The sequence below is a fragment of the Impatiens glandulifera genome, chromosome 4 (assembly GCF_907164915.1).
Source record: "Impatiens glandulifera chromosome 4, dImpGla2.1, whole genome shotgun sequence".
NCBI lineage: Eukaryota > Viridiplantae > Streptophyta > Magnoliopsida > Ericales > Balsaminaceae > Impatiens > Impatiens glandulifera.
The window spans coordinates 50,974,125-51,082,657 of NC_061865.1; the positions used below are offsets into that span (position 1 = coordinate 50,974,125).

At 31.5% G+C, this 108,533-nt stretch overlaps 8 protein-coding genes and 1 pseudogene across 15 annotated transcripts in view; 5 read left to right on the forward strand and 4 right to left on the reverse strand.

The window, feature by feature from the left end:
* LOC124936289 (protein SHORT ROOT IN SALT MEDIUM 1) overlaps positions 1-2,278 on the reverse strand; it is a 10,910-nt gene extending 8,632 nt beyond the window's left edge. For both annotated transcript variants that reach the window (XM_047476778.1, XM_047476777.1), the window contains exons 1-4: positions 2,108-2,278; positions 1,886-1,985; positions 862-1,068; positions 1-153 (exon numbers count right to left, since the gene is read on the reverse strand). The exon at positions 1-153 is cut by the window's left edge and continues 138 nt beyond it. In XM_047476778.1, coding sequence (XP_047332734.1) covers positions 1-153; positions 862-1,068; positions 1,886-1,978 — 453 coding nt within the window. In that variant the 5' untranslated portion in view covers positions 1,979-1,985; positions 2,108-2,278. The remainder of the gene's footprint in view (positions 154-861; positions 1,069-1,885; positions 1,986-2,107) is intronic.
* A 14,743-nt stretch (positions 2,279-17,021) lies between these two features.
* Positions 17,022-18,048, forward strand: LOC124935344 (protein PXR1-like). Its single transcript, XM_047475782.1, has 2 exons — positions 17,022-17,431; positions 17,979-18,048. Exons 1-2 carry the CDS (start codon positions 17,022-17,024, stop codon positions 18,046-18,048), a joined length of 480 nt encoding a protein of 159 aa, XP_047331738.1.
* Positions 18,049-20,887: 2,839 nt separating this feature from the next.
* Positions 20,888-33,856, forward strand: LOC124935345 (annotated as a pseudogene).
* Positions 33,857-37,677: 3,821 nt separating this feature from the next.
* LOC124933851 (pre-mRNA-processing protein 40C) lies at positions 37,678-51,685 on the forward strand. 3 transcript variants are annotated; one of them, XM_047474290.1, is made up of 16 exons: positions 37,678-37,825; positions 38,205-38,464; positions 38,583-38,723; positions 39,604-40,192; positions 40,274-40,431; positions 41,496-41,533; positions 42,720-42,798; positions 44,910-45,365; positions 46,774-46,857; positions 47,411-47,551; positions 47,681-47,787; positions 48,796-48,919; positions 49,009-49,152; positions 49,354-49,500; positions 50,800-50,922; positions 51,219-51,685. In XM_047474290.1, the coding sequence occupies exons 2-16, from the start codon at positions 38,300-38,302 to the stop codon at positions 51,534-51,536; spliced, it is 2,814 nt and encodes a 937-aa protein (XP_047330246.1). In that variant the 5' UTR covers positions 37,678-37,825; positions 38,205-38,299; the 3' UTR covers positions 51,537-51,685. The 3 variants fall into 3 exon arrangements, with proteins under 3 accessions (XP_047330246.1, XP_047330247.1, XP_047330248.1); XM_047474291.1 differs by having other exon boundaries at positions 37,684-37,825; positions 38,278-38,464; XM_047474292.1 differs by lacking the exons at positions 37,678-37,825; positions 38,205-38,464 and having other exon boundaries at positions 38,583-38,763.
* Positions 51,686-61,795: 10,110 nt separating this feature from the next.
* Positions 61,796-69,602, forward strand: LOC124934269 (synaptotagmin-2-like). 4 transcript variants are annotated; one of them, XM_047474773.1, is made up of 9 exons: positions 61,796-63,058; positions 63,574-63,815; positions 64,674-64,692; positions 65,275-65,480; positions 65,672-65,781; positions 65,907-66,005; positions 66,691-67,117; positions 67,179-67,295; positions 69,589-69,602. In XM_047474773.1, exons 1-8 carry the CDS (start codon positions 62,367-62,369, stop codon positions 67,265-67,267), a joined length of 1,884 nt encoding a protein of 627 aa, XP_047330729.1. In that variant the 5' UTR covers positions 61,796-62,366; the 3' UTR covers positions 67,268-67,295; positions 69,589-69,602. The 4 variants fall into 4 exon arrangements, with proteins under 4 accessions (XP_047330729.1, XP_047330728.1, XP_047330727.1 ...); XM_047474772.1 differs by lacking the exon at positions 69,589-69,602 and adding an exon at positions 67,405-67,457; XM_047474771.1 differs by lacking the exon at positions 69,589-69,602 and adding an exon at positions 67,381-67,416.
* On the forward strand, positions 69,596-71,557 carry LOC124935346 (pentatricopeptide repeat-containing protein At5g06540-like). The gene has a single exon (XM_047475783.1). It carries the CDS (start codon positions 69,596-69,598, stop codon positions 71,555-71,557), a length of 1,962 nt encoding a protein of 653 aa, XP_047331739.1.
* Positions 71,558-71,850: 293 nt separating this feature from the next.
* LOC124936370 (inactive leucine-rich repeat receptor-like serine/threonine-protein kinase At1g60630) lies at positions 71,851-75,408 on the reverse strand. The gene is made up of 2 exons (XM_047476865.1): positions 73,811-75,408; positions 71,851-72,622 (listed from the first exon to the last, which is right to left on the reverse strand). The coding sequence occupies exons 1-2, from the start codon at positions 75,117-75,119 to the stop codon at positions 71,967-71,969; spliced, it is 1,965 nt and encodes a 654-aa protein (XP_047332821.1). The 5' UTR covers positions 75,120-75,408; the 3' UTR covers positions 71,851-71,966.
* A 7,040-nt stretch (positions 75,409-82,448) lies between these two features.
* LOC124936576 (TIMELESS-interacting protein) lies at positions 82,449-85,752 on the reverse strand. Its single transcript, XM_047477083.1, has 5 exons — positions 85,376-85,752; positions 85,128-85,250; positions 83,889-83,988; positions 83,091-83,227; positions 82,449-82,920 (listed from the first exon to the last, which is right to left on the reverse strand). Exons 1-5 carry the CDS (start codon positions 85,676-85,678, stop codon positions 82,738-82,740), a joined length of 846 nt encoding a protein of 281 aa, XP_047333039.1. The 5' UTR covers positions 85,679-85,752; the 3' UTR covers positions 82,449-82,737.
* A 1,175-nt stretch (positions 85,753-86,927) lies between these two features.
* On the reverse strand, positions 86,928-91,473 carry LOC124934290. Of its 2 annotated transcripts, XM_047474795.1 has the most exons (7): positions 91,346-91,473; positions 90,121-91,127; positions 89,038-89,093; positions 88,640-88,870; positions 88,261-88,555; positions 87,386-87,582; positions 86,928-87,304 (listed from the first exon to the last, which is right to left on the reverse strand). In XM_047474795.1, the coding sequence occupies exons 2-7, from the start codon at positions 91,102-91,104 to the stop codon at positions 87,151-87,153; spliced, it is 1,917 nt and encodes a 638-aa protein (XP_047330751.1). In that variant the 5' UTR covers positions 91,105-91,127; positions 91,346-91,473; the 3' UTR covers positions 86,928-87,150. The 2 variants fall into 2 exon arrangements, with proteins under 2 accessions (XP_047330751.1, XP_047330750.1); XM_047474794.1 differs by lacking the exon at positions 91,346-91,473 and having other exon boundaries at positions 90,121-91,166.
* Between the last annotated feature and the right edge of the window lie 17,060 nt (positions 91,474-108,533).

Consider the following 108,533-nt stretch of genomic DNA (forward strand, 5'->3'; position numbering starts at 1 on the left):
AAACATTTTTTCGCTTTTGTGAGAATATCCATGAGTTGCCGACGGGATATAGTCATTTTGGTTAAACTTAGGTGAGTCTGGTATTGCTGAGCCATAAGCACCACGTCCTTGAATACTAGAAGGTCCAGATACTTTGGAACTTAATGAAGAAACCTGCAAAATCGGAAGTCATAACTGAACAGGGGCCCAAAAATACCAGAACAACCACTATGAACAACCAGTTGTAAATGAGTTAGAAGTAAATTGTAAACAACTTTCAGGCAACTAACTAACACACTGATAAACAATCATGTGAATGGTATTATAGAATAACATATGGTAAATGGCACTAGTGTCCTGCTCAAAACAAGTCTTTTTTTGACTTTTTTATTCCAATAGCAAATATGATGACAATTCAAGCCAAGACAGCAAACAGAGAGTATTTATAAAGGAGAGACCATTGAAGTTATATTGTTTCCAAGGAGACTTATCAAGAACCCTCATATCTTACAACCATGACAAGTAACCTTAGCACTGCACCAGTTTGAGGTGAATCATAATTAATCCCTTGTTTCGTTTTGGACTAGGAGACTTCACTACAAAAAGAAGATATATTTATAAAAACAAAATTCTACACACAGAACAAATCCAGGCAATGATAACTAAATAAATTTTTTTAGTTATTGATATTTTTAACATTGTGTCAAGATCCACAAACATTGGATCAACAGAAAAACGTGATCAATAAAATTCCCTAATTTTAGTGAAGCTACCGCTCAGCATGAATTCTGATACCCTTTGTGCTCTATCATAACAGAAGCTATGAGAAGAATTGGAAAACAATACACGAGAAACAAAAAATAATATTATATAACAGCGTACCTGATGGGCATTACTCAATGAGGCAGAACCGTACAAATTACCATATTGTCCTCCATAATGGGCTCCGGAAGAGGAATGACCCCTATACCCACCAACATCTGATTCAAGATGCCCCCCAAGCATTGGTAAATGCCGAGAAGAAGAAGTTGGTAGCTGTGAGCCCCCATCGTGTTCTCCAACTGAACTGCTAGTATATGGATGTCCCAACTGCAAAAAACGGAACAAATTAAAAAAGAAAATAGAAAAAAAAAATACATTATGTGGATTCGCAGGAGGAAATATGATTACAAACAACATACTTCTATAAATTGGCAAGACAAAAGGTACTTATCCAAATGATACATACAATATTTTGGGAGTTAATTTATTATATATGATCCATATATGATAAGATTCGTTATCTCTTAACACAATCTATCCGGACATCTATTTGCCTATTTCCGCTGATATCATTCAATTGCCCGGTTACAGACATCAAGGTTATATCTCATTGTTCTCTAAATGTCTTGTGCGAGGAGCGTTGTATTAAATGGTTTCATGTTCCCATTATGGATTGAAGTTAACAGAACAGACTATTGAGGTTCCCAGATAACTTGGGAATCTGATTGTGGCAAGTGATGACAACATAGTCTCTCAACACAAACTGTTGCATAGACATATCACTGCTAATGCCAGCCTAGGTATCATTTCACTGCTAAGTCAAATAGAATAAAATGTCAATTCACAGCCATGGAGATTCTAATTAATAGTGCTTGAATGTCTTGTTAGTGAAATGTTGGTCCCCTGTTTCTGGTTATGGACTTCATGATTATTTACCTCTCTAGTTCTCTCCAAAATTACGGTTAGAAACTCCAAGATGTAACATCTACAGCAATAATTCTCTCATACCCAGTACAAACGAGTTGTACTACTACCTCATGGACCATATAAAATATGAAGATTCTCAATAGGAAAAACCCATATATATTTAGCTGAGACTGTAAACTAATAATACCGCAGAATTACACCCAAACAAAAAGCTTACATTTTGACCACCGTATGAAGATTGAGAAGCGTACGGCTGTTGCTGTTGTTGTTGCTGTTGTTGGCCGTAAGCATTGCCACCTCTCGAGTACATAACTTCCCTACAGATGAAAAATTGCAAGAAAGACTTTTACGATACGCAAGAGACACGAATTATAATCTTGAGAATAAGATTCATTTCAGTGTATACAAGGGTTAACAGATGAATAAAACCATTTTAGACCTTAGAATCCTGATACCACCTCGATCTCTTGGAATTGTTAAGCGAATAGAATGGTTGAAGATATCCGATTACCGATTCGAAACCAAAAAGATTGGATTTCGGAGAAGTATCATCCGCAAGAACAAAACTTTTACGAAGCCAAAACCCTAGCTTTAGCTATACGATATATATAAAACGTCAAAGATAGTTTTTGAGCCCTCAAGTTGTGATCAAACGCAAGGAAGAACTATATACTTACTTTAAAACCAATTTTATTATAATAATAATAATATTTGTTTTTCATTTTTTATTTTTAATATACATTGATAAAATATTACTCTTCCAAAAATGATTTAACTTTTTTTTATATAAATCATTTTCTTTTTCTTCATTATACTTTGCATTTTATAAATATCCCTTTTTTCTTTTACTTCTTTTATGGGTTTGTCGGATTTTCTTACCTTGGAGAGTAAGTATCGGGGAAAAGAAGAACATTCAAATAATATCGTCTTCACTTATTCGTTATTTATATTATTTGAATCGAAAAATAGTTTATTCATTAAATATAATGTCAAATATAGAATTTTGATATAATAAAATCAAAATCCGCACTATACTAACTTTGTGAGGAATAAAAAAATTATAAAGTAGGTAAATTAATAAAAAGTTAACTTTTTATTATTTTTGTGCTATTAACTATTAATTTGTTAAACAATTCATTTGTTTTTATTTTAAAACATTTTTTTAATTATTATCATATTAATTTAGTACAAATATTACAAATGTTATTTTTTTATTATTCTTTATAGACTTTATTTAAGACCTTGTTCGGATTGGGTTATTTGAATAATTTAGAAGGAGAAAAAAATAATGATCGATGATTTTGAGGAAGTGATAATTATTTTTAGTAAAAAACTTAAAAAATATTAATATATATAAATAAAATAAAAAATAATAATTTAAAATTTAGGGTATTTTAATATTTTGGTTAATAAAACGAGTGATGTGATTGATGATAAGTGATTTGAAAATTTGATTTTGTATAGAATTTTTTAAAAACTTTAGCCGAACAAGGCCTTAAGTGTTTGTTGGTGACCTTTATATTTTGTTTGATAGATACATCAAATATGATGAATATATGGTTGGAGATAAAGTATTGATAAAATATAACCGATATAATATGATTGAATTTAAATATATTTTAAAAATTGACTATATCGAATCCACAATCAATCCTAATACTAGTTATAGAGCTAACTAATTGTCCTGTTATTTTGATTGTTTCCACCTAGACGATCTCGTTAGGCCCATAAAAGAACCTCGAGATACTAATCCATAAAGGTAATAGAAATTCGAAAAACTCATACACATAATGAGGGCTACATGTTGAAATACATAGTCTTTTACTCGTGTATAAATGAACTATTTCTTGACAAATTATAATGATGTATGTATTGTATATCACTAGGAAGATCGACCAAAATCTTTATGAAAATACACCTTTTGCTTTTAACTTTTGTAATCTTGTTTATTTAAGTTCTCCAACATTTTATTAAGCTTTATCTTCATTATTTTGGAAAAAGTCATTCCACTATAGCAAAGCCTCACATTGTGGTGTTGACCAAAGTGAAAAAAAAAAAAAAAAAAAAAAGTCCCTTTGAACCTTTAAACAATATTATGCATATTACAATGATTTTAGTGTGCACTTATTAATTTTGATTTTGATCTTGATCTTACTATAAATATAAACAATATACCAGTTAACTTATAATGTAACATATTCAAACACAAAATTATAAATATAAATAACAATTTAAAAGATGTAATGAATAAAATCTTCATTATCCGAAGAAAATATCAATAATGATCCTATCCATTTTCATATATTTATTTTATCTTATTTAAATTTAATATGATTTTGTGACAATTATATTATACATGTATTTTATTTTTAATATTATTATTTTATTTAAAGACGTATTTTATATTATGTTATCTAATTTAAAAATATTATTTATTTATTTTATTATTTAGACTTAATTGTATGTTATAAAATATGAAGTTGATAATATATACATTGTCAATAAGTTGGATATGGTTTTTACAATAGTATAATTAATTTGACATTATTCTCTATCATAAGTATATTATTTTTATTATAATCTTATTATTTGTTGCAAATATCTTAATTTATTCAACTGTCATCATTTTAAGGTTAACTATATTATTAAAAAAAATGTATGATGCCTAAATTTGACTTACATGTTAAACAACAAAACTCTTCATCGGTATCAACAACAGAAATTAACCACAAGAGTTAATTTATCTGTAATTACTTTACTTGGGTATATCAAAGGTCGCATTGATTAATGTATGTATATTTATTGATCATTATATTATGTATTTAATCATGTATTGTAACCTCACGTACTAATCAAGGAAAACAGTTTTACGGCTAAAATAATTCTATCTATATTTTATTTCTTTCTTGGTATCAGAGCGTCTCTTGGACTACTCCTTATTTTTCGATCCTATGGCTGATTCAAACAAAAATCAGTTGTTTCCTAACTTTCTTCAATCGATCTCTGTTAAACTTGATCAGCACAACTTTGTAATCTGGAAAAGTCAAGTTATACCGGTTCTTAAAGGCAACCGTCTTTTCCGATTTGTTACTGAATCCCACCCAGCCCCCTGTGCAACGATTACTTCTGTACAGGACGATGAAGTTGTTGTTGACGATGACGAAGAGAAACCCACCGTCGTCGCAAATCCCCCCTGAGTTTGAAGCATGGGAGGAGAAAGATCAACGAATCATAAGTTGGCTCCTCTCTACCTTATCAGATTCCATTCTTGCTCAAGTTTTGGCGACGCATGTGAGACCTCTTCGCGTCTTTAGGCTACACTTGAAAGAATGTTCGCAACACAATCTAGAGCTCGTTTGGTTCAGTTGCGACTACAACTCCAGACTCAGAAGAAAGGTAATAAATCAATGAATGAATACCTTCAATCTATAAAATCTATAGCAGATTCGCTTGCAGCAATTGGTGAGAGAGTTTCTAAACTCGATTTGTTCACTCATACCTTGAGTGGCCTTGGACCAGAATACGAGGCCTTAGTGGTTTCTGTAACCACCCGTTTCGAACCGGTGAGTGTCGAGGAACTCACTAGACTTCTGCTCAACCACGAACAACGGCTAGAACTGACACATTCTGTTGCCAACAATGCCTCAGCCAATATTGCTTTCGGACGACATAGAGGAGGTGGAAGAAACTCTCGCGGGAATCCATCGCCGCGAGGAAGGGGATCAAATTCAGGACCCTCTGAATATTATATGGCTAAAAATTCTTATGTCAATGGACCCGAGTCCGAGTCCGGTGGATGCTGGAGCGGGACGCCTTTATATAGGTCCAACAATAACATAAATAATAATTCGAGTCGAGTTGGATCGAATTATGGGACCAATAATCTTCAATTTGGAAACAATTTATTTTCTCGTGACGGGAACCGTCGTAGAAATAATAATGGTGGTAATCAACGTCCGAAATGTACCAATTGTGATCGAATTGGACATTCATCGGATAATTGTCGCTCTCACCAACAATGTCAACTTTGTAATGATATTGGACATCTTGTCAATACTTGTCGGCGTAGGTTTGATCATAACTTTCAACCTTCGGCTCCGCCTGCAGCTATGATGGTCAGCCCATCAGTGATCTCAGATCCTGCTTGGTATCCAGACTCGGGTGCTACTGATCATATTACGGCTGACTTAGAAAATCTCCAAACTCACTCGGCATATCAAGGTACTGAACGGATTTCAGTTGGTAACGGTAACCCTCTATCCATATCTCACATTGGCAATTCTATTATTAATAGTGGAAATCAAACTCTACATCTACGAAATATTTTGCATGTTCCACAAATTGTCAAGAATTTGATGAGTGTTGCTCGATTTACCGCTGATAATAATGTATTCTTTGAATTTCATCCTTCATACTGTTTGGTAAAGGATCGCTCTACGAAGATGGAAGTTCTTCGAGGCAGACTTAAAGACGGGTTATACTATATTTCTCCATCAACAATCCCTAAACATGCTCTTACAACCTCTCGAGCTTCAGCGTCTACTTGGCATCATCGTTTTGGACACCCTTGTGCTGCCACCACATCTTATGTTATTTCTCATTTTCAGTTACCTATGTTAGGAAACAAGAACTTTAATGTTTGTGAAGCATGCCAGATTGGAAAAGCTCACAAATTACCTTTTCCAATTTCTATATCAAAAACTTTTGCTCCACTTGATTTAATTCATTCTGATGTTTGGGGACCGGCTCCCGTTTTCTCTACAAATGGTTTTCGTTATATGGTTATTTTTGTTGATGATTATAGTCGGTATACGTGGTTATACCCACTTCAAAAGAAATCGGATGTGTTAGCTATATTTGTGAAATTTAAAGCACTTGTTGAAAACCAATTCAACCGGAGTATAAAAATGCTTCAGACTGATTGGGGTGGAGAATATCGTAATCTTGGCTCATTGACAGAACTTCATGGTATACAGCACCGACTCTCGTGCCCATATACGAGCGAACAAAATGGAGTTGCTGAACGAAAATTACGGCATATCATTGAGATTAGCCTCACCTTAAGGGCACATGCATCAGTACCTCCTCAATATTGGGATGATGCGTCTCTCACTGCAATATATCTTATCAACCGACAACCATCACCTTCTCTAGATCATCGCTCTCCATATGAAATATTATTTCGGTGTGTGCCTGACTATATTTCTTTGAAGACTTTTGGGTGTGCTTGTTACCCTCTCATAAGACCCTACAACCAACACAAGATGGATTTTCGGTCCACCCGATGCATTTTTCTTGGGTATAGCTCGGTTCACAAAGGCTATAAATGTCTCCACCTACCAACCGGTCGTATATACATCTCTCGACATGTTACCTTCAATGAACAAATGTTTCCCTTTTCTACAATATCACCTTCGGCACCTACTCACACAACCCAACAACCATCGTTATCTATCCTCACATATTCTGTTCCATCTACAACCTCAACCGTTATTACTGCACAACCAACCACACCTACCACACCTACTGTTGATACCGATGAAGAGTTTTGTTGTTTAACATTACAAAATATTAGATAATATGGTAATATGTTAATTAATCAAAATGTAATATATTGATTGATCACATCTAGAGAGTTATTTGTACAAATTAGTTCGCGCATATAAACGTTATTGATTATAATTATATTTTATTGTTAAAAATAAAATAAGTCGTTGTATCTTAAATTTGTTTCACATAGTTATATTATATGGTATATTCATTGATTTTTTTGAATATTTGACTCGTCTATAAAATTCTGGTTAGTTGAACTAATTTAGTGAAGGTTATAGTTATTATACTTTGTAGCTCCCTTTATATTTGAATATTTGATAACATTAAAATTAATCAATTTTTTATTCCTTTTTTAAATTCAAAACAAAATTATAGTAAAAAAATTGTTTTTATAAATAAGTAAACATTCTCGTTTATAGTTTGGTTGTAACGTGCAATATTTATTTCTTATGCAAGTTACTTGTTAATTTAATGTGAATTTTTAATTTTCGAAGATTAAAGGTGTCTTGCGCAGCATTATCACGGCTCTACCCCTACCTCTATCACTTGTGATTTAGTTTATATTCTAGTCGACAAATGCATAAGGTATCATACGTGATCGTAAGCCTTCAATAAGTTTGCAAAATGAAACTCAACCTATGATAACTTGACATCTATATAAACAAGTTCAATTGGACAACATTATTGTACCCCGTAAATAGATCACATAAATGCATTTTGAAATAATTATACATCTCAATTCTATATTATTTCATTATTGAAGGCCAAATGAACACAATCATCCCATTGCTTAACATTTTGGTAGCCATGATGATATTATCCTTCCAACATCTTTTATCATACAGATTTTAGCATTAAAAATAGGGTTAGGAAAAATTATCGATATTAATATTGTACCGCAATATATCGAAAATATCGATTTTTAAAGTATATACCGAAAAAATGGTAAGGTATGGTACTGATACCAAAATTATTAGTACGATAAAGGTATGAGATTTTTAAAATTTTAGTATATCGAGATATACCGAAATACCGAAATAGTATTTATAAATTAAAATATATATAATACTTATAAAGAAATAATTAAATAGACTTAATATTAATTTAATTATATCGAAATATTTTTTAATAATAGTTAGAGAATGTTATTATTATTTTTTTAAAACTATAATATATATATCTATAAGGAATGACTATTGGATCAAAAGGCCAAGACATTATTGAGAAAAAGATGTCTTTCTCGGATGAAATGAAAATTGGATTCATGTAACAACAGGAGAAAGATTTAAAGATGTTTTTCCCGGATGAAATGAAAATTGGATTCATGTAATAACAAGAGAAAGATTTCTCATTAATTAGTCGGAAAGAAGGATTAAGTGAAACAGAATTGGATGGGTTGTAGAGTCATGTAAACACTTCTTTCTTCCACTCCATGGAACAATATGTTATTATGGAAACATAGAAGGATTGAAATCTTAGATCAAAACACTATGTATGGATGATATGAACTGTCTAAAAATGAAAGTGAACAACCTGTTTAGATATTCACGACCAATAAGTACTAGATTCTCTGTTAGTGAATTCACCTCAACCAATAGTACCCATTTGTAGAACTTCCAATGCCAAAGTCACTGAATGGGTAAGTCGCCAACCCTTAAAACGGACTTTGTAATGTATTTTATCTGTTGGGTTACGAGCATGCATTTTACTAGAGGTTTCTAATCTAACCTTGTGTGATTTCCATACTCGGGGGTGGGTGCAGGGCGGGCAATTTTAAAGCAGACTCCTTATTCGTTAGATAGAGAAGATCACCAACATTTCGTGATTTGTTGCCGAACTTTTTCTAATTCAATGAGTATTTTAAATATTATGCCTTGAGGAGGACCCGAACCTTCGTGCTCTTTAGCACGAGATTTTGAGTCTCGCGTGTCTACCATTTCACCATCAAGGCATCTTGAAAGTGAATTGTATTCCATGAATATGATATCTATCTAGTGAGATGTATGGAATATATGACAAGGGTGGAGTATTGTTATTTATCAGACATATCATATAGGCTTGAGTCGGATATCCAATTGCTTCGATTTGAAGTAGGATGCCTTATATATCTATATTAAAAAGATTGACAATCAAGACTATTTCTCGATTCAATAGAAGCCCAAAGAGGTGAATATGGTTCCAAATAAGGAGAGATAAATAAAAAACAAGTCTGATTGATTCCATATATTCCTAATCCTAAATGGAATGTAGGGCTCCATAGGTAAACATAATATCTATTTAGATACTAGATAAGCTCGAATGACTCCTTCTCATAATGAGAATGTATATAAACCTATTCCGATTTGGCCCGACATGGAATGAACTTATAATCATGAAATCTACTCGATCATCTGATTCAAGATTATAAGTTCATAACCCTAGCCCATTCTCATTTTGGAACAGATCTACTAATTCTTTAATTCCAGTTAGTAAGAGGGATCTTGAATTAATAAATAGACCCTAGAAGTTAAACTAAAAAAGGGTATCCTGAGCAATTGCAATAATATATAGTAGAAGCTATCACACATACAATTATACTCAATTCAATAGAATTGTTCGTTTGATCTTAAAGGGAATCTTCTATAATCTCACATGTGAGGGGTTATTTTTTGGTTTCGTCAAGTCATTAATAACTTGATTATTTTTAGATAATAATAAATTGAAAAAACTTTTGTAGGGAGTCCTATTAAAACAAGAAATAGAGGCCTCACTCCCATCCACACTAGAATAAATAGAGTTTTCCAAAAAAAACTTATATATATATATGGAGAGATTTGATAGTTAATAAAAATTTATTGGACTTAAACTTAATAAACTACATGGATTTGTCTTTGGTGGACTCATGATAAAAAATTTATTTTTAATTAAACATGAAACAAATTAATAGGATATCTTATCCATAAAGTTTGGATTGTCAAGCCCATGCGCTTAAGGTTGGGCCGATTTAGGATCATGCGCGTATTGGGAAGGAAACCCTAATCTTGCATATAAATACATGTTAAACAATTGTGCAATTCATGCTTCCCAAGGTGTTGCCTCCACCTATTTTACTGTGATGTTTATTCCTTTGTAATTTCTCAAATTGCATATGAATATTGTTAGGTGTATCATGATTTCGTTACTCGATCTAAGACATAGTCGGTTTGTGAGTTGTCCCGACATATTTATTCATTTTAAGAAATTATCGAAACATAATAGTTTATATTCGAGACTATATCAAATGATAGAGGTATACCATGTTATAATTATAATTTTGGAAATTTATTTTTTCACCCACTTTGTTATTAACTATTTTTGGTTATATATAGGCAATCAAATCCAGATGGAAGAATAGACCTTCATATGTGGTATTTGCACTTTATGTACGAACCACACGAGGATGCCTTCTAGAAGACAATGACGATGAAAAAAACATTTCAAGGGATGAAGAGCATAGGAAAGAGGAAAATAGCTGGCCTTGACGGCGGGTGGTGGTGGTGATGCTGATCTCTCTCGCTTGAACAGGAATAACCAACTTTGTTGTACTAGTTCTTAATATGATGAAATAAAAAAACTATTTAGAAACTTTGTGTGTGTTATGATTTAAATTTTATGTTTTATTGAAAAGAATTAAAAACACTAATTTTTTTGTTAGTACATTATTATGACAATTTTAATTAATAAAATTTAAAAAACACTACTAATATTATACTAACAAAAAAATCAAAAATCATTGGGAAATGGAGTTAACCATTAAAGACTTTAATTTTTTTCGTTTAAAAAAAATTATAACCATAATAAAAAAAACTATTTCATTTAGTCTCATTAATCACATTTATTAATTAAAATATTTTTTATTTTTCCTAATTTTTATCATTATATATTAATATTATTAAAAAAATTAATAAAATAATATTTTAATTAATAAATGTGATTAATGAGACTAAATGAAATAGTTTTTTATTATCAACTTTTTAGTATTTAAATAATGCATTAATCAATTTTAAAAGCAAATAAAAGCTTGAGTTACTTTAATATTTCTTTTTTATTGATGTTGAATTATACCTAACTAGCTTTTATCCCGAGTAATAATATAAAAAATCGTGAAAAAAATATTACGGTAAAAATGTGATAGCATTTTTAATTTTATTTTTAACCGTTTTAAGTTTATGGGCGGGTCAACTCACAATCCGACTCAAGTATCCATTTACTCTCACACTGCAGAACGATCTCTAAAATAATCGATACAGTTTGATTTCTCAACTCATTTAGTTTCACCTCTATAGTTCACTTCTTTCATATACTACGAGTGAAAGGAAAATGTAAAGACTACCATTAAAGTAGCCAGACGAGACTTACTATATCCATATGAATTATGTCCCCTATCTCTATAAATATGATGAAATTCTTCCATTATTGCTCACTAATAATAGTGAAATCTATAGTGCAGAGTCAAAAGAGAATTATGATCGTTTAAAAACTATGAACTACCGCGTTCATCAAATTTGATATTGAATTTAAAATATAAAGTATTATTAGCCTAGTTGGTTAAAGAATTGTACTTGTTTTTTTAGGTTGTAAGTTCGAACCATACCTATAACATTTTTATTTTATTTTTAACCGTTTTAAGTTTATGGGCGGGTGAACCCACAATCCGACCAAAGTATACATTACTATCACTATATATCCAAATTAATCACAGCTCTCGATCCGGCAATCTGGATATTTTAAAAATTAAGCATCATTATATATATATATATATATATATATATATATATATATATATATATATATATATATATATATATATATATATATATATATATATATATATATATATAGATATGCAATCTATAAATGTATGATTTTTTTTAATACCGAAATTAAGGTAAAGTAAATTTATGTATTTTTTTATACCGAAATTAAGGTATACCAAAATCGAGGTAATTAAAGTAAATGTATGAATTTTTCGTATATCGAAATTTTCGATAAAGTATAAGATATGGATAAAATATAAGGTATACCGTACCGATTCATCTCTAATTAAAAAACAGGTAGAGTGGATTCTAAATAAGTAAAGCTTATATTATCCAACCAACTTATTTAGCTCAATTTGAGGGCATGTTTTGTATAAAAAAAATAGAGAGTTAACATAAGATTATATCTTGTTGTTTCGAATCTAGTTTTGATCAAAATCTTAGCATAATATTGTTGTATAAAATATTCTAAAGACCATACCTCACAAATTTATTATTGTATAATTCAATTACTAATAAGTTATTACATTTGATTTACAAGTTTACACATATTTGTTCCTTAATATAAACCATAAAAGAAATGTGTTATAATATATACAAGTATTATTAAGGTGATTATAATATTAATATAATCATATTAATATTATATTAAGGAACACAATATATACATTTATTTATTGTAAATAACTCAAGACTAAAGACTTTTAAATATATACATTACATACACACAAAAAAAAAAAAAAAAAAATCTATACATTAGGGTGCTAAAATATTATGTTAGTCCAAAAAAAGTCATTACAATCTAATTAAGAGCTTGTTTACTATTTTTTTTTTTTTGGGTTTTATTCCAAAGCTTTTATTAAATTTAAAAAAAAAAAATCAAATAAAACCCAAAAAATAATAATCCAAAATCTCTAAGAAGAAAAAGGAAATAATAAGATACCTTTTTTTATAAGGGCTGTTTGGAAAGGATAAATGATTATAACTCTTTTAATATAATACAAGCTATACAGCAGCACTGTTTTTATAAATGTTTGGTATGTGGTAGAAACTTATATTTGTAAAATCAGGAGTCCCATCAGTTATAATTTTTTATACCACTTAACTTTTAATTTTCAATTATATTATTTATTATTATTATTATTATTATTATTATTATTATTATATAACATATTAAACATATATTTTTATAAAGGTTTAATACTATTATACATATCACATAATATAAATAAATTTAATATTCTAATTTCACATTTAAAGAATTATACTTATAAAAATAATACAATTTTATTAATTATCATTATATTTTTCCATAATTAAATTATATTATAAATAATATTATTTATTTATATATATTATTATTATTATTTTTGTTTTATATTTATGTTACTACAACCAATTAAAAACATTTAAATTACATAAATATAATTTAATAAAAAACTATATTATAATTATTTTTTATGTTTTAATTAAAATTTCATTAGTTATTAAATATAATAAGTAGAATATAAAATAATAATAATATAATAATTTATAATAATAAATAAATTAAAAGAATAATAATTAAATATTAATAATATAAAAAATAATTTAAAACTCTATTTTTACTTCAACTAATTAAAAAAATATTTTTTTTATTATATTACATTCTTGTACTATATAATTAACATAAAATTATAAATTTTATAATTTAAAATAAACAATAACCATCTATACCACTTATAACTATTATATTATTTACAGTCATTTATAATAAAAAAAGTCAAATAAATTTATTTACAAAGGAGTCCACTTTGTAAGAATTATTTAAGCTTGAGTTTGATAATTATTTTTCTTACTAAAAATTCACTTTTTAATATAATTTATTATTTTAATTATTTAATTTTATTTTATTGGTATAAAATTTATAATAAAAAATAATAATCTAATTAATTAAAAAATCCATTCTTAATTTTTTTAACAAGCATAGTTCTTACATTTCAAAGGGAAACCAAAATATGATAAAATGACCTTAATAAAGTCATTATTGGGGGAAATGGCCAACACCCAATAAATTTGTGAAAATGATCACTTTCTCTGTGTTATGACGAAAATACTCTTTTGCGCGCGTCGTGTGACGCGATAGAATCCTAATCGCGATGACGTGTTGTCGCAAGGGACACTCGACGAATTGGGGTTTTGTCGCGTCACGCGACGCAGCGTCGCATAACGCGACAGGAGTATTTTCGTTCAAAAACTGAAAAAAGATCATCTGTGTATTTTTTTATTAGACTTTGATTATTAGAGTCATATCATCAAATTTACATTAGAAAAGCTATAATAGAAAAATAAGAACATAAAAATAAAAAAGTGTTAAGAAAGACTTAATAAAAATCTAATTAATTGAAAATATTAAAGAATCATAGATTTATCGGGAAATTTGATAATATGACCCTAAAAACTTGAGTATTTTGAAATTTAATCTTACTAATTTAACTTTTATTTTTTAACCTTCTTTTATAAATTTTTCCAATTTTACCCTAAATAACCTTTTCAATATTTTTTTTTTCTTTTCTTTTTCTTTCTTTTCTTTTCTTTTCTTTTCTTTTCTTTTCCCCCGCTTTCCTCTTTCTCACTTTCCTTCCCGACCGTTGCACTTCTCCCACGCTTTCCTCTCATCTTCCCTTCCGTCTTCTTCTCCGTCACCTCCCTCCCCAGCCTTCTTCCGTTTCCGTTTCTCCGACGCCAAGCTCCGCCGACGTTCGCCAAGAAGCCCAACCATTCGTCGATCGCCAAGCCGAACTTCTAGCCAACGGACGATTTGAGGTTAGTTTAGGTTTATAGTTTAGGTTTATTGTTTGTTGTTTGTAATATTTTCGTGCCCTAAGGAGCTTCGTTCGGTTTGTAATAGTTAGGTTTATAGTTTAGGTATTCGGATATGCTTTCTTGTTCTTGGCCGTTTTACTATCTTTACTCTAAGTATCTTTGTTGATATGTCAGTGCATTGATATAGATTGTGCTTAGATTGTTGAATAGTTAGATATACTTGAGATTGGTGAAAATGCTAAGATTGATATAGTTTGAAATGTTGAGAATGTTTGTGAATGGTTTGTGAATATTTGCTTGTTTTGCTTATTATGAATATGAATGTTTGTGAATGTTTTGCTTAGCTGGTATAGGGTTTTAGGGTGGTGAACATTAGGGTTTTAGTTTAGGTTTAGGGCTTGGCGTGGGGGTTGGGCGTGGGGCGTAGGGATTAGGCGTGGGGGTTGGGCGTTAGGCGTGGAAGTTGGGCGTGGGGAGTGGGTTTGGGCGTGGGTCTTGGGCGTGGGGCGTAGGGCTTAGGCGTGGGGTGTGGGGAGTGGGCGTGGGGGCTTGGGCGTTGGGCGTGGGGAGTGGGCGTGGGGGCTTGGGCGTTGGGCGTGGGGGTTAGGCGTGGGGGCTTGGGCGTTGGACGTGGGGCTTGGGCGTGGGGCGTTGGGCGTGGGGGTTGGGGCTTGGGCGTGGGAGTTGGGCGTTGGGCGTGGGAGTTGGGCGTGGGCGTGGGCGTTGGGCGTTGGGCGTGGGCGTTGGGCGTGGGGGTTAGGCGTGGGGCGTGGGGCTTGGGCGTGGGCGTTGGGCGTTGGGCGTGGGGGTTGGGCGTTGGGCGTGGGGGGTTGGGAGTTGGGCGTGGGGATTAGGCGTTGGGCGTGGGTAGTGGGCGTGGGGCGTGGGGCTTCAATTATTAATATGATTTTATTGTTTTTGATCAACCAAACATTGTGTTTATGATTTTAATGACTGTTTTTGCAGATGGCACCAAAGGAAACCATTCTCAATGATTTTAATGGCCGTGTTTCATGGAAATCCACCGGTCCTAGCTTGGCAAAGATAAAGGAGAGGTTTACTCACCATGATCTTTTGGATAGGGCTTTGCAGACCCAATTCAAGTCTATATTCCAAGCCCCGACATTATTATTTTCAGGAACCATACTCCATCAGATGCTTATCAGAAAAGTCAGTTCAAATTCGAAGGAGATAAGGTTCATGGTCAAAGGTAAGGAGGTCTGTTGGGGCATGAAGGATATGCATTGGTGACAGGCCTCAACTTTGGCAGATTTCCGTTGGTGGAGGAGGTTGAAGAATGTCCACCCCTTGTCCTCAAATATTTTAAGGGTAAAAAGGATGTTAAACTGAAAGAGCTTGAAGACCTTTTCGTCGGATGCTCTGATAAGGAGGATTCATGGAAGATGGGGCTCATATTTCTCATTTACCAGTATCTGTTCGCATCTGATAACAGGAGGAAGATAAGTTTAAGAATCTTTCACATGGTGGAAGACATGGAGATGTTCCTCCAATTTCCATGGGGAAAGGTGTCCTTCAGAGCTACCCTACAGGGTATTGACAAAGATATCAAATACCTCCGTGGATTATATCTCTTGAAGAAGAAAAACTGGAACAAGAAAGGTGTATGTGATGTCGCTCTATACTATACATGGGTTCGCACTAGCAACCAAGTGTGGACCTATGAGCTTATCGATACATTCGTCCCCAATTTTGCTGAAAAGACACCGGAAGATGATCTTACAAGCCCAAGGATAGTGCTCTATAAATCTTTTAGGAGTTATACCGGACCTGAGGTATCTACAGCCATCCAGGAGTGCACTGTTCGAAGAAGAATTCATGAGTCTGCGGAGGAGAAGCGGATGTACTCTGGGACGACTTTGAAGATATGACAAACAACATTTATGATGAATTCTTTGGATGTGATACGAGGAAGAGAAAGATTGAGGTTTTTGAAGAATAAGAAAAACATGAAAGGATTCCCAAACCGCCGACCAAGAAGAGTAGACATATTAGTCCCAAGGTCCCTGAAGTTAGTGGTGAATACTAGCCAAGAAAGCTCCTCTCATTCAATCCCTCTGCGACGACTCTATTCCAACTGTGTCTACATCTTGTGCACCAAACGAGTGTCTCAAGACTTAACTGCCAAACTTGATGTGCTGACAAATATTGTGAATGAGATTAAAAAGGATGTGAATGAGATTAAAAAGTGAAATCAAGCTCATGAAGGACAATCAACAACTTATAATCACATTATTGGGTCAAAGAAATGAACAAAAGAATGGTGGAGGAGAAGAAAAAGAAGAGGCAGGTACAGCTGCAATTGATACTCAGAAGAGGACGACAAAGAGAAAGAATAATAATCTTACACTTGTTGAGAATAGAACGAAGAGGAAGAATGATGATGTTGATAATGAGAATAGGACGAAGAGGAAGAATGATGAGTTGATGAACTCTAAGAGGAAGAAGACTGAGGATGATGATGAGATTACAAGAAAGAGGAATGAGAGGAAGGAGAGGCGAGAGAGGCTGGCGATTTTATCAAAGAAGAGGATTGCTGATGAGTTGGACAAGAAGAGGAATGCTGAGAAGTTGGCCAAGAAGAGGAAGGCTGAGAAGAGGAATCGAAAAAGGTACACACCCTAACCCACACGCCTAAGTCTCACGCCCCACGCCCACTCCCACGCCCACGCCTAATCCCTACGCCCAACGCCTAATCCCTACGCCCAACGCCCAACCCCCACGCCCAACGCCCAACCCCCACTCCCAACGCCCAACCCCCACTCCCACGCCCAACCCCCACGCCCCACGCCTAACCCCCACGCCCACGCCCAACCCCACGCCCCACGCCCAACCCCCACGCCCCACGCCTAACCCCCACGCCCAACGCCCAACCCCACGCCCAACTCCCACGCCCCACGCCCAACGCCCAAGCCCCACGCCCAACGCCCACGCCCACGCCCCAACACCCAAGCCCCCACGCCCAACCCCCCGCCCAACGCCCAACCCCCACGCCCAACCCCCACGCCCACGCCCAACCCCACGCCCTACCCTCACGCCCTACCCTCACGCCCCACGCCCAACCCCCACGCCCAACGCCCAACCCCCACGCCCAACGCCCACGCCCACACCCAAGACCTCAAAATGTATATTAATCTCATTTCATTTTTGATTTTGCAGAACGATGAGGAGGGAGGAGGACGAGGAGACTGAGGAGGAGGGAGACTTTGGAGAAGGACGAGGAGACTGAGGAGGAGGACGAGGAGACTGAGGAGAATGACGAGAATGACGAGAAGATTGAGGAGAATGACAAGGTATGGTATAGAACGTGCGAATCCCCACGTTCCACAATGTATATATATTAATCTGATTTTTCATTGTGCAGAATGATGATTCGCCCCCCACGCCAAAAAACCTCTCGCAAATTGGTTTTTGATGGCTCAGAGGAGAAGAATGATGATGTGCATGAGAACAAGGAGAACAAGGAGAATAAGGAGGTGGAGGAGAACAAGGAGGAGGGGGAGAATAAGGAGGTAGAGGAGAATAAGGAGGAGGAGGTGGAGGTAGAGGGGAATAAGGAGGTGGAGGAGAACAAGGAGGAGGGGGAGAATAAGGAGGTAGAGAAGAATAAGGTGGAGGAGAACAAAGACAAGGAAAAGGAGGTGAAGGTGGAGGTGGAGGTGGAGGAGAACAAGGACAAGGAGGCGGAGGTGGAGAAGGAGAAGGAGGTTGAGAAGGAAGCTGAGAAGAATGACAAGGTATTGCACCACGCCCTACATTCCAATTCCACAATGTATATTAATCTAATTTTTTGATTGTGCAGGAAGAAGATTTGCCCCATGTTCCAAAGGAGAACGAAGAGGAGGTGGAAAAAGAGATTGTGAAGGAGGTGATTGTGGAGACTGAGGAGGAGAAGAAGAAGAAGAAGGAGAAGAATAAGCAGAAGGAGAAGGAGAATGAGGTGAAACAATTGACTCCCTCACAATTTGTTGGTAAAAGTTTTCGGAGAAAGAAGAAGTTGAAACAATTGGGGGAATACACCGACCCTGGTGGGAAAGGGTTTAAACTAAATGATCCGGTTAAGGTTAATCCTTTGTTACGAATTGACGAGGAAAAGATGAAGGAGTTGAAGAAATGGTTAAAGAGTGATGCAAAGGATTTCAAGGAGTTGACGACTTGCTCTGCAGATCGTTCTTTATTCAACAGATTGCTCAAGCCTCAACAATGGTTACACAATACGGTAAGTATTTCTGTTCTCTATTTTTTTAAACCCCACGCCCAAGGCCCAACGCCCACGCCCCACGCCCAATCCCCACGCCCAACGCCCTACCCCCACGCCCAACGCCCAACCCCCACGCCCAAGCCTCTTGAAATTTCCCTTTCACAGCACGCAACCTCCACTTGCAATTCTCATTCACACATTTCACAAACCAAAGAACTTTTGTTGACTTTTCGATTTTGAATTCAAAATGATTAGCCATCGCATATCTATGCACCCTCAATTGAAGTTCTTTTTTATTCTCATAAAACGTACCCACTTCCAATCCGTTTTCAAGGGTTAATTGAGCATGTGTTTCAACCGGGATTGGTTCCTCAACATTAATGGATGTTTTCCTCATAGGGGAAGTGGCTGGCCTGGGTTCAAAAGGGGGTACTAGCAACCAATTCACTCGGATGAAGAAATAGGACTTGTTGTTCTTCATTTACTGCATTGTGTATGTCATTTTGGGGGAGTGGATCTTCATGCTCAAATTCAGAAACCTCCTCTCTTTGGATTTCATCCGTTGGGTGTGAAGGTTGTGACTTCTCTAGTAAAGATACACAAAGATGAGTGTTTTGCTCTTGGTGTGAAGTCGAAATATGTTGCACATAGAACATCACATCGGATAACAGCAGGAGGAGCTCTTTTAAAAAGACAATTATACTTCACTTTCAACACTAAATCATATCTCACTTTGTCCACGCGAATAGCATCATAGACGATTTCAGTTAATTCTTCATATGTAGTATTTCGGGATAGATGCACACCTACTAAAGAATTTGCTTCAAAAGAACTAACACCTTCATCATCTTTCAGCCACTCACCATCATATAGGACAAAACAGCTAACATATAAATTGGAATCTGCAATTGATAGAAATTTAAATGTTAGTGTACAAAAGAAAACCTACCATAAATGGATCGTTGGGCTTGGGCGTGGGGCGTGAGACTTGGGCGTGGGGCGTGAGACTTGGGCGTGGGGCGTGGGGTTTGGGCGTGGAGGTTGGGCGTGGGGCGTGGGTCTTTGGCGTGGGGCGTGGGGAGTGGGCGTGGGGCGTGGGGCGTGGGTCTTTGGCGTGGGGAGTGGGCGTGGGGCGTGGGGGTTGGGCGTGGGGCGTGGGGGTTGGGCGTGGGGTTGGGCGTGGGGGTTGGGCGTGGGGCTTGGGCGTGGGGCGTGGGGCGTGGGCGTGGGGGTTGGGGGTTGGGCGTGGGGGCGTGAGGGTAGGGCGTGGGGCGTGGGGCGTGGGGGTAGGGCGTGGGGCGTGAGGGTTAGGGGCGTGGGGCGTGGGGCGTGGGCGTGGACCGATTTTGACAGCATTTCGTTTACGTAGCATTTCCCAGCATTTCAACAATAACATTGACAGACATTCAACCATAACTTGAATGAAATGAGATTGATAGAAATGAACGTACCCATTTAGATGGTCTCGTCGTCGCGGGGTCTTAGTTGGGTCTCAGGCGTCGCGGAGCTGTGTCGTTGGCGTGGCGGCAGTTGACTACGGTGGCTGGCAGTTGGGGGAAGGGAGGGTGGTGGGGTCGCGGTGGAAAGGAAGAAGAAAGGTGATTGGGGGAAGAAGGAAATGTTTGGGAAATGGGGGACATGTGGGGGATGGGGGTGGTGGGGGACCAACGGGAGGGGAGTGAATGAGAGGAGAGAGGGAAAAGAAAAGAAAGAAAAAAAAAAAAAAAATTTAAAAAATGAAAAGGTTATTGAGGGGTAAAATTGGAAAAATTTATAAAAAAAGGTTAAAAAACAAAACCAAAATTAGTGAGGTTAAATTTCAAAATAGCTTGGTTTGGTCATATTATCAAATTTCCCGATTTATCTACGGTCCTCCTTCAAAGTTCAAACCGGAGTTCTTCCTCCTCTTCCATTTCATCCAGGATCTAATTATGACAGAAGAAGCAAAAATGTCATCAGATCTAGAACCGACGTCCATTGACAACAATCAACCATAACAGATCACGACGGTGAAGATCAATCAGCTTCCGTTCAAACGGAAGATCACGGATCAGGCTCATCAGAACAGGGAAAAACTACCGATGATTCAAATGCAAATGCAAATGCAGCTGTTGATGTTTCTTCTGTTGATCCAATCGTTAAACATGCGGCAATTGATGTAACCACCGATGTCGAGGATGAGCAAGTGGTAAAACCGGATGACGTTGCTGATCGCATGAGTAACGGCTCCGCGGTAGCGGCGGAGGAAACGGCAGAACAGGGAAAAAACTACCGAGGATTCAAATCATGACCTCAACGATGATGCAAATGCAGCTGTTGATGTTTCTTCTGTTGATCCAATCGTTCAACAGGCGGAAATTGATGTAACCGCCAATGTCGAGGAGGAGCAAGTGGTAAACCGGATGGCGTTGTTGATCGCATGAGTAACGGCTCGGCGGCAGCGGCGGAAACGGTAGAACATGGAAAAAACTATCGAGGATTCAAATCATGAGCTCAGAAAGGATGCGGATACAGCGTGTTGATGTTTCATCTGTTGAGACCACTAATGTTGAGGAGAAGGTAGTGGTGAATCCGATCGCATGAGTAACGGTTCAGCGGTGGTAGAGGGAGTGGAGAAGAAACCGGAGCTGAAGAAGGACGATAGTAGTCGTACTTTCACAATGAGGGAGTTGCTTGATCAATTGAAAAAAGGGGAAGACGCTGGTGATTCTGAGAGCGAGAGACAGAATGTTAATTCTCCTTCTTACGGGTAAAAGAATCACTTATGTGTTTTGATTCAGCTACTTCTGGCTTCTGTTGTTTATTGTTTTTGATTTAGTTCAGTATCCTTTCTTTGTATCATGTTTGTGGTCTTTTGTTTTTGAATTATTCTAGGACATAAGTTCCGTTAGAAGAAGAACTAGGTTGCTGATTCTCATTAGGAAGGTGAAATTGGCCTTACGTTTCTGATTTTGCATAGAAGATTAGTATTGCCTTTTTATATTGACAAAAAGAGAAAAGAAAGCAACTTCGATAATCATCTTGGTCTGACTAATCATAAGATTTTGTCCCATTTGTGGGGCCTAAGGCTAATATTGTCCTAATAAACATCTAGTTTTGTTTATTGTCAGCTAATTAAAACTCACATTCTTTATGAATTATTAAATTTCTAGCTTCTATATATTTCTCAAGCAGCTATATGTATGACATCAATCATAACCTTATCTATTCATTGATGGAACTATACCAGCCAAGGTGGTAGTCCGCATTTACAAAATGCTCAAAATAACACTGCAATGGAGTTAATCAATAGTGTTACTGGAACTGATGAGGAGGGTCGTTCCCGTCAACGGGTTCTTACATATGCTGCCAAGAGGTAATTATCTATTTTTATAGCCCTTGGATATCAGATTCTGTTATTATTTTCACAGCTCTATTTATCTTAACTAAGGGTCTATATGCATATTGTGTGTACATAAAAGAGAATTGTCCTTAAACAAATATTCTATTTTCTTTTTCCACTGTTATCATGTTTTAATTGGTTTTGTTTTATTGGAGCTATCACTAACAGTTTTAAGAAACTTCGAACTTTGTCGTTGCTAGTGTCTTCCCATCTCTTACATTTGGGGGGTGATTTTCTTTTGTTCATTTTTATTTTCGTAGTGGAGTGTGGAGGCCGTTGTGGTGACAGTTGGTAGTACACTTTTTCCTCCTGGTTTTGTATTATTGGAGTTGCGTCATAACCATAGATTACCCGTCTTTTTATCCTAATATGGGTCTGGTACTACTAGGTTAATGGTATTTACATTTCTAGATTAACCAATTTGTGCACCTATTAATTTTGGTAGGTAATTTCTTTCCGTACTTGATGTATTTAAAGCTTTCTTCAGGGATATGTTGATTTGAAACTTTTCTAATGTGAGTGTATGTTTAGGAATTCTTTCTCTTAGAGATTCATCAGAAGAATTTCTAAGTGGTATTCTGACTTCTTAGGCAGTTATCTTACAGAGCATGTTTTCATACAACCGTGCAGGTATGCAAGTACAATTGAAAGAAACCCTGAGGATTATGATGCATTATACAACTGGGCTCTGTGCTTCAGGTCTAATATCATTATCAAAGCTCTTTCATTGTGTTAGGACTTACTAGATTCCTTAGCAAGATAATCTTTATAAACTTGTGATACATATCTGTCTTCCACTCTTCCTGTATAAGACGTGCAATACAAGTAATTTTTTTTTTCGAGAAAACCGGGCACTACAAGTTCGTGTTCCTTACCAAGGAACAAGGGTATCATGGAAAATCATTTCTTTGTTATAGAAAGTTGCACATGCTAAATCAGTTCCAGAAATAGTTATGATGATCATAAAGCTTCTTTTTGTTCTTACCATTTTTTGGAACCCCACTAAGAATGCCCTTAGATGAAGTGGGGGTGACATGACTGTGAGGGTCGTGCTAGCTTTCTCCAGATAATAAACTCTTGTTTAAAAAAAAGAATTTTTGGAACCATTTCTCAAATTGGTCATTTGTCTCATGGTATATCTTACTTTTACTGCAGAAGAAATTGATACAGGTAGTTCAGTAGTATCTGAATCTCTAAGTTGCCTGTGCAATAAGCCATCTTCCATATTGTTTCTATTTATGTGAGTCTCAATTTCAATTGCAGGAAAGTGCAGATAATGTTGGTTCAGATTCTACTTCACCTTCAAAAGATGCTTTGCTTGATGAAGCCTGCAAAAAATATGACGAGGCACCTCTCTTTGCCCTACGCTTCATGATGTATGTTTCCATCTCTTTGTCTGCTGGTTCTAAGATTTCATCTAGTATGTTATGATAATCCTTGGTGTCTTCAGATTGAAATAAGTAACGGACTTAGGAGATAATTCCTGGACAACTTATTTCCCAGGATATTTATTTGTTTGAAAAATCTTGTCATGAATATATAATATTACTAGGAAAAATTTAACACTGCTTTTACATGCATGCGTCTTCACCTTGTTATCAAATATCAGGCTTATTACAATTGGGCCATAGCAGTCTCTGATCGAGCAAAAATGCGTGGTCGAACTAAGGAGGCTGAAGAGTTGTGGAAGCAGGTTTAATTCTTTTAGTTCCTTATTTCTATCAGTGTTTATTAGAATTTGTGATGATTATTTGGTCTCATTGTGCTATATTTGCTAATCAGTTTGTAACTGGTTTAATGGGAACCTTTTGTGTTGAGGCCATAAACTCCATTGTGACAAAACAAATGAAAATGAAATGAGAAGCTTCAGAAGTAATATGATAAGGCTATAGATTATTGCACGATATCTCAAGGACAATGATTGACCATGTTTTGACTGTGTTTCATGTCTAAATATTCCTTGAGATGATGTACTTTTCAGTCATTTTTGTTTGATTCCATATTTAGCACGTATATGTCTATTCTATAAAATATGTTACAAAAACTTGCTTGTTTTCCCATTTAGCATGGAAGGTTTTCGTTCAATTATTATTTCAAAAGCATGTGTGAACGATTACGATTTGTTCCAGAAATGAAGGGTTTAAGATGAGAAAGATATAATCATCTAATATATGTAGAGTTTATAGAAGAAAAAAGTGGGAGTTAAAGGAGATGAGAGCCAAGATAGAATGGGAGGTGAGTGACAAAGACAAATCTTTATTTCATTCATTCTTTGACGATTCATTCCCTCAGCCACAATTTATAAAGTATACGTTTGTCTTATCTGTAACAAATAGACAACTGTCTTAAACTAACTAGACATAAATGTAAATAACATAATATTTCAAGGGCTAATTTACTATGGCTTTATCTGTGAGATTTCTCATCCGGATTGTGGATGTATGCACATGCAATCACATTTAGAAACTGAACGTAGTGTGACAAATACAAAATGTTATGGGCGGGTTGTCATTTGGGGATCCTGATAATGAAACACAATTGTTTCCAAATAAGGCCATATTACGTGCCATCTAACCTAATTAATGAGAATCTTGTTGTGAATTAATTTAATGCATAAGTTTCCTAAAAAAGTAATGCATAAGTTATAGACCATATAGTCTATGGATAAAGCGTCTCCTACAAAAAATGGAGCATAAAATGCAACTTAAAACTTAATTAAACAGATATGTTGCTGTACAATTTGTATGCTATATGAATCCTATATATCCATTGAGCTTGCTTGTGGGCCATTTCTATAGGAACTTTGCACAACATCAATGCTTGCTAACTATGTCTACTATAGTTAACTGTAGTTATTCCAATCCCCATGAAACCCTTTCATCTCAAGAGAGATATTAGAGTTCTTCATTTCATCTTTCTCTACATTTCCATTCATCATGTCATGGATGCTCAATTCTTACTGTCATTTCTAGTTTTTATGCATATCCATCTTAACATTCTAATGTCTTCAAGTAGACCAACAAATATAATCTGGAGCATGTCATGCTTACTAGTTTATCAAATAAAAAATGTGCCGCCATATCTCTTTTGATGTTTCCTTTTTGTGATTGGTGTAACTATTATATCACATTCCACATCATTAACTGAACTTAGAATGTCTTTACACATTATTATTACCTTACCGTTGATTTTAACGAGAACTCAGTCTGCATGATGTTTATTTGCTAGATGCATCTGTTGTACTCTTTCTGATAAATATGATTCCTCTTAAATTGAAGATGTATTAAAGTATCAAACTTTGTATTCATTCCTTCTCTAGATGCACAAATCAAGAGAATATAACCGTTACGAAAATTACTTCATGATATCTTAGCTTGGATGGTTTTAGTGAGAATTCATTTTTATCTGAACTAAACATGGGTTGAATGCTAATCTTGGGTATAATTCAATATATTTCAAGACAGCTTGTTTTGCCTAATAAATTACTATACATCTATTAGATCCCTGCCACAAGCCTTTTTTAGATCTATGAACACTAAATTAAGGTCTTTCATACATTTTCAACAATCTTCTCAGAATTAAATTTCTTGTATGGTGCACATATGTGACTAAACAATAATTCATTATAAAATATTTTGCTCTCAATCACCACCATATATATCACTCTCTCCAATGATAAGAATATGTAAATCAAATTTTAGTGGTGTTCAATAACACCTGCTTTTGTGTAAGGGGAGGTTGCTATGGTGGGCTGATAACCCTTCTTTATGTGATTTGATACTTGGGGAAAGTGACATTGAATTACATTGTGATCTTGTACATATACTTGATTGATGACTGTATAGTTTACCTATTAGGGAGCTTTTTGGTGGTGGTGAGAGTTAAAAAGTCGGTCTTTGTTCCTTTTAGTTCATTGTATGCATGAATTGACTTGGGAAAACTCAAGTTCAACTAATGGTATATGGCTGTATTGTTTGTCAAAGTTTTAATCCCTGGTCTCTTATGGTCTCTAGAACATCAATAAGACTTAGACATTTTACTTGGTTCTGCTTTTATTTGGAAGATCTAACTGTACAGTACTTTTTTTCTTTTTTCAAAAAAGGTACTACACAGTTCCACTTTGCAAGTTGGCTTTTTACCCTTTTCCACTATTGCAAATTAGTAAGTGAAAGTAACCAAATTGAAACGACTCAAAGGTTTGTAAGGTGAGTGAAAGCATGTATTAAGTTTGTTAGTGACATCTTTACCCTCGCCATGTGTACTGCTACTGCCTTGGGGATAGAAGAATAAGAGAATCTTTCATAACACTTATGTCTCTCTTAGTAATTGCTGGAATCTAGTGACTCCAGTGGACTATTTAGAATGCTGAGCATCCTTCACATGTATAGGCATTTAGAAGTAGGGATTGCAGCTGCGGATGTGACCGTGTGTGGGAGTTTACATCAAATGAAAACCAGGATTAGGTGCAAAACCAGGTGTTTTTCTGGTCTCCAAATGAGCTAGTAGTTATAGCTCTTTCTCTCATATGTTTCATTACTGAACTTATGTTTTTTGTTGGAGCTTTCTGGAGACTAATTACCTGGTCAAGAGCCTTTTATTGTTTTTGCCTTTTAAATTTGAGTTCTTGTTTGTAACTGGTAAATGGCGGTTAGTACTTATTATGAAAAATATGTCTTTTCCATGAAATAAAGTGATATAAGAAGGGCCAATGCAAATGATTATATACATTCTGAATCTGTAGGCAACAGAAAAATATGAAAAGGCCGTTCAACTCAATTGGAACAGTCCTCAGGTAAGTCGAGGAAACTTCTGGCTTTTTTTTCCCTTGTAAATCTGGATCTTAATAACCAGAATGCCACTTTTGTTGATTGTTATTAGGTTGACTTCTGTTTTTCAAGAAAATAAATATAAACTCCTGCCCTTCCACCCTCATCTTGTTCTGACAAGTCATAAGGCACACAAAACTTGTGTACCATCCAACACTAAAAACGATTATAGAACTTTTTGGAAACATCATTACTCAGGTTATATTAGTTCTGGGTTCATTAAGAAGAAAAATTATGATTTTATGCAATGAACTTTCATATAAATGGCAGTTTTATTGTGAATTACACTTTGATGTTAGTTTAGTACTTCATTTTCACATATTGGTATAAGAGAACAATTGAAAAAGAAGATTTCTTTACATACATTATTCCATTATTCAGATAGAGAAAAAAGAGTATAGGAAATGTGATTGTGATAAATTTGGGAACTTTATTTGTATTCTCCTACAAAAGGATTTTTAAGAGATTAATATATGGTGTGTTGCCTCACTTTGACCATGATATAGCCTAGATTATTCTTGATCGAGAGGTTAGGAATAGGAGGAACTACCATCCCAAAGGTTGGGTCTATGTCCTACCGTTGTAGTGGATGCCAAAGGTTAAGTCTGAGGTATTATTGCCTCGATCTTGTAGGTCTGAGATGCATTTGATAGTGTGAGCCATAGGTATCTATGCCACTCAACTTTACTACCATAGCCGAAGCTCAGTAGGGTACTCAATAAGGTAATCACGTTATATATACATTGACTATGGTTTTTTTCTTACGTACCTTACTAATATGTCTTTGCTGGTTAGTCTAGATGCCTACAGGTCACATATCATATGTGTTTTGGGATGATGTAGGATGATATTAAAGAATGAGTTCATTGATATTTGAGAGGATAACCATTGGTGATTTTTCCCTTGACATCTAAAGTATTTAGGTGACATGTAATATACATATCTCACATTGGAAACATAAGGGTAACCATTGCATATATTAAAATCCAAATACATGAAACCCACTTTGGGGGATACTAGTCCTAATTAAGGGATTGAATTTGCTATTCCATTTGATTGATCATTTTAAAAAGAAAATTATAGTGCTTTTTTTATCAGATCTCAAAAATAATCTTATAATTGTGACCCAAGTGTGCCACATTATCATATGGGAAAATTTTTAACAATTAAAGATTGTTTATCATGTGAAATGATGGTCATATGTTAATATGATCAACCAACAGTTAAGGTTATCATATTATTGACTCCAAGATTTCTATGGTAGATATGGGTGACAAGATGTAAAGGCGCCTGCCTTAGTTATTGCGGATTTCTGGATTAATAATTCTGTCATGTGTTAGTTATATTCTATAAGGCCAATGAGCCATTTAATGATTGTATTTTATAAAGTCCATTATGATATTATAGAGTTGATATATTAGGGGTAAAGCTTAGGTAAGAATATGAAATGAATAGTGAATGTGTCTGTATCCCCATCTTCTCTAGGTCTCACCCCCTTCTTCTAGGTCTCACCCCATTTCTCTAATATCTCATCATCCTCTTCTTGTTATCTAATATTTCAGCGTTACAAATTATGTGTAATGTTATTCCAAGGATAGTACCATTTAATTAGACTTTACATGAGTTTCTTCTTAAGATAACTCTTACTCCCTAAAACTTGAGTATAGACTCCAAACAAAAGGGATTTGTACGGGTGGGAATTATTTTTGATCTTATTGGCATTAATTTTCTTTTTCTCATTCTGTTCTTTGTTTTGGTTTCTCTTTACCCTTCCATCTGTATTCTTTAAACGCATCTTGCGTTTTCATTTTAATGAAACGTTGACATTTTCAAAAATAAAAATTGTATTCGGATATCTACAAATTCTAACAGAATTCTCTACAGTTTATATCAGTGACATTGATGATAGGCCATTCCTTGTGAAATCTTACTAATCTGAATATAAAATACAACTCCTTGTACTCTTATTTGAGAAAGCCTGGAGAGTTGGAAAAATAGATCTTAATTCTTATTTCACAATCTTTCATTCATCAGGCACTCAACAACTGGGGATGGCTTTGCAGGTAAGTTAACGAAATATATTCCATCTCTTCACAACTAGCTCTCTTTTTGGGAAGTTTTGTTTGGTTCAATGAATGAATGTTTTCAGGAACTTAGTGCGATTGTTCCAGCTCGGGAGAAACAAACAATAGTAAAATCTGCAATTAGTAATGTATCTACAATACCTTGGAGGTTAAACTGTGGATAACTGTGTTGATATCAGTTGTAAAGTGCTTTTCATGTCATCTGTTACCATTCTTTCACACCTATATCATGTGGCACATTGCAGTTTTCGTGCAGCAATACGTTGCAGTTTGATTTCCATAGGGCAATTACAACTTGGAACTGTTCTGGTCAGTTATTGCTACTCATAGTATTTATTAGAGCATATAATTATAGAATAACTCTAGTCTAATAAAACTCCACTTTCTAGTATGGATTAGCAGAGGACTTGTCCAGCTTAGGGCAACAATCAATCTCAAGGATGTTCCCCCACTGAGCTATATAGCCAGTCTGCAATATACATTGCTGCGGTCATTCGCTGAAACCAAGCTACTCGGTGAGTAGCTCTCATTTCTCTCCTCAACTTGAGTCAAGCTTGATGGACAATTTAGTTTTTCTTTTTTTCTTTTTCATATAGGTCCATATCACTGAAAGGATACATAGTTCCCTCACTGTTAAATTCATCAATATCAATCATTAAAACTTATGTATATATTAAAAAACAAGGAGCTACATTTGTTAGCGCAATAGTTAAAGGGACATTGTGAGAAGGATCTCCAAGAAATTACCAATGAACTGAAGTCTCAATTTAGGGTGACTGGATACTGAAGGGAAGTTAATGATTTCATCCCCTTCCCATTCGTGTTGGATATGAAATCCCTCCTCAAAAGATCCATGGACTAAACCCCAAGTGTTCAGAACATGGTCAAAATGATTAAGAATTTTGTGTCATGATTCTTGTATGTTAGAAAATCAATTATAGTATATCTGTAGTGGGATAGAGTGAGAAATCATATAGTATTTTTGCTGCTACCTTCTCCTGCCACCTCATATAAATATACCTTTCACCTTTTGTGTTGAGTGTGTACAAGAACTTCATTTATACAATATCGTGTCTGATGTTGTCATTTGCAGGTTTACACTAGTGCCTTGAAGCTTGTCCGCTCAATGGTCAGTTTCTACTTAGCTTTACACACACACAGATAATTAAGTCTTGATGCGTTTTGATTTACGATCCTATCTTATATTTTTTTGTATGCAAAACTGAAAGAAGAAGCATGTAGCATAAACAGGAGCTTTCCTATATGTGTTACTTTGGTTTCTATAATCCTTTTCTTTTTCCGGAAGCTGAATGTTTGCTAGATAGGAATCAAAACTTCCCTCATTCTGTTTGAGCACTTAGCAATTGAATTTTAAAAAACTAAATCTGTGTTGTTTAATTGAAAAATAGGAAATAAATGCTTCTCTGGTTTTCTAAGTTGGAGCTAATTCGGGAACCATGCGACATTTTTGGTATCAATATGGACATTCTCCTGTAATTGATTATGATTACAGGATTCACATCTTGAAATGTGATTGTTATCATTGTCCCTTAAATTAATAACCCACGGTTGTTAATAACTAAATGTGATATATGGATTATTGATATTAAAATGAACGTTGTCATTTAAAATTCTTACATTGTTCTCTTATTTCTTGTTTTGTTTTTTTCCCTTCCCCTTTGTACCGTTTGAACACATTTTGTGCCCTTTTTAATAAAAGTTTACATTTTCTAGAAAAATGAACATTTTTTAAAATAGAGACATCCATCATATACTGGAACAATCAAAAGACCAAAAGAATTATAGAAATAGGAAATCAGGGACAATCAATGATTCTTTACTCTTAATGCACGTGGTTCTAAAGGAGATTAATTAGCTCAAATAGTTCAATGTTCAGAAAATAAATTAAGCCTTGTGTCAGATAGATTCTTTTTTAAATCTCTATACTCCCAATTCCTCGACACTAGAGGATATTCTCATATTTTTTTTGTGCATAATTCTGAATATAGTTTTGTATTTTTAGACTTTGTGTAAACCTTCAGAATAATTTTTGTGTTGTGCAAACCAAATGAAAGCATTACTCTCGGTTGTGTCAAGTCTGAAACCAAGTGGATTTATTTTTTGAAAGGCCTAATAATAAGTAATGTCTAGGTAATTGATTTCCTTCAGAATCATTCATTGTCATCTCTCACGGTATGGTGTATTTACTGTATGATGCCCAACATTGCTTTTCTGGGTGTAGACATACCATGCATGACTAAGCACATATGTTCTCTTTCTTTCTTTATTTGGCTGAATATAACTGAACTAGTTCTTTTGGCAGCTACCTTTACCACATTTAAAGGTTGGATATCTGACTGCACCACCCAAAGGGATTTCAAACTGCACCTCATAGTGACTGGAAGCGCACCCAATTGTTCTAAATCATGAAGGGCTGATGCAGGTTTGAATTTGTATCTTTTAGTGCATGTTAAACTGCTTAGATATGTTTTCTGCACTTCCATGGCTGAATTTATTCTCAGCACTGACATTACATACCGGTATCAATGCCACGATTATAGAAATTTAGCTACCTCAGATTTTAACAGTTGGATTGTGGGTAAGAAAAGATAGAAGTTCATTTTGCTTCCTGAACTTGCATCAAATGCTATTTTTGCTTCCTTAACTTGTGTTGGGCTTGTTTGTCTTCGTGTACTTTTACCAATGACTCAAATTACTTTTCGCCGTCATTTATTGGTTAATTCCGTTAAGTCTTAAATCATCTCTATACAATTCCTGCAGCACCTTAGTCTCGCTAAAATATTATTTTCTTACTAAAGTGCGTATCGAAACATTAACAAAGTTAACCAAGAAAGGAGAGAAGTAATTTGGGCCATTTTTAAAAGTTGAGGAAGAAAATGGACTTTCTTTCCTAAAGTAATATTTAAATAGTCAATGAGTCCGCTCATTTGTTTTAAGTTATAGGTCAATGCCATATACATATTAACAAAACGATTAGGCCACACAACCCAAACCAAAAGGAATAGTGGAAAGTGAATATGACCAATAACTTTGTACTTATAATCAATAGCACTCTATGACTCCCAACTAGAACCATGATGCTCACATTGCACTTCATTTCGTTATAACTTATTTCTGTTGATTTTTTTTTGTTGTTGTTGGGGGTTGGTGGCAGATTCAACAAGCTGAGCAAATGCAGTCTGGCAGCATACAAGATAACTCAAGTGCAAATAAAGATGCTATTAGAGTGAATGTTGTTGATATCGTCTCCATGTCAGCTTGTGCTGATCTTACTTTACCACCAGGTGCTGGCTTGTGCATTAATACAACTCATGGATCAGTCTTTTTGGTAAACTTACTCTTCCTTGCACTTCAATCTCTTTATCCACCCAGCTTATACGTTATATTTTGCTTAGAACAAGGGTATGTTAGTGTTCGTCATGCATATATAATGCGTGTAGAGGTCATAGTTAAGATTATGTTGACTCTAAAGGAATAGAAAATGACCAACGAGACTGAGAATGACACTAAAACTGTATATGCAATATGTCCTGCAAATTCTTCATTTCAAACACTTCTTTGTACGTTTTTTGTATCTGAATCCAGATGCAGAAGGGAAACAATTATTACTTTTTTGAATATGTCCATTTAGTTTTCCAACGTGATATCATCTGTGTTCAGATCCAAATGAAAAATACATAAAAAGGTGTTTACAAATGAAATCTATGGCCCGATTTGGAAACAATTTATGTTTGTGTCTGACTAAATTTTGTTTCCAAACGTTTCAGACAAAGAAACAAAAACAAAAGTGTTTCCAAAAGTTCATACAAGCAATGTTATGCCTTGTTTGATCTGGGGTTATTATGAAAAAACTGATTTATTCGAATTTGGGTCAAATTATTTTGGTTTTTCAGTTAATGATGAGAATGATTTGATGGAAGAAGTGATTGATCAACAATCCCTTAATATTTCATGAATTGGGTCATAGTTTTGCCCAAATACTACATAACCACTTCATGTGGTCATTTTATTGATCTGTTTCACAGTATTTGAATTTAACCCAGATCGAGATTTGCTGCAATCTTTCACTAATGTCCTATTGTCATCTCAATCATTTTTAAAAAATAGGGCGATCTTGTTCACTTTTGTTTTTGAGAGAAACTTATTCATTTACTTGATGACCACTCAGGTTGCTGATTCGTGGGACACCTTAGATGGATGGGTTGATGCAATTCGATTGGTGTATACAATTTTTGCTCGGGGAAAGAGCGATACATTGGCTGGCATAATAACAGGATAAATTTTATATTCTTCACCTATAATATTTAGACATAATCCATAATGTTATAGTTCATTTGTTGGTAACCTAGATTTTAAAGATTTCTTGACATTTCGAGTTCAACTGAAAATATAATTTCTTGTTTCTTGCCCAATTGTTTTGTCTAACTGCTCACATTATGTTATTTGAAGATTGATCTTGTAAAGAAAATCATGAGAATGACATCCAATCCTATAATCAATGACCATGACAGTTATTTTTTTTTTGTTAACCTGGCTTTATCGTTTTTACCTTTTAACTTTTGTCATGGAGTTGGGGTTTTCGAGATCACACAATTAATGATAATGGTTTTGCATGATGTAAACACTAATTTTTTATACCCGATAAATTAAATAAATGTCGTAAATAAATAAAACAAATTGAAATGTTAATAAAAAATAAATATAATAAATAACTGATTTATTTTATTTATTTTGTTTATTTTTTCAGTCTAAAAGATAAAAAGGGATTTTTGTTTGTTAAAACAGGTTAGGAGGCTAGGGAAAGGAGTGCTTTTTACATTCATTAATTAGGAAACTCCTATCAACTTGTAAGCTATCTTGATCATTGAAAACTCGAGTTACAAAATCAAATCAAATCCACTGTTTCTTGCAAGTTAAGTTTCTCGTTTGTATCTGTTGTGTTTGATTGTTGATTGTGCATAACGTGTTGGTTTCGTAATTTTGTTTGCTCCTTTGGAAATCGAAGATGAATCACTTATCCGGTTGACGCTTGAACGGAAGCCTATGGATGATATTACATGTGTACTTCTTTCGTAAATGGTCTAAAGCATAAGTGATGTGTTACCCGAATGTTTGTTTCGGTCGTCTGGATTAATTACCCTTGTGGTTGGGTGTTACCTTAGAAAAGTGATGTTTGATTCGTGGAGGAGTTATGATTGCAGGAATGTCAGTTTTCAAATAACCGCACATGTGGAAAATGACAAATGACATATGCATGCTGAGTTTGTATAATTGCTATGTAGCATTTGTTAATTAAATGCCTATATACTTGGAGCTCTCAATTTGAAATTTTGTATGTGGCTGAAAGAGAGTGAATTGAATAAGAAAAAAATATGCATAATTAATTAATCCATTTAGATCTAATTTGTTTTCAAACTGTATGGAATTTGAAAATTATAGTTAAGGGCAATTTAATCTTTTCACTTCATTTTGTCTAATTTGTAGTGTTAATAATTTGTGTTACATGTGTTAAAAAAATATGAGAAATTTTTCAGGACGATTCACAAATACAACATTTTAACCAAGTGTGATTTTGATGTGGTTTGTCGAGAGATAATAGGCCGGTAATAATTGAAAGTGGTTAAAAATATTTGAGGTCACGATACTAAATGTCAATTGAGATTAATTGTTTGTTTTTCTTAGTGATAGGACGTGTTAAAATATAATTGGGATGTGCTTTGTCGAGAGATAAGAGGTCGGTAACAAAGGGTCGTGAGGTCACGAGATTAAAGATCGATTAAGATTGGTGGTTGATTTGTTGAAAAATACGAGACGTGTGAAACTGTAATTGAAATTGTTGGTTGATTTCCGAAGAATATAGATATATATATTTATGAGTGAAAAAAAGAGTTTAGTTAATTATGAAAGAAATTAATACATTTCTTCTTTATTTATTTTAATAATATATCTAAATAAATAAAACTAATAATTAAAATTTATTTAAAATAATATTACAAAATCAACCGTTTATTTATTATGTAAAAAATTTGTCAGATTTCTATATATATTTTTTTATTTTAATAATAAATTTAAATAAATAAAATTAATAATTTAAAACAATAATAACATAATAATAATTCATTCATATATATATATAAAATAAACTTTAGTAAAAAAATTAATAAATTTTAAAAATAAAATTATATTAAAATAATAAATATTTATTATATATTAAAAAATACAAATACAAATATTTATATATTATATATATATATTTAATTGTTAGCCATATAAATTATATATGCATATATAAAATTATAAATATAAGTAGTTAAAGTGTTAATAATAGAGATCATGGTTCAAATTTCGTTAGGCACAAAATTTTAAACTATTAAAAAACATTGATTATTATAATATATGTGAAATAAAAACGTTGGTTTATCGAAGTGAAGAGATTGTTAAATGTCAATGATATTGGTTTAAATTTGCGATAGAAATTGGTAGGTGGGTAAATGACATTCACAAAATTAGAGGTCGATTGGGGTGGATGGTTAAAATATGCGATGAAATTGGTGGTTGTGTAAATGACATTCACGAGACCGAAGTGAAAGTGTAAAATCACAAGATTAAAGGTCAATTGAGGTAGTTGGTTAGTTGAAGTGAGTATGCTACACATTGAGAAGTCGATTGGGGATTGATGGCCAAAGTGTGAGGGTAAGAGAGATTGGTAATGTACAAAATGAAAGTTTAGGGTCACAATATGAGATGTCCGATTATGGTGGATAAATGTGAAATGAGATGGATTGATCAGTCGAAGTGAGGATAAGTAAGTTAGGTTGTTATTATAAAATATGCGAGAAATGAATTATTTGATCGAAATGAAAATAAAGTCTCAAGATAAGAGGTCGATTGAGATTAGTGGAATAAAAAATGTGGAATGAGATAATTTTGGTTAATCGATGTAAGTAAGATCACGCTATGAGAGGTCAATTAGGGAATTGATGAATCAAAGTGAAGTTAAAAGAGATTGTTAACGTTGAAGATAGTTGATTAGACCGAAATGAAATTGTGTAGGTCACACAATATGATATATTGATTAGGATATGGATAAACGTGGAATAAGATTATTAGTTATCCGAAGTGAGAATAAAAATGTTAGGTTATATATTGTAAAATATGTGAGAAGATGATCCACGAGATAAAAGATCAATTGGGGATTGGTGACCAAAGTGAAGAGTAAAAGATATAGGTGATGTTGGAGATGATTGATTTAACCGAAGTGAAAGTTTAAGGTCACATATGAGAGGTCGATTATTGAGTGGATAAATGTAGAATGAGATGGATGATTAGACGAATTGAGGATAAAGAATGTTGGGTTGTATTATTGTAAAATATGTTAGGAGATGAGTTGGTTGACGAATTGAAAACAATGTCTCAAGATGAAAGGTCGATTGTGAATTGATGGATAAATGTGGAATGAGATAGTTAATTAGTCAAAGTGAAAGTAAGGTGATGAGATGTCAATTGAGATAGATAAATGTGGAATGAGATGTATGGTTAACCGTAATGAGGATAAGATATTGGGTTGTATATTATAAATATGTGAAAAAATGAATTGTTTGATTAGTGAAAATAAGGTCTTCAAAAGAATAAATGTCGATTGTGATTGGTGGATAAATATGGAATGAGATGATTTTGATTAGTCGAAGTGAAAGTAAGGTAAACATAAATGTCGATTGTGAAAAAAATTGATATTAGTGGTTAAAATATGCAAGAAAATTAGTTATTTGACCGAAATAAAGTTAATGTTACGAGATGAAAAATCCGATTGGAATTGATAGATAAATGTGGAATGAGATTGTTGACCAATCTAAGTACTTTAAGGTCGCGAGATGAGAGATCGATTGAACATTGATGAACTAAGTGAGGGTAAAAAAGAGATTGATAATGTTTGAGATTTTTGATTTGACCATAGTGTACACAAGATGAGATTCACTGAGAAAAAAATATGTGAGAGAATAAGTTGTTTTACCGAAATGAATAAAATGTGCAATGAGAATGTTTTATTTTTTATTTTAATATATTATTTGTGATTTATTAAAATTTTTAAATATTAAATACGTATTATTATATTTTTTTAATATATTTATTTTATTTATATTTTTATCCATTCACATCAAGAATTTTCTGGTTGGAATTAGAATTTCGATTCTAATTTCAATCCTAAAAAAATACTGTATTTATTAATTTTAATTAAATAATAAATTTATTAATATATATTTGATAGTTTAGGGATCAATTTGTTCCCCATATATAATTCAGAGAGGCTATTTGATCTTTCATCCTCTTCATTTTCTAACGAGTAACGAGTGAAGTACTTTTCGCAAACCTAGTAGACGAGCTGAACGGAACTGACCGTAGCGGAGCATCGAGGTGTTCTCCGACGCCGACTCCGACGCCGACGCCGACGCGGTCTTCATCTCTATAGTCGCCTGAAGCTCCGTGATACTACAGTAAGTTACTGCTAAAGTCTGAACAATTGTTTTGTTTTTTTATTGCTTTATCTTTGTCTTACTCAGTATATATGGTGTTCTTCTTCATTATCGAATCAATGCAAATCTGCCGGTTAATTTTGAAATCCTGGTGACTGATTACACGCTAGAGAACAGTTCGTTTATGTATGGACTAAAATGCACGATTCGATACATGATCAAAGTCTCTTAGGCCTTAGCGTTAGATTGGAAAGAAGAGGATCTCAAGAAGATAAATTTCGATCTATTTCATTTTTTTTGAGCTTTAGGATGCCTACTTTTGGTATATTACTATATCATTCTTGGGTGTTCAAACTGTCTTATCTGCTTTTCTTAGTTCATTATGAATTTGTTTATGCAGATGTGTTGATGGTATGATCAGATAGTTTATCAGAGTAATTGAACTCATCAACATCTCAAGCTTCTGTTTGCAGTTCATCTGTTAGAATACTATCAATGTCTTCAAATGTTGCATCAACTGCAGCTGTGGATGCTCCTTCAGAGAGCAGAGATGACATTCAGAATCAGTTGGGCCATGGACCTTCCCAAACAACAGTTGGTTCCAGTTCCACAACATATTCACTGTCACATAATGTGCAAGCTTCTACTAACAACAATCTGGCAAGTTCACTCATTTGCGGATCCTAATAGTTTAACATTTTATGTTTTCTTGTTATGGGTCAGCAATGATCAACCTTTTTTTTTCCCTCTTTCTATAATTGTGATGTTCTGCCTGTAGGTTGCTTTGTCAAATTCACCAAAACCGTTTCTCCATCCACCTCTTCATGGACTTTCTGCTGCTACTGGACCTTCATTCTCATACAACATTCCGAATGCTGGGATTTCTCTGCCAAGTGGACAACAATTGCAATCTAGCACAGTAAGGGTCACAACTTTTTCCAAAGAGATTCTAGTGTCAGGTAAATTATGAGTGTTAGAATTATATACTAAAGTTGGTGGTGCGATATAATGGGCACACCTGGGTTTGCAAGTTCAAGTAACTGAGTAATAAGATCTCATGCGGTTGAATGTATACTTGTTGTAGATGTTTTGTCTGACCTAATAATAGTTAAGAAACATTATGCAGAACGTTTTGTTGGGATATACCTTTTTTTTTATTATTTCTTTTGTGTTTCTCCATATCAACCTGAAAACTAGTATTTTGCTGAAGGCATCAATAAGTTACTTCCATTTGCAAGTTTTATAGGCTTATTAAAGTATACAGGTAAGAACATAAATAATACGATAATGGAATGACACCTTGAAACTATATGTGTTGCTGGTTAGGACAAGGAATAACTATTTTGTGCAACTTGCTCCTTCAGATCCTCAGTATAGTCTTTTCCGAAATAGAGTTGGCTAGGGACATTTTAACATTTTCGTGACTATTATAGTTCCCATTACTAACCTTGTGATAGCTGAAGCTTGAAGTGTATTATTTGTCTGTTTTACAGTTTTTTCATATCATCTTAGCATTGGAATTTGTGCTGAATGTTTCTTGGTCAATATTCTAGAGGATAAAGAATGACAGGAACTAACAGTGGTTTCACTGAAGTAGATACTTTATGTCTTGAAACAATTGAAGTCAATAAAACAGAGATAAGTTAAAATCACTTTATGATGGTCCTGAAAAGGACTGCAATGAGTTCATGTATGAAGAACACGTTTGGTGCTTATAATTAAAGAAATGTACACTAAAGTGCAAGCTTTGAATAAAATGAACTGTGCTCACTCCAATTTGTTTTTTTCACTTGTGGCAGAGTTCGTCAGCTGATGTTGTGCAAGAAACTTCATTTCCACTTTCATCCGTTTCTCAACCTATTTCCTCACTTGTTCATGCTACTTTGAGTTCTTCATTAGCCACGACTTCTATTCCTAAAATCGTCACAACTGGTTTCCAGAGCAATGTTGTCTCATCTTATCACATGCCACAAGGAATGGCTACAACTCCTCCAACACCTGGCCCTCCTGGGATTTCTTCTTCTATTCCATTAAAATCTAATGTGAATGTCTTGCCAACAACCATTTTCCCATCACATCCATCTTATCATCAGGCATACGCTTCCTATCCATCTATACCTCCTGTGGTAGCTCCCTCTCATGAAATTTGGTTCCCTTCCCCGCAGGGTGGTTTGCCAAGACCACCTTTGTACCCATATTCTGCTCCCTTGCCTGGTCCGTATGCTTTTCAACATCCTGGAATGTCTCTTTCTGCCTCCTTACCTGATATGCGACCTATGGGAAATACTCCTATGGGAACTTCTGGAGGAATCCCAATACCTTCGGGTGCTTCTGGGGCTCAGTTTGCTACTTTTTCAGTAATACAACAAGATATGCCTCCTGTAGCTTGTATGTCCAACAAGATTTTAAGTTGCTTGAAATATAGTTTTGATTACTTTTTCTAGTTCTGATACCAATGGCTTTCTGCAGATGAAAAACTTCTGAATAATGTAAACAAGGATGGGCCAGCAATCAGGGAAGAATTGAATGCTTGGACAGCCCACAGGACTGAAGCAGGAGTTGTGTACTACTACAATGCTTTAACTGGAGAATCTACTTATGGAAAACCTGCGGGCTTTAAAGGCGAGGTACTGATTATTGTTACATGCTATTTTTTTTATTGCTGACAAATTCATTAGAAGAAGTGGACTTCATCATCCAGTATCTGTACTTCAGCATGTCTAATAACTAACTCATCTCTCCAATTATAACAGAAATCTATATAGGATAAGAGGTGGATACTAACCCTAAGTTCCTGGGTTCGAGCCCGTCAGGCGGCAAGTTCTGCCCCTGGTTAAATGGTTAAGTGTGTTTATGGGCTACATACTTAATCCGTTGTCCCATTTTACGTTCTAAAAAAAAAATCTATATAGGAAACTGTCAAGCCAATGTTACGTTATACATTTAAAGCAAAGATACCCATTTCCTTTTTTAGACTATGTTCATATTGAGTATTCTATCTTTGATTGATTGATGTATATGATAAGAGAATTTCACCTAAGAAACAAATTCTGATCCCCCAACTAGGCATAAAAGAGAAGATTACAAAAGCTTTGGTCTGGTAACCAAAGGGAACCAATTAAAAGACCAAAACATCCATCAAAGATTCACAATAGAACAGATAAAACACTATATCCCAATCAAAACCCTTTTCAACTCAAAATAAACTAAATTTGTTGCATTGGCCAAATCCTCTCATACTTGGAAGATGCTTTAATACAACCTTGCATCTCCATTAGCCAGCTACTGTATAATGAGATTTTGACGTACACTATATTATCCATTTTAGCTTGGGAACTGCTTCAAAGCACAAAAGAGAACATTTAATATGTCCCAATTCCCCTTTTGTTGTGGTCACAAAAAAGAAAGTTGATTCATGCTCAAATAATTAATGTGAAACAAGTAATTTTATCTTCCACTTCTTGCTATCTCTATGCTCGAATTATCCTTTTAGGATTCTTTTTCTATGTTCAAATCTCCTCTTCCATCCTTTCTCAGTCTTTCAGTTAAAATTTCCTTATCTAACTTGGCAAAGAAATCTTTATTCTGGGGTCCTTGAATTCACTAGTTTCTCTCTTACTTTTGTAATTTATAACTATCGTTTGTTCTGTCAATTAGCTTGTTTTCTCACATTATGATTTGTTTGTGGCAGCCTGAAAAAGTAACTGCACAGACTACTCCAGTTTCATGGTAATTCCTTTTAACTTTCCTTTAACCAATCCTAATTTGTTGTGGTGATTATATCTGTCTTACTTTCTTTCCACATTCTATTACTCTGCAATTTTACTATGGCTGTCTCTTAATGTCCATTGCAGCAAATTCTTGGTAATTGTTTGAAAAGGATGAATTTACTTGTATTCAACGGCAACATCATAAAATGCCGAATAATATGTGTGCTTACCCTCATAGATTTCTTTTTATTTTTGAAAGGAACCCTCATAGATTTCTGAATTGTTAGAAATATCAACATGTTTATCCAAAAATGGAGTGTTGGGCTGGTGAAAAATCTAAGTTAATATTGTATGGAATTTGTTCCTTTCTCTTATTATTTCATATCTTTATTTGTGGATATTGGGAAATATGTGTCATGTATGAAGGCATAAGTAGTAAAGAAGCCAAAGTTAATTAAGCTTTATTTTTTCTCTAAGTTTGTTAGAGAGTTATTAAAATAGTTGTTAGGTTGATATTAAATAAAGAATATGTGACATTTCTCTAATTATAAATAGAAATTCCCATGTAAGAAATCTACGAGTTGAAATCATGCCTTCTCATCTATATTATATTTTGTTTCTTTCCTATTTCTATTACAAATCATGCCTTAAACCCTTAAGGTGTTACATTGGTACTGAATCCTCTGACCAGTTTTAAAATCTATGCATGATCATCAAAAGATACAAGTTAGTTGGAAGTCCCAGTATCATGCATCTTTTTAGGCTCATTTATGAAGAACTTTTGCATATTAGGTGTCAGTTTAAATGATTTTTTTTACTTATTAGTCATTTTTTTGTCTTAGAAATCAGTAATAGAACTCAAACGTTGTGTTTAGTTTCAGAATTGTTCACACACGATGTAGGATTATCATTGGGTTAGACAAAAAATGAGGACGTTTGTTGCTTATTGTTAGAATTCAAAGATAATTATATAGCAAGATATGAGAGTACATGACGAGTTTAAAAGAGAGATTGAGCCTATAGGCACATTACAAGCACACAATGACAAACTAATCTTATTACCCTGACATACACACACAAATACTTTTTTTATTTGATAAGTCTGAAGCTGAATTGTAAATTTTGCATTGTTTATATTCTTGAAGTAATACTGTGAAGCTTCCAACTGCTGATATTGATCTTTGTCCCATATTGGTTATGTTCAGGGAAAAGTTGTCCGGCACAGATTGGACCCTAGTTATCACAAATGACGGCAAGAAGTACTACCATAATACTAAAACTCAGGTGTGGTGACGAGCTTATTCATTTCTTCGTTCCCTTTTTTACACAAGATCTTCACTACTTTAGTGATAGTTGATGAGACCATTTTTAAATTTTCTCATCATCCATTTGTAAATAATTCTGCGAATTGCTTTGTTGCAAGAGTTGTTTTTCTAGTGATGGGGTTGCATTGAATTTGGTTAATTTTCCTATGTGAACCCATGACTTGGTGGTAGGATATAAAGCTTGTATATTTAGATGGAGTATCAAGGGTTTTATTCCATTCCCCTCATTTGTGTATAGAATAGAATTTGCAATTGGTGCCCTAACTACCTTTATTCTTGGGTCTTCATTGTCATCACACTAGGAAATCCTGATAAGTATAGCAGCAACAATGGAGTCATTTAATAACACACACATGGGGAGTATGACAACATATCCTAGTATTTTTTAGACAAGATTTACCCACAACACGATTATGAACAAAAATTTATGATTGTTTTAGGTCACATCATCTGTTTGTTAGCAACATTTTCAATTTTATTTACAAGCAAGGATAAGCAAGGACAGGGTCAAAGGATGTAGCTAGCCAATAAGGAAGTAGCTCAATAGGTTATTTCATGTTTTAAATAAAAAACTATCCATTAGTTTCCAATTTGATTGAATATCCATAGCTAGATTATAAATAAAATTTGATGATTGTTTTAAGTTACTTCATCTGTTTGTTAGCAACATTTTCAACTTTATTTTTATTTACAAAAGACAACAATAAGGAAGGCCAGGGTCAAAGGATGTAGCTAGCCAATAAGGAAGTAGCTCAATAGGTTATTTCATGTTTTAAATATAAAACTACCAGTTTTCGATTTGATTGAATTACCCATAACTAGATTATGAATAAAATTTGATGTTTGTTTTTAGTCACTAAATCTGTTTGTTAGCAACAACTTCAGTTTTATTTTTATTTACAAAGGACAACAATAAGGAAGGCCAGGGTCAAAGGATGTAGCTAGACAATGAGGAGGTAGATCAATAGGTTATTATACGTTTTAAATAAAAGACTACCCATTAGTTACCTTTTGTTAAGAAATGTAGAAAATAGATCCTGTATTTTCTTATACGTTCCCAATGCGTGTCATGGCGTATCAAGTCTGTCCAGGAGGCATCTATGCAATGGACTTCACATCACTATCACAGTTGTTTGTAATATGCATGATTGCTATATTTTTTTCTTCCAAGTTGACTTCTCCTATGGCTATCTACTATATATACCTGATGTGAAGGACTATTTTCAGATTGTCATATGCCAAAAGTGCTATAATTGTTTTGCATAAGTGTGTGTGGTTCCTTGAAATCACAAATGGACAGCATAGCTTATACAAACTAGCAATCACTGAATCAAATTTTCTATGGAGATCAATGGTAATTCATTTACTGCTTGAAAAAGTATTTTCAGTTCTTAGTGGAAAATAGGACAGTGCATCCTTTTTCTGCCTACCTGTTGAATGCTTAAAACTGTCTTACAGAGTGATCGGCACCCCACAACCTTTTGTACCCATAATAAACTTTGTACTGAATGTTTTATATCAAGTGTGAATGTAAGACTGAAAAATTTAACTAAAGACATTCAACACAAACCTTGTAAGAAATGGAACACAGCTTGATATTGAAGTCACACAAGAAAGTTCGTATGGTGCGAGACTATAACACTCTTAGAGATGTTATAAAGTTGAGTTACGTATTAAAAATAAACCTGAACCTGAAACTCTAAATTATGTGGACTGTTTGTAGTTATAATAGAAATAAACCTGAAACTGTCTCTTCTTTGAATGGTTTCATGTTTGCTTTCTGGTCATTGTTGAGAATGATCTGACTGTGGGTTAGGACTTCGTATCCTCAGCTCCTTGGAAATGATATATTAGGATGGTCACATATAATAGTTTTCCATAGTTAAACTTATTGGAATTGGGTGACAATAAAGCATACAACCTAAAGGCTGGCTGAACAATTATAGTAATTAAGGATCCTGTAAAGATTTAATCTTTATAGTATTATGCACTGCTTGACTTTATTTTAATTTCTAGGAAATTCTTTATGTCATTTTGATGATTCATCATCTACCTTGATTGCTTGAACAGTTGAGCAGCTGGCAGATTCCACATGAGTTGACAGAGTTGAGTAGAAAGCAGGCTGGTGATATTGTGATGGAAGAGTCTATCTCCTTGCCAAATAATAGTGTAGTAACAGATAAGGAATCTCCAGTTAGTTTGAACGCTCCTGCTATTCATTCAGGTGGTCGTGATGCCACAAGTCTCAGAAGTCCCAGCGTATCAGCATCGTCTGCATTGGATTTGATCAAGAGGAAGTTACAAGACTCTGTAGTCCCAGCTTCTTCCTCACCTGTTTTGCCTATGTCAGGATCAGTGAGTTCTGAAACAAATGGCTTAAAAGCTTCTGAGACTGCAAGTAAAGGCCATTTAAGTGATAATAACAAGGAAAAGCATGGTGATGAAGGCAATATATCTGAATCGTCGTCAGATTCTGAGGACAATGAAAGTGGACCAACAAAGGAGGAATCCTTCATTCAATTCAAAGTAAGTAACATCTCAAGTTTCTTCACCATCTATCATCTTAGTATGTTGTGAAGAATCTGTTTTTTTATTTGACATGTTTAATAATAAACAACTTGGCTATGCTTATCATAAGAGATAAAATAGTATTCAATTTTATTCCCCAGATTTAGCAAATTGGACCTCCTGTTTTTTAAAAAGGGATTAAATTGATATGCAGCAATAAGAAACAAACATTTTCATAACATTTTATGTTGGAGGAAAGAGAACATTTGTATGCTAATATGGCTTATAGTTATAGACCAGCTATAAAAAATTAAGATACCATATAATTTTACTTTTCTTTCACACTAGATAGTCCAGAAGCCACGATCATTTGCTATTTTTCTGATTACCGCTCTCACTGGCATGATTATTTCTTTTTTGTTTGTTTGGGAAAAGACGGTCTTTAATTAAAAATCATCCCATTTGACTGAGTATTAAATCTTTCTTCCTCCCTGATTCTCAACGTGGCTGACATGATTGAAAACGCTCTCACTGACATGATTGCAGGTACTTAAAGTTTTGATCCACCATTTTGATGTCTCCTTAATGCGATTATCGGATCAAAACTTGGGTCAACTATTGTTGGAACTCAATACTGAATCTAGTGCACTTCTTTTCTTTTACCTGATAAGTAAGGATATGTTCAGGATGCTTAGTTGACATTAGGCAAAAGAAACAGGATAGACAAGCTGGCCTTATCTGGAAACACAAAAACCATATAGCCCATAGAACTTGATTACAGAGGTCAATAATAAATGTTGCAAAAACCATACCAATTCAACATGGCCTTAGTTATTTAATGGACCAGGTCACGTGTTGGAAGACTTGGGGTTGACATTCTTTGTTTTATTTTTTATTTTTTTTCTGTCAAATCAGACTTGGTGTTGACACTCTTTGTTGAAAAATCTCTTCTGATTTATGGTTGACAAAGACGAAAACACATTCTATTTCATTTGTAGAGAAAACTAGATGATATGAAAACATGTAAATTCCACTCTTCTTGTTTGTTCTCCTTGTCATGGATATATGTCCTTTCTCTTATTCAAAGGTCCGAAGGCACTTTAAATGATGATGTCTCAATTTGCATGAAAATAAGATTTCTTCTACCTGTACTATGTTTGAGATCCTATCTGATGATGAAGTACGTACAACCATATTCTGCAATTGCCTAAAAACTATTCAATAACTGAATTGTTGATTCATTTTCTTATATCTGTTTCTGACATCTATGTCTTTTGCACTTACTATACAATGAATCATAGACTTATTATCATTATGCTTTGACTGGGCTATTTTATTATGCCTCTATTCTTTTTCATGGTTGTAGTTTAGATTGTTAGGAGCCAATACCAATATGCATTGATTTTGTGTCTACATGATTGTTTAGGAAATGCTGAAGGAACGAGGTGTGGCACCATTCTCTAAATGGGAGAAGGAATTGCCAAAGATAGTCTTTGATCCACGCTTCAAGGTTTGAGAATTTTACCATAGTGCATTAACCCTAATACCCTTTCCCCTTGTATCAATATATTAGAGGTAAAGAATAGGATTTGGGGTTTGATGTGAATGAATAGTGAAATGTATGTATTCTTATCTCGCCGTCTCTCGAGGTTTCACCCTCTTTTCTGATTTCTCATTCCTTTCTTATGTGTAAACCCTAATTTCTATCCTCCATTTGTACTATCAATATTACACCTATTACAAAAGCTACTTGATTGTCTTTGGTTATTCCTGCATAATATGTTTTGATGGGTTTGAGGAGCCTCTAAGTTCTTTATTATGCACACATGTAGTGCATGTGTTAATACCAATATCGCTCTTTGAAAAAGTGTTTATGGCTAATAAGGGCAATGATGTCTGCATGTATTTTTGGAAAATAAAATAAAATTGGGCTTCAAGCGTATGGATATACAAAAGACAACTTCCTTTATAATAGCATAACACAAGTAGTATAGATGTAGATATAATTTAGTAAAATTATTGACCTTCTTGTTAGTTTATTTTGAAAAGCATCCTTGTTTCAGGCAATACCAAATTACAATACCCGGAGAACACTTTTTGAACATTATGTTCGTACGCGTGCTGAAGAAGAAAGGAAGGAGAAAAGAGCTGCTCAAAAGGCTGCAATAGACGGGTTCAAGCAGTTATTGGAGGAAGCTAAAGAGGTTTAGAATCATCTTTCTCTTCATCACCTACACAATGTTCTATTGTCCTATTGAAATCCCCTTGTCTAAAACTGACCTTTGAAATTGTCAAACTGGAAACCTCATTGTGTTTATTTCTCTGCTTTTCAGGATATTGATCTGAACACAAATTATCAAATGTTCAGAAAGAAGTGGGGCAACGATCCACGATTTGAGACATTAGATCGCAAAGATCGAGAATCGTTGCTGAATGAAAGGTATAAAAATGCACCAAGGAAACCATGTAGCTTGAAATATTGCCTTTTCTTCTATATGGGCAAGGAAAGGTGCAATCAGACTCTGATATAGTATAACACTTAAAATTGTTGAGACAGGCATATCTTGGTATAGCTTGACAGGAGACCAACCTAATAAATATAGGATATTCTATAGAAAGAGACGTAATTTTTGTCTTAGACATAACTACAAATAAAATCTGTTGACTTTTTTTGGTTAACCAACCAAAGGCAGATATGGAGAAGTTTACACAATGTTTCCAAGTGCAGGGTCACCTTGGATAGTTTGGTGAACTTGCTCTTATGTGAATGACTGTTATATAAATATATTTTAAAGAGGTCAACTTTTTCATTAGAATAAATGAAAATGTAAGAAGCGTTAAAGCATTACTAAGTGAAGGGAGAAGAGAAACAAAAACAAGGAAATTACTGTGTTATAATATGAACACTGTTACCAGAATTTGTGAACACTGATCTTTATCCATTATCAAGTCTACCATATAGTATACTTATTGATAACTTTATGGTGTCGTGAAATGTGTAGTAGATTTTACATTGATGTTCTAAATGTTGCTTTGTTCTGGTAGTTTTACTAACTTAGAGCTTGTTTAATGTTTTTTTTGAAATAATTTTTTTCTGAAATTCTTGTTTGATGCATAGTAGATTATTTGGGTTAAACTAAACATTTTTTGTATTTAACATTTTCAAATAATCCCTCATCAAACAAGGCCTTATAGTGATTTTGTGACCTATGTTTCTGAAATTCTTAGTGATGGCTCTTGTGTAATGGAAGGGCACATTTAGAAATGAATATCAAATCGAGCAGAGTTGTTTTGAAATAATGCTTCATATATATCAATATTCAGAAGTATAAAGTCCTATTACCTTCAATTCATCTCTTAGTCAATGCATTTTGTTTTTCTTTCTTTTCTTTTTTGGGCTTGAACCCTCTTACCACGACTATCTCATCTCAAGTCACATTGTTCGCAGGGTCCTATCTTTAAGGAAAGCTGCTGAACAAAAGGCTATAGCACTGCGTGCTGCTGTCTCATTTGATTTCAAAGCTATGCTTAAGGAGAAAGGAGATATCATTACAAATTCTCGCTGGTCTAAGGCATACAACTTTTAAAACTTTATTTTACGCCTTCATAGTTCATACTGTACTTTCTTCCTTTTTCTGACATTTTGTTTTTGGTTTGTTAGGTGAAAGATGACCTCAAGGATGATCCCAGATGCAAATCTGTTAAACGTGAGGATAGGGAAATTTTATTTAATGAATTCTTATCTGAATTGAAGGCTGCTGAAGAAGAAGTGTCACGGGCATCAAAGGCCAAATATGAAGAACATGTAGGATAAAGTGAATGTTATCAATTTATGATTAGTTAGACCGGCTGAGTCCTCATGACTTGCACCTGGCCAGTTGAGAATGATAGTCTTATACCAAACTTTTAATGCAGCTAGTAAAAATTAACTATGTGCATTACAAGTGATATTTTACATAATTATGAAATGGATATTTAAGAGGGTGAATTTTATTTTGAACATTAGGAGAAACTGAAGGAACGAGAGCGAGAGACGCGGAAGCGTAAAGAAAGAGAGGAGCAGGAAGTTGAAAGGGTGAGATCTAAAGCTCGCAGAAAAGAAGCTGTTGAATCTTATCAAGCTCTACTGGTAGAAACATTAAAGGACCCTAAGGTACCATTTTTTCACCTTTGAACTCCCAATTTCTTTCTCTTTAGGTTACATTTGGTCCAATTCTAAATTCTTTGTTTGTTTCATGACTTAACACAGGGAAGTAGAATTTTAATTTTAACTCTATCCTTCCTACTTCAAAATTGCAATTCTATCAATTCTCCAATCATAATAATTGAATTGTAAATTAGTTCCAATTCTTATAAAATTGGAATTATAATTCTAATTCCATTACATAAGAATGGTATTGGTGTATCTCACTCAGACTTTAGGAGAATTAGCCCAACAACATACATTAATCATTGACATTGTTTTGATTTAACTCATAGTACACAATATCTGTGATTTTTGTTTCTTGTGCTAATTCTTGACCTCTTGGGAAGCGCAATTCTGCTGGTGCTTGAAATTGATATTGTACTTTGTTTTCATCCAAAATGTTAGCTTAGTGTTGAGTGTATTATTTGCCAATCTTCTTTGGGTATGGTTCTCTGGTCTAGCTAAAGTTAAGCTGCTTGCTACTTTTGCATCAATATCTTCTATACAACAGGATAACTATTACATTTAAGAGCTATCTTCCAATAGGAAATTTCACGAGTTATTAGGCTTTTTGAATTCGAGACTGTCGGAATATAAGGTAAATAATATTATTAAAATATGAAATTTCATTATATTTTTATGAATTATTTTGGTTTAGTTACCCTGTTCTTATCTTGATGGAACCAATAAGGAAAGTCATTGAGTTTTTATATAATTAGTCCCCAATCATTAAGACATTTCTTAGTTTTGAAGTAGGATGATGCTGCCTTGGCGGCTGTTATTGCTGCTTACTGCAATTTCTAGTTCAGAATTCAGTTATCTTGATAAACTGAAAATTAAGTGTTAATGCTTAATAAATCAAATGAAAAAATATATTTTTTTAGTACTTTTATGTAAGTTGATTTGATTAATTGTGGAATTAATGCTGGTAAAATATTTAAAGACTATTTTACCTTTACAACGACTTGATTGGATAAATTTTCAAGGTTAAAGTTATTTTTTGGACGATCTTAGTAGATTACCGAATTAAATCATTCATAGCTTACCGAATTAAGCCAGCTGAATCAAATAATTAAGTGATTTTAGGTAATAATTATTAAATGAATTTAATTCAAGTACAAAATAATTTAGATGAAGTGATAAGCTAAGTTATCATAATTCATACATAGCTTGATTGTAAACTAGATTTTTATGTTAGTTTAAGTTGTCCAACATGGACTGGTTTGAATTGCTAGTAATTTTTGCTTGTGTGCTGTTTGATTTTAGGCCACTTGGACAGAATCAAAACCCAAACTAGACAAAGATCCACAAGGACGTTCATCAAATCCATATTTAGACTCGTCTGATCTGGAGAAACTTTTCCGTGAACATGTGAAGGTACTTCATGAGGTAATACGTTTTCCTTCTAATCTCTTAAAATACATTCTTTGTCAAGCCGAATTCTCTTTTGCAAATCTAGGCCTTATTGAAAAATTGTATTTTATCAAAACTACAAGTGATTTTGTTTGCTTTGCATTAAAAAATGAAACATTTTTATGTGCAAAGTCGATAAAAAGTGATTTTTTTTTTTTAATTACGCTACCAAAAATGTTCAATAACAATTTTTGCCAAAAGACTAGCTCAAGTGATAAAAGACTGGCTATAGTTTATTTAACAACTATCCTTTTATTGTTGTATTACCACAGCGGTGTATGAATGACTTTAGGGCACTTTTAGCGGAGACTCTAACAGTTGAAGCAGGCAGTCGAGTGAGTGAAGATGGAAAGACGGTTTTGAATTCATGGTCAACAGCTAAACGGATTATGAAAAGCGATCCAAGGTATGTAAAGATGGCAAGGAAAGATAGGGAATTGTTGTGGCAAAAACACGTAGAAGATATAAATAGGAGGAAAAAGTCGGGTCCAGATGAAGAGGAAGAGAAGAACGGTGGATCCGAACCTAAAGGAAGATCCCTTGATAGCGGAAAAAGTATCTCGGGTAGGAGAATTCAGCAGCGGAGTTGACATTTTTCAATTCCTAACTGGATAATTAATACTCTTAATATTCTTGTAGAATTTGACAGCATAACCTATTTTCCTTTTATCTGGATGTCTTGATATGTCATTATGAAGCTTTTAATTAACATTTGCTAATCATATCATTAGGAGTCTCTGATCTTGTTTGTAGATGTAATTATATAATCTCCCCAAGATTAAATATTTTCATTGCAACTCTTGGAATTTTAGTATGGTTATGTTTGAAAAAAATTGACTATAAATAACTCCACTCAAGTCAAAAAGATGCCTTTAAGCTATTGTTTCAATTAATTTTATTTATAACTTATTAAATTTAATTATTTACAAAAAAACAAGTGTTTATTATTAATATTTTTTATTTATAAAAAATAATTCACTGTTATTAACACTTTCTTTATTATAATATATACTTTTTAATATTTAATTTTTTTATTTTAATTTTGTAAAATTAAAAATATTAAAATATCTAAATATTAAAAAAAAAATTTGGTTTTCAAATAATTCGATAATTTTTTAACCACACATAGTAACAAGAGTGCGGATGACGGAACGGAAAGACCTAGTGGTCAAAAAGTAGTTAATTTATCGGAATCAAAGGTAAAAATCCGAAGGATGGGACTTTCTTTACTACAATTAAGAATTGTTTTCCTCTACTTGATGCGTCAAAAACCAAATCACAAACTTCCAATAAAAAACGAGCAGTTCGAATATGATTCAAATTTTACCTGAACCGGAAGGGAAGGATTTTTTTCTTTCAAAAATGTATTTTTATCCTGAATCATGTGTCTTTCTCGTAAGACTGAGAAAATAATCAAATCGCACCATCTCATTCGGTCCGAATGTTACATGAAGAACATCCTCGATTTTCTTCTTTTTGTGAAATAACCGAAATGAGCGAATTTTTTACCATAAAAGAAATCCCTCCCTTTTTTTATAAAAAATGAAATTGACCTTTTTCAACGCATTTCTTTAAACAAAGACTCCGTTTTTTCTTCTTTCTGGATGGTAAATATTTCTCAGATATCTTTTAGGCAGCGGAATTCATCCTTCTAAAAAAAATGTCTTATATGTCACTTTGGTATTGTAGATTCAATTTTTCCGTTAGGACTTTAAAAATGAATCGTATAATCGTGTTATTATTCAGTCTTTTCGGCTATGACTTTTAAAAGTGTACTATATGTCATTTTGTATTGTAAATTCATAGTCTTTTCAGTTAGGACTCTAAGGGTGACTCATGTAATTGTGCTTATTCATTCACTGTCTTTCTTTTAAAATTTTAAAAGTGTCTCATATGTCACTTTTTAAATAAAATGACTCATATGTAGATTTCAAGAGGATAACACTTTGTTTCTATCATTAGGTGAAACCCTAATTCTAAAATTAGGTCAAACCCTAATAGCATTTGACACTCAAAATTGTAGCCACACAAATGTTATCAGTCTAACTTATGTGACCACTATAATTTTCAATTGGACATTGGACTTTCACTCATCATAACTCCCATTTTAATTTATTCAAGTATTTTTAATGAAAAAAAATGGAAACTTTTGATTTATTAGTTAAAACTCTTTCACTTTTACATATATGTTATTTTTTTTATTATTGAAAAATATATAATTCATAATAATATTAAAAAAATAAAACACTACAAATATGTTTCGCAACAAGTTATTAACTCTATTTAACAAAAATAAAATAAAACACCTTTATTTTTTAACATTGAATATGAAGATGAAGCTCAACCATAAGGATAACTTAACTAACTTTTGAATCTACATACAAATTTAGAATACACTATATATTTAAATAAAATACCATCAAAATTCATACCAAATATTAGAAAGAAAGGGTGTTTTAATTGTAAATATCATTATTGATTTTTTAATATCACATTTGTAATAAAAAAAAGTTAATTCAACAAAGTTAAAAATATTACAATATAAAATTAGATAAATGCTAGAAAACATTATAACTAAATATTATCTCTTCGTATCATCATATTAAAAAAACAAAAAATAGTAAAAATCAAAATGACCTCTCATATTTTTATGGGCAAATTATTTGGGTCCCTCAAATTATTTTCATCGCTTACTTTTAACCCTTAAACTATTTTTGAAAATAAATCGCCCCTTAAACTTTCTAAAAGGGTCACTCTGTCAATTATTTCGTTAAACATAACGGTTTTAACTAAAAGTCCTCCAACAATTATGATACTTTACTTTTGGCCCTTCAACTATTTTGATAATTAATTTTTAACCCTTAAATTATTTCTCCCCAAATCTATCAACATATTCAATCTTGACTATTTTTTATTTTGTTTTATGACCAAATTTAAAAATAATTTGTTATATTGTAATCTATCAATATTTTTTTTTTTTGACAATTATAATAGAGTTTTAAACAATTGCAAATTCCTATTTTTTTTATTTTTTTTTGCTTTATACAATAAGATAAAAATTGTGAATGTGATTAAACAATTGCAACATCAATATCAGACAAATAATATTCATTAAAAAGTACTAAAAACATTTATAATCATCTTTTACATACTGTAGTTAAAAATAAAAAAAATTACAGTTAAAAGCATAAAAAACAGTAAGATTACAATTAAGAAAACAAAACATTACAGTTAATACTAAGCCCTAAAATATTGATTTTCTCATCATCATCTGCTTCATTCTTTGCTTCATCCTCTGCTTTTGGCTAGTCACTACAGTTAAAAAAAAGACTATAGTTAAAAAGACAAAAGATCTACCATATAATGTAAATACATTCAATCAATCAAATAAATCTACTTACATATTGGTTCTCTGCCTTTTTAATGCTCATCATTCCTCCTTTTACATTTTACAAGTTTTAGCATTGTGGCCTGAATTTCCACACTTCATACAGTGGATGACCACATACCTCAACTTTTTTCCATAGTCTTTTCTCTTGTCTGGTTCTTTTCTTCTTGCTTTCTTGGGTCTTCCTGGTTGAACCACACAAACGAAGGATCCAACTGCAATCCTAATGATGAAGTTGACCATATATCTTTACCGTTGATTGGGTATAAGACGTGATGGTAATAATGATGAATAATTCTTTTATGTAACATTTGTCAACACATTCATGCACTTTTAAGCCATGTTGCTTTAAAGCAACTATAGCATGATAACATGGTAATCCTCATAGTTCCCACAATCCACAACTACATATTTTTTTCATAACATCAACAGCAAACTGATGTCCATTAGGCCTCCTAACCTGGTAGCTGTCCACACTATTATAAATTAACCTCCACTTAAAATATTTTTTTATCATTTTCTCTATAATTTTCCTAATTAATGGTCTAGTAGGGTGAGGATACTTAGACATGCTATCTTTTCTTCTCTGCATTTTTCCATTAAAAATTCTCTAATACCTTCCATTAAAGAAAGGATCGGTTTATCCCTCATCTCAAGTATATGAGAATTGAAAGACTCACATAAATTGTTTGTCAGCATATCACATTTAGTATCAAGTTTAAAGAAAGCCTTACACCAATGTGATGGATGAGGGGCATCAGTCACCCACTTCAATTTTGCTTCATCATAATTTTTAAGAGATTCCATTGCCTTGTTGTGTACATCCATATTCGAACTTCCAGCAATTGTCCATAACATTTGTTTTAACACCTTCCCTAGATGTTTTTTTTAAATCTCTATACAAATATTGAACACAAAATCTATGTCCAGCATTTGGTAATACCTCGGATAAGGCTCTGCTCAGTCCCTAATTTCATTTTCAAGTGTATTAGTATATTTACATAAAATAATAATATAACCTTAAAATATTAGTTTCTTACCTTTTGTTGATCTAATATGAACGTATACTGGAAAGAGTTAATTATTTTTAGATCCTTTGCTAGAAGCTCCATAAACAATTTCCATTGAACGATTGCCTCTCGCTCCACAACAGCCCAAGCTATTGGCCACCATCCATTGTTAGGATCAACCCCAATTACAGTCAACAATTGGCTTAGATATGGACCCTTTATATGACATCCATCCAATCCTATGATGGGATGACAATATCTAAATCCCTCCTTCAATGGGCCTAAACAACAATATAGGCGCATGAATATATATGCAGTTTCCATTTTCATTTCGGAAAGGAGTGACTCAACCTCCATAGTTGAGTTTGGGTGAGTTCGCTTAATAAAGATAAATATATAGCAGAAATTAGGTACAAATGAGATAACTATAGCTAATACATGGAGCAATATATTTAAAAATAATATATCTTAAGAAATAAAACTAAGAACTAGGTATACAACAACAAATATTTACCATATACTCGATTGGAACTAAAATCGCAATTTCTAGGTCTAATCATCCAAGTCATTGCTCTGATACTATGAACTTTATCTTCTGTCTCTCTTTATCCCTCTAGAAGACCCTTCTCTCGCATCGCAACTTAGGGTTTCTCTACTTCTCTAGCAGACCCTTCTTCTACAAATTTATGAAAAAGAAGAAAGATGATATTAGGTAGGTAGGTTGTCGTAGAGAATATGTAAAGTCAAGAATGATGGTTGAAAATGAAGAGTCGTTATGATAATTGAAAATGAGAGTTGTAATTAGAGATGTTATGATATAACGGAAAAATTGACAGAAGGGTCTTTAGTGACCCTTTCTGATAGTTTGAGGGACATTGATGACCTTTCAGAAAGTTTAAGGGGTAATTTATTTTAAAAAATAATTTGAGTGCTAAAGGTAAGCGATGAAAATAATTTGAGCCCTATTTTTATTAGATATTAGTTTTAAAAAATTATCCAATATGATTAAAGTTGATATCTATACTAATTTTTATCTATATATATAAAAAAAAAACTAATTACAATTATTATAAAATAATATTCAAATTATTATATAACTTATTTTTCTGAATTAAAATTTTATAAGATTATTATTTATTTGATGATATGTTTTAATATTTAAGTAAATGTTTCTTTTAACTATAAATACTAAAATTATTATAAAATAAAGTAAATATTAAATTAACCATCAAATTTCAACTTCGGTGATTTACGTTATATAAAACATTATTTAAAAATATATTGAACCTTTTGAAATTAATTATAAAGATAACTAATTTGAACTTAAATTTAAATAATTTTTTAGACATGAAATAATCGAATTATATTTTGATTTTTAGAAATTTGTATTTAAATTAATTAAAATAATTAATTTAAAATATTATTTATTTAATACATACTCGCCAATTAGTTTGTTTTTAAATTAATAAAAAGGTATACGTATACAACGTATTTTTAACTAGAGTTTCGTATGGTTTATAGTTTGGTTATACTCGAGAAAGGGTTTTCGCGCTTCATTCTTCGTACCCGTTTTAAAAACGGTTTCCACTTTATAAAAATATTGGTTTTTGAAAGTTGGTTGTATAACGTTTATTTAAACAAATTATTCTTCCGGAAACAATATTTAAATACTAATACATGTTGCTGATGACGTTGATTAGGGAATGTACCTAAAGAATATCAATTTTAAAGGATTAAAGTTTAAAAATAAATCCCAAACGATCCCTTATCAAAATATATTTTAGAAAATATTCCCAGAAAATTTTTAAATCACTTTTCTAAGTCAATCCTTCCTCGCTTATAAAATGATTCTTTGTATGCGCGAGCTGAAATTGAGATAAAAATTTTCATCCTGAACATTGCTGTTATATCACTTTCAAATCAAAATGTCATGTCTTCAGGTATTTTATTGAGATTTTTAGAAATAGGTTTGGGATCTCAAAATTATAAAAATTATTTTGGAAATTTAAAGTGCAATCAAACAGACCATAGGACCGGTGTCCTCATTCCTGGGTGCGCTTTTATTGGTTAGGGCTAAAATCCTCAATCTCGGGGTCGGAATCCCCTCGATCATGGTTTAAGATTCTCGGTTAGGGTATTAATGCCTCCCGGTCTTGAGGCTAGGATCCTCGGTCGAGTGTGTAACAACCAATTTAAATAATTTGTTATTATTATATGTCACATTTTTATATTAATGAGTGCGGAATTAATTATTATACAAAAAATTATTTATCTTTTTAACTCTATTTTATATTTTTTAATAAATATTATATGTATAATTCTATTTGTATCGATTATTTTATGATCTATATAATTATATATATAACACAACCTATTTAAATAAATAAATATATATTTAACATTTGTCACATTTTTATATTAATATTTTTTAATTTTCTCCATATTTATTAGATACATTATTATTTTAACTATTTTTTTAATTTGTATATTTTTTTATTCAAAATATAATTTTTTTTTATAAATAGTATATCAACAATTTTATTTGGGTTAATTATTTTATAATATATAATTATATATTATATATGGATATTTTTTAAAATTATATATATATTAAAATTAATTTGCTACATATTAAATAAAATAAATTATTCTTTTTTTATTATTTGTTTAAAAATATAGTTATATCTTAATAATAAAAACGAAATGTTATTTTTAAATTTTATAAAAAAAAATTCATAATTTTGAAATTTTATTAATATAAAAATATGCAGCATGTATACACAAAATTATAAATAAAACTTATTAATCACAAATGATTTAAGGGTTAAAGTGTTCCTCTTCCATATTCGAGACTAAAATTTGAATCCTTGCAAATACAAATTTAAGTGAATTATATGTGTGGATAAGAGGTTAGTTGTGGCTGGTTTGTCGATGGATAATAGGTCGGTAACAAAAGATCGTGATGTCACGAGATTAAAGGTCAATTGAGATAGTGATTGGTTTGTCGAGGGATAATAGACGTGTGAAAGTGTGATTGAAATATGGTTTGCCGATAGGTAAGAACTCGGTAACAAAAGATTGTGAAGTCACGAGATTAGAGGTCGATTGAGATTTGGCGGTAGTTTGTCGAGGGATAAGAGAAACATGTGAAAGTAATGTAGGTCAATTGGAATGGTGGTGATCCCCTGCTTAAACTCAATGCGCTTCCAAATTGAATTGAACCCGTGACCTTTTGATCTTTTAAGCCGACTCTTACCACTAGGCTACCTTGGTGGGGTGGGTGGTTGAGGAATAAGAGGTTGGTAACAAAGTATTGTAAGTTCACAAGATTAGAGGTCTCAATTGTGATTGGTGGTTAAAAAAATATAAAAAGCTCGAGGCTAGTGAGAAATACATCGAAGGGGATGGGATTAATGTCTACAAGCGAAACTGAGAATGATAGTAACCCAACCTAGTACGTGAATTATTTCACGTATTGTAGGTTTATATGGGTAAGAACAAGTCATTTGTCAGTTTGTGAGACACTATCCCAAATATTTATGAGTACTGTAGTGGAAGAGGATGAGTCTAAACTCTTAATGAATCTATAGCTCATGCGTGAGTGGTGTGTTTAACTGCAATACACACTTGATAGATTTCACCTATGTGAGAATAGAGGTGGGGCCGCTTCTATGAAAGTTAGACAGCCTTTCTAGAGCTCTCACGAGATGCAGGATCGACGCAAGGTCAAAATGTGTCACACCGCGACGGATAACTTTGGAAGAGAAATTAATGTGACAAATAAGTCCACTGATTCACGTCTGAAATGAGGTTCATAGAGGTTCTAATCTCACCGACATTTTTGTAAGTTTTTACTTATTTTTTCTAAGTACTATTTCATAGTCCAAAAGACACTAGTACTGATGCATTAATTTTTTGCGCTCTTGAGAAAAATGTAATAATTTTGAAATATGTGTGGATTGCTGGATAAATATTAATAATAGTTATTTCTAAATTATTATTTTAATTTAATCATCTTTAAATTATGAAATTAATTTACAACGTTCAAATTAAAGATTTTTGTATATTAACAGCCAAAATCAAATCTTTAATTACCGTTACTAGTCTCTTAATTTGTGAAATTGATTTTGAATTAATTGTGATCAATTAAGATATTTAATTACTGTTACTAATCTCTTAATTTGTGTGATTGATTTGTAATAATTGTAATCAATTATTGAAAACGTTTTGTCAGTATATTTTTATATATCTATATATACTAGAGGTAGAAAAAGATTACAGATATATATTTTTAAAAAGACCAATCCACATTCTCGAGAGCATCCAAAGTTATTATCCTTTGAGTCTCGTTAAGCAGATTGCGGCATTAACGGGAAGAGTTATTGAATCCTGAGAGGGAGCGTCACTAACATCCTACCGTAACGAGTAATCTACTCGAGGAGGCGAAATCTCTCTAAGGACAGTGCCCAACACGCCTCAACTTTATCTCGATAAGTTTTCATACATGTTCATTTAGTTACAATCGTTTGTGAAACTTTATTTTCCTGTCGTATCCATACATATCTACTTTTTCTAACAATTTTTCAAAATCTATCTCTAAGATTGTTAGAAAAAAGTAGATTTGTATGGATACGATAGGAAAAATAAAGTTCCACAAACGATTGTAACTAAATGAACATGTATGAAAAATTTATCGAGATAAAGTTGAGGCGTGTTGGGCACTGTCCTTAGAGAGATTTTGCCTCCTCGAGTAGATTACTCGTTGTGGTAGGATGTTAGTGACGCTCCCTCTTAGGATTCAACAATTCTTCCCGTTAATGCCGCAATCTGCTTAACGAGGCTCAAAAGATAATAGTTTTGAATGCTCTCGAGAATGTGGATTGTTCTTTTTAAAAAACTATATTTGTAATCTTTTTCTACCTCTAATATATATAGATATATAAAAATATACTGACAAAACATTTTCAATAATTGATTACAATTATTGCAAATTAATCACACAAATTAAGAGATTAGTAACGTTAATTAAATTAAGAGACTTGTGAAAGTGTGATTGAGATATGGTTTGCCGATAGATAAGAGATCGGTAACAAAAGATTGTGAAGTCACGAGATTAGAGGTCGATTGAGATTTGGCGGTGGTTTGCCGAGGGATAAGAGAAACATGTGAAAGTAATGTAGGTCAATTAGAATTGGTGGTGATCCCCGCTTAAACTCAACGCGCTTCCAGGTTGAATTGAACCCGTGACCTTTTATCTCTTAAGCCGACTCTTATCACTAAGCTACATTGGTGGGGTGGGTGGTTGAGGAATAAGAGGTCGGTAACAAAGTATTGTAAGTTCACAAGATTAGAGGTCTCTATTGTGATTGGTGGTTAAAAAAATATAAAAAAAGACCTATCACAGACATTTATATATATTCTCCTTACGAATCTTCCTCTCTTTTTGAGGGACAGAGTCATTCTCGATCCAAAACATTTTACAAATTTTATCTACAGTTTTATCCTTCGTCATGTCAACTACTTAAAATATGTTATAATTAAAAGCATAAAAATCTTATATTTGAGTCAAACGAAAGTATTCCTAATGTCTCAATACCAGGTTGAAATCAGACGAACGATATAAAATATGTTATAGTTAAAACCGTTAGTGTTGTGGTACCTTGATCATATCTCAATGTCTCAATAAAGGAGAAACTAACCGTCAAATTTAAATATAATAATTCATATAAACTAATATTTTTCTTTATAATTTTGGGTTCTAGCTAGTTTTTGAAGTTTTAGACACTTTTTATCTTGTTATGTTTTATTGTTTAATGGATTCATTCTTTCATTCGGGTGAATTTGAGCATTTGACCCTAAAAATAGGCTGAATTGAGGGAAGTGAGGGTGACTAATTTAAATAGCGCTGGTGACCCTCTTTTTTTTTAATGACAATTACACCCTTGCGTAACGCAACTCCAGTTGCGTGACGCAACCGAATTTTTTTATTTTTTTTTTCAAATATTTTTTTTTCCGTCTCGCGGTTGCGTGACGCACCTGGGATTGCGTGACGCACCTGAGGTTGCGTGACGTACCTGGGGTTGCGTGACGCACCTGGGGTTGCGTGACGCGATTGCGTAACGCAACGGGGGTTGCGTGACGCAACTGGGGCATTTTCGTCCAAAAAATTTCATAATTAAAATTTTTTGAAAAATAAAAAAATAAAAAATTGCGTCACGCAACCTGAGGATGCGTGACGCAATAGGGGCATTTTCGTCAGAAAAAAAAAGAGGGTCACCAACTATATTTAAATTAGTCACCCTCACCAAATGCATTTAGGCCTCTTTTTAGGATCATTTGCTCAAATTTTCCTTTCATTCTCATATTAGTCATACATTGCATACATTTAAAAAAGAAAAAAAAATAGTTATTTTACTATTTTCTATGAAGAAATATTATACGAGTACCATACCATCTCTCGTCTACCTGCGGTTGTTATCCACGTCTGCCAAATTCCTTCCTCTGCACTTTCTTTCTGAAGATTTGATGAAGTACGCAATCTGGAATCTTCTTCTTCTTCAGAATCTCTTAAAAAAATGCCTTCATTTATGGTGAGAAGAGAGAATCTCTTTCCATTCATTCATTCACCATTCTTATCTTGCCCTGTTGAATCTCTCTATCTCTCTCACCATTTCTAGTATCAACTCAAGCCGATAGAAAGCACAATACTCTCTTGTCTACTCTCTCTTTAGATAATACCCCATTACAATCTTACAGAGACCTTGAATAAGTCTCTCCTTCTTTCTCCCTTTCCTCACGTATGTCTTATCATCTAAATTCCTCATCTCCTACATATGTGTTTCTATCCATCCAAATGTTTCCACTTATTCGAACCCATTTGGGTTTCAACTTATACCCCTAAGGGTTTCTCCTGTTAGACGAGAATTCATGTCCACTAGTTCATTTACTTTGTTATCGATCAGTGTGAGTTTTCATGCTGATCATCCTGAGCTCTATCAACTTTACCTTTTCGTCAGAAATAGATGATTTCAAATTCACTTTCTTCCTTCCCCCCTCTCTCATTCTTCCCATGTAAAATCGATTCTGGTAGGAAGAGGAAAAAATCGTCTGGAGTTGTTCGTTTGAACAACTCTCTGCCAACTGATGGCCAAGATCGTAATTTGAACCTGGAATTCACCAATGAGGAGAAAGACAATTCATCCCAACAATCCTTCTCTAAACATTCAAACAATTTCACTAGTTTCCAAGATGATCCTATAGTTGATAAGTTAAGAACTCAACTGGGGGTTATACACCCTATTCCTTCACCACCAATCAATCGGAATGTTATTGGATTATTTGTCTTTTTCTTCTTTGTTGGAGTTGTATTTGACAAAATCTGGACATTAAGGAAGAGAAGGAGGAACAAGTCTGATGGTGAGATTCGTCCTGGTGCTTGGCCTCAAGTGCCTACAAGCTTCTCATTGTTTCTTGAAAAGGATTTACAGAGAAAAGAATCTGTTGAATGGGTGAACATGGTTTTGGGTAAGTTATGGAAGGTTTACAGAGCTGGGATTGAAAACTGGATCATTGGCTTGCTTCAGCCTATAATTGATAATTTAAAGAAACCTGATTATGTGCAAAGAGTTGAAATTATGCAGTTTTCTTTGGGAGACGAGCCGTTGTCGGTTAGGAATGTTGAGCGCAGAACTTCTCGTGGGGTCAATGATCTGCAGTAAGTGATTAAATGGGGAACTGTATAAAGGTTCTTCTTAGTTTCTTTGATTGTGTCTCATGCTTCTTAGGTTTGCTTTTGAAAGTATCACAGTAAATGCATTTTGAATTGAATAGTTGACAAATGAATTGGAATAGTTTCTCTACATTCATGATAAAACTGCAAAACCAAAATGTGAATCTTCTTGTCATGGAATTTCCTTTTTAGTGGATCATCATGTTCGTCGTCTGCAGGTGACATAGTGGACCTAATCGAGTAGTAGGGCTAAATAAATCTTCTCTTTTCTGATTAAATCCTGTTTTATGCAAAGTAGACATGTTCTTAGTATAATCAGGTCCTTTTAGGTATTTTGAGAGATTTTTATCAATTAGGATCAATTTCTGGCAATTCCCTAATGAGTTTATCTCTAATAAACAAAAAGAATTTCTTTTTCAGCATAATGTTCATTGCCTCTTCCGATAATCCCACATTTTATGGTCTTTAACATTCTCTATTCATTCATTTTTCTTATCAAGGTACCAAATAGGCCTTCGGTATACAGGGGGTGGTCGTATGTTGTTAAAGCTTTCTCTGAAATTTAGTGTTATTCCCATTGTGGTACCAGTTGGAGTGCGAGATTTCGACATTGATGGTGAACTGTGGGTAAAATTAAGATTAATACCTTCAGAGCCTTGGGTAGGAGCTGCTTCATGGGCCTTTGTCTCACTTCCAAAGATAAAGTTTGAGTTGTCACCATTTCGTTTATTCAACATAATGGGTATGTTTTAGTTTAATGATCCTAGATTTTGAGCTATCCATCTGCATTCATACGTTACATCAAGCTCATGTGATGCATTCCATTTGATTTTTTTAGGGTATATAGTATACACCATAATTCTTGTATATCAATTGGGAGAAGCTTATAGAATGTAGGGTATATACTGATATATGGTGCTTTTTGATAAAACTGAAATTAAGTGTTGAATGTGAATAATGAATTTTAAGTGAGTGAAGTGTATGAAAACTAAATGTTGAATAAACCATCACATATATAAGTTGATTTGATAAATGTGGAACTAATGTGGGGAAAGTATGGTAAAAGACTGTTTTACTCTTATAGTGATGTAATTTGATTCATTTCAAGGGGGTTAAAGTTATCGGTTTGTACGCTCTTACTATATTACTGAGTTAAGTCAAAAAGTTTATTTTATCTTATTTAGATTAATTTGAATTGAATGTAAATAATTAAGTGATTTTAAATAACAGTTATCAAATGAACTTAATTGAAATAAACACTTAATTATTTATAACAAGTGATAAGTTGTGTTGTCAAACTTATCTTACCGCTATTTAAATTGACACTATGAGTACAACATACTAGGAAGTCCTGAAATTAGTGATTTTCTTTAACCAAATCACAATTGAAGCAGGAAACAAGTTTAAGGAGATAAAAATGGTTCTTCTGCATAAAATTTTACAATGGCTTTGCTTCTTGTTCAAATCATTATTGCAGTTGGAAAACCTTTTGGTAATTTTAAGTTGTGCATATATACATTCTGTAAGGCTAAAATCGCAAAATGAGTGTCTATGGGTTCTAATGCTTCTTTTTGTTTTGTGTTGTCATGCATGGGTGCAGCGATTCCTGTTCTTTCCATGTAAGTGATTTCTCTCCTTGTCATTTCTTTCAAATTCTTCTCAAAGTGCTAATATTTTATTAGTCTCATCTGCCTAATTGCTAATAAATATAAATTGACATGTTTTCGAAACCACACACAGTAGCATAATATATTTATGGTTAACACGAAAAAGAGTCTAAGGCTTCAAGATTTACTTTCTTAGTTATCCCCTCCTTTCCTATTTGAACCTTATTTGAATAGCTTGCATCTACTTAGTCATTGTTTGATGTGTGGTATTGAGATTAAATTCAAATAACCAACTATCCATTCAACAATCTACTCATCAATCACATCATTCAAATCATCAACCAAGATACACTATAATTTCTTCATTATATATTTATACCCTAATGTCTTTTTATCCAAATAATATGATTTTTAATAATCTACATCAAACAAGGTTATTTTGAAATAACCACTTGTTATTCAAATAACCCTAGATCAAACAAGGCCTTTGTATTGTTGCAACTAATGATCTTTCTATAAAAGTTGACCTTCTTTCAAAAACAAAAAAGATTTTGCCATTAACTCCTCAGTAAAATGTCAACTCTGATGTCTCAGGTTCTTGACCAAACTTCTCACAGAGGATTTGCCAAGACTTTTTGTACGTCCAAAGAAGATTGTTCTAGATTTCCAGAAGGGAAAAGCAGTTGGTCTTGTCCCAAAAGACGTCAAAACTGGAGAACTTATAGAGGGGAACGAGGATTCTGTTGGAGAACTGTCAGTCACTCTTGTTGATGCTAGGAACCTTTCTTATATTTTCTCCGGTAAAATTCATTTCATTAACAATTTATATTCTGTATTCCCCTACTTTTAGAAGAATTCATTGATTGTATATTTCCTTAAAATTATGCTCACTGTTTATATTGTGTCCAGGAAAAACTGATCCATACTTTTAGAAGAATTCATTGATTGTATATTTCCTTAAAATTATGCTCACTGTTTATATTGTGTCCAGGAAAAACTGATCCATATGTTATCTTAAGCCTCGGAGATCAACTTATACGTAGTAAAAAAAACAGTCAAACCACTGTAATTGGCCCTCCAGGCAAACCAATTTGGAACCAGGTGATTTTCTGGACATGTACTCATTGTTCCTCTTTTCTTCTTTTCTTGCAAAATAATCATCTGTATTTTATTTACATGTGGCAGAAGATTTAGAACTGACGATAATGATGTTGTCTTACTGGCAGGATTTCTATATGCTAGTTACAAGCCCTAGAAAACAGAAGTTGTATATACAAGTCAAGGATTCCCTTGGATTCACGGATTTTACTGTTGGTACTGGAGAGGTAAATTTGGCCCAAGATTTGTTAAACATTTTTTTTAAAAAAAAAGGTAATTTTCATAGAAAAGAAGAGCGCAAAAAGTGTTCAATGGTTACAAATGAGGGAGGGAACACAAAGCAAAGCGAAAGACAAAACTATGAGCTAAATGCTGATAAGGTCAAAAAATTCTCGTACAAAAAACCGTCTTTCGAATAGAGGCAAACGTATGGAGCATAAACTCTTTATTTCTTTGGGTGCCAAAACTTCTCTCTTGAAAGGTTCTTCTGTTCCTTTCTTTCCAGATCATCCACCACCAGACGAGGGGATGGACTACCAGTCGTCCACAATATTATTGATGTTGCCCCAGCTGATCCAAGATTTGTTAAAGTTAATTGTGGATTTTCAATGTCATGCACCCTTCATTCATGAACATGATCAACTTGATATGCTCTTGCCACCATTTATATGATATAGTTGTAATCTCATCTTACTCAATATGATAGCCATTTTTTCACCAAGAAATTGTTTTATGTAGTTTTTGTTTTTTTAACTGAGATTTTTTGAAAAGACCTTGTTTGATGATAAAAATAGAAGTAGATTATAATGGGATTATTTTGGGTTACATGGCAAAGTATTTAATATTTAAAATGTTTGGTATGTTAGTTGATGATTTGAACTTGGCTTAACTATCTTCTCCCTTGATATCTAGGTTGATATTGCATCTCTTAAAGATACAGTTCCAACAGACAGGATTGTGGTTCTTCGTGGTGGATGGGGACTATTTGGAAAAGGGTCTGCTGGAGAAATACTTCTTCGACTAACATATAAAGCTTATGTAGAGGATGAAGAAGACGAAAAAGCCGAGGAAAAATATATGGATACAGATGATGAGTTATCTGATTCAGATGAATCAGATGAAAGGAATTGGAGAAGAAACTCAAGTGAAGCAGATAAAGAATTGTTCATGGATGTTTTAGCTGCTTTGCTTGTTAGCAAAGAATTCCAGGGGATTGTGTCATCTGAAACTGGAAAATCTTATGAAGATGATAAAAATGTCGTCTCTAAGGTGTCTAATTCTAAGTCACGTGATCTTAGTCTTGAATCGTCGGCTTCAATTCCTTCTGAAGAATCTAGAGGTATTATTATACTTTAAGCTTCTTCTTTGTGTTGTGGATAAAGAACTATTGATTTTTGTAGGGTCTCCCTTGGTTTGGCTTGCTGTAATCACAAGTCTAGCGCTGCTTATTTCCGTAAACATGGGTGGTTCTACTCTTTTCAATCCTTGAGATCCTTTTAGAAAGTTCTATAATACAGGTAATTGCGGTTATCTGTTTCTGTCCTCCATTGTGTTGAAAAATGGAATATACATGTTATTATATGGATTTTGTTTTTTTGTTAGTATATGATGCAATACATCTATTAGGGTTTTGATGAACCAATCAGATGAGGGCACGTTACCGACAAGTTAGATAATTATATCCATAGTCAACACGAAAGTCGTATTTCAGAATCGAGATACAACCTGGTAATTACATGTTTCAAGTGCATAGTCTCAAAAATATCAAGAGAAGAAAACATGGTTTCATCTTGAAGTAAAAGATTGTCATGAGTTATTATTTACTACAAGGTCATAGGAGCATTTTATATAATAATTTATGCCCCCACTTATATATGAAATTAGGGGTATATATAAACCCTAATAGATGTACTGAGTAGTATACAAGTATAGGTTAGGGTTAGAATCATAATGTTGGTAACTGAAAAACTAAGTGTCTCATCTATTTCATATTGATTATGGTGTTTTTCTCCAAACTTCACGTCTAAGGGGCTTACGTCTTTCATTTCACATTCAAAATCATTTACTAAAATAAAAGTAAAGACGTTCATTTTATATGTCAGAAATGTTCCGAGAAGATATTCAATGTTGCTCTCTTTTCAATTTTATTTTCTCATCTTTGTTTAATTTTTGATTTCTCCTCTTGTTCTGTTTCTTGACTGCAAAACGCACTTTCTAGCTTCATCCACATTCTCCAAATCTGTTGTACAGTAGGGCAGGCAAATTTTTATCCGACATGAAAACACTACCCGAACACGAAAAAATCAAGTTAGGGTAACGTATTTTTGGGTTTATGTCAAAATTATATCGACTTGTTTTCAATTTTCTTTTGTAGAGTTTTGTGTTTGTCATTTTCTACTTAATCATTTTCTTTTGTAGAATTTTTCTTATTGTAATATGAAATAAAAATATGTGATAATAATTAATTGGGATAAATCGGGTTAGGTTCAAGTTGGGTCGGATTCATGTCAATTACAAATAAATAAAATAAGTTAAGAGATTTTGATCCGAATTACTAAATAATGTCAGGTTAATATTACTCGTTAACCTGTCGCCTCTCAAAATAAAAATTTTTCCTCATCTAGTGTATATATTAGTGGATATTATAAAGTATTAACTTAAGATAATCATGTTGCAGATAAATGTTAATATTTATTATTTCAAATTTATAACTTAAAAGTAGCCTAAAAATATTTGTTATCCTTATTTTTCATATATGACATTTGTAAACATCTTTTTAGTATTGAATCTCCAAGTTATATAGAGGGGGACATATGAGGTATTTTAATTAATAAAATAGTTTATGATAAATATGAACCTAAAAAGCTTATATTTAAAAATAATATACTGGAATTCATTCAAATATTTTTTTTGTTTCTTAGCAAACAAAAATTAAATTAACTTTGGTGAGCATTTAAATTTCATTCATAAATTTAAATTTTCTTTTTATTTGAAAACTAGTCCACCTCAACTTAAAATATTGAAACTAGAAATATTTCATTTATAAATGTAATTTCAAATATAAAATTTTAATATTATAAAAAAAATATCTTCAATAATTTAACTTGTCTTAATTAAAAGTATTTTGAAATGAATGTTGATCTATACTAAAAATTAACAAATATATTAACTTAAAATATTAAAATATAATTTTAATTGGTGTGAATATTAGATTTATTAAGTAATTTGTTTTTATTCAATTGAATTATTTCAGGCCTAATAGCGGATAGTGCTGATGACCTTCTTTTTTTTCTGACGAAAATGTCTCTATTGCGTCACGTAACAATTTTTTATTTTTTTATTTTTCAAAAAATTTTAATTATAATTTTTTTTTGGAAGAAAATGGCTCAGTTGCGTCATATAACCCCAGTTGCGTCACGTAATCGCGTCACACGAAAAAAAAATATCTCGATTTCGGTTGCGTCACGCAACCTCCGACATGAGCAAAATCGTCCAAAAACAGTAAAATAGATCACCAACGTTTTTTCTTTTACATTTGCATTATCCGCTATTAGGCCTATCAGCGGGGTAGTCTCCTCAAATTTCCCCTTTATTCATTCACACTTACGTGGAATAAGAAAAAAAAAATTAACTCATTATTATTCAATGTCTATTACTTATAAATTTGAAATTTATATATTTGTTTAATAAAAAAATATTTTAAATTATTATTTTATTTATAATTTTATACATTTAACCAAAAAAAAAAAAAAAAACCTAAACCCATTTCTTTTGATTTCTCTCTAAACCTTTACTTTCTTCGCAAAGAAGAAGAAAAATGGCGGCCATGACTTTCATGGAGCCGCCTCCGCTCCCGCTCGTCACGATCCCAAATCCGTCGCTAGAACCTTCACCAGTCGTATCCAAACGTCCTAACAAAGCTATTTTGAAACTCCTCAATACAAAGTGTACAATTTCTCTTCAAAATCTCAAACAAGCTCACGCCTTCATTCTCAAAAACAATCAAATCAAAGACCATTACGTCGCCGGAACATTACTCAAATGTTACGCAATCCCAGATTTCAAAACCTTCACTTCATCCTTCAAAGTCTTCAATCAAATCGCCAACCCAAATGTGTTCGTCTTCAATGCTTTAATCAAAGGTTGTTTACACAACAATCGACAGAACAAGGCTTTATCTTTGTATCAATCTATGGTTTCTGTTGACGCGAATATGAATAAGTTCACTTACCCTGATTTGCTTAAAGCTTGTTCAGACTTGCAAGATGTTAAAACAGGGATGCAAATTCATGCCCATGTAGTGAAACATGGTCTTGGAGGAGATAGGCATATAAAAAGTTCTGGGATTCATATGTATGCTTCGTTTGGGAAACCGATTGATGCAAGAAATGTTCTTTATTGCGGTGGGAAATTGGATATTGTTTGTTTGAATGCTATGATTGATGGGTATATGAAATGTGGTGATGTTGAAGCAGCTAAGGATTTGTTTAATCATACAGAGGAAAAGAATGTTGAAACATGGAATGCGATTATCAGTGGTTTAGTGAAATGTGGTATGATTGAAGATGCACGGAAGATGTTCGATGAAATGCCTGAAAGAGATATTGTTTCATATGGTGCAATGATTGATGGTTATAATAAAGGAGATGAATGGAAAAAGGAAGCTATGGAAATCAATCTCATGATGCATAAACAAGAACAATTCAAGATGAATGAGTATGTTCTCTCTTGTTCTATAATTGCTTGTGCTAATATAGGAGCTCTTGATTTTGGTAAACAGATACATACTTACATTAATACCAATTCGATACCGATAAACGCCTTAATAGGAAACTCATTAATCGATATGTACGCTCAATGCGGACAGATCGCTTTGGCTTTATCTGTTTTCGAGAATATAGAATCGAAAGTATTATCCAATTGGAACGCCATGATTTCTGCATTCGCCTTGCACGGCCAAGCGGAGGATTCTGTTAGACTTTTTCGTAAAATGCAGAGACGTAAAGTAAATCCAAATCATGTAACCTTTGTCAATATGTTGAATTCGTTCTTGAACGAGGGGAAATCGATTGAGAAGGGGGTGAAGTATCTGAAATACATGAAGTCGATTTATGGAATCGACCCTATTGTAGATCATTATGTTTGTGTGGTTAATATATTGGGGAAGGCGGGGATGATAACCGAGGCTGAAGAATTAATCAACTCGATGACGATCAAACCGAATGCTAAGGTTTGGGGAGCACTGTTGAATTCTTGCTTGATGCATGAAAATTTAGGTTTGGGGGAGAAGATTGGGAAAATGTTAGTTGAAATGGAACCGGAAAATGGAAGGTGGTATGAATTGTTGACGAAAATATACGCAAAGGGAGGAAAATCGGAGGAAGTGGAGAAATTGAGAGAAGTAATGAAAGAACCGATAATCGGGAGAAGAAGCAGCATGATTTATGTTAACGGAGAAGTGCATGTTTTCGAGGCGGGCGAGGAAAACTCGCATCCGAAAATGAAGGAGATTGAAGCGAAAATGGGCGAGATGGTTGAGAAAATGAAACCGGAAAGTGTGTTTGATTGTAGCGAAAAGCTTGCTATTGCGTTAGGGCTGGTGGTAATGACAAATGGTGATGAGAGGATTCATGTTGTTAATAACAGACGAATCTGCGATGATTCCCATCTTGTTGTTAAGGCTATTTCAAGAGTTTATGAGCGCAAAATTATAGTTCGAGACGGAGTTTCCTATCATAAGTTTGTCAATGGTATTTGTTCTTGCAACGATTTTTGGTAGTAGTAGTTATAGTAATCGGGCTGGCTGATCTGACATTACCAGAAAATCTTCGAGAAAACAAGTTTTTTTTTTTTTAATTTTCAACTTCACATGTTCGATTTTCCTCTTTTTAACGAGGAAAAAGGATTGTGCTGTCCTAAATAATGTTTTTTTTGTTTTGTCATATTATGTATCATAAAAATACAGAATTAGAACATGAAATATATAAAATATTCCAAAATAACTTTCATTATGAATCAATTTTTCACTAGAATATACCATTGGATGACATGTATTGGTTCAATATAAAGAGATGATAAAAGTTTACTTCAATATAAAATGAATCAACCCTAATTTGTTTCCTTCAAAAACCTCATAAGATAAAACAAACAAACACAACATATAATATAAATTATACACATGAAATGAACTATATGCCTGCATGTTCTTCCCTCGGTAAACTTTGAACCGTATCGGACCACCTCCCGGGCGAATGATCGCTACTATTCGACGAAACATGAGCCTCGGCTCTCGCCTCCCTAACCATCCTCAACACGTCCCTAACAACCGGCCTATTCTCGGGCACAACGGCTACACACGCCATTGCAATGTTCAACAAAGCATTCAATTTATCTTCCGAAGGCGGTCCATCGTCTGACTCAGTCTCATCCTCCCTAACGGATCGGACCCATCTTGGGATATCCGATCCGTGTTCCTGAACAAGGTCTTGAAACGGGGTCTTGCCCGTGAGGAGTTCGAGAACAAGAACTCCAAAGCTGTAAACGTCTGCTTGTTGGGTGGCGGGTGGTTTGGTGATTATGCGACATTCGGGTGCTCTATAGAATAGGGAGGAGGCGCTCGATTCGTCGTGGGTTGACTCCGGGTTTCTCATGAGGGATGAGACTAGACCGTAGTCAGTTAGGCAGGATTCGAAGTCGGGTCCAAGAAGGACATTTGAGGATTTTAAGTTGCCGTGGGTGAGGCCCGGGTTTTGGTGGATATATAGTAAACCGGCAGCTACATCTTCAGCTATTTTCAAGCATGATGTCCAGTGAAGAGGCTTTCCTCCACCCGAACCTCTCGACCCTGATCGAATAAAAGTTTTAAGTTCGATTCACACTAAAATAATCAAAAACTATGTTACAATGATATGCAAAAATTATAGTTCCCATCACGAAATAACAAATAATTGTATTCCTATCATTCAAAATTATCTAAAAAATAAGTTGAAAACAAACAAATGATGAACATTTATTATGTTTATCAAAATACCACAATGATTCAAAATATTATTATTTTTATATAAAATAGGAAATTGAAACTATCATTTATATCTTATATAACAAAATTATTCAATCTTATAACAACTAAACACAAGTTAAATGAATGTGACACAATCCTAACTTTCTAAAATTAAAAAATAATAAAAATATGAATTATTTTAATTATACTAATTTTAGAAAGAAATTAGTACAGATTTAAATTTAGCTAGAGACAATTTTATGCATAAAAGTAGGCATGAGCTGTCACTCAAATACAAATACTACAAAAAGTAATAAGAATACAGTCCACTTCTTGAAAGGTTTATTTATATAGAAATAAACTGATTTTTAAAAATTCCTTTATTTAGGTCAACTTTAAGAAATATCATTTTATTAATTATCAAAAATATTAATTTATTTCAAATAATATATAAAAAAGACATATATAGATGTCAATTTTGTTTCTCTCTAACAATTCCTATAGAAACGTTAGTCTATTCAATTTTTTTAGTTATTTGAGTTTCTCAATTTTAGTTTTTACTAATCAAATTTGAATAAATTCTAATAAAATCAAACTGAATTCGAATTTTATTTTCTTGAAAATCAAAATTTTAATATATTATATAATATTTAATTAAAATAAATAATAAAAGATAATATAGTTTTCGGTTTGATTTTTGAGTTAAAATCTCAACCCAAAAATTAAATCGAAAACCGTATTTGAAAAGAAAACCCGAAAATAAAATTCAAATATTGTTGGTATAAAATCATATTTTTATTTCTAATATAATTAATTTTAATAAATTAAAATAATCACTAAAGTTAAGTTTACCCTAAGTGGCTAAGTAGCACCTCACGTGTTCATCCCATCAACCACCCCAAAAAAATAATAAAAAAATAAACCCTAAATTATTAGTACTATTAAATTTAATAAAAATAATTAATAGATCTTAAACCGGGCCCCACCAGAATAAAAAAAAATAAAAAAACAAGAGAGAGAAAGAATCGTTACCGTGAATGAGAGAGAAAAGGCTTCCGTTAGGAAAATAATCATAAACAAGCAAACGTTCTTCCTTAGCTTGAAAATAGGCTCGGATAGGAACTAGGTTCGGATGCCTTAACCTACCCAATATATCCATTTGTCTTCTAAATTCCTCCACTCGCGGATACCGCGCGTCCCTCAAACGCTTCACCGTAACAATATAGCCGGATTCCATAACCGCCTTATAAGTACTCCCTACCGTCCCTCTTCCCAACGTCTCCGCCGACGCTTTCAAAAGATCTTCAAGACTGTAATTCATTCCCTCTTCACCATCTCCGTTTATAAATACCAGTTTTCCCATTCCTCCGGCGTCTTCTCCGGCGGCGTCTTCCCATGATAACTTAGCAGCGGCGCCGGCGCCGCTGCTCCCTGCTCCCTCCTCTTCTTTCACGGCGGCGGTAACCGTTCTCGATCCAGCCTTCCCGCCTCTCTTACACACAATACACAGAATCATCAAACAAACGAGGATTAACGCGAATCCGCCGACGCTACCGGAGACGACTGCTACTATCTGCCTTTGACTCAATCGATTCTTCTTCTTGTTTTCCTTCAATTGCGTATAACTAGGGTTTGGAGAAGGAGAAGGTGAAGTTAATCCGCATTGTGAATCGATCTGTTCGCCGCAGAGATCTGTGTTACCTGAGAAGGAGGAGTTAGAGAATCTAATCAAGGCGGGAGTGAGCGGGATCTGACCGGTGAGACGGTTATTTGATACATTGAAGAATCTTAAGCTAGTTTGGTTGAGAGGTGGAATGTTGTTTGTGAACTTGTTGTTATCTAGGTATAGGATGTATAAGCGCGGGAGATTGAGAAGGGAGATCGGGATTTGGCCGGAGATTTTGTTATTAGATAGGACTATTACTTTGAGACGGTGGAGAAGGGAAAGAGAGGTAGGGAATTCGCCGGTGAAGTTGTTGTTGTTGAGATAGATTGATTTGAGATTTTGTAGGTTTGAGAGATCTGGAATTTGACCGGTGAGGAAGTTTTGTTTGAAGCTTAGGACACGGAGTTGATCTAGTTGGTTTAGAATGGTGGAGTTTAGATCATTGGTGAGGTTGAAGTTTTCGAGGATGAGTTTTGTTACTCTTCCGTTTAAGCATTGTTTGATTCCTTGCCATTTACATGGATCTGTTCCTTGCCATTTGAGATTGTTTTGGGTGTCGATTTCTGATTTGAGAGATAAGAGAGTGTTGGCATCGTTTGAGGAGATTGAAGAAATGAGTAATGTGGTGAAGATGAAGATGAAGAACAGAATGATGATGCTAGTGGAGGACTTCATCTTCTTCAATGGGGGTCATGATAGATTCATTGTGATTCTGCAAATATGAATAAATATGATGGTATGATAGGTCTGTTTTGGTGGGTCAGGTTGAAGTTTGAAGAAAATGGAAGAAGAAGATGAAGATATTTGATTACTGGTAAGTAATGACAGTATTTATTAATGTGTTCTTCCTTCTTCTTTGATGAGAAACTGTGAGTCTCTCTCTCTACTGTATAAATAAAGAATAGAGAGAGAAAATCATGGCTGTATTTCACGTGAAGTGGGTGTGATGCTGAAACAATAATACCCAAAAATACTCTCATCTTTCTTGAAGATTGGATTAAATAAAAACTGGTGGTGCTGGTTGGAATTTCAAGATTCAGCTTTAGATCCAACATGACTAGGATGTCAATGGATTTTTATCATTTTTGTTCCGTTTTTACTTCGGGGATTATTTTACGAATTATTTTACTACCATCCCAGTTCGGTTTCGGATAATTTCTGTAGGGTACTATTTTACTACCATCCCGGTTTGGTTTCGAGGAATTTCTGTTGGGTACTGTTCAGACTTCAGAGCGAGAACACAAATATCATCTCAATATGTCAATTACGGGTTAAATTGGAAAGAAACTTTCGCAATTCGATTTGGTTACCGCTTTGCGGTTTCAAATTGTGATACTTAAATATGATCCCATTTCATTTTCTTTAAATATATTTATGGGTTTACTTCATTTAACACGAAAATGTCACAATTGGTAACTTTAGAAAAAAGATTATAGTTAGTAAAGTGAATGAAATAGAACATGATTGACCATTCAATGAATGAATAAGTTTATAATTTGAAACAAAGAAGTAAAGTAGCCCATTATTTTACCCAAAATGAATTGTGAAATAGACAGATAATTGTATAGATGGCATTGGCCACTTATTTATTATAAATGTTTTTAGAATAAGTTTTTTTAGATGATTAATCACAATTTGAGACTTAAATAAGTTACTAATAAATGATGATGTTTACATGTTTTAAGAATTGAGAGGAAAGAAACCTATTATGTAGGTTCATAAGTTAAAAGATTAAAGTTTAAAATATATTTTTTTTATATGATATTAATTTTCATTAAATCTGAGTTACATATACAACATTAATTTACAAATAAAATAACATCTAAAAAAAAATTAGATCATATAATATAAATTTTCAAAGATTAATATTTTAATTAAACTAATTCACCAATCACGCGATTTTTTTAAATAATTTTAAAGACAAACTCATTTGAATTCAATAACATTGAGTGATGAATTAGAACCAGTCGAACAAACCAATTAAACGACGTTGGGAAAATCTCTAACCTATAATTCTAAATGGCAGTAAAAATTATTTTTGTCCGAAAGTTAGTAATTGACGCCGAAAAAAGTTCTGTCAAATAATAACTGATCATCTACCAATATGGTTAAAATAACGAGAAATCTATCGAAATCATTAAAAGATACTGGTAAAAAACCATTCGGATTAAAGATAAATTTCAAAACCTCTTTTAAAGAAAAAACTTCACATCCGACAACATTATCTTTTTTGTTGCAAAGAAAAAGATGAATACGCACTCGAAAAATGGTCACCAACACGATTAGAGGGTATGAGCAGCAGACGATTTACAAAAAAAAAATTGAGAGTATTATTCAGATTACAAAAATTCAAGACGATAAATCTATTATGACTAAATAGATTATCGTACCGAACAAAACACAACATCAATTTAAATATGAGTGATGGAGAGAGAAACAAGACACCTTCCAATGTTAAAAAAAGTTGCCCACCATGACTTTTTAAAAAAATTTATTTTTTTTTAAGTGTTTTTTCTTCTAATAAGTGGAAATTGTAACTCTTGAATAATAAAAAATATTCTATTTAAACCCTCTTATAACTTCTATCTAATATAAAATAAAAAATATTAAATTGGGGAGAGAGAGAAAGTGAGTATGTGGACAGCTTTGAATATTAATTAAATGGGCCTTGCTTGCTGAGTTTGACTGAAGTGTGATTGGGTGGTTTTACCCACTTTTGTTTTTCATAAAACTAAATAAATTAAATTATTTGAAATTTGTATGCAATAAACTTATTTTACACAAGAACTTCTATTAATAAACTTTCTGAAAAAAAACGTGATGAATGGAGATCTTGAGTCTATCTTGATCGATTCATAGGATTTGGGAATTCATCCAAATGAAGGCATTCAAGTTCACTAACACTTATATTTTCGAGTCTTACGGATGGGCTCTTCTGCCCTTTCACATGGAGAAGTAAAAATGTAATATTTTTTAAAATAATTACAACTCCCGGTATGAAAGCATATGAACATGGACAAATTATCGTAGGAGATTTAAACAGTTAATAAATGGTCTAAAACAACTTTTGATAGGATTATTGCGCCCGATCAGAGTAATTAATGAATATATTATTTATGCCTTATTCAATCTTGGTTATTTGAAAAAATAATAATTGATAGTAATTTTAAAAAATTATGGATATTTTTAATAAGAAGTCTTAAAGAATATTAATATATAATGATAAAATAAAAAGTATTTTAATAATTTGATTAATAAAATGAGTGAGGTAATTAATTTTGATTTAGTTATTAGTATGAGCGTCTTATCTATTTACCCCGTAAAGAAAACATGTAAAAAAAACTATTTTTAAGTAAATGCTAACAACTTAGGTTAATGTTTAAGGTTTAGCGTAAGAGTTGCCACATCTATAATCAAAAGCTTTGAATCTGATTATTCCAAATACCTTACTCTATTATATTACTCATAATAGAATAGTTTATTAAAATCACTAGCATTGTCCTAAAATTATTTTTTTATATTTGAAATTTAAAATTAATAAAAGAGAAGTAATAATATTTTAATTAATAAATTAAATAATTTAATAATTAAAATAATAATAATAATCTAAAACCAGCTCCTAAAGGTTGTTAGATCTTAGGATTTTGTTTTTGTATTTATATAATTTTTTAGAAAAAATCTCATTGGATAAAAAAAAAAATTTTGGATTTTGTAAGATTAATAATTAAAATATTTTTTTATATAAATTTAACAAAATTAAAGTAAAAATATTTTAGAATTTTAATTAATAAATAAAATATTTTTTAAATTAAAATAATAAAAATATAATTTTTTTATAGGATGAATTATTAAAAATATATATATGTAATTTAATAAAAACAAAAAAAATATATTTAAATTGAAAGAGTGATAAGAATAGTGAATTTGAGGAAGACATTCTCTTATATTTTCTCATATTAATAAAAATATATATTTTAAAAACTAAAATAAATAATTGTACATCAATGTAGTTCAACTTGTTTTATATTTATGTTTATAATTTTTTATATTTAAAATAAAAAAAATCTCTCATACTTTTTTTTTATTAAATTGAATTTTTAAATATAAAAATCTATTTTATAATTTAATTTTAAAATAATTGAAATAATTTTATTATTTTATCAAATAGAAATATACAAATTCTCAACCCATTATGAAACAACTTTCTGGTTTGACTGTGAGCCTACTCTGTGACTGTCAGTCGTCAGATCAAAGGGCTGGCTCTGGTGGGGGAGGACTAGACTGGAGCCAACCTCACTGTAAAGTACATATAATTCAGCCACCTAGGACGCCACGTCATACCCCTTATAATTGTGAGGAAAGTTCGTGACCATATCTCACTTCAGCTCAGGACCCTACCTAGCTAGGGTTTCATTACCAGCTCACACCACATAATTATATATATATATTTTTTATTTTTTTTAAAAAAAAATAATTCAAATTTTTACAATAACATTTTTCAATTAGTTACAAATATATGATTATATAAATAAAAATTACAAATTTATTCTTTTAAAATTTTCAAATATCTTAAGAACTTTGTATATAGAGCCTGAAATGGACGAGAAGACAAAAATATTATGTTTGGATTAATTTATAATTAATTCAATAATTATTAGGCTTTTAATGCATTATTTACCGTGTCGGGCTATTATGTAATAAACATAAACTAAAATGATCAATGCGATATTAAAAAGGTTTATGTGGTACGTAGGTTATGGAATAAATGCGTAAAACCAAAAAATTATTTAAATATCTATGAGGACTCGTATATAAATAACCGAAATCTAATAAAAATGGTTATGGTCTCCAGACACATTGAACTTAATACATGTCGATTGATATTAGTAGGGTTACAGCATTCAGTATTTAAGATTAGGGATGACAACGGGTACCCTACCCGCCGGGTAGTGAAATACCCATTCCCGAACTCAACTTTCATTATACTACCCGACTCCGACCTCGAACCCAATGGGTATCTATACATCTATCCCCATCCCCGATTAATCGGGTATCCGATCCCCGACAGGTACCCTATTACCCGATTAAAAAACTAACAAGATTATAAATATTGAAGAAAAAAAACATAACTTTAATCATTTTAAAATTAGTAATATAAAATGTTAAAAATACAAATAAAACAATTACTTACCTACATATTTATTTTTGTTGATCTTAGAAAAATAAACTAGAATAGAGAAAAAATAGAATATACTTTAAAAAAAAGTTAAAGAATTAAGATGAAGAATGAGATAAACAATATTTTGTCAATAAAATAAAGTTGAAGATTTATATAGAGAAATATATTTTTGGGAAATATAATTTATTTAAAGTTGATGTGTAGTGTATTTATGATGATATTTGGAATAGAGTTTGGATAAGACCAAATTAAATGATGTTTCTTTAATGATATTTGTAATGATGACAAATTTAAAAAGTCACACATTAAACTAATAAAAATATACATATTAATATAGTTGGGTATTGTGTTTGAGTTTCGCACACTTCTCGTCCCCGACCCCAAACTCGATTTAAAATACCCAAACCTGACCATCGGTACCCACATGTATCAAGCATACGGGTACCCATTGCCATCTTTAGGTAAGACACTCTTATTTTCCCATCGACAGAGAGGATTCACAGAGTGAGAAATCCCAAAGTGAAATTAAGGGTTGTGTTAGATTGGAAGATCTATCAACCGAAATTCATTGCAATAACAATGAAAGTTAAATGTATGTTCCGCTTCTAGTAATTGAATTGATCTATCATTTCAAATTCATTGTTTATCATTTGATAACTATTTAAAGTTTATATAAAGTATTAATAGATTTGTTTTGTATGAAAAATGCACTAACACCTAATCATGAAACAATCTCATCACTATTTAAGGATTATGGAATAAATAAGTTCAATTTTCTAATTTCATACAAAGAAGTGAGACCGGAGAATAACACTTTATTATTTGCAATGCGATGCCAACGATGAATTGACTATACAAAAGTCGTTCACTCATGTACCAATTCATCACTTGATTGCAAGTTTTTTTTTGTGAAGGAAGATGAGACATATAAAACATATAGTTTTTTACAAAGACGGTTATAAGATATAAAATAGGGAAACTACTCAAATGTGATGATTCAAGGTAAAAAAAAAGAAGAAGGAAACATAGGCTGAACAACTTTTTTTATTCAAATTGCAAAATTTATTTATTTTAAAATTAACTATATATATTAAAAAAGATAAAAATGGTTTAAGTTTAACGAAAAAGCGTAGCATTAAAATAAGATTAAAATAAAAAAATACTACTCAATAAGTTATTGATCTCGTAAATTTTTTAATGACTTTCCGGAACGAATCTAGAAAACGTCAAAGAATAATAACATTATTAATTATACGCACAGGACGACTACGATCGTTGAAAATTCGATTATTTCTCTCTAACCAAATAGTACACCAAAAAACAATTGGAATTATAACCCAAATATGAAAGTATGTCATATCAATCGCAGTATTCTAAACTTTTCAACAACTATTCAAAGACTCAGACATCACTCAATACTCAATGTATCTTAATAATACTCCACAAAAGGCTTAATATACTAGTCATCATTCGACAATACAAAAGTAAGTGAGTTATTGATTCAACATTCTCGTGACACATCCGACTAACTATAATACTTAAGAATTTCATTGTGAATAACGTTTGATCCAAAGAACGATATCTTAGTTAAAAACTTTAACTCTCAAAGTTTCCCAACAAAAAAATATATAAAATCATCTTAACGAAACAACTTAGAGTAGTGTCCCACAAAGAAACTGTCAATTTAAACATATAAAATTTATTATTTAAATATATTTATTTTGAAAATGAAAACGAGTTTTCTCCTATATTAGTTCACACTCGAACAAAAACATCTTTAGAAAAAGATGTATGTAGAATACATTCCATATTTATATAAGTTCAATTATTATATTTGTCCTCCCGCCAAAATTTAGGAAAAAGGATTATTCAAAATGTTTGGATAGAAATGAAAGCAAACCCATGTATGTACGTGATCATCTAAGTGGGGGGAGCCAACAAACAATTAAAGTATTTAATTTCAACAATCACATGGCATATTATTAATAATAAGTCAAGTCTATTATTAATTAATTATTGCATGCCACTTTTGTGTCATCTCTTTTACACCCTTGTAACTTCATCTTGTCTTCATTCAAAATGAACGTCCTAGCTTAACTTTTTTTTTTCAAATCTTGTATTCATTTGGCTTACAATTAATTAATTAACACTTTATTATTTTTAAAAATAATGTTATTCATAATTTAAAATTTTCAATTTCAATCTATAACAATACATTTAATTAATACATAAATGTACGGGTGTTCAACCGGCCGGTTAAACGGTTCCGGTTAATACCGACCGACCGTTAATGGTATCGATTTGACCTACCGGTTTTGATCGGTTAATCGAGTTTAACCAGAAACCGATAATTCAAAATTAAGTAATAAATTTATGAAATGATTTTTTAAAATATATTATTGTTTGTACTTTCCTATTATACCATTCTCCATATTTTCTCGTCTCTATTATAATATATTATATTAATAATATATAATTTTATTATAACAATATAATATATTTTATAACTATTTTGTTAATTTTTTTTATAGGTTCAATATAATATATTTTATAACTACACTTAATAAATCCAATTATTGAAACAAGAGTTGTGAAAATTTTATTGATGCTAGATATATCAAAACATATACTATAACTTGAACATCCAACATTTATCTCATCTAAATCAATTGACATCCAAACAAATTTATCTAATTTTATGGTCAAAACAACCCTAAATCCAACTCAAGAAAGTGTTTCCAAATAATAATATAAAATAAAAACAAAGCTAACAAACAGGAAGTGGTTGAAATATGTTTGAAAAGAGAAACAATATTGTTGAGATCCATCTAGATAGCTAGGAAACAGGAAGTGGTTGAGATTATATTTTGCTTAATATCTTAGAGAGTGATTTATATTAGCTTCACTTGGGAGGCACTAGATGACAATGCAAATGACTAAACTTGGTCATTAAAAAAATCAAAATTCGCATTTAGGTCCAAATACATAAGCAAAGATATATTAAGGTATTTCTCGGAAAAGAAATACCTTAATATGAACCATTTTGACAAAAGTATATATAAATTTTTGTATGAAAGTAAACATAGAAACAACAACCTTGCTTACGGAGATATGCTAGTGAAGTTGAGAAGCGGTGCGACCACGAGAGATGGCTCTTTGGAGGGCCTTCAACCTGTTAGCCTCCATTCTAGCTTTAACCTCGTCTGATATGGTTATTACATTGCTGCTCTGATTACTATTACTATTATTATTATTATTACTACAAGGCAATGCTTCAGCCTGCTCAGAAATTGGCACCTAGAAAATAAAAATAAAAGTGTACATTACCAATTCCATTAATGTTTGTTTTTATCTTATTGGTTGATTGCTTTTAAACAAAATAAATAATATGGGCCTATTTGGAGGAAACAATCAATCAATTGTTTGTTGTATAGTGAAAGCAACAATTACTTGGGTCAGTTAGTTACCTGTCCACTGAAAATCTCTTGGAGCATGTATTCTTCATCTTTCTCCTTTAGAGATGTGTCTTCATCTCCTTCAATTATTATGGGAGGAATGGGTTCCTCACAATTATTCATGGATCCTGGCTCAACAAGCTGCTCACCTGATTTCATTCATTCTTCCAATTATTTATTATTATTATTATTAACCAAGAAAAAATAACACTACAATCATCAGACACTCACAAGTACACATTTATATCAAATGGAGCCATCAAACATATAATGCCACAAAAAAGGACAACATCCAACCCCCACCCAATAACACTACTAAAAACATCTTCCTTTCTCTATCAACTTTCTACTTACCAAAAAAATTATTACCCTCATGACAAAGAACAAGGTATTCCTAAAGAAATTGATCATTTCAAGGCTAATTAAGTCATTTATTATTGAAAGAAAGTAGGATAGACTATGGTTAGATTTTGGGCCTTGTTTCATGTGGGTTATTTCAGGCATCCAATCAACCAACAATCAAAACACCCTCTATTTAAAATATATATATATTTATACACCTAATGTCTTTTTAACCAAATAACATCAAACAAGGTTATTTGAAATAACCACTTGGTTATTCAAATCATCCTAGATCAAATCATAATATATTATTTTAGTAGCCAGCTTGTGTTTCAGCATACAGTTGATTTGTGCCATCAATTAAACGAGAAAGAGGACAGGTATGTTTTTTTTATCGAATTACTGTTTTACCAATAGACACAACAAATCAGGAAACTATGAAGAAGTGTTAATATGCTAGCATTGTACCTTGCTCATCATTTATAATGACATTGTCTGGCATTGGTTCCTGTAGCTTTGTTGGGTCCTCTCCATTAGCAACTCTTTCTCTTAGTCCTTTAAGGCATGTCTGTTGAATAAAATATTTTATACCATAAATTGCAATCTAGAATGCACAATTGGAACTCTCATAGAACTCTAGCAGTCTTAATTAAGCTTGAACAAACTAATTTTGATGGTTCGGTTTGTTTTCCAGACTAATCATAAATACAAGTAAGAAGGTTAAGCTACTATATTACATTTGGAACTCTCACAAAACTCTAGCAGTCTTAATTAAGCTTGAACAAACTAATTTTGATGGTTCGGTTTGCTTGCCAGACTAATCATAAATACAAGTAAGAAGGTTAAGCTAGTATATTAAATTTGGAACTCTCATAGGACTCTAACAGCCTTAATTAAGCTTGAACGAACTAATTTTGATGGAATTCGGTTTGCATGCCAGACAAATCATAAATATAAGTAAAACAGTTAAGCTACTATATTACATTTGGAATTCTCATAGGACTCTAACAGCCTTAATTAAGCTTGAACGAACTAATTTTGATGGAATTCAGTTTGCTTTCCAGACAAATCATAAATACAAGTAAAACGGTTAAGCTACTACATTACATTTGAAACTCTCATAGCTTGAACGAACTAATTTTGATGGAATTCGGTTTGCATGCCAGACTAATCATAAATACAAGTAAAACAGTTAAGCTACTATATTACATTTGGAACTCTCATAGAACTCTAACAGCCTTAATTAAGCTTGAACGAACTAATTTGGATGGAATTCAGTTTGCTTGCCAGACAAATCATAAATACAAGTAAAACGGGTAAGCTACTAAATTACATCATGCAGTACTGTATAAAAGCTCACTAAATGATGTAACAACAGGTATATACTATTTTCAGCTCTAGAATTATCACGGGTATTCGAATAGAAAACCTGTAACTGATTTGACGAAACATTTATAATTTCACAATTTGAATTAGTTCACAATTGCACATGTTTTCGTATCTACTGATGCATCATGGATGTCAGGTATTAAAAGCACACTGGTATGAATTCATCCTTCTTTTTTTATTGAATTCAGACAGCTGTGCATTATAAAGCATGAAATTAAGTCAGATGCATCTCTATAATCAAATAATTGACAAACTATCATAACATCTACTTCTGTTCCTGTTTTTCAGATGAAAATTATGCACTTTGGTAAGTTTTACCTTGACACGTTTTGTGGAACCAACTTGTTCCACTTTATGAACAAACTGATCAAATGCATAGTAAGGAATCAAGTGAGAATGCCATCCAGCATATAGTCCCAATAGATTTCCCAAGTCACTAACCTGCAATTGACCATATGCATCAGAAAAAACAAATCATTCTGTTCAATTTAACAAAATAATCTACATTAGCTCCAAATCAGATTCCTGATATATCACATAAGCGACGAATCTAGAAAAAACAGTACCTCGTGACCATGACCGCGATACTTAAAACCACGAGGGAAATGACGGAGAACATAGCCAATGCCATCGTTGGAGAGAAGCGTTTCTGGAGTGAGTTTCGGCCTTATCCTAGGAGCTTTCTTAGGCTTTTCTAGCGTCTTAAGTGCAGCAAAACCGCCGGAGGCGCCGGTCTTGTTGGAGGATGAAGAAGGAAGGTTAGTCGAAGGTTCATTGCTAGGGTTAGAAGTAGGGTTTGAAGGACAATCACGGGACCAATGACCGGGACGGCCACACTTGTAACAACCAGTCGGTGCAGATCCGCTCATGATTTCTCTTTTCTGATCGGAATTTCTTACTTAGATGAAAATGAGCTCGATCGGAGAAAATGATCTGAATTGTGTTCTGGCGGGAATGGAGGGCGGGAAAACTGAATGCCTGAAATATATATTAGGGCTGGAATACTGAAATCTGAAATAGGACCTAAACTATTTCAAAATGTTAGTGTTGAGATCTAAACTTTTGCAATATTTTTATATATTTTATTTTGGGGACATATTTATGTAAGATATTTTGGAAATCAACTATTCAAATATATTTCTATTTTAACCATGTTAGTTTAGGTTTGGCTAATAAAATCTTAAAACAATCAAATTATCAAATTTGATCCTCACTAAAAAAAAATAAGTGGATAACATTCTAAAATTCAAAATAAATAAATAAATACAAAATATTTAACCAAAAGTTTAAAACATAGAGAATTTTAAGAAAGACTATTTAATCACATTATCGATATTAGGGTAAGACGATAAAAAATAAAATATTTAGTTAAATTTTTTAATTATTTTAAAGTGTTTTAGCTGAATAAAAATTATTATTTTTTATTTGATAAAACACGTAAAAAAAATTAAACAAAAATTATGACAATTAAACTTTCATATTTTTTTTTATTAGAGGACAGTCCAATGACATCTAACTTGAATATATAATGTAAGTACAACTTGAACAAACCCTAGACTCGAATTGTTTGTAAAATTGTTTCATGTTTTACGCAACCTTGAAACAGTCGTTAGAGAATAAATGGTTAAAAACTAGATGAGGGAGTTGGTAAATTCGATTTATTAATATTTGTTAAGATTATATGTTTGAACTTATATTGATTTATCGATTTATTTGATATGTAACCCTATACCTCCACTAATTTAAATCTTACATATTTATAAACCAACTAATTAAAAAAATTAACTTCAAATAAGTCGTCCACGCATTTGAGAATCTGATTCTCGACAATCTAATTGAACTAAGATTACTCGATTGAGTCTTATTAAATTATTTTTTCACTTACTTAATAAGTTAACTTCTTAAAGCGCTTTGAACTTCATGCTGGTTCTTTTTTAACTAAAAAAACTGAGAATACTAAACATAAAGTTGAGTACAAACTAATGATTATGACAAATAGGATGGGTTCATTTATACTAAAGAAATGTTTTTCGACTCAGATTTGATCAGGTCGGTTTGGTTACACAACCCTATACAGAATCATCCTATGAAACATAAAAAATAGCAATATAGGATTATTGACTTGAAGGACTTTACCCTCAATTTATAAAGAAAAAGAGGGTGTCTATTACATAAATGCTAAACAATCATAATAAGCACACCACATGCTGTTTCAAAGTTTAACTACTACTACTAATGATGTATAGTATTGTGTATTATCAATAGTAAGTTCACAAACACACACTAGTATATCATTATGTACAAAAAGAAAGAAATCGAGGATTGATGACTGAAGACAAATTCATGAATTAACGGACCAATCATAAGGCTGATAAGCAATATGAATCGGGCCACCATCACCCAAAAGATGAGATAAAAGACCTGCTTTTGTAGAATCCAAGTAATTCATCAACCATTTCAACATCTCCTTTTCTGCTCCAAAATCAGCATCAAACCTGACATTTTCATGGTCAGTTAAACTACAAATGGTTCTTTTTTCTAAATATTATTACTAAGAATTGATTATTGTTTCTCACCAGTTAATGATCCTTGTCATGTAGATTGTCCTTTTTGCCAAATCTACCTCGACTCCGTTCTTTTGGAAAAACTCTCTTGCTGCATATCTTAGTTCTGATTCAACCCCTTTGTTGGTATAGAATCTCACTTTTGGGCTTGATCTTGTCCCGTCACAAATACCAAAATGGATCATTGGATTTGATTTTGGTAATGCAAGCTGAAATGTTTAGTGAATGGAATATAAATCAAAATATTACTCATTTGAAGAAGAACCCCAAATTAGTAGTAATGTTTTATGCTTCATAATTCTACAGGAAATATATTGCACAATAATGATGACAAGGTATCAATAAATAACATATTCATCAATCAAGTCAACCTAATTTTCAATAACTTGTTTGATCTTGGGTATTTTGAGATTTAAAAAGAAAATCTTATATGATAAAAAAAAAAAGAGTCAGTTATTTGGAATTTTTAGGTGAATTACTAAAATGTCATCTTAGGCCTAAGATTTGAATTTAATAAAAACATTTTGTATTTTAGTTGATGAATTAAGTAGTCATATGAGTAGGGTAGTTGAAGTCTAAGTATGGATGATAATGGGTTTCCAATGGTCGAGTTTGGGTATTTTAAATCGGGTTCGAGATCAGGGTAATCGGTGAATGGAATAAAAATAGAGATACTTGTCGGGATCAGGTAGTAAAATGAAAATCGGATTCGGGGATGGGTATACCCATGGCCATCCCTAAGATTGGGTATCCGATTGGATTTGAAATTTTTAGGCAAATTCCTAACTAGCATTATCTCTAATAAGAAAGGGTGAAAATTGTTCAACCTTATAGATAGATAAATAAATAGACACTACCTAATTAAGTGAAATCGATAGTTTTATTACCTCTAGACGTTTGTCACCAGATCCAAAAGGCTTGGTCAAGGCATATGGTGGTCTCTTATTGCCTCGGAGAATACCATTCTTAATTGTACTCAACGAATAAGAATAGCCTCCAACTACATACTGAAAATCTGAGAAGAATGATCTCCTATCAATAACTCCTTCCCCAGGGGGTCCAACCCTTATTACTGCATGAATTACCATTGCATTGTAAAGGTTCAGGAAGAAAGCCAATCTTTCTTCTTCTAAAAGTTCTCCAATATTCATCCTTTGAAGATCTTGTACCAAATTCACATATCTGAAATAAAGTATAAAACAGCTAGTACAAAAGGTAATAACAATGAATATATTAAATACAAATAACCAGATATTAGTTAATTACCTTCTAAATTCTTCGCTGTTGCTGATGCCCATGTAATCGAGATGATGCCTATCTTCAGAGGCATATGATTCCAGTATTGCCCACATTATCTTAGTGAGTTTAGAGCTAACAGAAGCTGCAGACTTTGGCTCGAAGTCATTTGGAACTCCTCGGTGATTAAAGCATTTTAAAATAAATGACTCGTGTTCCAAAAATCTGTAGCAATGGTTTCCATCTTCAAATTCGTTTCCCCTGTATATGCAGAAACAAAATTACTTTAAGTGAAGAATGCATGCATATCTTGATCTAAACAAAGAAGTTCGAAATCATTGCAAGCATTCGAAAATTATATTGAAAATGTAAATATCACATTCTGTAAAAATGATTTTATGAAATCAAGATAGAATCAATATTCATACCCAAAGACATGATGGATGAAATGCTTCCTGGCCAGCTTCTTCCCAATCTCAACAGCCTGAAAAATGTTGGTTTTAAACTTAGTTCATCAACATAGGACAGTCTATTGTAACAATCATAACATCACAATATCAAATTCAATTCACAATCATCCTTTAATGGGGCAATTTAGTAAAATGTTCTTCCTATTATCAAGCTTAATTAGACATCATTAATTTCCTTCAAATGTACACTACTATCTGTTTTTTGAATCTTCCAACAATTTTTACCTAACCAATTATAGCCAATAATGAAATATCCCATCTATTATATATATATATATAATATACCCCCCTTCAATTACACACAACCTATGAAATGATGGTAAGCACTAAACCACAGATCATGGACCCTTGTACTGTTATCAAATTGCACCGTGTGTCCTTCATCATTGTTGTTGCTTCAGGAATAAATAAATTAATCTTAATTAAGAATACTATATATTACACATAAAGAGAGAGAAAGAGATCTTTCTATGATTCAATATTTTATTCATTATTAGTTTATTACTACCAAACAATTGAGATCTAATAAGTATATTCAGGGGTCAGCTTTCTGAAAAAGTCTAGGCTTATCTATGTATTTAAAGCATGATGTGGAATATTTGGATAACTCCCCCATCAAATTATCAAATATAAACTAAAATATCTTAGATAGATATTTTAACAAATGTTTCACTAACAAGATCATTTGAAAACAAACTAGTTTAAGAAATTAGCACCACTCAAAACCGTCATAATTCATATCCTCGACTTAAGACGTTTTTAATGAAAATCGAAGAGGTGATATTCGATTTCTTAACCACCCGACTCTTGTCGAGCACATATCGAGTTAGGGATTTGTGGGTCTAACTAGAACATAGGAATTAGGATCAGCAATTTGGTCAACGACTTCTACCAACAAATTAACAGAACAGCATTATTATATGATGGGTCCAATTCATGCTGCCAATTAAGCGAATGCATGTAAATTAGGGTAGTCCGCGAAGCATGTGATTAAAACTTTCAGAAAGATTGTAGAAAAAAAAAAATTCAGAAACCCTATACCTCTTTCCGTTCGCAGTCGAAGTTTTGAATCATGACATCCACCATCTCGGCGCCGGCGAAGCAGTTCTTAACGATCTTCATCTTCATCAAACGATCTTGAATCGGTAGTTTCTGTCTTAGAACCCTCACGATCGCTACCATCTCATCAAGCCGTTCGTCATCAGGATCATCGAAACCGTACACCGGCGGCGCAGGTGCATCATCGGGACACTTCCGGCAGAGTATATCTTTCAATTTCTGCTCGAACAAACCGCTGTTCCTAAGCGAATTCAACACAACGAGTCCACCTAACAGTTTCTCGTTTAAGAATATCTGTGGAACTGCAGAATTTCCCGTCCTCTTCACCAGTTCTTTTTCTCTAATCGGATAAACATCAATGTTAATCTCAACGAACTTCAAACCTTTCTCCATGAGAAATGAACGAACAGCACTACAGTCACGGCAGTTTGATCTCGAGAAAAAGCTTATTCGTCCTTTTAGACCTTCAATCTCGCTTCCATTCTTAACCTTGACGATAACTTTAAGCCCTGAGAGATGAAACTCTGTAACACTCTGAATCAAATTCGAATTATATTTCGATGTTTTCATCTCCTCCTCCTCATCTCCTGACAAAAGCCGTTTCGCAATCGCCGCAGAGAAGCTATTCTTCTTCTCACGAAAAAACTTCCCAACCAACTGCATATCAATTGATGTTTTCTCCGGCATAGATTTAGACCTATTAAAAGCTTCAGACAGAACCTGTATTGCACCGGAAGGTGCCTCCGGCTTCGGTAGCTCCGAATGAGGATGAATCACCTTTACAGATTCACCAATCATCTTCGAATCAGCATCATCAGCGTTCTCTCCAACCTCGGGATCCGCGTTCACGTGATCAACAGAGGAATCATCCGAATCTGTCGTAATCGCGGAGGAAACTGCTGAATCAGGAACGTTAGAACCGAGATTCGCATCCTCCAATCCATTCAATACATCCATTTGAGACATATATAAGAGATTGATAGCGAAATCTACACAAATAAGAAGAAAAAACAGTGATGAAATCAAATTGAGCTGAAATTGTAGAAGGAATGAATGAAATTATAGCAGTTAAGTTAGAAGATACATACATATATATATATAGATAGATACAGAGAGAAAGAGAAGTTGGAAAAAGTCAGTAAAAATCCAACAAATGGAAGAGATATAGAGTGATGAAAGGGGTGAATAGGTCAAGAAACGTGCTTACTGGATTGATTGGATAGACGGTAGAATCTTCACCGGCGAACTTACGATGAAGAAAACGTCTCAATTCTCGCCGGCAGGCAGCAGTTTAAATGGAGGGACCCAGTTTCGCCTTCATCAAGGCGTAACTCTCGATTTCTCGTCTTCCTTTTATTTTTTCAAATAAAATTTATTTGGTAATGCTTTTCTAATTGACTCAACTAATTTATTTGACTGGATTATATTTCCAAATATCAATGTCTTAATTAATTTTCATAATATATTTGTAGTTCATAATAATAAAAATAATTATTATTTTTTATAATGTATTGTATATTTTGATTCATTATTTTAAAAGTATTTATTTTTATTGTTATTATAATTATTTTTATTATATTTTATTTAATGGAAAAGTGTAAGTAAACTGATTGTTAAATTAAATTTATAATTATATATATATATATATAAATTAAATTAAATAAGAGAAAATAATATTTTTTATTTTTTTAATTAAGAAAAATATAGTAAAAATATGAAATAATTTATAAAAATCTTATAATTGTATCTATATAAATATATAATTATATGGAAATAGAATATATATATATATATATTCTATATTAAGAAATAAATAAAGATATGGAGTATATATTTTTATAATATTTATTTAAATTCTTATTATGTAAAAGGTGTCTCAAAAAGCAAGAGGAAAAAGATTAATTAAAAAAACTTTATATATATATATTTTAATTGTGGAAGAAAAAAAAGTAAAATAAATAAATACTTTTTACCTAAAGAAATTGACTAAATAATTTTTACTTTATTTTTTTTATGATATTTTAAAATATTAAATATTTTGATCATTTTATTAATATAATTCAAATATAAATTACTTTTACATTAATATTTTTTTTTAATGTTAACAACAACATAATCTGTAACATAGAATGGATTCATAGAATCCTAGCAAAAAAATAAATCATAAATTATCCACCTTTAATGTAGATAAGGAGTATTTTTTTTCATTTTCTTTACGGATACACTATTTTTACTTTTGTTTAGTGTGGAAGTTCAATAATAAGTTTGAAATAAATATAAATTCATTCAGTTGGTTTTGAATTGAAATTGGAAATAAAATTGAGAGGATCATACTCAAATTTTATTTTTTATTTGTCATTTAAATTAAGAATTTTGAATTCTAATTATAATGTTAATAAATTAAAATTATATATTTTTAATCCATATTCTTTTTATGATAGTAGATAAAGTAGTAAAGTCGACAATCAAAAATATGTTTCCTCAATTTCTTAATCCAAATATTTACAACAAACGATATTATCAAACCATTTAGGGATTTGTATGATGATTTTGTTTATTATTGAAAAAATATTAATTGATAAACAAATTATTTTATGGATAATATTAACCCTTATTTGGAATTTGTTTTAAAAAAAATACTAATTAGGGGTCTAATAAATAACTATATATGTTTAGAAAACAAACATTTTACCAGTTATATACACTTTTATTTATTTATATTTTATCATAAAAAATTATCACGATTTCTATAATTATTATCTTCAGTTCAAATTTTTAATGAATATTAAACTTAAATTATACACGACTTTATATTTAATTTATTTTTAAAAACACTTAAATTATACATTTTTTTTAACTAAAAAAAACTTTAAAAGACCTCCTTTCAAATAAGACAACTATTTAAGTAGTACATTGACAATTTATACTATAATCTAAATAAAGTAACTTTACTAATTTTATCCTATACATTTGAATAACTTATCAATTATTTATTTTTTAGTTTAATTTTAGAAAATCACATCAATTAACTACAAAATAAATAGTCCATGAATTAATAGTTTGTTTAAAAGATTAGCATTTTTTCACATTTTTATCAATTAAATAACTTCATTTATCATCTTTTAAAAAAAACAAATAATAATATAATAATAATACTTTTTAAGTCTTCTCACCCAAAAACAATTTTTTCTTAACAAAAAAATCAAACATATTATTTTAAATTACTCAAATCTTTACAAAGCTAGCTAGTTTGATTATATGGATTATTAGAATATTGTGATTATTTGAGCATTATAATATTATTTTATAATAAAATATATTTATCCATATAAATGAAATTTAAATTTACCAGATAATTTATATTCAACTAAATTAGATAAAATATCACATTAATAACAAAATCCACTTTATAGTCAATATTGTCCCCTCCATCCACTAAATTCATAATACTGTGGAAGTTTGGTTAATATCCTATAAACACAACTATTACTTTCAAGCATAACCCACTAATTACATAATGGGAAATGAAGGAATAATAAAGTTAAATAATAAATATATATATATATTTTTAAATTAGAACACAATATATACTATCAAAATTTTAATAATTAAAGGTTTTCCTAAATTATTTTAATATATCAATTTTATTTTCCTAATTATTTTATCACGTTTACATATGCTTAGGATGTAAATTTTTTAAATTGAGTATCTGGTTTGAGATATAATTAAACATTTTATATTGAGAGTGGTTTGAAATTTAAATGAATATAAAATGTGTAATTTGAAGAAAGATAAATTTAATATTTATTTTTCACATAACAACACAATTTTGTGTAGAATGTTCCAATTTAAATGTATATGTGTTTTAAATTGAATATTCAAAATTGTCTAATGCATTTTGAATGCCTTACAAAATGTTTGATTTATGAAAATAATTGGAAAAAAATGAAAAAACGAAAAATAGAGAATTGTTACTTTTTATTTACAAATGTGATAAATTAATTAAGTAAATGAAAATACTACGTTTACATTCATTTGTGAAAAATTTTTAAATAATGAAATTATGATAATTCAAGCTTCGGAGAAACAATTCAAAATTTGAATCACATTAGATAAAATGATCCAAATTTTGAGTCTCAAATAATTATTGGTAAAAAATAAATTGATTCTTAATCAAGATTCCTTTAGGAATATATATATAGGCCAAGGAATTGAAAGCTTCATAGTAGGGTTGAATAAATAAGTGCCTAAATAATGTCTCATTATTTTTGTTTCATTGTGTTTCTAATAATTAAACTTATGAGTCTTCTATACATGTAATGTTCAATTATTTTATTTAATTAAACTGTTTAACATTTTATTTTATTTACAAAAATAATGATCTAAAATCATAAATATGTTCTATATACATCATTTTATTCCTATGGAGATCTTTAAGACTTTGTAAACATTTTTAGCAAAATTATAACCAAAATGTCAAATAAGGACAAATGAATAATCAAATAATGGCCTGCTGTTCACAAATTCTAAAATTTTATCTAATCTTTTGCACACAACTTAATTAATCTATTTTATTAAATAGAAACACTTTAAAATATATTATTGGAAACTCCTTCCAATTTTAGTGTAACTATTTGTTGAGTTATTTTAATATAATAGGTCGAATATTAAATTTAAAAGTGGTTATAGCTACTAGGAAGTGATTTTATATTTCAATTATCATTTAGTTTAGCTACTATTTGAGTAATGTGTAACAGAAGTTTCATTATTAAGACTTAATTATTAAACCAATCCAAACCTTACATAATTTCATTCACTTGGTTTGAGAGAGACAGAATTATCTTCGAAATAAGTTGTTTTGTTTTTATTTGTTTGTGGTGACTCTTCTCGAAGAGCTCAAAATAAGGTAGCTTTAGTTCTTATGTCCAATTTTCATCGATAAACGTTGTTTTAAGAATTTTCTATGGTCATATCATTGTTCATTCGATTGCAAGTTTCATTTTTTTTTATTGTTTAATAACTTGTCATTTTCAAGCTCTTTGTATTGCTCTTAATTGTTTTATAAATATATTTATTTTTGTTTAACTAAAGGAATTATTCAATTTATTCTAAGAATGTCTTGGCACTAGAGTTAAGAAGGTAACCAAAGTACAAGATAAATAAGAGGTAGATATGTGTTTTGAGGTTAATTTGAATTTATATTATAATGAGTTTTAACATTTTAACTAACTTAGAGTAAAAGTTGAGTACTTATATTTTTTTTTTTTTTTTTTTTTTTTATGTATTCTTAGTGTGATTTTAATATTTATTATTTATACAATGGACGATTCTTCGAGAATTGAGATATTAGTTGTCGAACATTTTAGTTTATTACTTTTAATTTTATCTTTATCATTTTATATTAGTGTTTATTTTGTTTACAATTTTCTTATAACCTCACTCAATAACAAGGTAATATATGATATATCAAATTGAAGATTCTTGTTTGTTTTTTTTATTATTGTTGGAGTGACTTCCTTAGAAGTTGGACCAGATACGAATGAAAATATTCACTTGAACATGTCTAACATATTGAATTCATTCATTTGAAATCGGTTTTCTTAATACCAATATTTATTTAGATTGTCTTCATATTTGGTACAAAATGTGGTTGGTTGTTGGATATTAATAAACATGCATGTCACCTTTTAAACTATTATTGATGCCTATTCAATAATTAATTAATGGGTTACTCTAATTTTTGTGAGCCTATTTGTAATAATACCTGTCTCATTTTTTCTTTATAAGAAATTAATTATGATTAAATCAATTAAGAGTTACATATAAAAAATTAATTTGTAAATACAAACAATTGATTATATAAATATTAAATTGTAATACAATTTACAAAATGCATTTGTTTGAGGGTTACTTGAAAAACTAACTCATTAGAGTTCCTAAATAATAAGTGTTGAAATAGAGCAAGCCGATAAACAAATAAAATAGTATCAGAAAAAAATTTCTACCAAATATTCTGAACGTCAGTTACAATTATCCTTAATTTAAGGTTAGTAAGTAATGCCGAAAAATTTCCTTTCAAATTATAATTGACTATCACCATATATATTACCGAAATAATAAGAAACTCGTACAAATCATGAAAGAATATTTATAAGAGTGACTTCATATTAAAGATTTAATCAAATAACTAATTTAATAATGGTTAAATTAAGAAAAATGATATATATATATATATATATATATATTAATATTCCTATTAAAAGAAATTGAAAGTAATTGTTATGTTAGTTTTTGGGGATAATAATTTCTGATTTTATTGTGTTATGTATGTTAATCCAAATATTGGCTAAACCATTATTCACATTATAGATTATTTTTTGTTTTATTTTAATATAAAAGTTTAAAATTATTTTAAAAGTATTTTTTTTTGTTTATTAAAAACCATTATTTAGTGCTGGCAAGTTGAGTTTAACTGAAAAACGTTAATAAATTTACTAATATAAATAATTAAGATGTATTTAATAACATCGTTTATTTAAATTAAATATTTAAAATCAATTAAAAAAATTAAAAAAAAATTGATTTAAACCCTGATCCAATTACAAATATGAGCAACAATAAGGCATTTTTTTAAATTTCAACTGAGCAAATAGGTTGCCTTAAAAATGATTTTTTAGCCCTCAATCCAATCCAATAATTTAATTGGTCTGCTAAAACAATTCTAGGAACCACGTCTTTATTAAGCATATCTTATATTTTAATCTGAATCCTATAATTATAGTTTGAGAATCATATATGACATGCATGCATGACAAACTTTGTTTCAATATAAAAAATAATTGATTTCTAATAATTACAAACAAATAACATATTAATTGATAACATGTTTTTTTTTATGTAAACAAACAAATTAATGAATTATTGATTTCGAGCATTAACATTGTTTTGAGGTTTTATACTTCCTTCCTTCTTTCATCCCTCCCACATTGACATGCTTTAACTTGTTACAGATTTATAACTAGGTCAATAAATCTTAATAGTAAACTCCTAAATTTTTATTGTAAAAAAATAAATTCACTCAACAAACATGAGTGTTCTATGAGTTATTATTAGGGATGACAATAATATATCGTCGTCGAGTAATATTACACTCGACTCCGTATCCGATTTTAAATTAGTAATTAGGATGACAAAGGTATCTAAAATTCAATCTCCAATCTCAATAACCCGAGAACCTAATTCGACTGTATCTCAAATACCCGATGTTCTAGTATTTCTCTCCTTAATTATCTTTGATACAACTTCTGAACTTAAAATAAGAACGAAAATAAGATAAGGAGGATTAAACATGGGATTAGAGAGAAGACATGTGGGGAATAAAAAAAAATCTAGATAATGCATAAAAATAATTTTAATATATATATATATATATATGAGTTATTTTGTGTATAAATTGGGTATGAGTTTCGAAGCCGGTTATCAACACTAACCATCCCCGAATTCAAATTCAATGAGTATTTACTCTTATCTACGACCTCCAAACCTGATTTGAATTCAACGAGTATTTACTCTGGAGAATACTCATGAGTATCGGATTGTTGGTACACATTGTGATCCCTAGCTATTTATTATAGGCAAATTAAGTGGAAAAAAAGTTAAGCAAAATATGTGTTTTTTTATGAGTGTTCATATTAGTGTTTGATAAATATTAATGAGTTAACTTAATTATAATATATTTTTAATTTGTTTATGCTTTTGTCAATTTTGTCATGGTTAGCTAACAATCAATGGATTAGGATATTGTCATTAGGTTTGATTTTCCATTAAATTTATATATACCATCAGTTTAAAGATTGATATCGATTTTTTTATTATTATTTTATTTTTGTTGAAGGTAAGAAGTTAGCATGATCCCATAGTCAATAATAGTCAATATTTTCACTTTCATTTAAGATGTTTTAAGTGAGAATCGAACTTATAACATTTTGTTATCTTAAAAATCATTTTTGTCACTTGAATTACCCTAATAAGTTTCATGTCGATAAGTTATTATCGTTACTTTTTTCTTGATTAGTCGCAAATTTGAGATAGACACTTAGAATCTCACCCAAAAACTAAAATAAAAAATAAAATGGTATGGATATGGCTGAACAATGTCAAAGTAGTAGGTAATAGAGAAACTAAACAAAATAGATAATTGTCTTTGTCTTTTCCCATTCACCTTGAATAGATGACTCAAACAAAGAGTATATGACTTGAACAAGTAGTCTTATATTGCCCAAGTCTTCTATTTGAAGGAGTAAAAACCAACTACTAAAAGTAACCATTTAAATTTTCTTATAACATATCTGATACAAAACATTTAATCCCATTTATTAGTATGTTTCAAATCATATTTAAATTATATTTCATTTTATTATTTTACATGTTGATTTTCTTGATGTTTTTTTAGTACAAACTAATGTAAATTTTATTATGTTTGGTGATTGTCCTGTCATCATTTTGGGAGTATAACTCCAAATTATTGATTTACGAGGTTGCTCTTTTGACAATAGTTTTATTTTTAAATAGGAATAACTACAATGTTATTATAAATATTTATGACTAAGATTCATGCATCATACAAATTGACTGATTCATTTATCTAATTTTTATTATATAGTTCAAGAAAATTAAAAGCAAGTCATTTTCAACATTATAAATATATATTCATTGAAATGAAGAGATATCGTTTAGGATATAGATAAACTAATAAATTAATTGAAAAGATTTGATTAAATCTCCGATATAATCATGATAATAATATTGTGAATAATTCTCAAAATCTACGATAAAATTGTGAAAGTTCTTAAAAAAATCAACCAAATAATTCATAGTTCCAATAAAATAAATGTTTAATTTTTCAGGAAATAGTACATGTTAACACTAATGGGGTTATTTGATGACTTGTGATTGAATCTCACTTACTAAATTTAATAACAATCTAGACTAGTTTACAAATGATTTCTTAATGGGTCTCACAAGTTATTAGCTCGAACCGGTAATATAAATAACCCGATCCAGTAATATAAATAACCCGATAAATCATAGTTATAATGAATTATTATTTGGTTTGAGGTTTTTTTTAAGAGTATTAACTTATAATTTGTACTAATGTTATATTTTGTAATATTATAAAAATGTTCAAAAAAATAATTATAAGGTAAAATGTTAACACGACCCTACAAATATAATCTTCACTTCAATTTAAGATATTTTATAAGTAAAATGAAATATATGATATTTGATATCTTAAAAAGCAAAATATTAAAATCGCATTATTTGGATGAAGCATTATTCACGGTGGAATTCATACAAATGATACGTGAATGAAAAAAAATTATATTATGATAAGTCGTTCTCATATGTGTCATGAGAATGTTGAATCGACAACTCACTTATTTTTACATTGTCGATGAGTGACTAGTATCTGAAGTCTTTTGTGAAGTACTAAATTTCATTGGGTGATACCCGAGTCTTTTGATAATTGCTGAGAAGTTTAAATTGATGTAATTAATATAACATACTTACATATTTGAGTTATCATCTCATTTATTTTCTAATGAACTATCTAGTTTGAGATAATTCCTCAAACTTTTAATTATTGTACTCGTCTGATCCGTATCATTTATAATGTTATTATTATAACGTTTCTTAAATTCGTCCTGGAAAGTCGATGAAATCGATTGAGGAGTTAATTGTGCTCTTCGAGTATTTACGAGCTCGATAAATTATTGGATAACGTGATTGTATTATATTCTTCCTCATTTTTATTTTTTTTCTCACTAATACATTTTTTTTTTATGTACATGAGTTCTAATAAATAACTTTTTCTTTTAATTTCACACTTAAATCGATAAATTAATGAGTGAGTCACAACTAATGAAAGATAAATTTGAATGCATTATGCATACAATACCTTTAAGTTCAACAAATTGGACGAATGGGGATTGACATCACTAACGACTAAAAACTATAAACCCTGTTTGTTTTGGGATTTATAAGGAGCTTCATAATTAATCCAACTTTGAGTTAAAACAATATCATTTGAAAAATAACAAATAAAATCATCTTCAAAGAGACCTGCAACCAAACAATATTTTCATACACGTCTTACACAATTACATCACTTTAAGAATTAAAATGTATTTTTTTTTTGGCTAAGAAGAAAGGAAAACAATTACATCACTTATAACTCGTTTGATGTTGATTTTTTCAGATAAAAACTGATTTAAAAAAAAATTCCAGTTTGAAATGATTTAAAAAAAAAAAACTATTTTCTTAGTATATATTATCTAAATAGTCTTATTTTGTTTAATAATAAAATTATACAAATATTTAAATAAAGATTAATTTGATATTTTATTTAATAAATATAATGATTAAATAGTTAGTTTTAATAACCACTAGCATTTATAGCATTTATACGGTAATATTCTTGAATATACGGTAATATTCTTGAATATTTTTGGATTTGACTTATTTAAAAAAAAAAATTACGGTTTCAAAGGGTGTATTATTAAACTATAGTAATAGAGATAATATATATATATTATATATATATATATATTATATATATATATATATTAGTGAGGAGATATAATTTATTTTATTTTAAAAAAACGCATTTATTATATTTATATAGCTTAATTAGAAAGTTGAATTAATATAAATTATAGGAGAGAAACCTTGATTTATCGAAGAAAACACGTCATATTGCACTTCCCACTTGCTTTTGCTATACTAGCGAGGTTTCTGTATTAAAAATAAAAATAATAATTTTATCCTCACTTACTTACTGACTCATTTTCGTCAATAAAACAACATATTCCTTATTAGCCAACCAACTATTTTTTACCAAACTTTCGGCCAACCAACAATCTTATTTTAACTCACTTACTAAGTCACTTTTGTTAGCAAACATATTATATATTATAAAACCATCTTCTCTTTACCGAATTTTATCAACTCACTTTCGTCAATCAACCAACATATTCTTTAATCCCTCTTTATAATTATTACAAATTTACATTGGGTGAGATTCGAACCCTCGATCTTTATTATGTAGAATAAATACTTAACCATTACCTTACTTAACATTTAACATTGTTGATTTCTTTTTATAAATTTATGTATTAATATATAATTTATATGACTAACAATTATATATATATAAAATAAATAAATTATATAAACGAATTAAAATATTATTAGTTTAATTATTTAAAATATTAAAGTTATATTATTAAAAATGTCATACGAGTTCATCAATTTAAAGAGAATATAAAATAATATTAACCTAATTGGTTAAAATGTTAAACTTATATAGTGAATTTGTAAGTTGAAAATTTGTGTATATCATATTTTTTATTTAATTTTTCAAGTTTATGGTTGAGTGGTCAACTCACGACCCAACCCAATCATCCATTTACTCTCTCACAGCTCTCGACCAGGTAATTCGAACATTTTAAAAATTAAGTATTATATATATATATATATATATATATATATATATATATATATATATGGAATAAGTCGATTTTTTTTTTTTTGCTAAGGTTTATGTTTTCCTTTTAAAATTTTGTTATATTTATCTAATTTGAAAACACTTTTTTAAATTAAGTTTTAACTAGAACACGTTATAATTTTTTTAATATAAACCTAATTAAATTATATTTTTAAAAGAAAGTATTTTTAAAGAATTTTATGAACATTTGCTTGTAAAAATCAGAATAGTATTTTTTTTTTCTTAATTATTCATCATGAAAATATTGTTAATAACCAATCATTGGAATATACTATTGTCCAATATTTGCGAAGAACCGACATTAAGATACTGCTTGTTGGGTAGACAAACTAAAAGTGAATTAATGCATGAAAACATGATAACAAATACATATCAACATACAATTAGTTAGAAGTATCAATTAATAATATAGAAAAAATAAAATTAAAAATACAATTAGTTAGAAGTATCAACTAATAATATAGAAAAAATAAAATTAAAAAACGTAAACAAAATATTTATAGTGGTTTGACCAAAACAGGTCTACAACTACTTTCAAAACATAATAGACTAGATCTAACTTTTATTATCAAGGATGTTATAAGAGTATTACAATGATTTCTCACAATTAAAACTCACACAACTCACACGAAAACGATACTTTTAAAGTAAAAACTTGCTTTTTAAAATGACTAATTGCACTTTTAAATAAGTCCAAATTATGTCAATATCAATATATTGTTCAAGAGCTTCCAAAATATCATTATCATATTTTCCTAATTGTATTATCATAACAAAAAAACATATTTTTTTTTTTGTTAATTTTATTTCATAATATCAATATTATACACCAACAAATATAGTTATTTTATTTAATATATCTTTTTCTTATACCAAGATTATGTACCATAAACAAACCCAAAATTTTAACATTGTAAATCCATTAAAAATTAAAAAAAAAAACTCCATATTTTCACAAATCTTACAATTATACGACACATCCTTATATGAGCTTCTTCTTCTTGAAAATTCAAGAAAGAATGTTCAAATCTACATAAAAACAAGTACCAATCATTTGTGTTTTCAAGTAAGCAAAAATAGTATATCCTATAGTAAGAAGAGAATCTCATATATATATATTAAAAATATGTTAATACTCAATGTTTTTTTGATAATGGAATTGTATCGGTTATTCATGTCGTGAAATTATTGGGTTAATGACAATATTATTATCATTTAAGCTATCATATTGGATTTACTTATTCTTTTATGTCTTTCAAATATTATTAAAACTAACATAATTTATAATTATCTTATATTCCTTTATTCTTAATTGACATTCTTCCAAGGAAATCTATATATATATATATATAATGATGCTTAATTTTTAAAGTGTCCGGATTGTCGGGTCGAGAGCTGTGGTTAATTTGGATACTTGGGTCGGATTGTGGGTTGACCCGTTTTTAAATTTAAAACGGTTAAAAATAAAATTAAAAATGCTAGAGGTATGTTTCGAACTTGCAACCTAACAAAACAAATACAAACTCTTTAACCAACTAGGCTACAAATACTTTATATTTTAAATTCAACACCAAATTTGATAAACGCAGGACGTTTTAATATTAATATAAGTTCAACTTTTTAACTAACTAATATATAATGATGTTGAGTAAATGAATACTTGGGTCGGATTGTGGGTTGACTCACCCATAAACTTAAAACGGTTAAAAATAAAATTAAAAATGTCATCCGTAATTTTTTTCACGGTTTTTTATATTATTACTCGTGCAAATGCACGGGCTAAATGCTAGTTATTTCAATAACTTATATATGAATCAACTTCAATATGATTGCACCTAGCTCATTCTTTAAAATTATTTTGGTCTCAAATAATTGTGTACAAATCTTTCTTTAAACTCAACTAAAAATCTTATTTTTTAAAGTGATGGATATGTTTTTATTATAATTTTCATAAATTTTATATTAAAAAATTCAGATATTAAATACAAATAAAAACATTTTCACTCTCAAAATTTTAAAAATATGTTTTTGACAAAATATTACTTTTTGAAAAATAAAAAATATATTTAATTTTTAAGGAAAAAGTTGAGATTCAAACCATAAGAAACACCCATCCATAATAGAAACCATTTAATAATTTGTTAAATCAAACTATTTGATTTCCCCATTAATATGTTTTTCATTTTTTTTAATCTCAATAGAAAATGGCTATTTGGAGATGTAATATCTATTTCACTAATTGGTAGGATGGAAATGTTCAAATGAATTTTTGACTTATTCTCTTCCATTTAATTAATCATTATTTCATTTCACTAATTCATCAAATTACTTAAATTATTAATTAAAATATTAAAATATTTTTTATTTTAATTTATTATATATTAATATTAAGCTTTATTATATTTTCAAATTCTATTTCGTCTAATTACATATGTCACTGGAACCTATTTCGTTAGGTGGTTTCTGCTTTATTTTTGAATTTCGTCTCTTAAAATTATGACATTCCAAATAGAGAGTGGCTGAGATTGTCACAATTCTCCATTAATTTCAGAGCAAGCAAATAAATATGATTATCCATACATACTAAAATATTTTTATTATTATATAGGCATACCACCTAGGTCATTACGAAATTGTGACGGATTACATGCCATTGCATTTTTAATTAGTTCTAGTAAGGATGTCAACCTGGCATATCTGGCATATCGGAACGGAGAATGCATTTATATTCTCGTTCCATTTTATTTCAGAAATTTGTTTTTACTATTATTCTCGTTCTGTTTGGTTTTAGAAAATTTCTGCGAGTCACCGTTTATACCATATTCTCTTAACATTATATATATATATATAATAAAATTATATAAACAAACTTTTTAATATAATATATATTGTAATATATTAAAAATTTATATTATTAATTTTTTTTATAAAATATAATGAATAAATAAATATATTGGTGATTTTATATATTTAATTGTGGTTATATATTTCAAAGCATTTAGTCTTTCTTGTGACATAGTACGCAAACTGGAAATGTTAACATAATATATATATATATATATATATAATATGATGCTTAATTTTTAAAGTGTCCGGATTGTCGGGTCGAGAGCTGTGGTTAATTTAGATACTTGGGTCGGATTGTGGGTTGACCCGTTTTTAAATTTAAAACGGTTAAAAATAAAATTAAAAATGTTGGAGGTATGTTTCGAACTTGCAACCTAACAAAAACAAGTACAACTCTTTAACCAACTAGGCTACAAAGACTTTATATTTTAAATTCAACACTAAATTTGATAAACGCAGGACGTTTTAATATTAATATAAGTTCAACTTTTTAACTAACTAATCTATATATATATAATTATGTTTAATTTTTAAAGTGTCCGGATTGCCGGGTCGAGAGCTGTGGTTAATTTAGATACTTGGGTCGGATTGTGGGTTGACCCGTTTTTAAATTTAAAACGGTTAAAAATAAAATTAAAAATGCTAGAGGTATGTTTCGAACTTCCAACCTAACAAAACAAGTACAACTCTTTAACCAACTAAGCTACAAAGATTTTATATTTTAAATTCAACACTAAATTTGATAAACGCGGAAAGTTTTAATATTAATATAAGTTCAACTTTTTAACTAACTAATCTATATATATATAATGCTTAATTTTTAAAGTGTCCGGATTGCCGAGTCGAGAGCTGTGGTTAATTTGGATACTTGGGTCGGATTGTAGGTTGACCCGTTTTTAAATTTAAAACGGTTAAATTTATCTATATATATATAATGCTTAATTTTTAAAGTGTCCGGATTGCCGGGTCGAGAGCTGTGGTTAATTTGGATACTTGGGTCGGATTGTAGGTTGACCCGTTTTTAAATTTAAAACGGTTAAATTTAAAATTAAAAATGCTAAAGGTATGTTTCGAACTTGCAACCTAACAAAACAAGTACAACTCTTTAACCAACTAGGATACAAAGACTTTATATTTTAAATTCAACACCAAATTTGATAAACGTGAGACGTTTTAATATTAATATAAGTTCAACTTTTTAACTAACTAATCTATATATATATATATAATGATGTTGAGTAAATGGATACTTGGGTCGGATTGTGGGTTGACCCACCCATAAACTTAAAACGGTTAAAAATAAAATTAAAAATGTTATCCTTAATTTTTTTTACGGTTTTTTATATTATTACTCGTGCAAATATACGGGTTAAATGATAGTTAACATAATTCTATATGCAAGACAACTAGTAGGATAATAATTAGATCTTTTCAAGAAATTTAGGATTGCAATGGTTGAATCAAGCTCATTTGATAAATGTTTTTGTAATAGTTCCAATTCATTTAATAAATCATCACCGTTAATGTTAGAAGTGTGGCCATTCTCCAGCTTCTTCTCAAAGTTGTTGCAGCTTCTTTTTAGGTTAACAGAATCCAAGGACTTTAGCTTCTCTACCGTAAATAAGAACTCAAATGTCTTCTCATATTGCTCAAACCTTTTCTCCAATGAACCAATTGCTTCATCAATTATGTATAAAAAGTAACAAATTCTGAAGGATTCTTGACTTGATTCTTCGATAGGTGGTTCAGATGGCTGATTTTCAGAGTTAATCTCATCAAAAAGTTTTTTCTTAATTAGAACTTTTCTTTTCTTTTTCTTCTCTGGAAACACTGGATCAATATACAATTCAACATCAATTTCTTTGACACAATTCAACGCATTCTCAAACCCTACTTCTGATCTGTACTCTCTAAAGAATGCAATAAGTGCCTTCACACTACCCATTGCTACATCAATCCACATATTTTTAGACTGCAATTGTTTACTGACAATATTCACTATAGCCCCTAATTGACTTTGAATAAATTTGTCTCGTTCCTTTATTCTTTTGCGTTTAGAACTACTCGATCCATTCTTTCTTATAGTTATAGGAGTCATTCTAACATTTAAAATTTCATCACATTAATAAACATAGTTGACAAATGACAAATGACAATGATAATAAAATAAATTGTGATGAAAGAATAATGAATTGATTTTTAAAATTGCAATGATTAAAACTAAAATCTAAGAAGTAGAGATTACCAACAATTGAGGAGATGAGACGATGGTCGAACGTCGGAGGTTGGAGAGAGGACGGGGTTGGACTTTGGAGATAACCTTCGGCTGGTCACAATTCAAAAATTGGGTGTTTTCCGCTTGGGTGTGTGGTGTTGGAGTGGATGGGTTTAGCTAGCCGGCCCTAGGGTTGAGCCTCATTTTTTAAATATATTTCATATATGTATTTAATTTTTTTTATATATATGTATATATTTTTTTTGGTGGCCCTACATTTTTTGTGGCCCTGTGCAAGTGCACATCTTGCACAGCCAATGGGCCGACCCTGGCTCCATCCAGTTAAAAGATGCAGTGTGTTGACGAATAAACCAACAAAGAGGTAAAATCCCATGGGAATAGAATGCTGGGGTGAAACAACAATCGAATGAACTCCGAAGTTATTTGTGAGTTCGAAATCCATCAAACGACGTGATGGCAATGTGTTACATTAAAGAAAACCAGCGAAGAATGTATGTAGAATCCCATGGGAATTGAATGTTGGGTGAAATAACACCTAAAAAACTCATCCTAACAAAAGAATGGCAGTGTGTTGACTAAATAACCAGTAAAGTAGCACATATAATTGGATTAAGATCAATAAAAATATGACATTAACTACTGGGATAAACCAACAACTGAATACAAAACTCAGAAAATATGATTGCCGAAGAAAATAAGAACATCAACAGAATTATTTGAAAGAAAAAATTTTTATTAAAAAATATAATAATAATAATAATAATAATGATTAGAGCCTTCCATCAATGACTAAGGTAACATTGATAAAGGCAGCGAAAGACTAAATTTGTAGCTCAAAAATAAAAGTTTGGTTCTGATACAATATTAGAATAAAGAAAAATTGTATTAGAATATTATATATTGAATTACATAAGTTATGTCTATTATATAGACATTACATTGAGCTTACAAGGAAACTAATAATATAATATAATATACTAATGATATTATCACAATTTATAATATTGTGATAATATCTTACATATATTATCTTATATTCTAACATACAATTTGATGTTTATGGATAAAAAATAGAGAATTAAGATAATTTGGTTTTAAATTTTTTCTTGGAAAGAAATAAAAATGATTAAAATTAATAATTGAGTGTTGAATAATAAATACTAAAACTCTAATTTGATCAAATATAAAAATAATATTAGAATTTGTTTTTTATTTTTATTTTATCTTATACTATATAATTTAATTATTATTTATTTATGTTTTTTATATTTTCATTTAAAACCTCTAAAGTTAAATAGAAGGTCATTACAACTATATTTAAAGGTGTTTTAGTCATCCAGACAATGTATTCAAATTTTTGTGGTTTTTAGGTAAAAAAATAATAGAATTTAAAAATTAGGATAATATTAATTTTCAATATTTGATTGTATGAATGGATAAAATTCATGATTATGAATGGATAAAATTCATGATTGAGTGGTCAATAATAAATACTAAACTTTAATTTAATAAATTATAAAAATAATAATACTATAAAATTATTTAAAATGTTGTTTTAAACTATATAATTTAATTATTATTTATTTTGTTGTCATATTTTTACTTAAAAGATTTAAAGTTAGAGCGAAGATCATGACAATCAATTCTTATAAGTATTTTCGTCATCGAGAGTCGAGACCATACCTATGTAAACTTCATTTGCGATTTTGTTGTTAGTGGGTAAAAAAGAATGAGAATTTTAGAATT

Excerpts from the sequence above, each read along its gene's own strand:
- LOC124935344 (XM_047475782.1), top strand. The coding sequence starts at position 17,022 with ATGAAGGACAATCAACAACTTATAATCACATTATTGGGTCAAAGAAAT. Across the intron at positions 17,432-17,978 it reads GAGAAGAGGAATCGAAAAAG|AACGATGAGGAGGGAGGAGG; the intron begins GTACACACCCTA and ends TTGATTTTGCAG.
- LOC124933851 (XM_047474290.1), top strand. The coding sequence starts at position 38,300 with ATGTCTTCAAATGTTGCATCAACTGCAGCTGTGGATGCTCCTTCAGAG. Across the intron at positions 38,465-38,582 it reads CTTCTACTAACAACAATCTG|GTTGCTTTGTCAAATTCACC; the intron begins GCAAGTTCACTC and ends TTCTGCCTGTAG. Across the intron at positions 47,552-47,680 it reads TATTGGAGGAAGCTAAAGAG|GATATTGATCTGAACACAAA; the intron begins GTTTAGAATCAT and ends TCTGCTTTTCAG.
- LOC124934269 (XM_047474773.1), top strand. The coding sequence starts at position 62,367 with ATGATTTCAAATTCACTTTCTTCCTTCCCCCCTCTCTCATTCTTCCCA. Across the intron at positions 65,782-65,906 it reads GCAAACCAATTTGGAACCAG|GATTTCTATATGCTAGTTAC; the intron begins GTGATTTTCTGG and ends TCTTACTGGCAG. Across the intron at positions 66,006-66,690 it reads TTACTGTTGGTACTGGAGAG|GTTGATATTGCATCTCTTAA; the intron begins GTAAATTTGGCC and ends CTTGATATCTAG.
- LOC124935346 (XM_047475783.1), top strand. The coding sequence starts at position 69,596 with ATGGCGGCCATGACTTTCATGGAGCCGCCTCCGCTCCCGCTCGTCACG.
- LOC124936370 (XM_047476865.1), bottom strand. The coding sequence starts at position 75,119 with ATGAAGTCCTCCACTAGCATCATCATTCTGTTCTTCATCTTCATCTTC. Across the intron at positions 72,623-73,810 it reads CCTTTTCTCTCTCATTCACG|GGTCGAGAGGTTCGGGTGGA; the intron begins GTAACGATTCTT and ends TTATTCGATCAG.
- LOC124936576 (XM_047477083.1), bottom strand. The coding sequence starts at position 85,678 with ATGAGCGGATCTGCACCGACTGGTTGTTACAAGTGTGGCCGTCCCGGT. Across the intron at positions 83,989-85,127 it reads GTTCCACAAAACGTGTCAAG|ACATGCCTTAAAGGACTAAG; the intron begins GTAAAACTTACC and ends TTTATTCAACAG. Across the intron at positions 82,921-83,090 it reads AAGAGATTTTCAGTGGACAG|GTGCCAATTTCTGAGCAGGC; the intron begins GTAACTAACTGA and ends TTTATTTTCTAG.
- LOC124934290 (XM_047474795.1), bottom strand. The coding sequence starts at position 91,104 with ATGTCTCAAATGGATGTATTGAATGGATTGGAGGATGCGAATCTCGGT. Across the intron at positions 89,094-90,120 it reads TCGACTGCGAACGGAAAGAG|GCTGTTGAGATTGGGAAGAA; the intron begins GTATAGGGTTTC and ends AACATTTTTCAG. Across the intron at positions 88,871-89,037 it reads TTCATCCATCATGTCTTTGG|GGGAAACGAATTTGAAGATG; the intron begins GTATGAATATTG and ends CTGCATATACAG.